A 121,896-nucleotide genomic window follows, 5' to 3' on the forward strand; every position below is an offset into this window, starting at 1 on the left:
AGGGGGATCTTTATTGGTTACAGTAAAGCACTTATACTTCTTGCCCTCTTTTTAATCGTCAAATATAAAATGTTTAGCATCACATTATAAAGTCCTGTTCGCACTAAAGACGATGATGATATAAAATACCATTCTAAATGTAAAAGAATAGCTGTCCACACCATATAATAATAAACAGAATGTTATCGTTATAATATAGTTTATCGTTATTGTTCTTAGTATGAATGGGCCATTAGGGCTGTGCAATTAAATCGAATTCGATTATCATGCGCATCTCGTCGGTAAAGCCGGTTCAGTGATTGGCAGTAAATCGCCATCACCTGCTTTCAAATGGAGCAGGAATTATTACAGAGCCGTAGTTCACCGACAAGATAGGCAATATCGCGTTCATAATCGCAGACGAATCGCCTTCGATTATGAACACGAAATTGTAGATTCTTAAACCGTGCTGATTGGTCATTGTGTTCACGTGCTCAACAGATACATCTGTGATTGGCTTCAATGATCAATGAAGCGCTCAATGAAGAGCGTGAAGCGATGATCATTGAAGCCAATCACAGTTGTATCTATTGAGCACGTGAACACAATGACCAATCAGCGCTGTTTAAGAATCTGCTCAACAGCGCTCAAATCTTAGCGGGAAATTGACGTTTTTAAAATCCAATACCGAATGGTATCACGGCCGGTACTTTTGACAACACTAGTTTATGGATTGGCTTTCATTGTAAGTGCCTCACTCTTTTTTTCTTTTTAAGAATAGAATGGATAAGTCAAAAAATTTTTTGATGTAAATAAAAAACATCAACATCATGCCACAAATGCTGTCGATTGAACCTGTCTGGTATTGAACCTGGCATATTTCTTTAATTCCTGTCATCTCAAGCTAAACCCTTCAATAATAAACTAGTGTGAGGGGGTCAGAGTACAGTAGCTGAGGCATTGTGATGGGTATTGAATGCAGAGCAGAACTGAACAGACACAGTCAGCTTCCCAGATACATGCTTAGGCCTGTAGAATGCAGAATGCTTTGTTTGTAACTGCACCGGTTGTCTCCTTTCATTATCGGTTAATGGTGCCCAACTTGACAGGGCCATGTGATAAACAGAGGAGCTGTGAAATCCTGGAGGTGGAGTTCTCGTCTGCCTGATAATGGGATCTCATCTGCTGTTGCGAATGGAACAGCCATCTGAGTGCATGAAATGCAAAGCATTCTCAATTTCGGTGGTCTTTTCAGGTTACATTTCCTCCAAATGCAGCTTGTGTTTTGTCTGTCTAAACACTGAGCAGTTTACAGCGTGCATTACCTGAGAATTGATTAAAGCCATCAGAGTTGTTTTGATTGTTACTGAGTGCATTTTGTGAAATGCCAGACATATGCGTATGCATGTTTGTTTTACCTTGCCGATCATGAGTGTCAGTCATCCAGAAGAAATGTTTGTTTGCACATAACATCACGATGATTTAATATTCCTTGAATACACAAATGCGATCTATACATTGTTCAGGCATTCCCCACTCGAACACGCACCTTCCATCGTGATTCGTTTCCGAGCACTAATTAACTGTCTGCCACCATGTCAAATGCATTGTTGTGTATTTTTCTCATGAGCCAGAGTAGCTAATCTCCCATTGGCTGATAGCAATGATTCGTATCTCTTTGAAACCTGCATTCTCTAAATATCTTCCCTGTGCACAGCAAGGATCTCACATAAGCAAGTGACTCAGGTTTCCTGTTGGGCACATTGTAAGTGCTATGAAGGTGGCTTGGGGAGATAAATATGGATGCACTTGAGTAAATGTAATAAATACGCCTGAATGTGAAGCTCAAACGCTTTCCAAGAGGGGAGGAGGGTAGCCTGCTGGGGGGTGTGTGTGTGTAAGTGTGTACGTGTGGGTGCATGGCAGAGCTAAGGATTGTCAGGAGAAACAGAAGTCACACTGTCTCTGGCTCCCCTGGAGCTGGAAAGCGTTTGCCAGCACTGGGATCACTAGGGACACCTCCTCCTTTTGAAAACCTGACAGGCTACATGGTTTGCAGCACAATAAAGGGCCCGCAGTACACCAAACTCACTTCCTATTGATCTTAGCTGCCTCCGCAAATATAAAGTTGGTGAAGAGAAAATCCTTATTACGTTTTTTTTTTTTTTTTTTTTTGGTTTAAGATTTTGAGATATTCTATAATAACATAACATTTCATTAGTATTTGGGTCAAAGACGTTACACTCATTTCTTTTGTCTAAGTTTAAATACGCAAACTATGCAATATGAGTAAACAAATACTGCTATAATGAACATTTACTTAATTTGGTGATTTGAAAGCCATTTAAAAAAAAAAAATCGTAGAAGCCTAAACTAAAAAAGTCTTGTTGGTGTAACTGTTTGTATTAAAAAAAAGGGTTAAATGGATAAACAAATATGCAGGAAGCCATTTTTCAGTCACTTGACAAGACATCCATTAAAGCATTTCTTTAGACTCTGATGAAAGTGAGGTCACTTGTGTATACATTACATATGTTATGTGTACGTTAAATATTATACATTATACATATTTAGACATATTTATTTTATTTTATTTTATTTATACAAGTTAGTTTTTAATGTCACATTGATATTTTTAATTGAAAAGGCATGTTCACGTTGTCCAGAAATGTTTATTCATGACCCATTAGTTTGTGAAAATATTTTTTCTTTAAAAATGTGTTGTATTCAAGTGTGTAAAAGTGCAAGGAAAGTATTTTAGTGCTTGATGAGACCACTTGACATATTTTTAGAATCATTAAATGGAATGAAAGATTTTCAGAAATGTATGAAAACAACATGAATACAAAGATGACCATGTTTTTAAAAGATTTAACATTTTTCCCTCTGGCATCAATATGACAGTGCTGATGTGGTTATATTATCAAATTATTTCTGTTCTGTATAGAAGCTATAAATCAGTTTTAATTCTTTAAACAGTAACAAAGAATGGTTGTTCTTTTTAAATGCACGTTTGTGAATACATGCTGCTTCCATGTTGGGCGGGGGGAAACGGAGTAATTAATTCATTATGTGAATATGCAAATGAGAATGAGAGCGCCAACGCACAATGTATGTGTAATTTTCACTGGTTGTTTTGTTCTCAGCCCCAATCATTTGGCAGCGAAGCACGGCAATAAAAACTGGGCGTTCATTATTGGACACTGAAAATCAATAGCTGGAATCTGTGGTTTATTTGAACGGTAGGCTCTTGATTTTTGGCGTGCTTTCTGTGATTATCTATTTGTTGTTATCTGTGCTGCTGGAGGTGGAGTCGTCAGCATGCACATTAATATTCCGTACAGCCGCTGTGTGAATCTGGATTCAACGTCTTGCTTACCGATGCACTTTCTGTACCGACCATATCCTTACGGTATACGATCAATTACGACTCCAGTCCGATCACTTGTCGTCGGTAATCATTAGAATCCAGTCCGTGTTTTTGTTTTGCTCGCTTTTTAGAAGTGGTGTGTGTTCTGTGTTCTCTGTGTGTGGGGGGGTAATTCTCCTTCACTAGTGTCTGGGTAAAGAAAGACTAGGTCAGCCATGTGGATGCGTCTGTTGAACAGCTGAAGAGGAGGAGGAGGGGGTTATACAGAAAGAGAGTGAGATAGAGAGAGAGAACGTGCTGTGTGTGCATATGAAAGAAAGCGCGAGGAGAGAGCGAGGGAGCGCGCGCGCGCGCGTGTGTGTGTGTGAAAAAGGAAGCGGAGTCTGTAAACGCCGAACTCACTGATTTCCTACCCTCCACAAACTCAAGCTTTCGGAGTTATCACACGGCGAAAAGAAGGAGGGGGAACCGCATACGTTCAGAAAACGAGTCCCCGGGCGGTCCGAATGCGAATAAATTAGTAAAGCGAGGTCGTCTTTTGTTGAGGCATTTGCCCCGTTTCTCCTCTGTATGGACAGCGGCTCTCTCAGGATAAAGTATCGGCGTGATAGTGCTCTGCCCTCGGCTTCTTGGATTTTGGCCCAGGCCGAGAAGTTCGGCTGGGTCATTTTCAACGAACAGACGTGGAATTGTGTTTGAAGTTGTTTGCAGCAGCCCGATAGGAACTTAGATCTTCATACTGGCGGGTGAGTAGTGCCTTGGCTACATTGGCTGTGTACAAAAAGAAAGAAGACTGAGGGAGTTTAGAGGGCTTGAGTGGGTGGGAAGGTAAATGGGGGGGATAGAGATGGAATGTTGGCAATTGCTACAGGCTCAGAAGTTGAAAGCTGCAGCAGCAGCCTGTTTTTTATTGCATGTTTCACTTTTGCTCTCGCTGTTGAAAGAGACCAGTACTGTGTAATCTTTTTAGGATGCTTTTTAGTAAGTAGTCTATTAAGTTTCAGCTGTCTAACTTGCATCTTCCTTGAAGAAGTTCCGTGTTTGTTTCCATTTTATTAAGTGAGGAACTCGAGCATTAAGTGAATTATTAATGCTCGGGTAGCAGGATAAATGGTGCATTTAGAGTTGGAGGTGCTGAGGCTCTTCAATACATTAAGCATGCTGTTTATCTCCGTGTTTAGCGTTATCAAACACCATCACAACAGTACATTTGCTGTGACCCCAACCCTCACATGTTGGAAGAGACCTTTTGTTTACTGAAAACCCTGGGAGCAGGGGAGGAGAGCTTTTGGTAGACCTGCCTGACCAGTTGGAGTCTGCTATGGGACGGCCAAGTCTGCCTAACTTCCCTTTGTTAACTTGAAACACTTGAACCGTGGCCCATGATGGGAACAAATATGGCCGGTTATGGCCCTCACTAGCATGTAGTGATGTGTTTGTGGTGAAGACCAAAGGGGCATGACTGTTATGTGGGGCACACCTTGAAAATAAAGGTTTATAAAGGGGGTTTTGAAGTAATGCCATAGAAGAACCATTTTTGGTTCAGTTATCAATTCTTAAAAGAATGTTTTTTTTTTTTTTTTTTTTTTTTAAGAACCTTTTGTATGATTGAGAGGTTTTATGGATGTTAAATGTTCTTCATGAAACCATAGTTATTTTTAGGAGTGTAGGTTGAAAAGACTTGAAACCATTTTTGTTTCACAGCCTGCCTTATCTGATCTCGTTCTCCATGCTGTGTATGTGGAGGAAGCATCTTGTATATCCTCTTTGGTTCATTGGTCATACTTGAATTTCATGTGACTGTTCAGTTCCTAGGGGTAACATAAAAAAAACCATGCCATGTTTTTCTCACTTTGCATATGTAATAGATTTTCTGACTTTGCATATGTAATAGATGTAGCTATTTGTGTTAAAAAGGGCCTACTCTTTTGTAACCAATAGTGATCGCCCCATCCCCCCACACTGGGATGTTTTTCCTCTCCAGTTGTGCAACAAGATGGTAATTGGCATGTCTAAAGCTTTGAGGTGGTCAGTCACACTCTGCTATTAGTTTTGTGGGGTTTCCCAAACTCGCTGTCACACCGAAAACACAAAGATTAGGATTAAACATCACAAAAAGATGGCACTGACCAGCCTGGAAACGTATAGAAATCAGTAATCTGTAATCATAACAACTATGTACAGAGTATCTGTACTAATCCTTCGGTTCATAGAAAATGGAGAGCATGAGAGAGAGAAGAAAAGCTTTTATAAACCCCCGTTACACTTGCCATGGCTTTGAGGGTAGCCTGAGGTGAAAGAAATCAAACATTTAGTGAAGCGTCTCCTGCAGAGGAACTAAAGACTACAGCAAGGAACAGAATGTTTTCATTGTCTTTTGTTACACTCAGGGAAACCTGTTTGAGCTAGATTACTTTAAAATACACGAACGGCGAGTTTAATATTTGAACATAGCCTGTCCGTGTTTGCAGCACTCGTTCTGTCACCTATTTAGAGTGGAATACGGCTAATTGGGTTGCGTTAGGTATTTCCAAACATCCTCCTTGTCATCTCTAGTGAATGACTGGTCTCTCTCGCTCGTTTTAAATGGCTCGTGAATGCTGTATGTTTTAATGTTCTTGTTATTATACATCTGAGCACCGGGCCTTCATTTGCAGCGAGTGGGTGTATGATTAACTGTGTCATCCTTCTCCCTTAACAACTGCTTGCCTCTTTGCTTGAGCAGCAGAGAATGGCTACTAAATGTTTAATGCCTAAGCGCACAGTGACATTTAGCCTTTGTGTTTCCTCTCCTAAAAAAGATGGTGTTCGTTCTTTTGCGTTTAATAGAATTACCCACATCGCAAAGATGCGCTCTGTGTGTTATCCTCCACCTTAAAAGCATCAAATATGCGATACCCTGATCAAAGGCGGTGTGGTAGGGCAGCAGAGGGGTTTCTTCATGGAGTGTGTTGTAGTGGATCAGTTGGCATGCGGTGGCTGCTGAATGTTTGACGTGGCTTGGGCAGGCATGTTATTTAATCTGCTCGCATGATGGAACTGGCTGATGTTACGCCGCACGTCTTTTCTCCTCCGTTTGCCGAGAGAGGCCTTAACGGTGGCGCATCCGGGCTGAGCTATGCAATGTTATGCTTAATGAATTGGAGAAAGGGCAGAGGTAATTAGCGTCACGTTTTGCATGGCATCATCATGGGAAAACCTTTAGCCAAATGTGCGATTTATTGACTGAAAGCTTACTCGTCCAAATTTGTTTCTGAAAGAAATTTGAGAACAGCTCGGATTGTTTTGAATGGTCGCCTCAAGCATTTTCAGGTTGGGCTTTGTCTCTGCGAACTTGTAGGTAGACTCTCCTTTGTTTACAAGAATGTGTTGGCACTTTCCCCTTGATAATAGATACAGTAACCACAGGTGCCTGCTCATAGCCCTAGTGACAAAGAGACCTGACACTGTCAAACTATAAACAGCTCAAGCAGCTGAGTCGTCTGAATGCTTCTGTAGCAGCAAGTACTAAGAGCAGATTGATATCTGTCTGGTAATAGGCTCGTCTTTGTTTGCCTCATTCCTCAGGCTTCATGGGTACACGGTATGGTGTTTCAGCAACACTCTCTTTGTCTCATGTTGTTCGTTCCTCTGTTGATTCTGCCCATGCCAGAAGCAGGTAGTTGATCTGTAGCTGTTGAAGTTAATCTGATAAACTTGGATTGGTCGATTTATGCATTAAACATACATCTTGTGCGAGAATCGGGCTTGTTGATGTCAAATAAATGTAAACCTGAGGAGCGCGAGAAGTTAATGGGTGTAATTGAAACTGATATTTTTTTAATAAGCCCTAAAGCAGCTGAGCCCTTTGCTCGAGATGTCTCGCACATGTTAAGTGAGAGGAGACATCTGGACCTGTTAATTCAGCACATGGTCATAAAGTGAGGTTGGGGGTCCCACAGGCCCCGCACTGTTTTCCTGTTCTGTTAGGGATGTCAGATGGAGTCTTTTATGCTTTTTTACACCCGCACACCCTTACTAGTATTCGCTCTGTCCTTGTCCTTGTAGAGAAACACTGTGCTGTGCTGTGCTGATAAACATGTTATAAAATGCAGTCCTCGCTCAAGTGCTTTCATCTTGAAAAGCATGCATTGATCGACGCGTTTCTTGCTTAGATAGGATCCAGATTTCTTAGACTGCTGGAATGGAGCACAATTTGTGACTGCTGGCCCTCCAACGATTCCTAAGCATCATAATTTTTTGCTATATGTGCTTTATGAAGCTTGTCATTATTTCATTCATTTTCCTGTCGTTCCTATGCAGTATTTTCTTTCTTACATAAAACAAACGGATGTCCATACAATGAAAATAAATGTTTTTTTTCTTTTTGTTTTTTCAATGCCAAGATTAAATATACAAGTAAAAGTATAGTACTCCAGTTGTTCTAAACCTTTCTGACTTTAAGGTCCCTTTTTCCAAGAAAATGTTCAAAGGCCCTTCTATCTAAGCTAGTCAAAATCAAACATGACAATTTAATGTTACATCTTTTTTTTTTTTTTTTTTTTTTTTTTTTTTAAGTGTCTTTTTAAAGTAAGATTCAAATAACATTTAATTTAATATTAATATAATTTTAATACGTACTGGGGCCCCCTAGTGGACCCTGTCCTTCCAGGTTTAGAACCACTGTTATAGTAATCCATATAAGGGTCCATCTCATCAAAATTCACTGTCCATTAAACACATTTTGTTAGACAGTAATAATTCTATTCCTTTGAGAAACTTTTTTTATTCTGTTGATATTTTTGTAAATCCAAATCTAGTTTTAATGTTTTTAGAAAAATGAATCTTAAACATCTTTAGTTTTAATTTTGAATAACTAAACCTGGTTCTCACCACAAACATAGCCATAGAAGCTGACATGGCATTAAATAATGAGTAAGACATTAAGACATTTAAGTCTTTCCCTCTGCTGTGATCCTTAAATATAGTTCTTTCAATTTAGTAATGGCACCTTTCTAAGTTTGATTTCAGCAGAGCTTGTTTGTCACATGGCTGATCATGGTGTTTTATATTGCAAGTGATATTTGAGAGCAGGCGGAGGGGAAGAATATCAGTCAAAATGACTTCAATTTTAATCTGTTCCTCACCGAGTATTGCTCACCAGTCATGTAGACAGATTTTATGAAACTTTTTGCGTTCTTTCTAGCGTGTCAACTAAATTGGATCATCCTCTTTCATTTTAATGGAAAAGCTGCCTGAGATCTCTTTGTGTTTCTGAAGAAAGGAAATATTAAGTATTGGTGATTTAAATGACAACTTTCAATTTAGGACTTTATACTTCTTATAAAGTAGCTTTTTAGTATTGGTGGACGACCAAGGCGCTCAACCTCAAATTCCAACTATTCTCTATGAATGGTGTTATAGCCAGTTTATAGCTACTAGGCACGAGACTGTGGAGCACAATCTTATTTCTGACTTTAAAACTATCACAAAGCTGTGATGAATTGTGGGGGGTGAACAAGCATTCAAGATCACTGCATTACTGTTAGCAAGAGCCAATACAACTAAATCTATCCTATAAACTAAAGCCACTGTTGGTAGCTGAGGAGATGCATGAGAATGCTGGAGACGTAATAAGCCAAGACAGGTCATCTGTATTCACAAGGCAGGAGTGTTGGTTTTCCTTCAGTAGAATTGTTCATTTAAAAGCATTTCATTTAGTAATGGACTAATCAGCTCTTTTGAGGCAGATAGCGATTACTTTTCAGCTACATCGTCTGCTCCCGGGCAGGGGATTTGTTTGTTATTTTATTATTTAAATTATTTTCAGGTGACGAGTTCTCTTTGTGTGGCACAATATGCGTATTGTTCTGTACAAACCAGGCCTGCTGTTGTTGAATAATGCTAGCTTTGATGGATCAAGCTATATCTCTCTAAGATCAAATAAACCTTTAGTGCAAACTTACTTCTGGCAGAAGAAATCAGCACTCTAGACTTTCAGTCCCTGACTCATCCTGATAAAGTATAAATGGTTTCATTATTAAGTAGTTGAATGCAGACTATTTAAGTGTACTTGTCCAGAAATGTTTGTGGCTGCAAAAATAATTACCTCATCTAGAGGATTATGAGTGCATGAGGGAAAAGGTTAAGAATCAAGTTATATGCATGTAATGAAACACCATATGATGAAAATCATGCAGCTTTACTTGGTTGACAGAACTTAGGAAAAATGTGGTATTTCAGTGTTACAGAGGGATTTTGTTAAACAATGTTTGTGCCCTATCCTTCAACATCTCACATCCTTTTGGAATGTTCCACGGCTGGAAAGTCACATTGAACGCAGCTGACAGGATGGCCGAGGTGTGAACCTGTGAGTACTTTTGAGGCTAGGGTTGCGTCCCAGTCATGCCTAGTTTGACTGTATTTCAGATGTCTCTGCTTTGTGCTTTATAGACAAGGCAGCAGAAACTCTGAAATGTCTCTTCTTGGCTCATGGATGTTCTTCAATTGCTTTTGTTGAAGAATCATGGAGCTCACGGCTCTGAGACAATAACTCCAATCAGTGGTACTTTAGTTGCTCTAGTATTAAGGATATACATTAATGTTAAAGTTTGGGGTCAGTAAGAATTATTATTTTTTTTTTTTAAGAAATACTTTTTCAGTTCAGTTAATACTTGGTTGAAAATTACTGTGAAGACATAATGTTAAAAAAGATTACCATTTCAGATAAATGCTGATCTTTTGAGCTTTCTGTTTATTAAAGAATCATGAAAAAAGTATTTTCCACAAAATTATAAAAAGCGCAAGTGTTTTCAACATTGATGATGATTACAAATGTTTCTTGAGCACCAAATTAGCATTTTACAGTGATTCCAATTAGGGATGCAATGATACCATTTTTTCAGAACCGATCCAAATCCAATCCTGAAAATTCTGCCGATACGATCCCTGGGGTCGACAATATAATTGGCCCGGTGGCCCGGACGTACTTTTAAAACCGTCAGGGCCACCAGATCGCTCCAACACTAGCCCGGTGGGGCCAGTAAAAATAATGCCTCGATTAAAAAAAGTCTAATTTCACATTAATTACCTGTGGTTCTGTGTTTTGATTTCTGTTTAATCGTCTCGGTAACCACCGCTAACACGTTACGTGATTCCGACAGCCGCTCCGTCTGCACCGCCTTGCTCGCTCCCGCGGTTACGCGCGCAAACTGCACACTGCTGCTCAGCACCTACCTATAGCTACTATTAAGCTAGGCTACATGTTTCTGAAACCCACATCACCCGGCCAAACGTCGGGTAAAAAAGAGAAGGCAAGGAAGAGAAAATCACCAGAGGAATTGAGGGAAAGCGAAAGGGAATACGAAAAGAAAAGGCAGAGAAAGTTTCAGGCCCAGTGGCGAGACCGCTGGAATTGGCTGGGCTTAGGGGTGTGCGATATGACGATTTTTGATCGTGGACGATAAAAATGTCTCCACGATCTGCTTTTGAAGAAATATGGTAGTATCGTGCTACAGCACACATTATATCAAATACAGTTCTGGTCTCCGTCTCTATATACTGTACAACACCACATACAGCAGTAGAGTTACTCTGACAGGACACTGCACTTATTCGCGATCGCACAAGTACATTATTTGCACACAAGCCTTGCTGGTTAAATGTTTAATTCGCGCGCTGGTCTGACGTGCGCTTTTTCTGAGCGCATACACCTGAAGCACGGACACTAAAAAGCCTGTCTAACAGCGCCTGATTACTCAACTAACTTATTTTTTGCGCTAATACTGTCAAAACACACAAGGTTTACATACAGACTCAGTTGGTTATCTCTAAAATGAAAGTAAATAGTTAAGAGAGAAACAGATGCGTGCAGCTCTTAAAGGGACAGTACTAAACATGCTGTCGACTGTCATTAAAGGGATAGTTCACCCTAAAATTTAATTTCTGTCATTATTTACTCACTCACATGTTGTCCCAAACCTCTATTAATTTCTTGTGCTGAACCCAAAATAAGATATTTTGAAGAATGAGGGTAACCAAACAGTTGCTGGTCTACATTGAATTTGATAGCAGGAAAGAAAAATCCTATGGAAGTCGACCAGCAACTGTTTGGTTTTCCACCTTCTTCAAAATAGCATTTATGTTCAGCAGAAGAAAGAAACTCATTCAGGTTTAAAACAACTTTTGAGTAAATGATGGTATAAAAATAAAACATTATGACAGAATTGACAGACAGATGACAGAATATTTATTTTTGGGGGAACTATTCATTTAACGTTGACAAAACAACAAAACACAAAGAGAAAAATCCCTCACTATTCTTGACTGAAAAACTTTAATACAGTTGCTTTAGGAATCAGTCTATCTAGTGTTTTATTTTTATATTTGTTCATTCAATTTCATTGAATGCTCTGCTAAATACACCTATTGTACCTGAAAATAAAGCACTGTTTGTTTTATTTGTATATTATGTGTATTTGTAATTTGTATCTTTGTTCTTATTTTTTAATAAGAAAGATAAAATAATGACAAAGATTTTTATCTTCGCCCACTTTGGCCTAAATATCTGCCATGTCTTTTTTTTTGTTACCTTGAAAGGCGTTGTCTTTCTAGTTTGGCTGTAATGCTCAGACAACTTGTAAAACCAACATGACAAAGAATCGTGACAAAATCGTGAATCGTGATATTTCAAAAAAAAAAAAAATCGTGATATGATATTTTTCCCATATCGCCCACCCCTAGCTGGGCTACGATCAAGAAAAAAAAAGAGGTTTACTGTGAGCTCTGCAGATCAATGCCCACATATGCAGACAAGTAAGTTAGAGAAAAGTCAACGTGTATGAAACCTATGGTATGAACATAATGTAATGAATTGCTGTGTGACTACGGAGAATGAATCCTATGCAATAGGTTTATTTGCACTTGTTTCATGTTTTTGCACAGTTTTGCTGCACTTTGCACTAAACCTGCCTTAAAAAAAATAAATGTTATTCATGTTGTTCAAGCAAACTGTTCTTTTTCGTGATTATTGGGATCAATACCCGACGCGTTGACCTGGGCCAGTGAACTTCTAAAGACAAGACAAAGACAAATTTCCCTTATTGTCTACCCCTGGATCCAATCCGATACCAGCGTAGTTTTTTAAAATCAATGTAGAATCTATACTTCTGTGTGTCTGTGTGTTACTCTTTTGTGTGTTAAACAAATAACAAATATATAAAATGACAAATAAAAATATATAATCATAATCTGACAAAAATACTATTATAAACTATTATAAAAAAAAGATACTCTAGAAAAATCATGGGTGCACAATAATTTTATAAAACCTAGTGAAACATTTTCATTTACAATTAAAAGTGTAGGACTAAATCTGGTGAAATTATACACATTGCTCTTTGAATTGTTGTAAAATACATTCATGAAAAAACAAGCAAATACATTTATATATAAATATATAGGCTACTATAAATTTAAAATATATTTCTTTGAAATCTATGGCATAGTAATGAAGGCAGCAACATATGATAGATAGGACAGAACAAGAAAAACTGTTAATAATCTTTCATTGCGCAAAAGTATTATAATATGTAAGGCTCCAATATAGAGCAGCAGAAAGCGCTTATGTGCATCCCGTGCAAAGTACAAAGGCAAGATATATTGATGCGTAGTGTATTAAATCTGTGCTTAAGTTTATTAAGCCTTTTCTTTTAACAGTTTTAAACCTCAGTAACTGTGCGCTCTTGAAGAGAGTTTGACTGTAGTAACCGAACGCGACACGCAGTTTGATTGCTGAATGGAGGATAACAGACAGCCGCAGCGGAGAGAAGAGTTTACCTGAACTTGAATTTAAAGACTTAAATATTCATCTGTACCTCAGATTAAACTGTGGAACAGTTTCAGAACACTTGAAATATAGTGCACGAAAACTTTATCGTGCCCCCCCCCCTTCGTGGGGCTCAACAATAACACAGAATAGTATACGCACAATATCGGATTTGGATCGGTCTCGTCTGACCGATACCCGATCCGCAGAAAATGACCGTATCGGAGTCGATACCGATCCTGAGTATCGGATCGATGCATCCCTAATTCCAATGAAGGATCATGTAACTCTGAAGCTTTGTCATCACAAGAATTATTTACATTTTACAATATATTCAAATAGAGAAAGATTATAATAATATTACTGTTTACTGTATTTTTGATAAGTATTAATAAATCTTACCAACCCCAAACATTTGAATTGAAGTGAATGTGCTGGTTTCTTTGCAATAATTTATTAATTTGATAACCTTTTTGTTTCAGGCATCTATTTGCGTGCATCTATACTCCAGTAAAGTGCGAGCATGGCAAAATAAAAGATATATTTACAATAGATATTGTAGCGATCATGTTGGTCCTGACTCCTGTTTTTGACTTGATTACTCCTTAAGGTATTTTAGATGTGTATATTTCTGTTGGCGTACACCATCTGTCTTTATCTCCAACTTTAAGTAGGCCAGCCTCAGCACAGGGGTCAATAGGGTGGCCTTCAGGGAATTGTGACTGACTTGTTTGACGTCAAAAGATCAGTTCTCTGAAGCAGCCTAATTAACCTTTTTACAAGAATTTCTTGTGCTTGTTTTCTATTTCTAGTGTGTTGTTTGCTAACCTTTCCTCTGAAATCTGCCATGCTCCGTTACATTTTGAAAACAGCCAGTGAAAGAGCAATAAACAAGTGGAATTATTTTCAAAATAACCTCTATTTTCTGCCACAATATTATCATATGAAAGAATCATCAATGGAATTGCTTAGGAACAGAAACGAGTAACTTGAACATGGACGCCCTTCACTTCTCATTACAGTGTTTGCGTTCGCCGAAAGACAAACACGCTAGCTCATGCCTGCCGGCCTGTGTTTTAAATGAAGTAATTGAGATCTTGTGCTTAGACATCTGAGTGTCTCGTTTTGATCTCCATTTATGTTTCTAGGAGGTGAACAAAGCGGGTCTCGGATCTCGCCACCTGCAAACCATTTTCACTTTGTCACCCAAGATGAAAAAGAAACGGGTGACAAGTTTGAAAGTTTCAAAAGCACCGTGTGACATGCTTGTACTTTCAGATCTTATTTTGGTGAGTAAACATTTAATGCAAGTGTATCACAGCTTTATTTAGGCATTAAATCTGCTGTTGGCTCTGAATTATACATTAGCCAGCAAATAATACATCAACCTCAGTTCCTCAATGATTACCGGCCAAGATACAAATGGCAAGTTTGCTGATGATATCCTCGTTGATCGTTTTAGCTAGTTTAGTATCGGCTCCTAAGGATATTTTCCGCCGCTATTGTGATTGGATGCAATTTGAGTAATGGACACGTCACTGAGTGTGTTTTTTGTTTTATTTATCTCCTGCAGTTGAATGCCCCATCAATAGAATGGATGTAGGTATGGATTTTCAACCCGTTATCCTAGTGAGGGAGGGCTGGAATTATGAACAGTTTGTTACTTTAAGAGGCTTCACACATAATTATTGCAGGGCCGCATTAACTAGTTTTTCCTTTTAGCTTGACCTTTGTTTTAACCTGTACGAATGGGCCGGTGTCATAAGAGCTACTGACACCTTTGATTTGATCCACTTCATTTGTCATCTCTTGCTCAGGAATAATTACAGCAGTGGCAGGCTGCGCCCTGGGGAGCGCTCAAGCTTATGACCTTTTTGTTCCCTTAAACATGAGCCAGAGACAAAGGTGCAGAAGAGCGGGAGTTGTGATTAGGAAAATAATGGCTCTGACAAGTTAGAGATTAAATTGTAAACAGGCCGCGAGACATATCAATACTTGCTGAGGTAATTGATTTTGCAACTGCTGTTCCACTGGCCGTAACCGGCTGTTAACGGCGCATTAATAAACGGGGGATTTCAGATCGAGGTTAAAACCTCACCGTACCCCGAGACCTTTGCTTGTTTGTTTACCCTTGTCGTAGGCTTTCACATCTTCTTTGATTACAATAAATCGATGAGACCTGAATGGTAACGTTTGAAAATGACAAGCTTGTTGTGCTGCGTGTCATTGGGAGGACAAAGAGGAGTGGAGGGGGGTGGAAACACAAACTGTGGTCATAGAATCAGCTCAATGCTCCTGTTCTTCATCAGGGTGAAGTGGCTCCATCAGAGCAGGAGGGAAATTATACTCTATTGTGGCAATACACCACAATCCCACTCTAGTCGCCATTAAGCGGAGCAGAGCTATTGAATATTTGCATTCCCACTTGATAGCGGCACTTTCTCTCAGGGATAGCATGGTGATTGCATCCATTTGGAGATATTTGAAACTCTCTTTTCCTTATCAGATCTCGATCGGTTATGTTTGCATGAATCTTTGAGTGTTGTTAGATTCTGTTGTATTTACTGTAGTGGAAAAAAGCATCTCTGTCCGTCAGCGCCACAGGGTCATGCCGAATCATGGCTGCCGCAGGGTCACGTGCGGTTCACTGCCGGGCCAGTGTTAGTCATCTGTGTGACACATCAGTTAAATACAACATGATCTCAAAACTGGATTACACTGGTCGGGCTGCTGTACAATAAACTACAACCATTCTTCTGGTTTAACACAGTAGTGCTTGCCTAATAGTAGTTTTAGTACACAGTGCTGTTAAGTACACAAAGATGTAAATGATGATGTGATGAGCGGTTGGGTGGAGTTGTGTGAATGATTAATGTAATGTTTTTCTATAGCCTAGTGTTTGAAATCATGATTCATGGGTATGTGTGTGTATGTATATGTGTGTGTGTGTGTGTGTGTGTGTGTATATATATATATATATATATATATATATATATATATATATATATATATATATATATATATATATTATAACTAGCCCAAATAAAATAAAGACCATAAATGTCAATCAAAAACATTTTCAATATACAAATATCAAGGAAAGAGTTTTATTTTACTATTTACAAGGTATTTGTAGAATTCTTAAATCTATTTAAGGCCATTTGAAAAATTATTTCTTATACCATTTGATGCATTTAAAACTGTCTAAGGCCTTAAAAACTCTTCAATTTAGTTGTATCAAATTTAAGGACCCGTGGGAGCAATGCTCCCTCTAATTTCTTTTCTGAGCAAAACTTTTCTCTATTGGGCGGACAACCTGAGCAAAAGCATTCTTTATACTAGACCTGTACAGCATGCACACAAAAAAGTGTGTAACTTTTAACTTTAATGTGCTATTTATATTTGATTTGACCCTTGATGTAACTAAATGATGTACATTTTAGGTTACCTGACAAAACATGTTTACTGTACAATACACAGTAGTTCAAAAGTTTGGATAAATAAAGTTTTTAAGAAGTTTCTTATGCTCGTCAAGGCTGTATCTATTTGATAAAAAATATTGAATATTATTTCACTAAATAATATTGTGAAATATTATTGCAATTTAAAATGAATGTTTTCTATTTTAAAATACTTTTAAAATTTAATTAACTCCTGTGAAGCAAAGCAGTATTTTCAGAGTCACATGATCCTTTAGAAATAATTTTAATATGCTGATTTTTAATCAATGTTGGAAACGTTTCTACTGCTTATTTATTTTTTCTACTGTATCTTTTGGGACCTGTGATATTTAAAAAAAAAGTTAAAAAGAACAGTGTTTAGTCAAAATAGAGATTTTGTTACAATATAAACAGAATTTTTTTCTTTTTTTAAGATACTTAAGAATAAACTTTATTCAGCAAGGATGTTAAATGGATAAAATTGATAGTAAAGACTTCTATTGTTAGAAAATATTTCTATTTTGAATAAATGCTGTTCTTTTAAACTTTTTATTAAATCAGCATATTAGAATGATTTCTGAAGGATCATGGGACACTGAAGACTGGTGTAATGATGCTGAAAATTCAGCTTTGATCACAGGAATAAATGCTATTTTAAAGTATAGGTATTAAAATACAAAACCAATATTAGAAATTGCAATAATATTTCACTATATCACTGTTTTTTTTCTGTATTTTTTTTAAATGAATACAGCCTTGATGAGCAAGAGACTCAAAGTCAAAGACTCAAAAACAAGGTCAATTATTTATCAGGTTTATAATATAGCCTAACATAATATATTATCAAAACAAACTATTTAAACTGATAGAATAGAATAGAATACAAACTGAAGCACAACTTAAGCTGAGATCTGTAAGTTAAATATATTAAAAAAACAATGTGTGAACTAAACGTTTATTAGATCTTATTTCTTGTGTTGTGAAGAGCTCCCAGTCCATATGTAGAAGGCTCCATTTGGAATCCAGTCGGTCCGATTCGAGCTGCCATTCCTCTGGCAGGCCGTTCCCTATTGAGCCCTAAAAAATATGTTTTTGTTGTCTGTCCAAGAATACGTGCGAAGTACCACAGGTCGGCCTTAGAAGCTTTTTGAAGCATGCAGAGTCCATTAGAGATGCATTCACACCCAACATCAACCACCCACAAAGCTGAGGCATGAAATGTTTTCATCATTATATGCTTTAAGATGCCAAATTCAACCCGAGCCAAACACTCACACAAGCAGCAGCAAGCAGAGGTGCTGCTTAAATTTATGTTCGATTTGCTACGAACACCGATTCCATATTTGGAAAAGCTAAATCTCCTATTTTGATTTAGTCTGAGTGATAATGCAGTGTGTCAGTGATACAAAGAGCTCCGGGATGCTGAAATTCCCCTGGCCCACCCCCTTTAACCTTCTCTACAAAGGAGGGAGTCTTCCTTAAATGAAGTTATTTCATCCCTTTGGTATTTTAAAAAGATTTCCCTCCTGATAAAACCAGCAGAGCGCCTTTCCTTTGGGAATGTGGGCACTGTTTCAGTCCTGTCTTGTGCCGATTAAAGGAGCACTTGTAGATAATCCGTTCGAATAAAAGTCTTTGTTGCGTATGGGGAGGGGGGAATAGAGGGTTACAGACGTTGGAAGTGGGTGGGGGGTTGAAAAATTTGGATTCCTAAGTGCTTCTCACCTCTGTACAATCCGCCACTCCGTAAGGATAAATATTTAATGACGGGGAAGCTGAAATAGAGCCCTAACAGACTGGGCAGAAATGGATCTGCTATTTATATGCTATACAGTTCCATAAAGCAGTGGAACGGTTAGACAGCCCAAGGTTATTAGTGTTCGTGCTGTTGATTCATCCATGTGTTTGTCTTTTTGAGAAGCACCTTGTATACTCAAAGGGAAGGTGGCGTTGTTCTTTGGCGCTGGCTTGTAAAATGGCTACGGCCTGAAGTGTTGTAAGATTATCCTAATATTTGTCTGATTCCTTAAACAATTTGTCAGTGGACAGAGCTCACAGTCTTGAGTGTTTCAGACTAGTGAATATATAATCTTGTGCTGTTCACACTCCCAGTGGCTAGAATAGTTAATGATTATAGTTGTTGGCGTCTGCTTTTACTGAGCTTAGTTTATGTAGTTTTTTGTTTAGCAGCCGAAGCACAAGCCACCAGGGATCTACTAAAGTAACTGTGGATATCATTAAATACTCACTCGTACAAAATTAAGCTAGTTGAGTCATGGAATTGTACGGAGACTGTGTGGAATGTTCTGGAGAGCGGCATTGTTTTGACAGTTGTGCGTCACTATTTCTACAGGTCAGTCAGATGTCATTGGAAGTGGAGTGGTGCAGCCGTCGGCTCTTGAGCCAAGCTGTAAAAGGATCCTCCTCACGTTGTTTATACTTGCAATGATTTGGGCCGTTTTAGTGTAATCGAACAGGTTCCAAAACGCTTGCCGAATAAACACAATGGATTACATTGTGGACAGAATGTTTCCATTGTGGAGATGCAACTCTCCCAGGCACTTCCGAACGGCTGGATTGGATTACCAGCCCCTTTTCATGGCCGGTTTAGATGACTGCTGATCAATGGGGCTCTTAGCTTCAAATCTAATTTGTTTTTGGGCTCACTTGGTAATGCTGATCACAGATTATTCCTATATAAAATTAATCAGGTTACGGACATTTTTTTCAGAGTGTTTGGATTCTCATAGACATTAATTACAGTGATTCCACATTCATTATTGAATCTGCTGTTGCTGCAGAGGGTTAGAGATGTACAACGTGATGGCTCCGCAGAGCCATGTGTTATCTTTGCAGAACAGCTCATTAAGACGTTCCTCTTGGTAACAAAGTAGATCTCCATCAAATTGTGTTTTTTCAGAAGATAACATGACAATGCAAACAAAATGGGTGTGTTGGACTATACTAATAATTAGCTGTGGGAAACAGTCTTTTGAATGGGATTTCCTCTTTTTTTGCTTGGTATCAATCAGATTTAATGATTTAAAGCGTGCTTGTCCCATAGTCGCCAGGTTTTCCGTCATACTACTGTTAGCACGGCTAAAGGGACGCTGGGTAGAAGCCTATTTAACAGCGTGATACATGAGGGGAACTGGAAATCTGCGTAAAGGAGCGGCTGAAAGAAAGATCGGAAAAGGTCAGGCCACATTTCATTTCAGCCGAGCTTTTTATTAGCTCTGCCCAGTATGCAGTTTAGACGAAAATACAGTTGCTCAGCAGTCAATGGACTACTCATTTAGATTGACACATGTGTATACACTTGGATGAATGTGGCTCTGTGCTGAACATGCTTGCTCTGTTTATGAGCTTACCCGTGCATTTGCAAGCTATTTTAGCTTGGACGCCCCCCCCCGGAGGTTCATTTCTTGCCATTCTGTGGAAGGAATTGTAAAGCTTGCTAAAGAGCACAAAGCCTGTGAATATGTTGCCGAATAATACCGTGATCATTGCACACTGTTAAAACCTGTAAAATACAGTGCAGTTTTCAGTGCCTTTATACTATCTGATTCAGCTCTCTTGGGAAATGGAGGCTCTGTGCAAAGAAGTGGCAGGAATTCCTGTTCTCTAATTTGGAAAATTGTAACGCTGTTTTTCACTTCCAGCTCTAATAGGCAATTTGTGGCTTTTATTTTAGTTCACACAAAACTGACTGGCTGACTTCTGTGGAACAAAGAAGATATTCGAAAATGGGGTCCAATCTTATTTTAAACTGCAGTGGGTTTGTGAGTTGATAAAGCTAATGATAAAAATGTTATAATAAAAAAAAAAATCAAAATAGAACGCTAACTAAAAATATGAAATGTTTACCTATGCCATGTGACCCAACACTGTGAACATGCAAATTTGTAGTTAAATTATTTGGGCTATATTTATTAACTTAAAATCTCAGAGGGTGCCTAAAGTAATTTTTTTTAGGTCACAGGGGTTCAGCTGACAAAAAAAAGTTTTGGAAGGTTGGAAGCCATCCATCAGCTTTTTACACTAACACAGTATAACCTGGTACCTCTGTGAAACGGTTTTGATTTTAAATGCGCTTGCTATACTAGAAAAGCCACGTTGCATGAACGGCAGACCCCGCTCCCCTTGCCCACCTCCCACCATGCTTTGTTGTGAAACACTGGGGTGTTTTAAGAGTCTGCGTTGTTTGAACGTACCAAAAGGCTGTGAGCGGTAATTTAATATAATACGGTTGTTTTTCCAAAATGATGAAAAAACATCAGGCTTGTGATTTCTGGATGCCTCACAACACTATCAGTTAGGGATAAAGTCTCCATTTCACACATGAATGCGTTACGAGTTAATCTCCCGCTTGCCACTGTACACTGCTTTAAACACAACCCTGAACCCAGAGAGCAGCGGCAGCCTATTGTTTAGATTCCTCCCTCTGGTAAATGCATGTTTTTTTTTTTTTTTTTTCTTCTTCCAAACAGCTGCTCTTTTACGTCACTGTTTAAAATAAAAATCAGCGAGTGTGTGTGTGTGTGTGTGTGTGTGTGTATATATATATATAGGTTGATAAGTGTGCTCTCTTCCTGGGTGCTGCGCGGCACACTAAAACAGCAGAATGGTAATAGTTCTAGTCGATGCATGTTTTATGAGCTGTCCAGAGAGGAGAGGGAAGCTCTGATCCTGCTTGTTTCAGCAGCGTTTTCATTACCCTCCAGTCACTTCCCCTCCTGCCTGCTGCTCCAAGGCACGGAAACAATCTCAAATCTTGTGTACAGTGCTGCACATTTGGACTCCATACTGTACCAGCAGTATAGAAAGCTGTGATTTTGATATTGCTTCAAACATTTGAGTGTCCTGTCTTCTAAAAGATGTCAAAGATTTGACACTGTAGGTGCTCTCGGGCAGACTGTTTTTTGTCTGCTTTAAATAAACAACAGTTTTTTGTGTGGCCAGCAGTGGAAATAGGACTAGAGAATATATATTTATATTTGGGCCGAGTTGCCTTAAATGGAGAGGTGGAGTAACAAAGAGGGTGTTATTCAGACTAGAGCCTCTTAAAGACAGTCGGGCTGTTGGTTTGGAGAGGTGGCTGATCCAGAAACAAAAGCCGCTCCTAATTAGAGGTAATACCGTCCTGTGGTATCTGGGGTGGAGGTGCTTTTGGCAGAGCCGTTACGCATGTTTTTGCGTTAATGCCCGGCTTGTTCGTGAGACCATCTGCCGCCGGGTGCCAGTGTTCAGGAAAAAAGCCACCGCCAGATAACTAAATAATTTAGTCTGGAAATGGTCTGACGCATTGACCTAATGGCATTGCCGCTGTGGCCTCATCATCTTTAACCTTATGTTCTCAAAGATGAGTTTGGAATAATGTTGCAGCGAGAATAAATGAGGTCCTGAACAATAAGCCTGAGCTGAGATCTGTCCTCCAGGCCTTGTGTTTCATGTGATGATTAGTGGGGGAGAGTGTGAAGCAGAGCTGAGCCCCCCTCTCGGTGGGTGTCTGTCAGGACCAGTGCTTCCCTGAGACCTCCCTGCTTTCACTGTGAATGAGGCTCAGGCTGAGCAGCCATGAGGCTTTTGATCAACTGACTACTTTTAGATGTCGTCTTTTAGCTACAGAATTATTAAAAAAATTTCTCGCACTGCACCATGCTAACAGTCTTTCTACGTCAGCTATTATGCCAATTGTATTTTGATTGAGGGAGGAAAAAGCCATACGGGCATTGTTGCTACACAATCTGAACCTATTGAAACAGTGAATGGGCTTTTGTAAATGGCTGCATTCGCATTGAATTCATTGTATTGTGAATCAAAGCAGATCAGCGTAGGTGGGGAAGTGTAATGTTAATATCCTTAATATCTAGGATAGATTTAGAAAGTGATGTATATGTTTATCTGCCATTGATTGAGTACTGATTGCGTGTGCTCGGATGAAGCCAAGCTGCAGAACGCCAGATTGACAGTTAATACTACGTTTACTCCCTTTAAATACATCTTCCTTTTGAATACACATTGATTGATTGTTTCATATGCATACCCTTGTTCAATTTTTGAGTGCGAAAAAACATTGTTCTCTTTATCAATATTCAACATATATTTTAGCTACTGGTGGGATTTTTTTGTTTTTTAAAGAAAAGTTAATGCAAAAAGTCATTGTCATTCCAACCCTGTAATAATTGACTTTGTTCAGTGGGATGCATAATATATTTAGAAAAATATCTTCTCTTTTTTTCATTCATGAAATTAAAGTCAATGGGGTCCAAAACAGCATTCATACCCATTATGCATTGTGTGGACAAAACATCTTTAAATATATCTAGGGCCCTGTGATTTCTGCAATGTGGAAAATGCAGACGGAATCGCGGAATCCTGAATCATGAAAATGGAATTTACTGTATAGCGGAATGTCATGGAATTTGTCACATTTTGGATGAATCAAAAGTAGGTCATTACACTTAAATCAAAACATGATATAAACTAGTATCTGTTAATATTAAAACATAAAAAAGACTATTTAAATATGAATTCTGTATGTTCTGCGTGTCTCTGAATGAATGGTGCAGATGCACGGTTTTGTTTTCTACACATACTGAAGTGCGCGCAACGATCGCCTCAATATATGACTACATGAACATATTAGGGCCGGACAATAATTCAATATCAATATGTATCGCAATATAATTTTTTTCAATAACGGTGATATGATTTTTAAACACATTTCCGATATTTCGATATACATTACCAGTGTTTCTCATACATTTATTTGTGGCGTTTTACTTTTTATTGAATAAACATGAGCACTACACGTTTCAAAATCAAAACGCGTCACGGGTGTTTTATATGAATGTATCTCTGAAGGGAACCGACTGTCTTCAGAAATGTTTAGATGACATTTTCATTTGATCTGATTAGGGATGCAACGATACCATTTTTTTCAGAACCGATCCGATCCTGAAAATTCTGAGTATCTGCCGATACGATCCAATCCGATACCAGCGCAGTTTTTTTTAAATCGATGTAGAATTTCTATACTTCTGTGTGTTACTCTTTTGTGTGTTAAACACAATCTACTACATATAGATAACGTCATTTTAATGTAAAATAACAAATTAAAAAATATATAATCAATCAAAGGGGCAGTCGTGGCCTAATGGTTAGAGAGTTGGACTCGTAATCCAAAGGTTGCGGGTTCGAGTCTCGGGCCGGCAGGGATTGTAGGTGGGGGGAGTGAATGTCCAGCGCTCTCTCCACCCTCAATACCACGACTGAGGTGCCCTTGAGCAAGGCACCGAACCCCCAACTGCTCCCCGGGCGCCGCAGCATAAATGGCTGCCCACTGCTCCGGGTGTGTGTTCACGGTGTGTGTGTGTTCACTGCTGTGTGTGTGTGCACGTTGGATGGGTTAAATGCAGAGCACGAATTCCGAGTATGGGTCACCATACTTGGCAGTATGTCACTTCACTTATCTGTGACAAAAATACTATTATAAACTTGGTTTATAATACAGCAAAAGATACTCTAGAAAAATCATGGGTGCACAATAATTTTATAAAACCTAGTGAAACATTTTTATTTACAAATAAATGTGAATAAGTGTAGGACTAAATCTGGTGAAATTATACACATTGCTCTTTGAATTGTTGTAAAATACATTCATAAAAAATATATTAATATATAGGCTACTATAAAATTAAAAGACATTTCTTTTAAATCTATAGCACAGTAATGAAGATAGGACAGAACAAGAAAGACTGTTAATAATTTTTCATTGCGCAAAAGTATTATAATAAGTAAGGCTCCAATATAGAGCAGCAGAGAATCAGATTGCATGTTCAAGTCTCAAGCAACATGCTTTTGTTGTTGGTCAATTTTTATTTATTTTTTCTGCAGCAACTCCGGGCACAATTCATACTCTTTATCCTGGCTGAAGCACATTTGTTTCAGTCTATAAGAACAATCAGCCTACTACACTACCATTAAAAAGTTTTTGAACCGTAAGGTTTTAACGTTTTGTTTTTTTATTAAAGAATTCTCATCTGTTCACCAAGCCTGTATTTATTTGATCCAAAGTACAGCAAAAACGGTAACATTTTGAAATATTTTTACTATTTAAAATAACTGTTTTCTGTTTGAATATGTTTTAAAATGTAATTTATTCCTGTAATCAAAGCTAAATTTTCAGCATCATGTCATCAGTGTCACATGATCCTTCAGAAATCACTCTAATTTGCTGATGATCAATATTTAAAACAGTTGAGTACATATGTTTCAGGATTCTTTGACTAGAAACACCCAAAGATCAGCATTTATCTAAAAAGCTTTTGTTACATGTATGCACTATTCCATTCAAAACCTTGGAGTTAGTATAATTTATTTTTATTTTTTTTTGGAAAGAAATTATAGAAATTAATACGTTTATTTAGCAAGGATACTTTAAATTGATAAAGTGATTGATAAAGACATTTATAATTTTACAAAAGATTTGTATTTCAGATAAATGCTGTTTTTCTGAACTTTCTATTCATCAAAGAAACCTGAAAAAATTCTACTTGGCTGTTTTCAACATTGTTTTTTGAGCAGTAAATCAGAATATTAGAATGATTTCTCATGTGACTGGAGTAATGATGCTAAAAATTCAGCTTTGAAATCACAGGAATAAATTACATTTTAAAATATTTTAAAATAGAAAACAGTTATTTTAAATAGCAAAAATATTTCAAACTGTTACTGTTTTTGCTGTATTTTGGATTAAATAAATGCAGGCTTGGTGAGCAGAAGAGAATTCTTTAAAAATCATACTGTTCAAAATCTTTTGACTGGTAATGAATGTTAGCCTATAGTTTGAAGTTGGATATTAATATTAATAAGGTGAGTCCGAGATGTTTATTTGACAGTGATTTCACATTTCTTGTTTGTATGAAGGCTAAATACAAATGAATATTTACCAGAAAAATTATTTTGCAGAATTTATTTACCAGAAAAATGTAAATACACAACACAGTATTTCTGGGGGAAAAAGAAAAGGGAAAAAAATAACTAGATGTGAGATGTATTTAGATTTTGGAAAAAAAAAGGAAAAATTGCATGTTTTTCACAGGGCCTTAAAGTATTTTATTTTATTTTTTTACTTTTTAATAAATTGCTGTTAAATTGTGCAAGTTTCATGATGTTAATTAATTAGACATGCTCTGACATTTACATTTCTATTTAGTCATTTAGCAGACACTTTTCTCCAAAGCGACTTACAAATGAGGACAATGGATACAATCAAAATCAACAAAAGAGCAGTGATATGCAAGTGTTATAACAAGTCTCCATTGTTATAACACTTGCATACATACATGTAGTAAGGTATTTTTTTTTTATTATATAATAAATAAAAAGAAAACGGAGAGAATGGATTTTAATAAAAAAGAATGGAGCAAGCTAGTGTTAGGGGCCTTTTTTGCTTTTGTTAATTGTATATTAAACAAAAAGAAATCTTTTTTTAAGAAAACAAGCAGTAAATAGAGTACAGTCTAAAAGGGACGTTTTTTTTTTTTTTTTTTTTTTAAAGAATAGAATTAGAATGGCGAGTGCTAGAGTTAGAGGGTCAAGTAAAGATGGAAGAGATGTTTTTAGCTGATTCTTGAAAACGACTAAGGACTCAGCTGGTCGGATTGAGTTGGGCAGGTCATTCCACCTGGAGGGAACATTTAATTTAAGTCTGTGAAAGTGATTTTGTGCCTCTTTGGGATGGTACAGTAAAGGCACAATAAATATTAAATGTGAATATTAATATATGGAACAGAAAAACACAATTTGGAAAAATAAAACTAATTTATCTTTTTTTTATTCTGCAGAAGAAAGCAAGTCATACAGAGTGTGAATTAAATGATGTGATTCTCCCTGCTTGGCATTTGCCAGTCATGTTCATCACATTCGCACTCCTCCAGTGTTGATACTCCCTCTAGAAGTGCTTGTTTGCTACATGACCAGGCTAAAAGCACAAAGACGGACTATCCAGACCCCCCCCCCCCCCCCCCCCCCACATACACACACACACTCTTTCTGTGTGGTTTGCACTGTGTTTGTGTCTTACAGTGTGAAATGAAGTTACTCTCAGGCACGATGCTGATAATAGACACGAGCGCTGATGGGGAGCCAGCCCCTCCGGGAATTGTGCAGAGGGAATACACACTCGCACACACAACCACTTACTCTCACATACATTGCTTGGAGCCTAGCCTTCAGCCTCTGGTTTACTGACTTCTCAGGGCTCAGATTAGCCCACTGATTTCTGTATATAAATCATCAATGTTTGTGTAGTTACAGAGGCTACGGAGATGTGCAGAATTAATTTCCAGCCAGTGTTTGTGTAAGATGCCCTCATGAGATCTGAATATGACAGTGTATTAAAGTAGAGTGGTAGCTGTTGATTACACATTAAAGAGGATATTCAAATAGCCTCTTTTTCCTGAAATGTATAAGTGCATATTTGAAAGTATTATTGCTCTCATATCAAATCAGGTCTCTGAGGCTTTTTAAGCCTCATTTTATATGCATATGTATAAATCTCTATGCATATTGATACCTGTTTATATAGGAAAAAAATACATATGTAATTGTGTATATATATTTATACACCCATACATAAATAGACATGTTTTGTAAAGCATTAATATTCTAAAAAAACTAATCATATTGCCAAATACGGAAATCCAAATGAATCAAATATCTAGTTCTGCAAATGTATTTTTATCTATAGAAATAAAAACATTGCTTTGTGTTTCATGCAACATTTCTAGTGCTTTTGATGCCTTGGTAGTTTTCTTGTTGTTGTTTTTTTTATAAAATCTCACATTTTAAAAGGAGTTCTGCAATGTTTGTCTTGACCATGGCCATCTGTAACTCTGTAACCGAATACATAGATGTTAGGCTGAGTATAATGTGAGTCTTTATAGTTATGCTTTGAAGGAAGGCCTTTTCTCACATTATTTCACTTAATGGAACCGGCTTTGGTAATGCTTAAAGATCCATCAGCCTGTCAATACAATTTAAAACTCAATAAAAACAGTTCCCGTGTGGAGAGGGTCCTCCACCGTACTACACAACCGTATCATAAAGGAGCCATTTATTGAGGAGCACTGAGTAATTGTTAGAAATAGTCAGTAGTGGCCATTAAGATTTAGAGTAGGCTGGATTTTATTCTGTATAATCTTTTCGAGTAGGAACGGTTTCAGGATAAATGTGTGTGATCAGATAAAGATGTGTTATTAGCAGACCGATGGTGTGAATCTTAATTTTTAGTACGGATTATACATGCTTCTGCTGCGTGATCATGTGAAACTATTGGAGTCGAACTGCTGCGAGTCATAATTTCACACAATACAGAGTCCTTGTGATGCTTTCATCAGCAATAACAGAAATCTCTTTGATATCTCCAGATTTTAGTGTTGTTGTTGTTGGAGTTCTGCTTCAGATGTCTATTTATTTATCGAGCTTTTCACTTTGGCACTTTGGCAAAATAGATTGATTTCAACAAAGCTGTTTTCAGAGTAGCTCTCTTAGATGAGCTTCGAACGAGACATTTGTCTGATAAATCTCAGTTAGTCGTATTGCAGATAATGTTTTGTTTGATATGTTCCAAGGCTAATCTCGCTCTGCGAAAACAATCACATCAGATGTGTATATCACAACTTCCTGCTGGAAAGCTGGAAAGTCGGTAATCCTCGCCAGTCAAACGTCTGCGTTTCGTAATGCACCGATTGAAATACCGATCAGGGATCTGCTTGTTGACTTTACCTATCCAAAGCAATCTTCGACTATATTTGCAAATGAAGCACCTGGCAGTTGGGGTTTCTTGGGGGAAATGGCATTTGTGTTTGTTTGACCCTTTATTGGCTTTTTCCTCAAATCACAGAGATGAATGCATGGCCTATTGGCGTAATAGGAGAGTGATTTAGGATGAATAAAACATGCAGCATGAAAGAGTAATGTTGAAAAATGAGTGTGGTTTGTAATAGAGCCCTGCTGCGTGCCCATTGTGAGGTGATGTGTTAATAGTGGGAGAGCAACTGTGTGGTTGGAGGGGTGAGAAGGTCTAATTTATCCGCTGCTCTGAAGGAGAAATTTATTTTTATTTAAAACCTCCTGGCTCACACCCCTTGACTTCATTGCAGTAATGGAAATGGTAAAATAGGTGCTGTTGGCTCAGACCCCTGAAGCTTTTTTTTTTTTCACCGGCTTTCACAAATGGCTGATTTTTCCCCCTCCCTGCCTCTCTCCCTCACTTTTCCATTAAGACAGCTGGTATCTTTCAAAAGGTCCTGCTCTGGTGATTGTGTAATGGCTTCAAGCCTCACCTGCCCCACAGCGCGTTATTCATCTGTGGGTACTGTTGAGGGGAGTACTCACCATTGCTTAATTGGTCCTGGTCACCATTCAGACGCCACATGAACCGCTGCATTGTTGCTAGTCGCTGCTGTGAACCTTACTGCAGCCGCTGCTTTTCACTGGTTGCTTATGCTCCTGTTGGTATAAATAAGACACTCTTTACATGGAGAATGTGTGGAGTGCTCTTTCTGTGGTTGTAAGTTATTCATCACATGGGGTGCGGTTGTAAAGCACTCATCTCATGGAGTCAATGCAGTAAAGGTTGTCTTGACACCTTAATCATCTTTTACAGTATGGTTCCAGCTAATATATTTTCATCTCCAAATAGTACCAAGATACCACTACCATAAAACTTTTCTTGACAACTTTTCAATGTAGTCCTTGTGCTAAAAATTTTTTTTCAAAATGTTTTTATATTTATTTAGTTTTATTTTAATGGATTATTTATATAATTGCAGTATTATTATTTTGTTAACATTTGTTTACATTTTTAATCGGTTACAGTAGTACTGTACAGTGCCTTAGAAGTAACATGTTATGTAGTCACATAACATTTTAAGTAAAGTAGTAAAGTAACGCATCACTTTTTAATTTAAAAGGAAATATTTTAGTTACTTTTTCAAGTAAGTAACTCCAGTTACTTTGTTTCTCATGTATTGACTGACAGCGCTCATTTTGCTATGTTGAGAGAAATCGGGAGTGAGTGCAGAGGGTTTGTGTGTGCTGTGTGAACATAAATATGACTAAACATGAACATGTATTTACTCCTCCTCAGTGTAAAAAACAGTCAGATTCTAACTCTGTTGTACAAACTTGCAATTAAATGTTAAATAAGACAAATATCATTTATGTGTTTAATCCCATTTTATTAACAATGTCTTTGCTACTGACCTTTGATCCACTTCAAAATAAGCAAAAATGGCATGCGTGTTTCATTTATTGCTGAATAGTGTTGAACTTTCTTCTCCTGCGTCATATTCTTCATGCAATTTGTTTGAGCTGCGTCCTCTACTATACAGACATGAATTTATATTTCCTTCAGTCTGAGGCGTGTTCATTTCACTTTTGTTGTGAACAGGGTTTTTACATTTGTAAAATAACTTTTTTTATATATTAAACCAACAAGCAAGCCCTGCCCAGATTTCAAAAGTAACTCGAACTAACATAACACATCACTTTCCATAACAAGTAACAAAATAATGTAATTAGTTACCTTTTTTTTTTTTTTAGGGAGCAACGCAATATTGTAATGCATTACTTTTAAAAGTAACTTTCTCCAACATTGGTACTGTATGTACTGCTATTTAAAACTATTTTGAAGTCTTGGGTATAATTCTCATTTTTCAACAATTTATTAATGAGACTGACCTTCGCAGACACACAGTAAATTTTGCAGTGATAAATGAACTCTTATTAGAGTTAAATTTAACACTCGGCCCGAGTGTATTTGGTCCCACTCAGAATTGGTGATAAATTGACTCTCGTCATAGTGTTCAATTTTCAGAGTTAAATGAACTCTATTTTGAGTAAAAAATTAACACTGCTCAACACTGAATAGTGTTACCAGAGTTTAACACTAGGGGAAATGAACTCTGTTCTGTGTTACCACAATTTAACTCTGCAAGAAAATTTACTCTAGTGTTAATATTTCACTTATGTAGAGTTCATTTACATTTATAATAGTGAAAAATTCTCTAATTTTAAATCCCATTTGGTGTTTTAAAAACAGAACAGGAAACAAGATCAACGACGTCAGATTTAAAACATTTATTACAATGCTGTCATGCTCAAACATACACAATTACATGCACAAAAATACATCACGTCTGCATGAAATGACAATACATCACTATATTCAGTACAGAAGCTGTTGAACCACCTAGCTAAGCAGCCTTGCTCTAACCTCAGCAATACAAGGACCTTCACTTTGCCAACATCTTTGTTGAACACAGTGGTCTGAATGAAAGTGTACATCTTGTGTAGAATAGTGTTATAAGTGGTGCCAAAAACAAAGTGTGCCTTAAGAAGTTTGTTCACCAAAAATTATAATTCTCATTACTCACCCTCATGTCATACCAAACCTATAAGACTTTTGTTCATTTTCTGAACACAAATGAAGATCCTTCTATCCTTTCATCGACAGCCTATAACTACATCTTTCAAGGCCCAGAAAGGTGTTAAAGACATCATTAAATTAACCCGTGAGACTCTGGTGATTTAACTTCAGTTTTAAGCAACACGAGTGCTTTGTTTGCGCAAAGGAAAAAAATAAAATAATTTACCACTTTATGAAAATATTAATCCCTGACAAGCATACACGAGAGCACGATGACAGATGAGTGTTTTGTTTGAAATTAAAGCAGACATTTTGTGAATGCATGCATAAAATTAAGGTTAAACCAGTGGAGTCACATGGATTGCTTTAATGATGTCATTACTACCTTTCTGGGCCTTGAATGTGGTAGTTGCGTGGACTCTCAATGTAAGGACAGAAATCTCTCAGATTTCATTAAAATATCTTCATTGGTGTTTTGAAGATGAACGAAAGTCTTACAGGTTTGGAACAACATAAAAGTGAGTAAATGATGAGTTTTCATTTTTGGGTAAATTAACCCCATTAAACAGTTTGTCAATGGCATCAAGAGAAGAGATTGACTTGAGATTGAATGGCATGCTGATCAAAACTGAAGTACTGGTGAACTGAATAATTCTTCCCTGAGCCAGGAGACAGGGCTGAGCACTTCCAGCGATGTCTTGAATATGCTCCTCAGTGCTTGTTCCACTCTGGAAAAAAAGCAAGCAAATTGCAGAGGACTATCACTGATATGTTAAATTAAAAACTACAAAAAATAATAATTAAAAACAAACCTTCTAGAAGATATCCCTACTTGAGACGTAGACACCTTTCCTGGTCTCTTCTGGCCTTGACAAGACACAAACAACAAAGCATTTTAAGATCATCAACAATGCTAGATGAAGTTAATCCTTAGTCAAAGTTAAAAACTGCTGTGAAAAGTGGCACAATGACATTTCTCTTCATTTTGTACCTTAAAATTATATCCCTCGTTCTTTAGAAATGCCTCTCCGTATAGTTATGATTCCGGTGCTTCTTAAACAAAAATACAGAAAAAGGAGGAGAAAGTGTTTTAAAATCCAAGAGAAAAATACACCACCTGTATTATGGGCATGTGATCAAAACATTTAAAAGTTGTCAACAATGCATTAAAACTAAAACAAAAACAGTGTGATACTTACGTAGCCATTTTTGAAGAAGGTACAGGAACAAAGGCACAATTCCTCTGGCACAGTTTTCGTTCATCTTCCTTGGTGGTGATATACTGCAAAAAATATATATATTATTATTTTCAAATATAAAAATGATTAGGGCTGGGTATCGTTCACAAATTTTCGATCCGATACCGATACCTTGAGTTCGATACCGGTTCCTGAACGATACTTTTTTCGATACCAGTTTTATGAAATCAGTTTTAATAAGATTACATTATCTCAAAAAACTATTTTTTTTTTAGCTTGTTGATATTTATACAGACTCAAAGACTCATCTCCTGAGCCACTGCACAAAGGAACAAAATATATCCAACACAATAAATAAATAAATAATTTGAATAAAGTTCAAATAGTTTTCAGTTTACACATCTGTTAGTCTACGTTTACATTAGTGCGTGTTCATTTTAAAACGCATAGCTCAGACAGAATCATCATTTCTAGGTTGTTAAAGACTTCAAGAAATTTTAAATCTTCATCCACTTTCATAAGTGGGTGTTTTATTTTCTTTCACCATATGTTTTATTGTTATTAAATTCTGGTGTAGTATGTCTAATTATTTGAATGCATAAAATTTAGTTTATTTAAATGTATTCTTAAAATAGCCTTATGAAATGTTTTATTTTTCCTCAGAAATTCTGTGTTCTGTATCTGGTTTTTAAATGAAGACATAAAACATTAATTTCATTTCTTTAAATTATTGAAAATCAAAGTTTATTTATTTTGGCAAACAAAGGGGGTTTACTATTAAAATAAAAAAAATGAATAACTGTTGTGTGATCATTACTAAAAAAAAAAAATAAAGTTTTAATAATTTTAATAGTAGCCTAGTAGTAGCAGTATGTACTGTCCGCTGAACAATATTAATATATTTCTGCCGCAGTGTCTTCCAATTTAAACCGAACTTTTATTTTGACGGGTTGCCTGGAATACCTTTACAGTTCTGTGTGTATATGATATGACGTTAGTTTTACTCGAATCAAACGGTAAAATGCTCATTAATTGACTCTCACAGCAGTTCTGGAGATGTTGTTCATGTGTTTATGTCCTCATTTAGTTAGGCGGCAGACGCTGAAATCACCGCGAGCGTCAGTCTGTGTGTAGTAAACAAACTGCGCGATATAGAGAGCAGACTGCTCCGTGCGCTTTCGAAATGCTCTCGCGGATGTCAAACACTGATCTATCAGCGCCGCGCCACTTCTAGGCAAACACACCTAGTGCTGCAGGATTATTGACTCACTGACGTTAATGAGATTAACCCCTTAGGTATCGAAATTTGGTACCGAACGACAAGACGTTTTTCGATACTCTGTGGTATCGAGGCAATTCGGGCGGTGCCTAAAAAGTATCGAACTCGATACCCAGCCCTAAAAATGATATATCATATCGATATCATATATATATATATGTATATATATGTGTGTGTGTGTGTGTGTGTGTGTATATATATATATATATATATATATATGTATATGTATATGTATATATATGTATATGTATATGTGTATATATATGTATGTATATATGTACGTGTGTATGTATAGAGATAGATAGATAGATAGATAGATAGATAGATACAGGGCTCCAGACAAAAAAATCGAGTAAGGAGCCATTGGCTCCTATAAAAGAAAAACTTAGGCGCCAAATTATTTTTTTAGGTGCCACAGAATAAAAGTGGTTTATTTTATTATCATTTTATTTTTCCCCCCTATTTTAACATTTCAATCATTTTGTCATGTGTTTATGTCTTATCTTTTCTAGGCTTTATCAGCATTTTAATCCATCTTGTAGATGATCAGGTCGACCGGGGGACTAAGGTTCACTTAAAGTATGAATTAAATGTCTTTTACAACTTGAAATATACAGTCACAAAGAATTGTTCGTTACACAGAATCTGTACCAATATCATGGACCATAAGCATCACTTGGCAACTGAGTGCAGTGCATCCTATAAATGTTGTCACGTCTTTCACACATTCAGTCTGTTTTTCTTCATTAGTAAAATGCAATTTTATAGGAGGAGTTGAATCATGTACAACAGAACAAGTAAAAATATTAATATGCAACAGCGCATAAATATAGCAAACCGCTCCTCTTTATAGTTATTTTTCTAGCTGACTGATGAGTTTATGGACACTGAGTGGTTATTCTGAGGTAAATGTATTACAATGCAATGTTTACAAGCTTTATACATTTCCTCAGTTTGAAACACTGAATGAGTTGTACACTGAATGAGTACAACAGTAAGTTGTACTAGGCTTTCTTATTGCCTACCTTTTGATCATGTTCATTTCATACTATAGTAGTAAATCGAAATATATAATGGGTTCACTTGCTGCTTTAACTGAGGTGCTAAAGAGATCGTGCCTGAGCATTAAGTGCGATACTCTCCGCTCGCGCGATCCGGACGCATACACGGACCGTGTGGACGCAGGGTACTGGTGTTTATATTACCGACAGTGTGCGCTTGTGGTCCGCATTAAAGAGCACCCAAACCGCATCATTTGAATTTCGTAGCATTTTAAAGCTGATACTTTTTTTATTAAAAAGTAAGACAGCACAAAGCTTTTTGCGATTTACTGGATGGCAAGTGCGCTTCAAATAACAGGAAGTCTATGCATTAACAGAACACAGCATATAGACTAAGATCTCGATAAGAAGATCTGTGATATTGAAATTAGCTGATAATTAATAAAATTATCCATTGCTTTCATTGACGTGAACTCCGTTATATTTGCATATGAAGCGGGAATTGAAGAACGGATTTATATCTGTTTTGCGAAGACACATTTATGTGGCCAAGTGTAAATGGGGAAACGTTTTAACAAATCGTATAGATATCCGATCAGAGAAAATGCATGAAGTGACCAGGTGTAAACAGGCCCTTTCAGGTCTCTCTCACTGCGTTCAGCAGACTGTGTGCGGCAGAGACGAGGACTGTTTGAAACTCTTTTCCAGTAAAACTTTGATGCGCATCGTCTTATGTAAGTTTAATACGTGAACATAACACAAGATGTGAGCGCAAAACAATCGGGAAAAAAGTCCTTTCATGCAAATTATATATAGTCGCCAGTGGCGACCTCAGCAAAAACTTCACTCGCAAATTAATATTTTTGGTCGCAAATGCGACCATTTTAGTCGCAGTTTGGAGCCCTGTATATATATATATATAGATAGATAGATAGAGAGATATATATATATATATATATATATATATATATATATATATATATATATATATATATATATATATATATATTAGTTATTTATATGAAATATGACTTATTCTTTTCTTTAATGTCAGCTGTCAGAATATTGACAGTTTTTCTTTTCATCGAGAATCGATCAGACCAGCTTAATAATAAAAAAATTAAAAAAGCAAAGCAAAAACTTAAATGTGGTATATAAACAATACAAATACTACTTCAAACAATACTTACTTTTAAACACTTTTACCTTATAAAGATGAGTTTAACAGTCCCCCAAATGCATAAGTAATAACTTATTGCCATCAATGTGGCTTCAGTAAAGATGCGATGGCGGCGTTCGACTAATTTGTCTTCACAGAACTTAATTAATGCCATTGGACACATTTAGTCTTTCATGAGCTGAACAGCAGCAAATATAGTTTATATAACTTTCCAACGGTTTACATAACATAATTTATTCAGAGTTACGTATCTAACGTCGTAGGACATGCTATAAGATATTTAATTCCACAACAACATAACGTGCTATTCATTATATTTTATAAATTATACTCAACTTATGCATTAATAGTAACACAATTATTAACCTCGAATATTAAACTTATGTTTTAACAAATTAATTAAAAGAGCTTACCTTTTGGCGCAAGGCAAAAGAAAATGGCGACGAGACAACTTTTGCTCTGGTCTTCGGGGGTAGATTGAGGGGCGGAGCTTAACAGTAAAGTTAACAATGCAGAATTCAACTCTGATCATTTTCACCAACACTAGAGGGCATTTTTCACTATTTGTTGTTAAGTGAACTCCTTAAGAGTAAACCGAGAGTAACACTGCTTAATTAACACTGACGATTTTAATGTGCATTTATCCCATGGTTTTTTTTTTGACATTGTGTCACATCACATTCTCATATTTATCTTTTTATGTTTTTACTTTTTTAATCAAAGTTACGGTTTTGTGCTGCTGTTTAAAACTATTTTGAAATCTTGGGTGTATATTTTCTCATCCAACTATTTAATAATGAGATTGACTCTAACTGCTTTTTCTTATTTTTAATTTCAGTGACGTGACATACAGCAAAGTATGGTGACCCATACTCGGAATTCGTGCTCTGCATTTAACCCATCCAAAGTGCACATACACAGCAGTGAACGCAAACACATCGTGAACACACACCCGGAGCAGTTTGATTGATTTATATATATTTTTGTTTGCACCTTTCTCTGACTTTCATTGCATGCTTTTAAATTATATTAGGTCACTATCATATTTTTAAGTTTAAAATTGTGAATGTGCCTCAACCCCTGCATTTTGTTTGATTATCTTGCTCTCCTGAATCACCAGACCACCTGAACACCAGAATCATGAAACCCATCCGATTGGTATCCGAAGAACTCAGAACTGGCTAAAGAATGCAGATTTTCCTTCCCGATCGATTAGCCAACAAGTAATTTTAACAGCCCACCAACTTGTCGAGTTTGAAAATGCGTAGTTTTTTCATAATTCAAAGTGACTTGAAGAAAACACGCATATAAAGAAGAAAAACACTCCATGTTTATAGAAGCATTTCTGGTTAGTGTATGTATGTGTTTTTGTGTGTTCAGACTGGCGGTCAGCACGGTAACTCATCATAAGGTGATTAATCGGGCCGTGACGTGGCGGCACAGTGCTGTAATCAGTCTGTAGTGTTGGAGGTTGATGAGGAGAGCAGCTGCCCCGTCAGTTGCCGTCTACTCAAGATGACAGGCTGCCATTGACAGGACTGCTTGTCAGTTGCACCAGTGTGCCTGTCATAAGCCATTTCTCTTCATTTTTATACCTGCTCTAAAACACACCTCTCACACTGACAAACAGCCCAATTCTGTCCTGCTGCTGTCCTCCCGCAGGCTCCTCGCATTTCCAAATTCACTCGCTGTAGCTTTTTCGGCAGTTGTCAGGTTTAGCTGCACCAGAGGCTGTAATCTTTACTTTCCCGTTTATCTGAAGAGGGGGGAAGCGGCTCAAACCCTTTCAAGTGCACTTCATCGTTATGCAGCCATTTCATGCTCTCGTATTGGAGGTCTCGTTTTGTTTTTCCACTTCGCGCTTTTTCGGCCAACGAAAGATTGATCTTTGTTTTTATGAATGTTGACTTAAAAGAGGCAAGTAGCAGCAAGCGTTGTAAAAACAGGATTTGATCCAAAGCTGTTTTCTGTCTGAGTCTCCTGCAAGGTTTGCTTCTCCATGCCTGTCTGTTCTGATTTCCACGGGTGATCGCTGTGCTAGCTGAGGTAGGGCCGCCTCTGGCCAGGCTGTAGTTAGTCTGACCAGCATGCACAACCAACAAACACTGTGGCCTGGAGGGAGCGCCGGGTCTTATTCCAGTCTAACATATTGCTTGTAAGGAATTCTCCATAGCCTGAACTGGCTAGTAGTGCGAAGGTCTATAAGCCTAATACCCTGTAAAACGTGCAGCTGAGCCTATTTGATAATGCAGTGGGGAATCCTGTTTAGGTCACTGTGCGGGGAAACATAGTGCTGCTTTTCATCGCCAGGCAAAAATGAGCTGGGGAATAGAGCAGGCAGCTTGAAGTTTGTGCTCTTTTGATATAGCTGTGCTCAGAGCTCTCCTGAGGATGTGCGCTGCTGCTGTGGAGAAGACCGCCGATTGATGTTCCTTTTGGCGCGCAACGTCACAGCGCTGCTCGCCGGCTGTGATTGATTAAACCTATTGCATGAGTATCAACAGGCCCTTGGTTTTACAAATATCGCTCACCCCGTGTTACGAAATTTGTAAAAAAATTTAAAAACCCAGTTAGAAGCCCGCATCTTTGTTAATGGTGTAACCGTCAAGTAAAAAGTCAAATTTTTCTTTCACTTTGAATACGTGAGTGTACACAATTTTAATTGTTTTAACTTAATTTGTATAATTTGTAAATATTTTTATTTTGCTTCCTTTTTATCTTAGTTTATATTATTTATATTTAATTTATTTTTATTTTATAATTTTTTTAAAGATTTATTTTAGGCATTTTTGCTTTTCATTATAGAATAGTAATGTAGACAGGAAGTGAAGTGGGAGGAGGGGGGTGAGAAAAGTCCATAAGCTGGGACTCGAACTCGGGACGCCAAAAGCACATTGAGGCTATTGGTGCTGACTATTTTATAAAATCGTAATATAATTTTATCATTAGTTTGTATTTTTGTGGGGGAGTTGCACCACATATTTTACATCTAACCTTGTCTTGTTTAAAAAAGATCAAATTATCTGATTTATGTTATGCAGAATCATGTGGGTCTGCACTGGTCCTCTCTATGATGTAATTTCCTGTTTTTATGGCTTTTTACTGCATTTTTCTGCATGTTGCCACAAAAAAAGAGATTCTTTTGAGTTTTTTTCTTCACTGATATATTAGAATAGTTGTATCACCCTGACATCGATTTTCTGCCCCCTCCAAAACAAATATTAGCGATTTTAAAAATTTTGCAGTGAAATGCCATTGTGCAAAGAAAGTGGATTCATATAGGACAAAACAGTCTGTCACTTCATTTACCCCTCTAACAATATCTTTTTTTTTTTTTTTTTTTTCTCAATTCAGCTCTTCTGAAACACTGGGGTTGTTGGTGTGGCCAAATTTTCCCTGGATTTGATTGGTAAATTCAGAAGACTGAAGCCCAGGCTCACAGTCTACCTTTCACGGAGGCCCAGCCGTGAGAGGACAGAAGAAGGCACGTGGCGAATCATGACTGCCGACAAAGAGAAGGACAAGGAGAGGGAGCGTGACCGGGACCGGGACAGAGATCGCGAAAAGCGGGACAAAACACGTGAAAGCGAGAGCTCGCGGCCACGGCGCAGTTGCACGCTAGAGGGCGGAGCTAAGAACTATGCAGAGAGCGAACACAGTGAGGACGATGACAATGAAACGCCTGGGGCCGCCACTGCTGAGGAGGCCACTAAAAAGAGCAAGAAAAAGCTACCCAAGAAGAAGTCGCGCTATGAGCGAATGGAGAATGGCGAGATCACTTCTTTCATTACAGAGGACGATATTGTTTACAGACCTGGCGGTGAGTTTTGGTTGTACAATACTTAAACATTCTTAAACATTCTAACTCTAGTTTTTGTTTCAGCTGAAGGAATTTGAGGTGGTTGTCATAAAAATAAGCATGCCATCGGACAGCGAGTATGTATTTGGCAATATTTTGTTAGCATTGCTGAAAATGGTGCTTTAGCATAGCATAAACATGTCACCGCAAATGCATTTTCATTGGCTGCTGTGCTTGACTAAATAAATTCACTGCTGCTTGATGAAAATGCAGACGAAATCAGTGTGATGATATTTGAAACGGTCATATTTTTCACACTTAGCTTTCCGAAGCACACAAGATTCTTGCTTTTCTTTATATTTTTCATTGAGCGGCAGAAATAGCGAAACGGTCCACATTAGGTCTTTATTAGGCGCTGAGATTGAGCCTAGACCAGAGCAATAACCTTTTCCTGCGCTGTAAACATGGCCTCTCTTTCACCTGCTGTTTAGAAATTGGTTGTACATGAGGCTGGGGGGAAATGTCAACACTCCGGCGGAGGGCAAGGCACGGCTGTGTAGTGCAGCTGCCGTAGTCCTAAATCATCCGTGTCTTTCATTTATTTAGCAGCAACAGAAAGGTCAAGCAGTATGCTTAGTTATTTAATGCAAAGACGTCAAATTATAGCCAATGCGTAATTTCCAATCTCGTCTCTTCACCCCGTCTCTTCTGCTTAGAGATGCATTTGCTCAGAGGGGGAAGGTGGGGAATAGCTTGACGGTTGCCCCCCTCCTCCTCTTCCTCCAGCCATTGCCCCTGTGGAATCGGGCTGGAGGCATTATCTGCTGAAGGTCCTTGAAAACACAGTTGCTGAAGCTCTCTTTTGGTAATAACCCAGCAGACCCCTTCCCTGCTCTGTTTTGGAGAGTGCCGCTGCTCTGCTTTAGATAAGACTGAATTGAATCACATGTCTGAGGCATGTTAGTTGATTTTGTCAGTGCTGCATTGAATAATAGGGATGTCACCATGTTTTGAAGATGGCTGCTTTAAAGTGCCATTGCTCTTTAAAAAAGGGAAGGAGACCATCTTAATTCCACCACTGTAGATGAATATTGATCTAAGATTGAAGAATTTGCAATATGCTGTTTATACAGCAAACCTTTCAGTTGACTTTCACTGTCCTATGCATCATAAATGCATCATAAAACTGATCTGTTAATGCTTCAAAGGATTGTGCTTTATACACACACACACACACACACACACATATACATATATATATATATATATATATATATATGTATATGTGTATATATATATGTATATGTGTGTATATATAATTATTTAAAAAATCTGTATCGAGCCACTCTAAAACACTGGATCATGTAAAATGCGTGTATATTTAAGCCATATTGCGATTTTATTTCGTGTAATCATGCTGGTCTAGACGTATATGCATGCATTCAGTTTGTGGTCAGTCGCTGCAGCTTTATTGCAATCAGATTTGATTCAGGAGGCTTAAGTAGACACAAAGCCTGTGCTGGATTAAACCCTACTAAATGTTAAATCCTTTTATATTTGTCTAGTGACACACAATGTAAAAACCGGCCACCCTTGGAGTGGGTATTAAAAACGGCAAGAAGCCAACGGAAAAAGAGAGAGTGTAATCAAGGGAGAGAACTGAAACAAGACAATAATTGCTTTTGTGGCTCGAGAGAGTCAGCCGTGCGCATGTATGACACTAGATAAGATGAAGTAATATTGAAAGCCAACACGGAGATCACCCTCATACTTTTTGCCCGCTAACGTTTTTATAGCAATCTTAGCATGCATTTATTAGGTTGTCTGAAAAAAAGCACGTTGTTGGAGAGATGGTGTGCTTGAGTGAGGAAGGAAGGAATGGAAAAGAGGAGTGAGTGGAGTGTGATATGGATGGGGAGAGAGAGATAGAGAGGCATTTGTATTGCAGACAGTGCTGCTCGGATGGAAGGAAGAGTAAAGCAGCTGAATCGATCAGGCCTTTGAGTGGCGTTCTCGTGTCCAGGCTCCCTGTAGCTTAGCGGATATTCGCTACACAGAGGCAGTTTATGGATCCAGCCGGGAGATTATACACACATGAGATCAATACTCAGGCCTCTGCGAGCTGGCCGTGGCTGTCTGCAGAGTCCATCTTTACAACCCGGAGTCACACTGATGTCCTTGTACTGTGACGGCAATTTGTCTCCCTGGCTGCCATTTGGCTTTTAAAATGGAGAGCTCATCAAGCGGAATTGGCTGGATGAGTACCACTCCCACCCATGTGATGAGAATGCTGACAATAAAGAGAGGTGAATGTCCACGGTGGGCTTAGCTGAGGGTTGGGGTGGGCTTTATGGTGCTCATTATAGCGCTCTTCCAAAACCTAGCAGGCTGCCTACCTAGAGAGCATTTTAAGGCAGCATAGATGCGCTCTTGATGCAAACACAGTTCCAAAGGTATACCGGCATGATTATTTGCTCCAAATTAGTGCTATATCAGTTATCAGCTGATATTAAGATATATATTTTTTTTAATTATTAGTTAAAATTGGATATCAGATGATGTTGGATGTTGGATGAAGTTGTGCAGGCTGATTTTTCATCTATTTTTACAATTAGACTGCCATTGCGGTCATCTAACACTCACAGGTTAATATTTAGAAGTTAGATGTACTTTCACCTGCATTTTTATTTTAATAAGAACAAAACAATGTAATAATAAACAAGGAATAATAATACATTTATATAATATTATTAATCATAATTATAATAAGCATAGGTTACTTTTTTATTGTTTTCTCATTTTTAAAATGTCATTTTCCAGCATTTATTATTATTATCACGTTATTAATGTAGGTTAAATTCTTTCCCTTTAAAAAAGAAGTTAAAATGGCATTTTCCGTCATTTTTATTTTAATAATAAAAATTTAACATTATTATAAACTAGGAATAATAATAATAAACAGTTTTTTTAATGGCATTTTCCAGCAGATTATTATTATTGTTAATAACAGTAATGAACTACAAATAATATAACAAATCTAAATTTAATGTTCATCTAATAAATTCAAAACATTTATTTCTAGTTTTAATAATAGAAATAATCATCATCAGTATCAGCATAATCATCATTTATTTTCAGCAAGTTATAATGAAGTATGGTATTGGTGCTTCCCTACCCAAAGTCTAAGGCAGTATTGCTTGTATCCTACTCAGAATAGGCAATCCCAGAATGCATTATGGTCAGTGGAATTTTTTTTACTCTCTATCTAGAGCGTTGCATTTCAGTCACTTTTGAGGTTCCTTAGGCTGCTAACTGTGTAGGGTGTAGACGACAAGGCAGTTTACTGGATTTTGAAACCGAGCTTATGGTTGGGTGTTATGATTGAGGTGGAGGTCTACATGTTGAATTTACGAAAGTTCTTTGAGGAGTACGTCCCTGAAGATGGCCTCTATTTCTCTCTCTCCTGGCTGCCTGTAGGTGTCTGGGCAGCTGTCACCTAATTACGGACCCAAAGCTTGCAGTCTTTTCTGTAAGGCTGAGATCTCCACCGGGAGCTTGAACACGTTGTCCTCACAGCCACACAGAGCTGTGCAGATTCCTTGTCAGCTCGCTAATGTAATTTCAAGACTGCTTCTTTGTCTGCTCGCAATTTTGCCTGATTATCAGCTCGGTGTAGATTTCATGTTTGTCAGTGGCAACAGTAGAGAGGTTATAGAAACACTAAATGGCGAGCACAGCTTCAGATCTTTCCCTGGAACACAGTCAAGAATGAACACAATAGATTTGGCGTGGTGAAAATGGACATGCACCACCTTCGCAAAAAAAAAAAAAAAAGAGCGCTCGGGCCATCGCTGAAATAAACTTCTCCTCCTCCGTTTGTTGTCAGAGGGGAGAAACCAGGCTCTCTCTTGGCTTAGAGTCATGTATTATTCAGCGAGGTGAGACTAACAGCATTTGACCACCTGAGTGAGTCATCAAGCAGCAGTCTTCATTTCCCTGTTGCTCTTCTGAAGAGACAGCAACAGTATCACCCCATGTTGAGAGACAACTTTTCCATGCATGTCTTCCACTCTGCTTCCAGCTGTCTCAAGATTTAGACAGACAGAAAGAGACATGGGGGATGAAAAGCAGGCAGAGCCAGAGCAGGCGACAAGGAGACCCTCAGATCCATGTCTCGAAGGGGAGAACAGAAGCTTTGCTTTCTAAATCAAATCATTAAATGCGGTCAATTAAAAGGGACGCATTTTACACTCATGTAGCATTTATTTTTCCCTGAGGGTCACTTATGTTAAGGGTTCTTGTGCCAAAAAGGTCTTTTTGTTTGTGACCCTTTATCTGATCGTTAGCACATTTGTTATCTTACCAATTTCTGCCTTTTTGTTTCATTTTATTGAACAGTTTCATATTCATTTGTACATCGTAATTTCTGACATTTTTACATTTTTAGGTTATTTTTGCTGTATCTGTAGCAATTAAAACATAATTTTTTACATATATTTAGACAAAATAGTATGTATTTTAATATATACATTAAATATTTATATTTTAATATATGATACATGTATAACAGTTATCTGCCATAACATGGAAAAATGTACTTGTGATATCAGCAAAAATTAAAATATCCCTATATCTGGTCTTTCCAATAAGTATTTTTTTATTCTGTGCCTATTAATAGTTCTATATGTAAATGAACTCTGTTGCGAATAGCTAGTTCAGCATAATGACACTGTGTGAAACAAAATGCATTTAGGTTGAGATATTCAAACAGTCATGTTGTTGGGCACTTTTGTTTGTTTCTTCATTTTGAACCCCCGTATGTCACTTTTATTCTTCCCAAAATAAAAGGCTTAAGTGTCACTGAAATTCTTCCTTTACAACGTTTCAAACAGTGTGCAGAGAAATCCCTAGTACCAAGCCAATAGCTGGAAATAAAAGAGCCAGATCTATTCTGAAATTTCCCTTCGTGTAGGACAGGGAGACTGTAGAGGCTTTTGTGAAATCGAACCACCTGCCAATTACAAATTAGAAAGCTGCTACAGACTAAGTGTACCACACTCGTCAAACGGCTTCTGTTCCCAGCCCAGAGGGAGTCAGCTTTTTTCTGCCTGCTACTCTGAGGGCACAGCCGTACAAGGTTTGATCCAATTCAGACCGGAGGTATTAATCTCTTGCTATGATATGAGGCAAAAATTTGCAAGCTTGACATGAGAGAATAGCAGAATAAGTGTGTGTGTGTGTGTGTGTATTTGAAGCTGCAGGTCTCAATGAGCAGCAGTGTAAATTGGATGAGCAGGGTTAAGACCGGCCTGTTTCTCCTGACACAGGGCATTGGTGCCAGCTGAAGCACCTGCGCTGAAGTACTTCCCAGTACGATGTGACACGAGCGGTACAGGTCGACGCTTTGCCGCTTGTCGGTCATGTAGGAAGAGAGGGGTGTGAATGCGACACGTGGAGTGTGAAGTCAGCACCTGGTCCAAACCCCCTACCGTTTCATTATTGCATTCCTCCAGCTACTTTAATTTCAAGATAAGCACGTTGGAGGATGACCGCGGCGGCCGTCTGCGTTTAACAATACGCTGAGCCAAGACGACGGGTTTTCTCAACGCTAACACCACCGCTCTCTTAAAGGAAACAGCTGAGCGCGAGTGTAATATTAACATTTTGCTGTAGCCTTTTTGTGTCTCAGCATTCCTCCTCAGAGGTGGAGTGGATTAAAACAGCAACTGGATTGACACAGAAAGCAGGGCAGGTCTCTTTCATCGGTAAAGGTGTGTTTTAAATTAGCCACGCTTCACCAGTTTAGAAGAATGGCTGAGTGAACAATAAGCCTCGCGGAGGAGGAGGAGGGTTGGATGAGTGCTACCCCTCTTCCCTTTCCACATGAATATTCATGTTGCTAAGTGACGAGTGACAATACATTAAATAATAGCTGCAAACAGATCAACTTCTAACATCCGTTTTGTCGTTTTACTTTAAGCACGGGTGCGTGCACGTGTGAGCGCGTCTCGGCGTGTGATGGACTATTTCTTCAGCTCAATAAATCTCAATCTAAGGATGAGGCCAGGCTGCTCCAGCAGAGTGGTCGATAATGAATCTGTGCTGTTTGCAATGCCCCCACCCTTCTGTTCTCCTCGGGCCACTAAAGAGAGAGCGAGAGAGCCAGGTAAAGAGACTGAGAGGGAGAGAGAGCTGGGACCTGTGGCCTGTGGGAGACATTTGGGAGTCCACAAAGCCCCTAGAACAGCACACATCCCCTCAAATCCCATACACCCCTCCCCCAGACGCCCCTCTCTCTCTCTCTCTCTTTTTCTCTGAGTCGCTTTCCCTTTTTTCTCTGCCTGCTCACTCTGATGGAGAGGGGCTTCTCTAAAAGCACAAAATGGCTGGAACGCAGCTGAACAGATTGGAGTCTTAAAGGTCCGCTCTCAAAGAGTACAGCGTAAATTACAGCCTCACAACTCTCCACAGCCAGCGAGGACTGTCATTATTGTAAAATATTAAACACAATTTATTTCCCAAGGACCTTTTGTTTGGAAATGAGTTTCACAGATGGGTGGGAAAAGTATCTTTTGGATTGTATTAAAAACACAATTTCTTGGCTAGTTTTAGCTGACTTTGTTCAGCTATACTCTAATGTTAGCAATGAATTTTCTGTTGCATATTACAGTTGCTTTGTTATTTAACATAGCTCGTTGCATTACAAGACTGCAAACTATGCAATTAACGACATCTCTGATTTAAACTTGTGGCAAAAGTGTTAAAATGCAGTCACGTTAGCAAAAATGGTTCATTGTCTGTTGTCAGTAGTGTAGCAATGAGTGAAAAACCAAGCTTTTTTTGTTGGTCAACGTTGCAAGTCTATGTGACCAACTTAAACCCGATGCAAAATTTGCATGGCGAAATCTTTCATCCTCACATGAAATTCTCAACTGCACAGATTGTGATTGTAAATGTGACCACAATTCCATCAAGTGTTTTAGTAAAGATATGGGCTGATAAATGTTTCCTAATTTAATGTTGGTGTTACTAAATGAAAATGATTCAGTTGCATTAATTATTTTCAAGTTCTTTGTCATTATATATTGAAAAATACATAAATACTGCAAAATATTGATTTTCCTTTAGCTTTATTGCCCAGAAATAGGCCGAAGTCACATTTACGGCTTCATTTACCTCAGGAAGCATTTCAAACCAGCCCTTTATACCTCAATATTTTCCTTACGGCTCACAGCATAGATATCTATTGCCTTGTCAGTATGTAGGGAATCCATTTCCTCTAAATGAATCTACCAGCCGGGTTAAGAGACTATAAGCCGCAATTCTCAAAGGTAAATCCCTCTCAACACCGCCTGGGACATTCTGAAACATGTCATCTCATTTCATTGAGATTTGTCTCTTTTGTTCTCCAGCCTCCCCTCCCCCTCTGGTGAAGGCGGTCAGTCACAGCGCTGATGGATATATTCACTTACATTTATCTTGTAAATGAGAGGATGAGCTCAGGTAGAAACAGACGGGCAGAGCTCAGCCCACCCCACTAACAGACTATAAAGCCTTAGAAAACCCTGTGCGGACCAGCTCTGATAACAAGCCTTTCCTGTCACACATGCAACCCACTCAAAATGGCCCCCTCTGCATTCTTAACACCCCTCCCAACGAACGGTTTACAATGTGCTCAGCCTATTAAATATCTTTATTCCGCCTGCTGCCTTGAACAGATAAACGCAACGAGATCAATAACAATAAGGCAAAACAAATAAATAAAAGATGATGTGCACTAAGAGGGCTGGAACGGAATCGCTCTTCTTTTGTTAGTAGTAGCTTTTAGCCTCCTCAGCCCACGCTACGTGAATTCATCCCTGGAATACTGAAGCGTTCAGATAAACATTTATCTCCATGCAGTTTTAGCACTACAGAGACACAAAGACTTCTAACATCTCCAAATCTTGCTTAAAGCGATGACACACACTCACACACATTCAGGCTGCTATCCTCGGCGTGGTGTGAGAGTGTGTTTATGCCACGCTTCAGGAGCTGTGTGTTCAGATATGGCTGCTGGGTAACTGCGAGGCTCGACCCCATCATCAACACACACGAGTGTTGCTTACGGATTTAGCGAGCTGGAGACAAGATTGAGTCGCCGCCCTTGCTTTTTAATGCACAGCTCGTCTTTTAACACGCGGTATGGCCTTTGTTTATGTGCCAGGAAGTGTGAATGAATCATGGGTTCAGGAATCTGTTGTGACTCTTGAAATCTGCTTTTTGATAAGCCACGTTTAACTTTCCGTTTGGTATTAACTAGCTCATTATTTTAGGGGTTTGTTTATATATTAATGTATGATTTTTACATCCTGAAAGCTGATGTTTGATCTGTGCTTTATTTATAGGTTGAAGTCAACATGAAATGGCATTCGCTACTTGCCTGTTGGTTAACATTAGGAAATATCATCAGAAAAGGAATGTGATGACTTTACTTTTCTTAACGAGACACTTAGTTAACATGATTTGATAGACTGGACATCCTAGGCAATGTTATTGTTACATTTTGATTTCATGTTTTAAACAGAGACTTACTTTATTTAGAATAATGTGAATGGATGTATTTGGCACTAGGGATGTCTAAAGTAAAGAGAGCCAGTTTTGATTTCATGTTAACTTGAAACCACAGCAACCCCAATCACCTCATCTCAAGCTGAATGGCACAGGTCTAGGTAACACAAATACCAGCTTGGTTGCCGGTGTAAAATGGATTTGTAGTGTGAAATAGTAGTGTAATGTAATGAGTGTTTTGAATGGAGCGGTGGCTGGCACCTCGGAGTCTGACAGAGGGTGATCCAAGCCGATCACAGCCCTCTTTGTTTCTCAACACATTTGAACTATCAAAGAATGCTTGTCTTCAAACTAGAGGCTCATTCTTCTGTGTAAATAAGATTCTTATCTAGCAAACAGCTCCGAACACTCCCTTTCTTTCAAAAAGACATCGCCCCCCCCCCACACACACACACATAACTCGTAATAATTTTGATGTCGGTACAGCACGGCACTGAAGTATTTTCCATTTCAAGAGCGCCTCAGATTGTCTCTCTGCAGAGAAGCGGGTGGAACAAGAGGGTGATCTTTTCATCCCCCGCACTCTACAAATATTTGGCAGATTGACCGCAGAGGAAGGAAGTATGTGTGCGTGTATGTGCGTCTGCTTAGCTAAAACTGCTTTCTCTTGTTGGGGCTGTGCAGTGTGAATGTTTTTGTTAAGAAGATGAAGGTTCGTGACCTGGCCATACCACCAGTCACATTTAATTTAAATAGATGCCCTCTGCTCAGCTTTACTTCAGAGGAGGAAACGTTATGCAATTTTATCATAGTTTAGTATACGTTTTGTATCATATCAGCTTCGCACTGTCTCCTATGTTCATTTGTGTATTTTCTTCCCTACACAAACCCCTGCCATCACATAATTGTGTTGGAACAATACCGACCTCCTTTCTCAGACTCCCCTTGATGTTTGTTCTGGAAAGGGCGGACTGTCCTGCGTCCAAAAGCCCTTTAATCCTATTACTCACATTCCAGTTGTGTTTTACAAAGGGAAACCGATTTGGTGCAGGTTTGAGAAATTAAGATAATTGAGATCATCTTATCTGACAGTCTAGATGATGTTAGTAACACTGTTATTTGTCATCTTCACAGATTGTGTGTACATAGAGAGCCGACGGCCGAACACGCCCTACTTCATCTGTAGCATTCAGGACTTCAAGCTGGTGAGTTGACTTGGCTTTTTCCTTCCCCTCATCCACCAGATCAAGGCTTCCTCCACTTATGTAACCGTGTTGCCATTGTGTTTAGTTTCTTATCTTTTTCTATACGTCCAAAGCTGGATCAAGTGCAAGGGTTTGATGTGGGTAATTGCCTTGATTCATTTCAGTGAAATGGCTGGTTGCAATCGATGTCTAAGAGTAATGCTGCTACAGTGTTGGAAATTAAGTTTAATACCTTCAGATTGTCCTATATTCTTGTTTAACCAGGCTTATGGATGTTTTCTGGAAATTAAATGTGCTGACAGTTGGCTTTTTTCTGCTTTTAATGCCCATGTTTTTTTCCTCTATAGGAAAATCAGCCTGCAACACACTGAGATTTACAAGTTTAATTAGCTTGTGTGAAGCGGAGCACCAGATATTCTCTACACAGCCTCGGCTAGCTCACACATATTTACGTTGTAGCGCCAGCTTGGTTTTACATGCCGTTAATTGATCAATTAAAAAAAGTGAGAGAAAGGGAAAGATAAACTCCTGTTGCGGATCGTAGTTCTTGCCACTTGATACGCTCCTCGCTGACGCTTTTTATATAGATTATTAATCAGCTACTTAAAAAGCTTGAATCTTCAAAGGACACGTTGATCAGAGAGCAAAACCACCTCAGATTCAATCTACTTTATTAGGCCAATATATTTCCCTGATTTATTTCCTCCAGCAGCCGCAGACAGCTGCGTTTTTTTTCCTTGCATGGCTGCCACATTCGATGGTTGCTATGTTGAGATAACGTTATGTCACAAGCAAATAAGCACATTATGGCTTTTCTGATGGCTACTTCCCCACAGCAGGAGACAATTAGCCGAGAGGTTCTTCGTAGAGTGTGTGGAGGAAGACCCATGAGGCTTTGTTAATGGTACTGAACAGCTAAGGTTCTGATAAGAGGGGGTGGACACAGGGCAGGCTGGCTTATGACAGCCAGAGGAGCTGAAGTGGGGGGGTTCAGGGCTGGCTGGATGAGTGAGAAGGATGTGCAGAGGAAGGGAGGGTAGGTAGGGGAGTGCGTGCCAGAGCCTGGGCATCCAAGCAGACTGTAATCGGATTGCTCTGAAGGGTGCTGAGGGCAGCAGAATCGTGCTCTTGCCAAGAATAACATAGTATGTTTCGTGATTATCTTCATCTTGATTAAGTGCAGATCTAGGGGTCTTTGTCTGGTGGCTGTAAATGTCAGAGGAGAAGACAAGGCTTCAATGGCCTTCCTTTCTATCTTGTACCACCTTAATCCATCTAATTAGTCAATGCTCATGCATGTTGTTGGCCATGAAGTGGATTGGATAGCGGTTTGCCATGTAATTGCTAGGCAGGGCAGGGGTCACGATGGACAACTAGTTAACTGTCAGTTGTTGTAGTGTTGGCTAGTCGATTAGTGAGGTCAACTAGTATTTTGAGATGTTGTATTAAAAAATAAATGTATAAAAATGGATATATAGATGATAGATATATACACACATGCTAAGAAAAAATCTAAATTGAATAAAAATATATACAAATTTATATAAAAGTTGAATATAATTTTATATTATATAAAACAAAAAAACTTTTTTTATATAAAAACAATAATATAAAAAAACTAAAATATATTTTTGTAATATTTGTAATTTATATTTGTATAAAATGAGTATTTATATTTTATGTAATGTCAAATACTAAACATTAAGCTATAATATATATTTTAGACCAGTTTAGTCAGTGTCTATGCAAATCAGCTAATTTTGAAAATATAATTTTGGATATTCCTATTAAGTGCGCTGCTTTTTTCCCAACATGTGGAATATGAGTATTTCATAGCTGTGGCATTGTTCAGCTCGTTTGAAACCAGTGTAATGGACATGCTGCTACAACTTAGATGCTCGCCTCTGAACGCCGGCTGTCACCCCTCTCCTCTTAATTGGGAAGTGAGCATCTGTCCACTGAAATGGTAGAAAAACCTTGAGGTCAATTGCCCTGACCCCACTCACTCCCCTTATTGACGTCCCTTCTCATGCATTCTCTCCCTTTCTTAGCTTTTAAAGCTGGCTTGATTCATTCACTCACTCATATTGAGCAGGGCAGAACGGGATAGCTGGCCATAACGGTAAATGAGGATATCGGAAAGGTTCCAGCATTAGCGGATTTACAGAGTGGTTCTACATAATAAAGTGAATTCATTACATGCGTAACGATCATGGCTCTCTGGAGGACAGGTTTCAGCCGTATTTTTGCTAGCGTGCTTTTGAGAGCTTTTGTTTCATGCAGCGTCACATGAGCCTCTCTCTCAGCGATCCTCTTCTGCCGTGAGGTGAGGAAATTGCCTCGCTTCTGGCAAAATAACCTCATTAATATGGTTCTCCTCTAGTCTTAAGGGTTGAACAACGTCACCCTGTGTACTTTATCTAATGACCTGGGAATCCAGTTAGCACCGCAGAGAAAACCTACATGCTGCAATCAATCCCTCCTCCCACTTTGAGCGATGAGATCTGTGTGTGTGTGCACCTGGCCAGTGTGTATGGCTTGTATGTTGACACACACACTCACACTCACAGATCTTCCCACTGTCACAGAGATGTTTCCGCCCTTCACTCAGTCCAAATTAGACCGTTAATTGGCACGCTTTTCACTCAACCTTTTCCTTTTCCCCCTCAATCATATTCATATCCTGAATGAGCCTCCTGCTTAAACGAGCTTAAAGATGTACAAAGACAGGTGCCTCCACCCTTGTTTGTGAGCGCACACAGTCACCCCTGTCTCACACACACTGTGATTAAAGCACAGCTAACTGAGCTCCCCTCAGCTTGTGTAAACATTAGTGTGGTAAAGACAGAATAAAAGAGATTAACGGAGGAAAAAAGGGGTGGGAATGTAGTGAGTTGCTGCCATATGTATCTCTTCTGTCCGTCTCACCATCTCTTACACACACAAGCCCTGCCTTTCAGTTTAAAGAGCATTGCTCACTTGTTTACTTATATGCACGTGTATATCAATGTTTTATTGCAACATGTTTATTGCATCACTGTTGATGATAATGTTTATTGCACACCAAATGTTCATATTAGAATGATTTCTGAAGGCTCATGTGACACTTAAGAGTGGAGTAAAGACTTAAGTAAAGTAGCAATAGTGGAGTAAAGTAGATTAAGCTTTGCTATCACAGAAATATATTTTTTGAGTAACAAGACTTAATTATAATGGCCACACTTTATTTTAAGGTCCAATTCTCGCTGTCAAATAATAAACCATTAACTACGACTTTTGCCTCAAACTTCTAATTTGCTGCTTAATAATAGGGGTGGGAATCGCAGGGTAGCTCACGATACGATATAATCACGATACATGGCTCACGATAACGATAATATCACGATGCCGCGATAATCAATATATTTCTAGAAAATCCTATAATGATACATCTCTAAACAAACACATTTAACTGCTTATCAAACAGAAAAAAAATAGACATAATATAAACCTGGTGCATTTAAAAATTTACCTGGAGTGCTTTCTCAGCATTTCTTCTACTCTCATCATAAAAACGGACTCCCACACGAAGAACTAGCCGTCCACATCGCGTTTTTTGCGCGCTCGGGTTCGTTATTTCAAATCTAGACGCGCGGCAAGCATACACACTGCACACTTCTGCGCCGCATTACGTATGTCATAGGTGCAGATTTATGTTTCTACCGGTCGGTGCCCACTGTTCACACTGCATAATGTGCACTTGTAATATCTGAGAGAGAGGGAGAGCATCCAGTGTTGTTCACATAAAACTGGACGCACCGGTGGCACTCTCTCTCACACCTGCGATCCGAGCAGAGAGGCTACTCACGGACTGAATATGCGCTCTGCAATAATAACGTGATCGGTGCCTATGGTCCACACTGATAGCTGTTCTGGGGCAGCTAGTTTTCATATAGCAGTAAAGCTAATACAGTGGCTGGAAATCTTTATTCTTCGGTTCCTCATGCTTCCCCATCTTCATAGAGAACCCGGATCATGGTTGCTCAGAGCGCTCTAGGATAGAAGATGGAAATGGCGCGGCCGCGATTTCCACACATTTTTAGACGTTGTGAACAGGGAAATCTATTTAGAGCACCGTAATATATTAATTAAAATATCGATATTTGGCGCCAGATATCGATTATCGTATCACACTCAGAAGAATCGCGATATATCGCCATATCGATTTATTGTCCCACCCCTACTTAATAATAGTTAGTAAGGTAGCTGTTAAGTGTAGGATTGGGGTGTGCAGTAGAAAATGGTCATGCAGAAAATGTGCCTGATATGTGCCTAATAAACAGCCAATATGTTATTAATAGGATGCTAAAAAGCGCATAGTTAATAGTGAGAAATGGTCCCTGTACTGAAGTGTTGCCTTTTATTATTCGATAGTTTTATATTGTACCATTGTTTTTATGTGCTTACATCATTCACAAACCTTCATCAGATTGTAGTACACAGCCTTGTCTTTTTTCCAGGGTTTCTTATACCTTCAAATCCAAATTTGTAATGTTATGATTTATTTCAGAGCTGGTTGGTTTGGTTTATGATTTACAATTTACTTTATTGACGAGTCTTTTGAGATCCATATGGAGAAAATGAATGAGGAAAATACTTCCAGATCTAACATTGCTGAAAAAGAGTGTGGTCACTGTTATAGCTGGACCAGAATAATTGTCTTTTAGTGCTTTTTTTTTTTTTAGCTAAAACTGCAAAATTTATGATTCCAGTAATCCAGTGTCAGACTTTATTGCCCTTTTAAAGGTGTATTCAAATGCAATCTTTAGTAGTTTTGAAGATTTATGTCTTTCTCTACAATAGAGGGAAGCTGTGTTTGTATCGCCTACTATTCAGGACTTCAGCTCAGGTGTGATAATGGGCCGCTGTTAGCCCAGCACCATTTTGTGTGTCTAAAAGCCAGCAGTGCATACTGATTTCAAGGACATGGACAGCCTCTGTGTATTTATTTCACGGCCTCAGTCCATTAGTGCCGTGCATAAGACGTACGCTGTATTAATGTGATGAGGATGACACATTTAGTTAAGTATCTGTTGCTAATAGGAAAAGCAGCTATGCAGCGAGTCCTGTTGACACTCTATTGGCTGGAAACAGAGCCTTGAGACGTTGTTGGCTTTGAGGAGAAGAGGTGAGATAGGAAGAGAAAGATCTCTCAGGGGTTGCTCAGACACAAAGACAATTCAGCACCGAATCGATCATAAACAGCAGAAACCTTTATCCTCGAGTCAATCACAGTCTCCAGCTCTACCCTCTTTGTCTCTGCCTGCCTCCCTCACTTGTTCCTCCTGTTAATTTGGGCCGGCTGCATATGCCCGATGACTGACACTGTTGTTGTCGGTGTGTGTTGCCGTGGCACCCTTCCCCCATCCCTGTGGCTAAACTAATTTGCTGATATTGGCCAGCTCAGCTGCAGCACAGCGCTGCCTCTAATGGAGTGATTGCTGCTTGCCTCTGGGGGCTCGGCCGCAGGCAGAAATGCCCTGCTCTTCTCGCTGTATTGGTGCTTATGGACATTTAATTAGGTGTGATGTACAATACAGTTATCAAAAAGAACTCATGATTTCCAATGATGCACAGCAGCAGGACGGAGCAGGCAGAAAGGTGGTTCTTTGCTGGGTTTCTGTCTGACTTTTATATACCGTTTTAGAATTTTTGCTTTTCATTTACTCATTCCAAACCTGCATGATCTTCATTTGTGGAACATAAAAAAAAGCTTTCTTGCTGTATATTTGTCCATACAGTAAGAGTCAATGTTTTAGATTCCATTGACTTTCATTGTATGAACAAAAACAGTCAAAACATTCTTTCAATGATCTTTTTGTATAATGCAGGTGGGAAAACGTCACATGGTAGGACACGAGGGTATCAAGGATAACGCTTTTCTTTTGTGGGGGATATTTAAAACATACATTTCTATAATACCTGCATAAATGTATATGTATTATGAATAAGTTCAGGTTAAGGTAGATTTTCTGCTTTAAAAAAATTGTTTTCTAAAGGTAAATAGTTTTGCCTGAAAGCGAACGTGAATTAAGTAAAAATATTTCACATATTTTAACTAGTGCTGTCAAACGATTAATCGCATCCAAAATAAAAGTTTTTGTTTACATAATGTGTGAATACTGTGTATATTTATGTATATAAATACACACACATACAGTATATATTTAGAAAACATTTCCGTGCATTTCCATGTATATGTTTATATTCATAGAACTGATATTATATAAAACTATTTTAAATGTATAAACTTAACATATTTTTCTTAAATATATGCATGCATGTGTGTGTATTTATATATACATAATAAATATACACAGTACACGCACATGTTATGTAAACAAATTTTTATTTTGGATGCGATTAATCGTTTGACAGCACTAATGTTAACTCTTCGGAGGTCTGTTTCTGATGTCTCTGCATAATGCTGTGATGTTTCATAATCGGTTTTAAATTATTTGAAATTTCTTTAAAAAAAAAGTGAAACATTTGTATAGAAGCCCAACTATTAACACTTATCCAGCTTTTTATTCAAACATCTTGAGTTTGTTTTTCTATATAGCATACAAGTATGAGAGTCTGAAAATTTGAGGAAGTCTTGATGCAACAGATTTCTACAGCATTAGAACCTCCATCTTTCACATGTTTATCAGTTCCATACATCACCCGCCTTTGCATGTTCATTTTTAGCTCATTTGATTTGTTCAATTATAGCAGTACTATCAGCTCTGTTTAACACATTGTACCATTTTAAAATCAATTTTTACAGATTTTCCCCATCAAATCTGAACATGTAAAAACTCAGTTTGGGCTGTCAGCCTGCTACAGCACCATTATTCCACACACTGTTTGCTCGTTGAGCCGAGCTATACATAGACCCCTAATGATTCACTTGAAACAATAGCTCAGTGGATGGCAAGGGCGCCGCAATTGACCTACACTCCTGCACTCTAGCTGTGAAATGGCAATTAACACAGACTATTGATTATTGGCAATGCGGATATTGTTGATCAGGGCATGCGGTTGGAGTGTTTGATAAGTCCACTGCCAGCCTTCCCTAATGCATTGGATCCTGCGTTCATGGGATGCAAATAAACTCCCAGTGTAATTCACTCCTGATGGTTTTTGTGCTTATCTCTGCGCCCTCAAAAGCTAATGATTCAAAGCCTTAATTAAAAGGCTTTCATGAAGATGCAAATATGTGTATACACGCATGAATGATCATAAAAGTGGGTTTATGAAGAGATGCGTGTGCGCAATGCCCTTGTGCATATTTCTCCAATCCGTAAGGATGCCTACGTGCTCGAAAAATGATTATCGATTAGTCTGGTGAAATATAGGAATATGCATATAGGAAATAGATTGAACAAGCTTTATTAGAGGGACATTAACAGGATAGTTCACCCAAAATGGAAGTCATTATTTTCTTACCCTTATATTCTTCTAAATCTCTTGACTTTTTTTTCTGTGCAACACGTTTTCAAGTTTTTTTTTTTTTTTAATGCAGTTGGGGTCCAGAAATGGGGTCCATTGTATGGACAAAAAACATAACTAAACTCCATTTTGGAATAACATGAGGGTGAGTAAAGGATGTCAGATGATAGATTTAAATTTTTAGGTAAACTCTTTCTTTAAAAGTGTAATGATGGCCTGCGTCTCTATTAAATGGCCTCTGCAGCTCTGATTAAATCTCATCCGGCCCGGAGGTGGGAGGCACGTAGGTTGCCTCATCAGTCCGAGAGCCGCTTCCGTGCACACATACCCCCCCCCCCAACAAGCTCCAGCATTTTGAAATGCAATTATGGATCAGTGAGCAGCGCCATCAGTCGCAGTTCTTGTTAATATTTATTGAGCGGAGCGGCAGCCGCTGCCATCTTTACATCAGGGAGCCTGCAGTCATTAAGCGATGCTGTGTGGACAGGGGTGGCTTTGCGTTTTCTATCTCTCCCAGCGTTACACTCGACGCGTTCAACCCTCCCCCTGCCCGTCACTCCTCTGCCTGCTCAGCCGCTGAAAATGAGCCGGTGCATTTGCATGTATAAATATGTAAAGGTGCGTTTCTCACAAGTGGCCCCCAGGTTTTTGTTGTGCCGTTATTGTGTGCGGCTCTGAAAAAGCGCCTCTGGCAGCGAGCTCTGCCAGCAGCTAGCGAGCTGGCACTACACCTCTGCTCAGGAGCGTGTGATTGAAATATCCCTGCTTGCACTTTGTCTGCAGGGTAGCTTGTTTAGAGTAGGGCAGGAATACAGAGCGGCTACAGGTTTAGCTGTGAGTGTCGGCACTGAGGGAACCGTGTAGGAGGGGGAGCGTTTTTTTTTTTGCAAGCAGGATGACATCACACACAATGCTAAATTCAACAGCAGCCGTAGCAACATGCTAAAACATGCGTTTTCTCCATTTGCCTTTTTGAATTAATGGGGGGTCTAATGCTAGTCAAATAGTCTTTTTATTTCCCACCATATTTTAACATTGTTTTTTGTGAATTGGCTTTTCATTTGATTAATGTTCTTGAATGAAGTGTGTGGCTCTTTTTTCTCCCTCCCTCCTGTACACTTGAAACTCCACGAAAGGAAGCATTGATGCTGCTGGTGGTAATGACATTAAGTACTTAGCACTGTGTAAAATACACATAGCCCATGCTGCACTGCTTCCAAATGGGCATCTCTCCAAAAACAATTGAAGCTCTGTTTGTATCGGTTTGTTTTTGGTGTCTTTTTAAAAACACATTTTCTATTTTGTTTCCAAAATGAAGCTATTTAGGCAAACCAACAAAATTCAGATCGATATGTAATTGATAGGGTTGTCACAACAATAATTTCACTAGTCAATAGTAATACCAGTGAAATTTCACGGTTCTTGATACCAACTTCAATACCAATGGGGGAAAAAACTAATGTTATTCAATGGACCTTTTTTCTTGTTAATATTAATGTTGGATTCATATTAGTACCATAAAAACAGATCTATTATGATGCACAGATCTGGTTATTGGGCATTTGATATATTTTGTTTTACTATTTTTTCTATTTATATATTTATTTTTGTATAAGAACACTGGTATTTTGGTGTAAAGTTGATACCAAAAAAAAATTTGTTTTTCTTTTTTTGTGAGCTTTTTTTTTTTTACCAAAGTACCTGAGCTTTCTTTACCAATAGTAGCTAGATAAGATAAAGTGAGAGAGAATAGCCCACTTCCGAAAAACATCAAGAATCTTTTTTTTTTTTTTTTTCTAGATCACACCTCCCTCTCTCTCTTTCTCTCCCCCTTATACCTTTAACAGCTCTGTGCTTTCAGTAAACGCTACTATGGAAACCAGCTGTGTGGCCGGGGGGAAAGAAAGAGGGATAGAGGGAGGAGGAAGAGCAAGAACAAAGGGGTAAAATCAAAATGGAGGTGTGTGGGGTCAACAATGGGGTATGGGGTGGTGATTATGTTGCCAGATGGAGCCGGGAGAACCGCGAGGCTGGAGATAACATTTTCATAAGACACCTGAAAGCACAATCAATAGCAGATCCTTGACGGGCGAGACTAAATTATTAAACAGAGCCTTTCTCGCCATGTTTCATTATCGCGGCTTTCCCTTCCCGGACTACCGCTGCTGCTTTGCTGGTGTATTTGCTGCTTTGCTTTGATGGGTATTTGTCAAGTATTTTTATGCATTAGAAATCATTTGGGTCTCGAAGGAACGGCTATGTTAATTTCGCTCTCCTCATCTCGGATTGCCGGAATCTGCCGCAGAGACACAATGCCGTTTTTTGGCACATCACAGGCAAATTCCCCCTTCTGATGTCTTCACTAGCATCTGAAGCTGGGAACGCTGAGCCCTGGCATTCAACCCAACTGTTTCATCTTAAAAAAGGAAAGGCAGGCTTCTCTATCTCATCCGCTTTGATGTCAAAGAAGAAAAATTACAAGGATACCAACACGAAGGGAATGTTTACACTTTCCCAATCACACTGTGATAAACCAACTATTGTACTGATGTAATCCTCAGCATTTTAATTACAATTGAAAATTGGGCTTGATGTTTTCAAATTAGTTTTTTCCCTCTCAAAACCATTATAGATCATTTAAATTCTATTTCCCCACAAACCAAACAACACTATAATTTTTATTCTCCAGTTGGATTTCCTGTTCTCGTTAACTAAAACATTGTAATTGATATTTGCCTCCAAGTAATTTGCTTCATGTTGTGTATTAGCCAAGTGTGTTACGGAGTCTTTGCACGGCCAATATTTATTGCAACAATCCTGTTCTCCAAACACATGTGCTTGGCCTGGCTGCCGTGTAATTGGATCCTCCCTTCCCGACACGACTAGCGGTCTTCTCTCTCTCTCTCTCTCTCTCTCTCTCTCTCTCTCTCTCTCTCTCTCTCCTCTCTCTCTCCTCTCTCTCTCACGCCGCTTCCTTCTCATCTGTCTCTTTTCCTATCCTTTTCTTCCCTGCCTTTCTAGAGTGTCTCGGCACTGCTTCTCAGTTCACCGAGTGTAATTTCCAGCTTGTCCAAAGTGTGACATGCCAATAAAAAAAGCTGTGGAAGTGAAGATTTACAGTGGTATCAAGTTCACATGCTTCCATCGGGTGGCTCTCTCCATTAAAGAACACATGTTGCAAATTAGCTCTCGCTGAATAAGAAAAAACTTTAGAGGGAGAGTGGGAGGGCGCTCTGGCCTGGGGAGGATGGGAAATATAAGGCGCTAGAAAATTCCACTGCTTTCCATCTTCACGCCCCTCATGTTATTCCTTCCCATTTTCTTTCTGTATGCGTTCTTCCTCTCACGTCATCACAAAAGATTCAAAACTTTCTGTTTTTGGCTGTGTTTGTGTGAATGCTTGAAAGGTGATTTTAGCATATTTTAGCTTGTTTTGATGCAGCGGGCTTGATGTGAAAGAGTGAGGCTGCTGAAGAGCCCTGTCAGAATGAATGGATGACAGATTTCAGATGTGGTAGTTTGCATTCTGTATGTTAACATACAGAGATATAACTGAGCTACAGCACAATTTTGTGTATGTCATCTTTGCCCATCTAAATATACATAACACATTCGTAATTAGTCTGATTTACTAAGTCTTTTACTCTGACTTATTCGCAAAAATTTCAATCTGATTGAGCGTGGCATGGTTGTTGGTGCCAGACGGGCCAGTCTGAGTATTTCACAATCTGCTCAGTTACTTGGATTTTTACGCACAACCATTTCTAGGGTTTACAAAGAATGGTGTGAAAAGGGAAAAACATCCAGTATGCGGCAGTCCTGTGGGCGAAAATGCCTTGTTCATGCTAGAGGTCAGAGGAGAATGAGCCGACTGATTCAAGCTGATAGAAGAGCAACTTTGACTGAAATAACCACTCGTTACAACAGAGGTATGCAGCAAAGCATTTGTGAAGCCACAACACGCACAACCTTGAGGCGGATGGGCTACAACAGCAGAAGACCCCACCGGGTACCACTCATCTCCACTACAAATAGGAAAAAGAGGCTACAATTTGCACGAGCTCACCAAAATTGGACGGTTGAAGACTGGAAAAATGTTGCCTGGTCTGATGAGTCTCGATTTCTGTTGAGACATTCAGATGGTAGAGTCAGAATTTGGCGTAAACAGAATGAGAACATGGATCCATCATGCCTTGTTACCACTGTGCAGGCTGGTGGTGGTGGTGTAATGGTGTGGGGGATGTTTTCTTGGCACACTTTAGGCCCCTTAGTGCCAATTGGGCATCGTTTAAATGCCACGGCCTACCTGAGCATTGTTTCTGACCATGTCCATCCCTTTATGACCACCATGTACCCATCCTCTGATGGCTACTTCCAGCAGGATAATGCACCATGTCACAAAGTTCGAATCATTTCAAATTGGTTTCTTGAACATGACAATGAGTTCACTGTACTAAAATGGCCCCCACAGTCACCAGATCTCAACCCAATAGAGCATCTTTGGGATGTGGTGGAACGGGAGCTTTGTGCCCTGGATGTGCATCCCACAAATCTCCATCAACTGCAAGATGCTATCCTATCAATATGGGCCAACATTTCTAAAGAATGCTTTCAGCACCTTGTTGAATCAATGCCACGTAGAATTAAGGCAGTTCTGAAGGCGAAAGGGGGTCAAACACAGTATTAGTATGGTGTTCCTAATAATCCTTTAGGTGAGTGTATATATATATATATATATATATATATATATATATATATATATATATATATATATATATATATATATATATATATATATATATATATATATATATATATATATATTCCCTAAATATATTTTTCATATTTGTCCAGTGTCTGTGCTATTCTTTTTCAGAAGATAACAGATAAAAAAAAATTGTCTTTGCGCTATTTAAACTAGAGTCGTGTGTATCTTTTAACCCCCTCACACAAGTGCGCATCAACGCATTTTTGATTGTGAAACAACGGCCCAGGCCAGTGTTGTCAGCTTATAGTGTTGTTGTCACAATATTTAGTAAAAAAAAATTATTCAAAGTGCATGTGCAGCTGAACGTATAGAGTATGCATGGTTACAAAAATCTGCATATGAGTGAGTGCACTATGCTGGTGATGAAATTGACTGTACACAATACACATACTTTGGCCGTTAGTTTATAACTGCACATTACCCAAAGGTCATGCCCCTTTGCTGACTCTGTCCCGCAGCTGAACCCACAAAGGCTGCATTTTCCAAATCTGGTTATTTGTCAAAATTAATTCACAAATCAATTGTGGTGGATTCCAACTGGAGCGAGATACCAGAGGAGCCAGATATGAATTTCTCTCATGAACAGAATGTTTTATTAGCTTTTTTTCTGTTTTTCTCTTCACCGTCTCCCACATGCCAGCATGAAGTTCATAAATAGCGCTTGATACTACAGCCGTGCACTGAGACCAGACTCATCTGCGCTCTGGAAAGAACAATGCAGAGTGCAATGAAGCGCTCTGGCTCTCCCAGCCTCTAACCTTGGGCTATTGAACTTAACATCCCATTTATAGATTGCCGTTATGCCTCAGCCATTTGTAGCAGAATAGCTCTTTATAGCTTTAAGAAAAAGTAATGAGATAGAAAGAAAGAGCACCAGATCATTTTCTGCACACTTACATGTTGAGAATGTTTGTTTTCTTTTTTCTTTCTCCATTTCTATCTTTGAAAAGGCTCTGCCGCTGCCTGGTGGTACTGATAAATGTGCGCCTGTGGACATGCTTCAAGACGAGGCCATGCTCTCCATTTATAATATCCTCCGTGCACCGGACACACATGTCCGTGGCTGATTCATGCTGTCGAGGAGATGCACAAAACTCTTCCCTACCGCTAAAGATGAAATGGGCTGATTTAATGTGTAGACCTGCCTGGAAGGTGATATGGAGTGTGTGTGTGACTAGAAGAGACAGATTAAGACCCCAGTCTGTCTGTGTTTTTTTCCTGGTGTGACACACATGCTCTCCAGCGTTCCCAGTGCCACTCAGAAATACAGAATATCCGTCCTCAGTTCGGCTCTCACAGGTGAAGTGTTTTTTTTCTGCCTGTTTGGTCTTGAAGTGTCTGTTCCTCTGGCCTGATGTATTGGGAGCCAGCAGGCTAAGGTTGGTCACATGTTAGGAAATGCCAAGCTAGATCTGGATTAGTTGCTGATATACAGAAAGTGGCAGGGCAGTGACGTTGATATAATTTTTTTTTTAAACAAATTCCAAATATATTTCGAATTTATTTTGCAAAATGGACTGAAACGTATTTTGGATTTTGCACATTTCTCAGTCTGGTTGAAATGTTTTTTATATGGCACTGCATGAAATGCTGAGTTTAATCGCAGTCTAGTTTTGATATTGTGAAATGTGTATTGCCATGTCATGTATTGCATTGAGATATTTGGCAGTCCTGTTCATTTTTAGGCTGCTCATTTTTCAGTCCTGTTCATTTTTAGGCTGCTTAAGATTTGTGACACATGAATCTATTTATTTATATGACTGGGTAGTAAAAGATACACATTTAGACCAGAGCTCTGTTGATAAAATGTTTTTCCTTTATGATGATGGACAAAAATAGGGAAAATACTGAGATGAATCGTTTTTATTGAAGGCAGTTGGTGTGTCCATCTGAGACCCATATTAATTCATTCAGTGACATCTTTGTGAGTCACCTACGGTGGTAAACTGCTGTCGTTTTGATGCAGCAGCTTTTAAATATTTTTGAAATCTTTTTAGTTTCCTTTTCCAAGGTCGGTTCAGAGTGATAGTGGCAGAGACGCCTTTGTAACATCTGTGCAACACATCATCCAAGCAGGTTCAGAGCGCAGGGGAGGCCTCTATCTGTGTGTGTGTGTCACACTAAAGCAAAGGCAGAGCTCATGGTGCTGTATAAAGGCCAATTGATTATAGGCACCGCTGGGGCAGCAGGACAGGCTGATGGTGGAGTGTTTGAAGAACCGAGGCGCTGGCCAACATCTCAGAAGCCGGGAAACCCTCACTGAGATGTTCTGAGCAGCAGGCCAATTTAGTATTTAAAAGGTGAGCTCTCTTTTAGCGGCATGGGAAGTTGAAAGGTCTAGTGCTGGCGGCCCAGCTTGCTTCGGCGTGGAAAGGCTGGCTGCTACAGCTGCCTGCCCGCTGTAATTAAGTGTGAACTGTTTGCTGCCACAAATGGCATTTAAATGCCAAGTGGTAGCCAGAGCACACGTAATATCAGGGGTTTATGGCTTCAACCTTGCCTTTTCTCTTTTTTTAGTCTCCTTTCCCCCCACCACGGCTGGCTGGATGGAAGGGATTTAGTGTATATAAAGGTTTACAGAGGAGAAGGAGAATATAGAGAGGAGAGAGTGGAAGTGGTTTGCGCTCTGCAGTCTCTCGTGATCGGGGGCATCGACACACTGTAACGATCTTAAGCCGGCGCTGTCAAACCGCTCTCACCGACAGCCATTAGAGAACTGTGTGTGGGAGGCTGACATTTAAGCATGAAAATTAAGAATTACAGGCAAGACGTGAGAATTATATCATGCAGTTGCGCACATTCTTGGTGGATATCAGCTTTATATTCTACAATGTGACCGATTTATACTCTGTAGCATACAAATCATGCCAGTCACCATATTTAATATCACGTCATGCATTTCATGCGGTAAAAGCAGTTTCTTGACAGCTCTTGACATACTTAATTTTTTTTTTAAAGAGATGTTGCTGTTCTTCCTGGCTGAGCGAGATCTCTTACATCCGAAGACATCTAAATACTTTTGCATTTAAAGTCACAAACCAGTTTAGTTCCATAATGTGATGGATTGTTGAGTGAAACATGATATTTCCTGAGGAAAAATGAAGGATAGAATTTGAATTTGTCTATTGGAAATTGATTGGATTTGTGAAAAGTGGTTATGTGAAATAGTGGAGGGAGACTCAATGCACTTTTGGTAAAACATTTATTTAAATGTATTTAAAATCTAAACCTTGTAACATTACAAATGTTATCATCACTTTTAAAAATTCATCCTTTTCTGAAAAAATGTATTTAGCATGTTTTACCTATATTGTGCATGCTTATAAATATGGTAAAAGAAGTATTTGTACATTTTACGCTTTAAAATTATATTGAGGTTTTTTCTTAATGCATGTGTCAACCACCTGTGTGCAGGAGACCGGGTGTGAGCGCATACTTTTTTTTTTTTCGTCGCACAGAAAAGCTGGTGTAATTAGAGAACAGCAGAGCTGTATTGTGGAATTATGGGTAATGGCAGTGCTGGTGCATTAGTAGAGTTAGAGCTGTTAGATCAAGCTCATTGTGGAGAGACTGTGAGCTGGATTAGATGAGTGATCAGAATGAGAATTTCTAACCCAGTTCTGCTTTCTTGATGGCTAGCCCAGAATGCAGTCCTTTTTAAAAAGGGTAAAATTGTTGCAAAAGTAAGAAGGGTAATAAGAAAAACAGCAGAAACCCATGCCCACTGGCTGTCACTGGACCCAATGAGCACTAGAGAGCAGGAGCTCTGGGCTTTTACACTCTCCTTGTGGAGCGTTTCGACGTAGGGCTTGACAGCGTGTAATCACTCACACACACACTTCGTGTGCATTGCATGTGTGTTTGTTTGCTTCTAGGAGAGCTGGCTGGTCAATACTTCAGGGCTACAATCAGGGGAGGCTCTGCAATCAATATCATCACAGTGGGCTGGAAAATGTCCTCCGTGCACACAGCACTCTACGCAGCCAGAAAGAGAGAGAGAGAAAGGGAAGACGGGAAAAAAATACAGCACGAAAGAAAACAAATGCAGGGAGGGGCAGTGCAAATGGTTGTAAATCTCAGCAGGCTTGCAAACAAACAGTGCTTTTCAGTCATCATACACAAAACGGCTCTGATAGCGCTTTATCGCCTCACCGATGCTCCCTGCCTCTCCGCCACTGGCTGCTCAGGGCTGTCAATCATCCAGCTTGAAGCTCGTTGGCTGGTGTGTTAGTGGGCGGACCTTGTGCAAAAGGCTGGAGGGATAATTTACCGACCGTTGCACTAATGATGCTGAGCCGGGTGCCATCAATAAACCCCCCCCAAACATCCACACACACGCGTTCATAGACTGAAGACCACATTTAGCTGTCAGCCTCACTTTGTGTCGTCCTTCATCTCAGCAGACGTTAACGCACACAGACGTTTCTTTTCTTTTCGTTCTAATCTAGTCCGGTGGCGCGTCTTCTGCGCCAGCTTGATTTGACATTAGTTCGGCGGTGGAGGCCGATACCTCTCTCTGCCAATTGAGATATCCGTTTACTCCGAGTGTAGTACGATACTTGATGATAAATGTCAAATGGCTGATGTCTCTGCAGCCCTCCCCCGACCATATGCTCACATTTTAGTGCATGGAAAATCATCTGCGCGGTTACGCACCGGCCTTGGTGTGTGTGTGAGTGTGCGCGCCCGCTGCCGCCCATTACATCTAATTAGATTGACCTCAGCTCTTATCTGGCAGGACTGTGTAGACACACTATAACAAAGAACCGATTTGGTGGCTGCTGGTAGAGGTGTTTGTTTGTGTAGTAAGGGTTGAAATACATCTGAAAGATGGCATGCTGGGAGTGCAACCATGGGCTGAGTGTCAGCCGTGACCCTTGAACTCCAGCTGCCTGTGTCCTCCTCATCCCTGCGAGAGATATTCATCTCCTCTTATCCTTGACGCAGAGTCAAAGCCTGTGTGCCAGACTCGACAAGGAGATCCGCATTGTTTCCTGGAAGTTGTGCGCATGCGCAAACACGCGTGTGTGTTTGAACGTGGAGCGCGTGTGTAATTAAAGAGGACGGAGGGATTGGAGGAGGCAGATGATCTCTCCTCATGCCTGTAGTGCAGGGCTCCTGTGGCAGATTGACAGTCTGGAGCACAGATAAGCAGCTTCCTGTGGCGCTCCTCTTTATTTCTCCCCCTCCGCCCCGCAGGGAGCTGTTTCAATCGCGCACACATGCTCATTAAAATCTAAATGTATATGGAATGAGGCTATGCCTGTGCCTGTCTGTCTACATGAGGAAGTGCATTGTCATTCAGATGTATATCCGGTTTCTGTGTTGTTTGTATGAATATTTGTCAGCGGTAATTTCTCTCGGCCACAGGGTACCGTGCTGCCCGTCGAGCCAGAGGGCGGGGCTCCAGCTGGCATGTCGCAGGCTGGTTAGTTTAGCGTCTGTCCACACACCCACAGGCTCCCCGACTCATCCTAAGGACCTCACGCCACGGTCCTTCTAGATGTTTGAACGCTTGCCCACCTCTTAGGACGCGTGAGCTGGATCAGTATGCAGATCCGTCCCTTTGCCAGCCTGTGTAATGCTTTGGCTCCTTTATGCGAGAGGTATTGGGAACTAAATATTTGCAGAGGTTGATGTTTGAAAAGAAACCTAGTGCAGGGGGATGTTGGTTGAAAGGAGTGTGTGATGAATCACAAGCGAGGGTGGGAATTGTGCTCTTGTCCTGCCTTGATTTTTCTTCCACTGGAGTGTACTTGGTAAAGACTACTTCCTGCTGAGTATCATTGTCAGGCAGTCAGGACTTGTAAGGATCAGCATTTTTTCTCGTCTTCCTCTCTCCCTTTCTTTATATCTTCAGTTTTAAAAATGATAGCTTTGTTCCAAATCTAGTAAGCTATATTGCTGTCTACTGTCTGCATAGGCAGTTGCGTTTTAAGGTAGCATCCAAAGTAATATGGAACCTTTTACAAAGTTATGGTTTTAATTTTATAATTAAGTTTTTAATGCTATACTTCCATTTTGTCAGTTTTTATAATTTTTTAGTCTATCAAAAATGCTTAGTTTTTTTTTTTTTAGCTAGTCTAGTGTTGGTGTAATGTAATCAATAGAATAAACAAGCCATCTTAGAAGGCAGCATGAGGCTGCTGTCTACATTTTAGAACAGCTGTTATAACGAGATTTGCTTTCGATTGCTTAAAGGAACGGTTCGTCATCATTTTTGTCATTTACTCACACTTATGTCATTTCAAACAGGTATGACATAAGCAAAGGTATTTTGAAAAATGACTTATTTTGTCCATGTAGTAAAAGTGAAAAACTTTCTTTTATTTTTTTTTGGAATTTTAAGCCTTTATTTCGATAGGACAGTAGTTAGACAGGGAGTGAGAGGGGGACTGGATTGGGAAAGGTCCGCAAGCCAGGATTCGATCTCGATATGCCCGAAACACAACAGTGCTACGTCGGCACGCTGACATAAATGTCTTTTTAATGTTGTTTTGGATCCCATTGACTTTCATTCTGTAGACAAAAAACTGTTCTGTAATTCCTAAATTCATCTTTTGGGTGAACTATTCCTTTAAAATGCGATCGAGGTAGACAGCACATAAGGTTTTGGAATTGAGCTAGAGTTTTTATAAATATTTCCGTCAGCTGCAGTTAGCTGAGTCGGCAGGGGAGATAGATGGCAGAGTTAAATCAGTCTCTCTCTCTCTCTTTCTCACATCAACCTAAACGGCTTCACTTATATACAAAACCTGCTCTTTTACTCAATCCAGGAATGTTGAGCCACATGCACACGGGCCAATGAAAGTTGAATGCTGTAATCAGCCCAGTCAAATAATCAGAACCCAAGTGAGTCAGCGACGCAATTAAAGCCAGAGCAGAACAAAGAGCATTGTGTCAGAGTACAGCAGCGCAGAGAACAGAGGAAGGGTTTGCGCAGCGTCTGTTACCTCAAGCCGCTTTCCCTGCATCAGCTTGGCTCGCTCCAGCCCAAACACACTGATCGATTAACCGTGGCTTAACCAAGACTTCTCATTTCCTGCCTTCCATTACCGCGCTCCATCACACCCGGCACTGCTCAGCGGCCCATGCTGCAGCCTCAATGCTGGGATTAACCAGCCAACCAGGCACGGTTCACATTTAAACACACACAGCGTGTTTTCCTCTCTCTGTTTTCTGTACCCTAACATAAAGGTCCCACAGCTTGTGTTTCATTTATATGTCAGTCTCGTAAACACGCTATTTCTTCATTTAACTCATGCTGCAGCCATTGCCTGTGGTTCAGCCCTTTTCACCCCACCATGATCCTGTCTGTGTTTATCTATGAATGCATGGCTGCTCCCCTCCCCGGCGAGTGAAACGACCCAGTCATTAGGCCACACTAACAAGGCAGCGCATTGTCTCTCTCTCTGCTTTCATTCAGGAAGTGCAGAGACATGAACAGGGATTCAAGGCTAAACTGAGCCCGCTGCTTGTGCGACTGATCCGCCGTCGCTCTCTCTAAAGATTTCAGGACTGGATAAGCTCGCGGGCTCATGTGTTTTGCCTTTGTGCTCAAATGTTTTGAGATGTTTCACATTTCTGGGAGGCTGTACGCCAGACTTGTGCTCTTGTAGTACATTATCTCACCGGCCGAGTGACAAGGTTGTGTCAGAGAGCTGTAGAATTATGGAGTAACTCTATACTACGACGGTGACCATTGAGGTCAGGAACACGGATCTGGCGTCCCCTGAGCTCGCAGGCATTCTCCTCTATAAGTCGCACTGCTTCAGTCCATAAATCTACACTGTCAGCAGCCATTTAGGGTCTGGCACAGTCAGCTTTTAGATAAGATGTTACCCAAGATGAAGGAAGAGGTCAAATCTAAAACTCTGCAAGACAGAGAAATGGATTCAGTAGTGGTTACATTAGTCTTTGAATTGGTTGCTGAATGATTTCTCTCCAAAATTGGTCCTAATTGCATATTTAATATTATCTTGCTAATTTATTTTAATATGGTTTTATAACCTAATTATTTCAGAGTTTTTGAGGCTGTTTGACCACTTCATTAAAAGAACTTGCTCATAATAGTCATTTGTGTATCGGACAGTTTTTTTTTTAGTGCTGTCAATGGCGACTACACAATAGAAAGGCGTGACGTCTATTTATTGTGTTTGATGTGACTGGAGACCGCGAAATAATACAATCACATTCAATTCAGGCTGCAAATTCACATCGTGGGTAGAATATGATTTATTTTGTCTGGGTGCTGTCAATTGAGCAGCGACATTGAACGCTTGTGTGTGTAAAGCTTTCTGATTTGGCCTGTTATTGATAGCTGTATTCAGAGCTCTTCATTTCCTGCTATTGTCTGGATTGCTCAAAAACAACCACAACTAAAAGAAAAGAAAGAGTAGTCTGTATTTAGCTATTTTAGAAACTATGCGGGTATCTTATGAGTCTGCTCACATGCTTTACAGATTGTTTCTTATAGATAAAAGCGTTCATTTTTATGATACATTGTTTTGTTTAAACCATTTCGAAAGGATGTTTCTGGTTTGGTTTGCGTCTTTTAATGTCTCTCACAACAAAACGTTACAAGAACAATAGACCTGTGCCATCAGTGCTGTCTTGTGAAGAAAAAAGTGTTTCTCCTTCATACCGATAAAATAACAACTGTTTAAATATTAATGTTGTCTTTCCACCCATTGTTTGCCTGGAGACTGCTGTCAATCATGTCTTTGGAAACACCCCCTTCTTTCATGTCCAGCCTCCAGCATTCAGGCAGTAACTGAAGTGTTTGAGTACCAGGTGGGGGGTTGAGTGAGGGGGGAAAAACTGTTTTGAAAGAGGAAAAGGGGGGAAGGGATATGAGCCGGTCACACCTGCTGTGTGTAGTAACCCAACACACGCTGTGATACACATCACAGCCACTGCCTCTTCATATCAAACACACCTGACGTGATGTCGCCCAACGGCCAGCTACAGGAAATAGCCTTCGAGATCAAGAATCAGGGTGAGGAAATAGAGAGAGGGAGATTATGTGAAGTGCACAGTCAAGTGTTTTAAGTGTTGCTGTGTTTTTGAGGCTGGTGTAATGGATGCAGCAGTAGCAGGGAGATCTTAATTAGCATTATTTGTACACCCAGCACGGCGCGAGTCGCCGCTAAATGGACAGGAGCGTACGATAATGTCTGCAGATCTCTGGCTTCCAGCATGTGTATGTGCACAAGATGGATAAGGTGGTTTCGTTCCAAAACCCATTGAGTTGCTTTGCTTTGTACTGTCTACATATGGAGCTGCTTTCTAAGGTGAAAACCACCACTGATTCCAGTTGAGTTTAGCATAGCACTTTATGAAGATAACAGCATGATGCTGTAATAAACACAAATGCATAGAAGATACATATAGTTGAAACACTACATTTAAGTGTTTATCTTTTTTTTTACTGAATGAAAATAAATTTAGAGTTCACATTTCACTTTGCATGGCCACCATTTTGGGTACATTGCAATGCATTCTGGGAGTGTCTTATCCACAAAGAATACATACAATCATATCAAAGCAAGGCAATCCTTAAAGAGATATTAGAATGATTTCTAAGGTTTCAGCTTTTGCAAGTATAATGCCATTCCACTCACATTGCCTGTATTCTTGTGCTCTTTGTTTGAGGAGCACTATTTATATACATGGCTACCCATGAAGATCATTCCAGCACAGTCACTATTCAGGTTCCTTTAAAAGGCAGCTGGTTTACGTAGGCCGTAGACATTGAGGGAGCTCACTAGGTTCTGGGACATAGCTGTAAGTTTTGGCTGAAATTGTGTATTGGAAAGGTTGCATAATGTTGCCTTTGGGTTTGGAACATGTTAAAATGTTACCTAGGCAGACAGCTTCACTATGTTTTGGACCAGAGCTCACATGAGTGGATTTGTGTCACAAGGTTGGGGGTGTAGTTTTATCCTGGTTTTGTTACAATAAAAATCTCCCCCTTTGAACTGCCTAATGCTCATCAAATCCAATATAGAGAGTGGCTGACAGATGGGCAGACTTTGTTCAAAGCGAGTCGAGATTTAATATCTAAACAGCAGAGGGAGAGAGAGAGGCGCCCGGTGTTTAGCAGCATAAAGGTCCTGACTGTGCCGGCATCACAGCTGTGACTCTCTCCCTCCCTCCCTCCATTTGTTCTTGTAGACAGGCGGAGGAGTAATCTGTACACAGGCTTTTGCAGGGGAGAAACATGTCATCAGTACTTGTTTACCATTATTAGTTTCAGTCTGACGGTGGCAGAGCAGCACAATTGCTCTCCTTCAACCGCCCGAGCCAAAAGGAGTCTACGTGAGACTCGCTGCTTTTTCTTTATTTATTAAAAAAGGAAAAGAGCACTACATGTCTTTATTCACATGGGACGTTTTTGTTCACGGGGCTTACAACGACTTGTTTTTCTTCTCTTTGTCACTCAGGCACATACAGCTGTGAGCTGAGGTCCAGATGGAAGCGCTTGTGTGTGTGTATATGGAGAGAGCTGCGTCTGGTCTATGTCTGAGAGGCAGTTAAAGAGAGCGAGCGTATGGGAGGAAACTGTCTCTGTGTGCACATCCATCATGCGTGAGAGAGTGAGCCCTTCCTGTCTGCCTGCTCCTCGCTAATCGTATTATGTTTTGTAGATCATAGATCTGTCCCTCTCGATGCCACCAACATGTTCGCACACTGGGCGGAACAAGCCGTTTGGTTTCTTTGCATGTCTGCCAAAAGCCCTCAAGAAACCATTTTCCACCACCACCTTCTTCAGGAACTGCAGGAATGCCTGCTTTTCTTCGTTTCCTCTGCACAAGCCCAGTTTGGTTAGGGAAACCGGAGAGAGTTCTGGTGCCGGATGACAGAAAAGCACAACATTGAAATTGAAAATAAACACACATTTCCTGTTAATGTGCTCTAGGTGGAGAGCGTCAGGGTCTGGTTTTGCTTAACTGTGGCTTGGTTATGTGAGAAGAGACCACGAGGGCCCAGGCTGCGGTTGTTTTACCGTCTCCTGTTAATGTGGGAGCCATGTGACCGCGTCGAGCTGCCTATGTTAACAGATAAGACCTGCCAGCATTGCTGCTGCAGCTGCCGCCATGTTTAATGATTACGCTAAACGGACAAAATGTCAGCCGGCGACACACAGCATCAGGTCACAGGGGTGGGAGGTTCTGCCACAGCGGCCGTATCGGTGTTGGTACCTTCAGCAATAGCATGTAATAAAGCGTGACTAATTCAAACGCTGTGTGCGCAGGCATTCGCTTCGTGTAATTTTCCTCTCATTACCACCTCGGTTCTGCGTCCAAGCATGGCTCAAGAGCCCGCTTCTGTGTGCAGCTCTTTAATTCTCACATCACTAATGAATAGTCTTCACATCTTTTCTCTGTGATGTGTGCCACACATCAGGTTATTATTAGCCCAGTAGCTCCCTGTGGAAAGCCCAGCTGTTGGCGTGCCGGTGGAGTCTGCTTAACACCCCTAGTAAACTCCACCCTGCTCTGTTCCCCCTCCGGCCAGACCTTGTAAAGTCCAGCTTCAGCCTCTTATAGCGCTCTCACTGGACTCTTATGCTGGCTGTGCTGTAATTAGTGCTGCCCGCGCTGTTCGTCTCGCCGTACCTCCCCCGTGCTTGCCACTTCTCTCTTCTGCCCTCTTTAGGTCAGACTTATATCAAGTAGCATCAGGCATCACAACATGCATGTTTGGATTGGAGTGTATTATTATATACATTCTGTATATACATTTTACAGATATCGCACAGCCCTGTGACACTTGAATGTGACATTCAGATTGGGTGGAGAGTTCATTTCTGTTTTGGATTACCATGTGACTAAGGGTTGGGTATCGCTCACATTTTAACTGGTACGGTACCAGTTAATGGTACCCAATGGTACCTTTTTTCGGTACTTTACTCTCTGTATAATAACAGAAACCTGTATTTCAGTGGAAAAAAATAAGTCCAAAACTCTCAATTTCAACATTAACAATAGGGCCCTACAGTCTTTTTCAGAAATTCTTGTTTTAATTTTTCTGATAATCAAATGAAAGCATTAAACATTTATTTATTTTTAATCAAATGAAAATTAAACCCTTTTATTTTTTGGCAAACACACTGGTTTACTGGGTTTACTGTTAAAATTAACACATGGAAGAAAAAATAGTTTTCAGTATGATATGATGCTAGTTTTCTTAAAGGAAATGGTAAAATTCTCATGAAGTGACTCACAGCAGATCTGGAGATCGAGTTCGTCGTCATATAGTGAGACGCAGAGGATAAAATCAATGCGAGCAGACTGTTACAGACAATAATTTTCTTTCTCAATTGTTTACTTTCACCTAAGCCATAAGCAACAGTGTTTACAAGGATACTTGCAGAGACATGTATTGTGACATAGTTTCGCACGTGTGTCATTTCATGCACAAATAGACGGTGAAGTGATTAACTCGTGCATCTGCGTGGCTCTCACCGTGTCTACACTGGATGCAAGCGGCGCAGCGCGACCCATTATAATCAGTGATGCTGTCTATACTGGATGTGGCACGACACAACAAATCCCCGACAGTAATGACGTACTGACACAAAGTTCAAATGATTTGCAATAGTCGCTTTGTCGCGTCCAGTGTAGACAGACTTTGAGGCCATTAACATGACGTACCTAAAACGCATGGAAAACTGCAGCCGCGCCGCTTTCTCCTACTTTCCAAAGCACTCGGGAGCTTGCGCTTTCATGGCGTCTGCCGTTGCTAAGCAACCGTGACCTGCACTCTTCATGACGGCGTGAAAGTTTCAGCAAAGGATAGCCTACATGGATTTCCAGCACTGAAAATTGCTTGCAGTAGCTCTGCAATTTTAAATGTATTTAAAATAGGTATTTCTGTACAGCTGTCGTGTCGGTGTCTGTGTGTGAGCAAAGAAAACAATCAGTAGCTTATAGATATAACGATCAGTAGCCTATACTAAGCATCGCACACCCTGCGATGTATTGCGGATGCACATCATGATTTCGATGCTGAAACTATATATCGTGCAGCCCTACCTTATGGCCTTAAAAATCCCCACACTTAAGAAAATTTCACGTCACATATCACAGAGTTTCTCTCACTCTCTCTCTCTGTAACGTACGCGCTCAGATGCATTCTCTGGTACCGAAATTTGGCACCAACAGACCACTGCCACCCCCTCCGTTCTCTTCAGGAATGTCTCGCTGCTCTGACAGAGGGGAAATCTCTCCCTTTACTGTCTCCGTTGCTGACTGAGACCCAGTTTATAAGTGAGCCGGCAGGCCCCTCGAGCAGTCTTAATTCAGTCATGTGCTTGGAGAGGTGGCTTCAAGCTGTGCTGGGATCAGCCGGATGAGGAGCGGCTCGGGGAGGGAATGCTGTGTGGAATGTCACTAATCAATTCAGCATTGTAATTGTAATGGGCTCCTCGCCGCTGCCTCCATTCGACTGCCTCTCTCCGCCTCAGAGTGCTTATCTTGATAATTTGATTCTGCGCAGTGATCTTTTCAGTGTAACATGCAAACATAATTAGGGTCTGATAATGAAACAGTCATTTCCAGCTCTAGAGCAGCGACAGGAAAGGTCGCACAGTTCGGCCACATAAGGAACTGTTTGGACACCACAAATATCTTAAGCGTTTGTTCTTGAGGTCTGGAGGTGTTTCTTAATTTTTAATGTTGTAAATTAAGGCAGGAGCGCTCAAAGCAACCCCTGCTCTGCTTTTGGTCTCCATCATCCTCAGCTGAACCAAGCTCTGAAATACCCCGGAGGAGCACAGGTCATCTCTCCATCTGCGGTGTAATAAGCACTGACAACACCTCTGATGACACATACAAGTGGCCCAGTTACAGAGAGAGCGCCTTTAATCTAATTTTAATTGGGTTTTAACCATCTCAACCATACCAGAAACAGCAGCACACTTATTTTGCCTAGATTGCTCTTATTCATGGTCTTTAACGCCATGGATTCTTTCCTTTTGACCTTCATTTGTCAGTAATTTAAAAGCGAGAACATTTTTGCTGTTCTTTAGCAAATATTCTGCTTCATTTGCTCCTTCCTAGTGGTTTCCAGTGACCTCAGTAAAGGTAGCACGAGTCTTGAAATATCTCAACAATGAGCTCAGCCCCCATCAGCCCCCCTTTGAGAAGCCAGAGCTGCATGAAGTGAATCAGGCTTTCAATAAAAAAAGACCCTTGGCTCTGTGATCCACCCTGGGTTATTTTTTCCACTAGGCTGGCGCAGTGGCACACACTCGGCCTTTTATGGGGAATGTGGTAATCTGTAGTCATGTTAAAGATGACTGTGATTTCTGGCCACTGCTCCGGGGGTCTTGTCGCCAGCTTCTGCTGAGCTGTGGTTTCTTTAATGTCCTTTTAAACCATTTGAATGGTCAGTTGGCTTCGTGTGAGAGGATAATAAATATTTCATGTCAGGGAATAAAAACAGTGCTTTGCCCTTTTCTTTCCTCTCTCTGGCCCCTCTTGGAAGCGCCTCTGGGAGGTCTGGGCACGACTCAGTGCTGCCACTTGCTGGTCATTCTGCGCTTCTACAGCGAGGGGAGCTGTGTGCAGTCCCATGGACGGACAGCGGGTGGCAGAGTTCAAAGTGCAGCTGCGGAAAAGAGGGGAGCGGCAGCTGATGTGTTTGGCTAGACAAAGCCAGCCTCATTTTTTGTTCATTTTTAGTTGCCTGAATATGCACCATCCATGTTTATTCACCTCCCTCCCACACATGGACACGAAGCTGTTTACTTTATTAAAGAATTAAATGCCTTCAATCCCTTTTTAATTGACTTTTTTCCACCCAGGGCTTTTGGCACAGGACGACTAGAACTATAAACCCAGTTGTGGCACCGGCTCACGTTTGCCAAGAGCTCAATTTGCGACGCTGTTAACAAACAAACTATGTCTATTTATTATAACAAATGTTTATTTTTCTCTTTCAGAGTAAACGGGACCATCTGTTAATGAATGTGAAATGGTACTACCGTCAGTCTGAGGTACCTGACTCCGTCTATCAGCATCTGGTGCAGGACCGCAACAATGAGAACGGTACGTGAGTGTGTGTGATGGTTGAAAAACACAGAACTTCATTTGAAGGGTCCTTCTCGCCTGCCATCATTTATGTAACCACCCCTGGTTATTGGTTTGTGAGGTTTCATAGAGAACGGCATCTCAAATAAATGTGGATTCAGGAAAAAAAAAAAAACACCCTCCTGCCCTTGTTTCCCTGGTAACGCTCCCTCAAGAGCGACAGCAGGGCCGTGAAGTGCAAATAACTTTGAGTGTAATGTGCCCTCGGAGCTCTCATTCTCCTGACTATCAGCAGCAAATCTGAGCTTGATACACACATCAGGCAGTAATAACAAGCCGGGGGGCTCTGCCCGGCCGGGGCTTTGGCACTTTGATTCACACCACACTCTAATAAAGCATTAAGAAGGCTTGCATTTCTGCCAGCCTGCTGGAGAGCAGCAGCCACCACCTGCTGCACCACTGACTAGTGACATGGCGGCCATTGTTATTTGTGCTGATGCCATCTGAAGACGAATGTTCATCCAATAATGTCTATGTGGATCTTTGATTGAAATTTTTGAAAAGTTTCAGCATAAAAATACAGTTTAGTGTTTCATGCAGCTTTTGCATTTGCATTAAATGTTTTTTTTTTTTTTTTAATTGAAACTCGTTGCTTAATTCTTTTCCACTCTATTGTGCATTTCCACAAGCTGCTGTACTGTTACTTTCATTGTGGTACAAGTCCATAACAGTCATATTTCATAAGCTGTGAGAGTGTCTGTGCATCTGTCTGGTTTCTTTTGTGTCTCGCCTGCGTTTATTATGTGTGCACATTTTTATTAGCGGCAGTCTGGATGCCTCTCACGCTCAGTGTCTGCTTTCTGTCTCTTTCTCCAGACTCTGGTCGCGAGCTGGTTATTACTGATCCCGTGGTTAAGAGCAGAGAGCTCTTCATCTCAGACTACGTGGACACCTATCATGCTGCTGCCCTCAGGTAATACACACAATTACATTTACCTGTGCTTAGGAATTTATTAATTAACCCACAGCAGTAAAGTGCTTAATAAGAGTTCACCTAATAGAGAAAAACCTCTCAATATTCAGTGTAACTTAATATACCTCTCTCTCTCTTTCTCCTTCTCTCTCTCTCTCTCTCTCTCTCTCTCTCTATATATATATATATATATATATATATATCTATATATCTATATATATATATATATAGAGCTAGGTAGATATAAAATATAGGCTACACATATATTCCCATTTGATTCAAGTTGAAGGATGAAATGAAGACATTTATATATAAATTTTTTGGTTTTGTATTTATGTAAAAAAAAAAAAAAAAAAAATGGTATGCATCAATATAACAATGCATAATTATGAAGCATTATTTAAGAATTTAGTAATGTATTTTTTATTTATTATTTTTTTTTTAATATGAAAAATCATGCATAAGGTATTTTCTGAGTAATAATAAATAGAGGATAATAAATAAAAGATAGGAAATATCCTACTTAGTGCTTTTTTGGATTACACACACAAGTAGCTGCTTTAAGTTTTAAAATGATTCATTATAATGGGCAGTTTGAAGTGATCAATGGAAATAAATCAAACTTATGGTTACGATTAAAACAATTTTAGCACAAGTTTAAATCAGAGTTTATTAAACATGTCTTAGGCTGGCACTCTTACACTGTTGTTATTCATGGTGGCTCACTGGCGACTCGTGAAACTACTAATGAATACGCAAATGCATTGCGAATAAAAGCCAGCACTAGCTCCCATAATTTATAGTCATTAAAAAAACCTCTGGCAGGTACAGATGCTATGGGATGTAAGACTGGAGTCTTTAAGAGCTGTAAACAGACATTTTGATCCTCTCAGTTCACTACAGGAGTGATCGTCTCAGTACAGACTACCATTTCACAGCGATTCTGCATGCAAAGCATTACTGAAAGCAATTACGTTCTTTTGCGATGAGGCTCAGGAAAAAGAGTACAGGCATGCTTATTGTCAAGAAACCAGACCTTCTCGGTCTGTCTTTACCCATGTGATGTATTTTTCCCCTCTCTCTCTTTCTCTTCTTCCCTCCTTTCCTTCCCTCTCTCTTAACTGAAACCATCTGGAGGCAGCACACTAAGCCACAGCTCTGAACCACTGATTTCAGGGCAAATTAGCTGCAACTTCTGCTGCACAGAGAGCCTTTTGATTTGACTTATTACAGGGCTTAGATAAACTCAATGAATTCCGCTAGCATGTCGTAATGCTTGCTCCAAACCTCACGTTCCTTTCATCTTTTGAGCAAGGTATTGAACCGGTGCAAAAACACTGATGCCTATTATTTTGATAGCGCCTGACGTTGGAAAATGTAAAGTGCAGAAAAGGGGGGATTGTAAAAATGTCACGATTCGTAGAGGTTTTTCGCTCTGCATTGTTTGAAAAGCCTGTGGTGTCTGTCAACTTTTGGTTGTCTAACAGGATGCAGGGAAAGGGCATTAATAATACAACTATACAGGAATGCTGTAATCCTGTAACCCCCCAGATTACCTACACTTATATCAGTAACCCATAATTAAAATGATTATTATTTACACAAATGTAGGGGGGCAAAATAAATGCATACATTTTCGGAACAGCATTCAATGTGTACATACAATGAAATTTTAATATAAATAAGAGCGAGTAAACAATAATGGCAAATATTTGTTTTTGGGTGAACTATTCCTTTAGGAGTAAATCTGGGAATGTATTTGCACCATGACTGATTTGTTTGCTCTATTTCTTTGCAGGGGCAAATGTAACATTTCACACTTTTCTGACATCTTTGCTGCCAGGGAGTTCAAAGCACGAATCGACTCTTTCTTCTACATCTTAGGATATAACCCAGAAACCAGGTAAGCCTTTACTGACTTCAATAATCAGCTCTCCTCAGGCATGTTCTGTCTTCAGATCCTCTGTTGCAATATTTTACAAATGGCAATTTTATGATTCATATCAGGTTTCTGGATTTGCTTTATTCACTCTAAATTGTCCAGCAGTGCATGAAGGCAGTTTGAGAATAGATTAAATCACGAAGAATGCAGTCTTCTGTTTTATAGCCTGTCTTTGACAATGGAGGTTTGACAATTTTGACAGTTTTATTTTCCATCTCCAGCATTTTGGGTAATGATATCACTCCTTGATTTTGCATTATTATTTACACAAACAAATACATTGCTGTTCAAAAGTTTGGGGTTAATGTTTTTAAAAGTAGTCTCTTATGCTCACAAGACTGCATTTATTTAATCAAAATGCAAAATTTGATAATTACAATTTAAAATAATCCTTCAGAAATCTATGCTGATTTGGTGCTCAAAAACACTTCTTATCAGTGTTGAAAACAGTTGTGCTACTTTATATTTTTATGGAAACTTTTTCAAGAGTTTTGAGAAATATAAAATTCAAAAGAGCTGAATTTTTCTTATTAAATTGTGTAACATTATAAATGTCTTTTATTGTTACTGAGTAAACACATTAATTTCTTTCAAAAATAACTTATTGACCCCAGACATTTGAATGTTAGTATAGACCTATATAATTTAATATTTGATCATAAAATTATATATTATATACTTTAATATACTTTAATAATTGACCATAAAATGTAATCGTTCATGAAATCTGATTTTAAGCTTGCTTGCTATAGGAAGAAATGCGCTGTTACATGTTTAATGCTGTGAAGACTCATTATTTGGTCCTCTTCTCACAGATACATGTTATAATAAATTAAAATACCAATACATGACAGGAAATGGATGTTGTAGGATGTTTTAACTGCATGACCGAGCCTGACATGCTAGTCACACTGTTGTAGCGTTAATTTAACATAAGACACCTTTATTACCTGCTGTTGCAATCATCCAGGTTTTGCTTGAATATCCATTAAATATTTTACAGCCTTGTCTCTGTTGTCTCTGTTACATTACAGTACAAAGGACAAGGATTTGTTTTAAAATGCCTGTAATAACTACTCTTTTTGTAGTTAATAGGCTACTTTTTAAATAAAGACAAGCTATTTAGACATACTCAAATTTGAAACCGACGTAATTTATTTTTCTGAAATGTATTAAACATACAAAGATATTTAAACATTCCAGACTTACTCTTAATGGAAGAAAAAAATCTAAATTAAAATTTGTAAATTTACTAATTAAGTAATTTACTCATCTTCATTTAGGCCTATATGAATTATTTATTGTATACATACCATAATGTGTATGTCCCACTGTCTTTTTATAGTGATCACAATTCTTTTATTTGCAGATGATGCATGTTTAAATACATTTAAATGTACACTAACCAGCTAAAATAATTTAAAAACCAGTTCCAAGCTGATAATGTGACATCTCTATTAAATGTTCAAGCATATTGAGAATGAATAGAATTACCCCCCTTCCATTCCTTTGTAAATTACAATCATAGCCTGGATGCTTGTGTCAGGGAAAAAACAGGATTACAGTAGGACCCATTACCATAGTCATGTGATGCTCCAATAATGGGGTGCATTAGGAGCCCAGGGAGAGGAGAGGGGAAATTTGAGGGGTAATAAGATGATGCTGCGGCTGATAAACAGAGGAGGAATGCTGTTGAGTTGCTGGTTGGGAGCCCCCTTCACGGGTCCCCCACTCAATCACAGTCTATCGCCCTCTCGACTCCCTCCTCCTGCTTGTTTGGTATGCAGCAGCAGCATGGTGTGTGTGAGCAGGAGAGATGGGCTGTGATTCCTCTCTGTGTGTGTGTGTGTGTGTGTGTGTGTGTGAGGTCGCGGCACATGCTCAGTGCTGTCTGTCGGTCACGGCACAAGCTCAGTGTAAAAGCTGACTGAATGCGTGAGCCTCCATTTTGAGTACCTACACAAATAGGTGCAAGGGGACACGTTATTCCTCACTCTGTCAAATAAAACAGCAGCTCTGGCTCCGACATGGACGACCTGTTCAGTCCGCGCAGGTACGTTAGCATGCTCGTCTTCACCTGTTCGGCGTTCGGCGCACGTCACACTGTGTTCCGCCTCGCGCGCCTCTTGTAATGTTATATACGTGTTTATCTTGAAGAAACAGCTGTTTAAATCGCGTTGACAGCGCTGTCCGGTTGTTTATATGTTGCTGTCAGTAGCATTAGCCGTCTGTGCTAACGTCAAAGCAGGGTCCTTCATATTAGTGTTTGTGTTTGCTCGCATGCCGGCGCGAATTGTCTGGTATAAGCGACTTAACTTTTTGACAGAATTAATATAATAGAAAGACGGTCGTATTATGATTTCGCAGTACGCTACATTGTGTTTACAGTCTGGATGACATGGCGTAGTATTGAGTTGGGTGCTTTGTGCTCACTTTAATATTTTTATTGTTTTGAAGGGTTTAGTTAGTGTGTAAATAAAGTTGGGGCGCTCTCTGTGTTTATTCAGTGTGTTATATGCGTTTTGGAGTCGTGCGGTGATTGGAGGATATTGATGGAGGGGGCGTGGCCAGGCTTGATTGCCGTGCGCGTGGTTGAGTCAAAATATGCAGGATGTGTGCTTATGTTGACAGCGCTTCATGTGCTACAGGTACTGTTACAATTAAATTACATGTAGTGTATGTTAATCGTATTTAAGATTTTTCTTGTTTTTTTTATTTAATTAAATGTGTATTTCGTTAAATATGTATAAGCTGTTTGTTTTATCTATGGTGAATCTGCAGTTTGAAATGAGCACTATTGGAATCTCAACCCTTTTCTATAATGAAAAGTACAATCACAAAAAGCACACATTTAAAATGTTAATATTGGTGTGAGTTTTGTAAGCACGGAGACACACCAAAATACTATTATATGTGATCTTAGACTTTTGAAAGCATATGCCTCAGGAATATCATGCTGGTATTTTTCATTTGCCCGTCCAGTGCAATTTTCTGACCTTTTGTTTCAAAGGATGTCAAGCCAGGAAACGTCCCAGCATAAGTATTCACACATGTTGAGTCACTCATGTTAAGATAAATGTTTGAGTTTTAGTTTGTCGCTTCAGATGAGCTTTTCACTTCATCGTCTGGTTGTAGAGTTTTTAATTCTTCAACAAAATTCACACAAAATTGTTTGTTACATAGTTTATAAGTTCATAGTCGAATTGTCAGGCTTGTCTGGGAGGCTTAGTTACACCAGTGAAATGGACATGGTTAATTACAATTATGATCATGTATTGATAGGCATATTAATGATTTATGAAAGAATATTTGCCTGTGCTAATAATAGCAACCTAATAAGACATTTCATTGATTGTGTGTTTATGTATAGAATTTTAAGTATAATATTCAGTTTTATTAATGTATTCAATAACATAAATTTGAAGTATTCAATGTGTTCCTGTGTCCCAAACAATAGAGTATCGGATGAAAGCATCTGCCAAATGCATAAATGTTAATATAAATGTAAAATATAGCCTATAATTTTGAATATTGTAATTCAGAAACTTCTTAATTCTTGACTTATATTAAAGTATTATTAATACATTATTTACATGTTTAAGTATATTAGGTTTACAGTAGGTTTCACCTCTCAATATGTCTCTTCTGTAACTTTTATTCTTGCAACACACTTTAATAATTCTATAGAAAACAATAGGATTTTGTTTTCTTCCACTAGCTAAATTGTTCAGATTTTGTGTTGACACGTGTAGGAAAGATTGTTCTGTATGCGATCTTACTGTGGCAGCCTTCAGATCCTTCTCTACGGCTCTTGTGTGCTTTGCTGCCAAATTCACAGCCTCCAGAAATGCAGAGGCTGCAGAATGTTTAGGAGCACGGCAGAGTGATTTCTCCCCTCCGCTATCGCCATCATCTCACAGCAGATTCTGTTTCAGACAAGAGCGCCATAATGCTTGCCTGGCAATTTATTTCATGTGGATTTGTCTTTCATTCTAGGAGTCACGAGCCTCAGAATCAGACTCCTAAAACTTTAAACAGCTCAATGCTGAAAAGCTTTTAATGCAGGCCTGTCTGCTGCTGCTTCATCTGTCTGCCATATTTGTTTCAGTGTGGAATTTCCTCCATTGACAGAGCTCATGTTTTTAGTGGATCGTTCTGGAGAGAGTGAGAGAGGGGTTGTTTATGAAATGTACCCTGATGAAGGGGGATATGATTTGAGGCCCTAACCTCTCCTCACTTTGCAGCCAGGTTCGGGCAGCCAGCCCGGCGGTGGAGTGAGAGCTACTCTGGACGCAAATCATAGTGACAGTTTCTGGGCCCCTCTCTGTGCCTAGCTATATGAAAATCAGCACTGTTGCCGTGGCAACGGAGCGGGGAAGGCTTTTCAAAAGGAACATCTTGTCATTTTCTTTAATCCACTGCAGCTGGAGATCGGAACACTATTATTAAATTGTAGTTGCCATGGTTACTGCCACGGGTTTGTAACAGCAGCCATTTCAGGGCTCCTCTCCCCCTGCTTATCATCTGGCCTTTTGGGGGCTTTTGTAGCGCACCTCCACAAAAACAACAAGAAGTGTCGACTGCGCTGTTCACCACCTTTTGTGCCTTTGTTCGGTCTATAGGTTTAAATCCACACCATTTCCTCTTAGGCTCTATTGTGCATTCATGTGAATCATGCATTAATGTGATTATTGTATTGTGTTGCTAAAGCCGTATAATACCCTAAAAGCACCGTCAGGTCATTGAAAATGTTTTAGAGCGCTAAAAAATCTGTAAATAAAGCTGCTGAAAGGTTGTTATAGCCTGAAGGTTAACAATCTGGGCTTTTAATGCTAATGCAATATGAATCGCAAGTAACTAAAGATGTCAATCTCATTATATGAAGTACTTTAGGGCCCCTCGCACTAGGGCTGCACGATTCTTGCTAAAATGTGAATCACGGTTTTTCTCCATGGGAATTGAGATCACGATTCTCTTACACGATTCTCATTTTTTCAACCAAAATGTATTGCACTCATGTACAAAAAACCCCCACAGGACATTCAGTATAATAAAGGGCTGGAGTAACACAAAATTGTCTCTTTTCTTTATTTTAGACCCCTTAAAGTGAATAATTTTAAAGCTTTAAGTTGTTGAATATAAAAGAACATTAACAATAATAAATAAATAATATTCACATTCACATGTCAGCGCCTCTCGTTTACTTTGAATGGAGTGACGTCAAGCGTTGCCGAACTGAATTGTGGGTCCCTCACGTCGCTTCACTGGCGTTGCACGCGGCAGAAGCTGAAAACTTTTCAACTTTTCAACTTTTCAAGCGCCAACGCAGGCGTCAGCCAATCAGATCGCCTTATGCAAATACCCTAGAGCAGACGCTAGCCAATCCCGTTCATGCAGCACCAGAAAAGTATGTGATTGGCTGTCATCACTATGACGGCGCGTCAGCACCATGGTCAGCACCAGAGCCGTTGAGAAACGACACTCCCATAGGCTTCCATAGGAACTTAGGAATGCGGAAGTAAAGTGTGTCATGGAGCAGCCAATAGTTCCAAACAACCGATAGTTTCAGCAAGGCATTTCTCAAGCACAGTCGCCAGAAATTTGAGGAAATTACAGCTTTTTTTGCCATTTTAACACATTAGTTTATCTCTCGGAAATCTGACCAGTGGTTGTATTTTATGAAACGCGTTATAGTTTATTTTTAGATAATAGGCAGTATACGCTATATTTACAGTTAGATAACGTGAGAAACACCTTAATAGCGATCATAACCAGATGCTAGTTAGTTGTTTCACATCTTTCTGTAATCTTTCTCTCCCTGAAGGAAGTTGAATTAACCCCATTAATTTCAGTATCTTTGGAGCATTTTCACTGGTAAGTTGATGAAATAACTGCTTTTTAAAATATTTTAACGCCTTAGCTGACCTATTCTTGAATAGTAATTAACCCTCTGGGGTCTGAGGTGATTTTGGGGCCCTTGAGATCTTTTGACATGCCCTGATATTTGTGCTTATTTCAGCTACTTATACTATTGACCAACATGTATTTTTTTTTGTATTCAACACAAACTGTGCTAAAATAATGTGACAAAGATGGATGTACATGTTTGCATTTTTTTGAAAAAAAATATGCGTGGTTAGTAAGTTTTGGGGGGGAAAATGTAGCTGAAATAAGGCCATAAAAGCCACACTAAATAGCCCTGAATAAGACTTTTGTGTAATCAGTCTTGTAGGCTAGAATATTTACTTCACAATTATGTGAAAATCATTAATCATATAATTATATTATTATAGATACACTAGCTACAATAACTAAACTAGTTATCATAACTGTATTAAAATGTGAATAATGGATGACCATAGATGAAGAAACATATATTAATGCAATAACACATTTTACATACTAATTAGATTTCTTATACTCTTTAAGGAAGCATCATTTATTTCATCAATGGTCTGCACATCCACAGGAATAAGTGTAACACAAAAACACACAAAGTCATGCCTCAGGTCTCCAATCTTTATTAAGCAGTTTACACTATTTATACTTTGCATACAAAGAAATGTAACTGCCTTATCCTGTGTGTTGCATTGTACTATGTTTTTACTCCATAGTTAAACAAGAAAAACCCATTAATATTATTTCCATTAAACTCCACAGACAAAATGCTACTATTAGTGTATTAAACAAATTAATCAATGGACGTTTTGTGTTAATATTTGTCGGAAAATGCTGCAAGTATACCCGCTGTTGTTGTCTGACCCGGTTGACAGCGCGGAGTTGTTTGGAACTATTGAGAGCTCCATGAACCACGTGACCACACGGCGGCAAGATCAAAGCGTGTCGCAACTCTGTTTCTCAGCGGCTCTGGTCAGCACCAAGCTTCAGACACGCCCTTCGTCAAGCGTTGATGCTGATGCCTCGTTAAAGCAGCGCTGCACAGAATGATCACCGTATGACATCAAAGTACCGCAAGAGCGATTTGAATGCATAGGATCCGACTGCTTTCTTACTGCTCTCGTGGTACTTTGATGTCATAAGGTGATCATTCTGCGAACGCGCCTATTGACTCCGTTTAGGTCTGCCGCCTTGTTACACGTCACTTGAGTGACAGCGGAACGTGGCCAATGAGGGAGAGGAGAAAAGTGATCGATTTGATTGATTGGTGAATTAATAGTGTTTTGTTATTGTGTGAGTGTGACCAATAACGCGTGAATGCAGCATGATCTGAATGCAGGGAAATACATGGAAGTGAATCGCCGTCATTTAGAAATGAGATCGCATTTATGTATGAATCGAGATCGTGATTTTATTTTATTTTTTTTCGATTAATCGTGCAGCCCTAACTTACCTCGCACGATTCCTTTATTCAATTCGAGCATGTGATTTAAAAAAATCCTTGATTGCATTTTGCCTGTGTCAATGAACCGGTAAAAATACTGGCAGTGGTGCATTCTATGGAGAAGAATCCATGAAATGCATTATTTTACCATTGATCAAGGGTGCATGATATAGTAAACCCATTTAAAAATCATAATAAAAAGCATAATGCTATTGTGAATTCGCAAAGGCTGTGATTCGGTTAAGTATATATGCCATGCAATTATTATTGCCTCATTGCTATTATATATGTATTTTAAGTCATTTTAAAGTCTATTGTTCGCTTAGGTCTATTTTATTACTACAAAAATGAAGTGTAATTTTACGGTGATTCGATCAATCGTCAGAATAATCGACCTATTACTAAAACGATGAATTGTAATTATCCGATTACTAGATTAATCGTCAGAAAAATCAACCTATTACTAAAATTATGAATTGTAATTATCCGATTACTAGATTAATTGACAGAATAATCAACCGGTTACTAAAATAATTAATTGTAATTATTCGATTACTCAGTTAATCGTCAGAATAATCGACCGATTACTCTATTACTAAAATAGCCATTAGTGACAACCCTACTGTACTTAACTTCAACAGGTTGCATTTGGTGTACTGTATGACACTTATATACTAAGAAAAGAGCTAAACGCCACGTATGACATTTCATAACCAATTTATTTTTTGTTCTTTCTCTCTCTTTTTTCCTCAGGCGATTAAACAGTACACAAGGGGAGATTCGAGTCGGTCCCAGTCACCAGGTATGTCTCTTTACAAATGCTTAGCATGTTATCTGAAACCTTGTCTTCCTTGACATTGCTTATTAAAAGCTTGTGGTGTGGATTGAATGGCGATATCTGAAGCTCATGTTAAGCAGTGGCTTGATTGACAAGCGCAAGGACTGCTTAGATATTACCGCTGATCCTCTGTCACCTGCATGCTTAACTCGAACATGTCCTCATCGCGCATTCAAGAAGATGGTTGATGGATTTTTCATGCAGTGCAGCGTCCATATGGAATAGTGTGTTTGGAAATTGGCTGCTCGGAGGGTGTGGGATTTATTAGACACATTCAGCAGTGTTTTATGGGAATTAGGAACGGTCACAGCGGTCTGAAATTGAAAAGCCAAAAGGAAGATCGCTAAAGAAGATGGCACACGATGAAAAAGACCCAGCACCACTAGCAATTAATGTCACATGTTTTATAGTGTATATCCTCCAAGAGATCTGTTCGAGTTATCATGTGGAGTGAAACCAGCGGCAGGACCTCTGCCCAGGGTTACTTCAAATGACTTTAGATGAAGTTTGCGGTAATAAAGCTCTGCAGGGCTGGCCATTACAGGATAGCGCACCATAGATATTGATCCAACACGGAACGGATCTGCAAGACTTGAAAACTGAATGTTAGTAATATGTTAGGAAATTACTTGAGGTTTGCTCTTAGGATTTATTTGAGCACATGATTTTTTTTTTGGTATTTTATTCTAGAAACATTTGACTGAAGTTTAGTCTAGGGTTTCGGAACACAATGTTCAAGAAACATGGGTGAAAACATACTAATTCTATTCTAAGCTGTTCAGTGTGTCTGTTAGGATCACTTATATATAATATGCATTTGTGTGTGTGTATATATATATATATATATATATATATATATATATATATATATATATATATATATATATATATATATATATATATATATATATATATATATATATATATATATATATATATATATATATATATATATATATATATATATATACGTTTGGGGTCAGTAAGATAAATATGTAATAAATTAATACTTTTGTTCAGCAAGGACACATTCAATTGATCAAAAGTGACATTTAAAGACACTTTTGATGTTTCAAATCATTTTGATTTCATCAAAGAATTCTATAAAATAACGTATTGTCCAGAAAAATTAAGCCACACAACTGTTTTTAACATTGTGTTTTGAGCGCAATCAGCATATTACAATGATATCTGAAGGATCATGTTACACTAAGGGACTGCAGTACTGGCTGTGAAATTTTCAGTTTTGCTTCCACTGGAATAAGTTATATTTTAAAATATATTAAAATAAAAAACATCTGTCTTAAAGTGTAATAATATCTTACAGATATTGCTGTTTTTACTGTATTTTTCATCAAATAAACCCCAGACTTGGTGAGCCTCTTATGCTTATTTCAAAAACATTAAAAAAATTCTTACTGACTCCAAACAAAACAGTTTTGTTTGTTTATTAGTTATGCTTGCTCATATTTGGGTATTAGGCATCCCATGACCTCCTGGTAACAAACTAAAAAACACCTTATGGCAGTGTCCTGGTAACTGCCTACATTGTTTTACGTCAGCATTACCTAGAAAAGTTTGAACATAATATTTCTACAAGGGGAAGCTGAATAATGTTTAGTTGCCTCATTGATTCAAGTGAGGTTTTTTTAATCATCTGTGATTGTTCGCACCCCTCCGTCGGCTGAATGCATGTGGAGATTAAATGAATTTGAAAATTGATATTTAGCACTCATCGCTAGTGCTATTTGTGTTGTGACCGCAGCTGTCCGTCCCCTCTGCTCTTTGCCAAATTAGGCCAAGCTGCCAGAGCTCCAGCCCTTTCCCTCTCCTGAAGGTCAGACCGTGACAGAGAATGAGGAGCTGGTCTGGATGCCTGGGGTCAATGACTGTGACCTGCTCATGTACCTGCGGGCAGCCAGGTAAGCCTCACATCACCCTGTTTTCAGTCATGTTGTACAATATGTCATTGTCAGCTTCGACTTCATCAATGTTCCCTCTCTGTGGTTGGCAGGAGCATGGCAGCGTTTGCAGGGATGTGTGATGGGGGGTCAACCGAGGACGGCTGCCTTGCTGCCTCACGAGACGACACTACACTAAACGCATTAAACACTGTAAGTTGACAGCATAACTGACCTTTACTCCAGATTTAAAATTACGGGTGCTGTTTTTACTAATACTAAAATTAGATATGACGAACATAAAACTAAGAATGGAAAAATTATTTTATTATGATTAGCATATAAATAAAAAAGAGCACGTACTGTTTTTATTGTAATTTTTTAGAATGTCTTTTTATTTTTTGTATTATTCTTATTGTTATATTTTTATTAATTGTTAGGGCTATGGTTTTGCTTCCTATCTAAACATTTTAATAATAATAACAACAACATAACACAATAAAATCATGTTGACCTATTTAGTTGTGTTTTTATTATTATCTGGTGACTTTCTAAGAACCAAACATAAGATGCAAATAATCAGCAATATAGATTTATCAGAATGTAGATTTGTCAGACTCATTAGTATCAAATGACTTGTTATCCTCCTCACAATAAAATGTTGCTGCTCTACGCAGTGCTTTTACAGGCACTGATCTGATCTGCCGCTTTATAAATGGTGATTCAGTCCGAGTGCATTTTTGTTATGCTATTACCGGTATTTAATATAATTTTACTGTAGAGCTATTTAGTAAAAACACAAAGAGGAATTAGGCCAGTCACATTACTCATGGTTGAGAAAACCATAAAATGTCATAATGTCAAAACCATAAAGAGGTCCAAGCAGTGGAGTGGTTTAACAGAGGCAACCACAGGTTTCAGGAAGAGCCATTTTCTATACAACTAATCATTCAGGCTCAGGAGGAAATAGTTTTAACAGAACCCTGCGTTTAAAAGAGATTATTACATAGGTTTTGTGGCTCTATTTACTTCTCGGTTTTATTAATTGTGTGGTCTGTGGTTGTGACACATTATCTTGACCTTCAAAGTAATGTAAGAGTGACGTACAAATCTGTCTGTATATGCCGCATGGAAGTACCTTGTACTTGCTCAGTATAGTAGCTAAAACCCAATTTGTCTTGGCCAATTAAGCACCCGGCACCAAAGAGACACAGTGAAGTAAGATGTCCCTAGCAGGCTTCATGCCTAATTGTCAAAAGATGGGAAAAAAAAAAATCCCTCATCGTTTTCACTCACACTCGTTCACCTTCTCAGCGGTGCACCACAGGCTGCCGCTCTCTGAACACAGCCTCGCCTCGGGAAAGACACAGGCACCAGGGGCCATCAAAACACGCTAGTAAATTGGTGTTGAAGAGCTCCTCAGTGATGTCTGCGATTGTAAGATGTCTGAACAAGAGGGGTGTAATTCATCGCTTCATTAATGCACAGTGGCCCCTGACAGCTGAGCTTTTCGCAAAGCCGAATTTATCAGCCCCCACTGGTCAAGTTACCCAGTCAAGTACAGAACGTACAGCGTGATATACTCATGCTAATGCCCATATTGGACAGCCTGTGAGCCATTATCAAACTAGTTCCTCTCCTTGTCTTCGCTAGCCTTTAAAAAAAGCATTCGACAAATGAACCTGAAATGCAATAAACATGACATTTCCATTTTGACTGAGAAGTGGATAAGCTGAGAATTAATGTGAGCCGAGGTTCACCATTTCCTGACCTTTTTCCACTCATCTGCAATTCCAATGTGCTTTCAGCGTGAACCGCCTTGTGCCTCAGTCTTGTACCTGCTTGCCTTTGACAAGCTCCTTTGTTGTAGCCATATTAGTAATGATCACTGATGCTGAATTGTGTGTTTTGAACCGACCAATGTCTCCAGTGGAGATGTGGGGAAAAGCATTTTTCCCTTCTACCAAATATTGTTCTGTGTTCGACCATTTTTCTAAACAAACCTGATGTGGGAAACTTTTAAGTCTTTAAATAGTGACTGACATCAGTTTGCGACAAAACGCTCCATTGTTAATGGCTAGTATAATAAGCAGCTTGTCTGGACGCTCTGAGTCATATTGCAGTGTTTTTCGGCGTCACCCTTGAGGCTTGCGTGGCTGCTTTTTTGGCAGTATATTTGAGGTTATTTGAGTTCACACTCATCTGCCTGCTCAATACTTAATGGCTTTCAGATTTCTAGTCCAGCTGTCCAAACTCACCCTATCTGACACGTTTATAGGGAGCCAGTCACTGTTACAGTGTTCTGGCTGTCCTTACACTGGGAAAAATGAGTCGATAGCAATCCGATATGATGGCTTCCTCATATTGTAACAATCAGAAGTGGAGCAACTAGCTAAAAGTAGCCACATCTACTAACTCAACTGTTTTGCATTAGCTGTTTTCGATAGTTTCACACTTCCTGTATCAATTTTCCATTAAATTAGGGTGTTTTTTGGATTTATTACTCTTTACTCTTTTTAGTATTTTCACCTTTTAGTAAGTTAGGGTTAAATTTAATGTATTTACTAGTATTTTTACTAGTAATTTCGTTTTGTTGACTCACGTTATGATTCAATTAGGGTATGTTCTAGGTTTACTTGTTTTGTTTCTTGTGGTTTTAACTCCAGTTTTATTAGCATCTGCTAATAACGCATTTAGTAAATGTTATTGTAAGTTTAATACTCGTACCCTAACTTTTTTCACATGATTTATTCCGATGATAGCATTAAGTAGTTACATATTTAAACGGTAAGTGGTAGTATAGCTGACTACATAAAAAACATAAACTGTAATATTTGTACATTTCCAAAACAACTATCATTAATGTGAATTTGTGCTCTGTCTTCTTTCATACAGCTTCATGAGAGCAGCTATGATGCAGGAAAAGCCCTGCAGCGGCTGGTGAAGAAACCAGTGCCCAAGCTGATTGAGAAGTGCTGGTCAGAGGATGAAGTGGTTAGTGAACAAGTTAACTTTCTTCATTATGTGGCAAGAGAAGGCCGGATTTCACTGCATTACTGGCTTTGTGTCGTCCGCTGAAAAGCGCTCAGGATTCCAACTCATCTAGCAGAACAGGGCAGCTGCATCCTGTTTATGGCTTGTGGAATAAATCTTCCCAGTGAGGGAGGGGGAAAGAAAGTCTTGGTCGGCTTGTGTTAGAGACTTAAGTTTTGATCCAAATACCTGAAAGCATTTTGTGCTTCAGTCATTAAAATATAAGGAAAACAAAGATAGAAAGAGATCAGTGGTGTCTATAACAACCTGAAATGCGATTATGCATTTACCTTATCCCATAGAATCGTAGAAAAGCCCAGGACAAACCATTTATTTATATATATAAATGACCTTATAACATATTCATGGTTCGCACACAGTGCCGAAACCTCACTCCTTGCATAACCAAGTGAACTTGATTTCTAAACATAAATATTCAAGAAGTGTCCTAAATGTTTACTACCTCGTTTCCATCCCAAGAGGCTTTAATATGCCAGTTTTTTTTTCCCCCAGTAAAATCAATACTCATGTTTGTGTGAGTATATATGTACATATGTACACACTCACTAAAAGCTACAAGGCGGAATTTTCAAAATATGGGTCATGTTAATGGTGCCAGCAAGCCCATTAAAAAAGATCAATTAGCCTGTGCATATCGATTTGCATCGGTATGTTTAACCGAGTGTGGGCCTGTTTTTTAATGTACGCGGGAGAAGCGTGTGTGACGCGAACTGTATAACAGTCTGTCTGAGATGAATAATAGAGATGCTGAATAAATACTGCATGAGCGCAGGCCTCGATTACACCACTGTTGGAATTTTTCTCTGTGGTGTGTGCGCACCCCGCAGGCGACTGTTTGGGGCAGGCAGGCCGCCCCCTCCTCCCCATCTGTAACCCAGCCAGGCCACCGCTGCACTGTCAAGGACACCGCTCCCCCGATCTGATTTCAAGTTGTGCTTTTGCAGCCCTGCAGCCTTGAGGGACAGGTGTAAATGTACCCCTGACCTTGGACGCTCGCTTCAGCCCCGCTGCTCCTCATTTATTTATCATCCCTCGCTTTCCCTCTTTCTCTTTCAGCCTGCAGGTCCACGGACTCATTATTCCTGCTCTTTTTCCATCGCTCCTTTTTGAAATGTGAATAAAAGTGACAGTGACTGTCTCAGAAATGACAGAATCATCCCCTCTTCAGGGTCACTTGTCACCCGTCTCCCTCAGCCACTCGACACGGCCCTCGGAGCCTCTCTTCCCTTCGTCTAGCCTGCAGCGCTTTCAGCGTGCCACAGATTATCTGGAGAATTCTTTTAGATCCTGCAGTAATGCTCTAAAATGGCATGTCATATGTAACACCCTTTAATCTTGTAAGCCATTTTAGTAATGCAGTGTAAGAAATATTAGTCCGCTGTGAGTTTTTAAAAAATATATATTTCCCTTAGGGTTGGGCTTAACTACGCAAATGCACAGAGTAACAGCAGTGGTCGATCATGAAAACACACAGATTTCATGAAAACACATTTTTCAATTTAGCACACATCTAAACACAATAAATATTGTATGCAGACATACCAAAAAGAGCCTCATTGTTTGTTTTGGAATTGGTTATGCCATTATTTAAAAAAAAATGTATGTACATGATGTATTCAAATAGGAAAGCTATTTCAAATGATAATATTTTACAATATTGCTGTTTTTACTGTTTCTGATTAAAAGGCAGCCTTGCTGAGAAAAAGACGCTTTTAAAAAACATTTTTAAAAAAACGTATTGACCCCAAACTTTTGGAAGGTAGTGTAGTTAATTACCCAACAAATAGTGGGTAGATCTCCTAAAAATGTAAATCTGCTAATTAATCATTCTCATGTCAACGAACGTCAGATTTAGAACGACATGCAGGGGAGTGAATGATTTTCATTTTGGGGTGAACTATCCCTTTAAGAGAGTGTGCCTGTGGTGCCCAAAAATTCAGCTCACTGTGTTGTGAAACACAAGCAGAAAAAGAGCACAGAGTGTTGTGTTTCAGGGTGTCTGATATATGACCACAGTGAGGACTACTATCTGCTCCTCTGCCCTGCTGCGTATTATCTTGGGCTTGTCACAGGTTGACGAATGACAGCGTGAAGCTCCAGATAGTTGAAGTTCTGTGCGCGGCAGCGGGTAACCTGGCAAGGCTGCAGCCCCCCAGTGGCGAACGATGAAGCCTGCACATTTTTTCCAATCAAACCCCTCCCTCCTTAATATTAATCTCAGTGCACATGAATAAAGAGAGGTGGGCCTTTGGAGATGGGAAGAATGTTTTAAAACCTTCCCCGGTACAGCAGACTATGACATTTTCCTGTGGACCATGAAAATGACCACCCACTTAGAAGTTTACATGGTTGTTTAGCTCAGTGGTTTTCAACCGGTTTGCTTTATGACCCAGAATTTACATGGGACATTAAGTGGTGACCCAACCCAACAGAAAGTATTGTACAAAAATGTTGTTAAAATCTAGCTTTGAAATATACTAATGTTAATTTACTGTTTAATAAAATAGTATAAATATATAAAATAGTACAATAAATGTACATTGTCTTTTTTAGTAATTGAGGAATGATTATTAACAAATTACTACAAAAATACACTATTTGCATATCGTGTTATGAATGAACACTGATTAATATCCAGTAACCACTAAATTCAAACATTTTGTGTATGTGTGTGTGTGTGTGTGTGTGTGTGTGTGTGTGTATATATCTCTGAGGTTGCGTTAACCGAAAATTCTCCATCATTGACGGAATTTTTTTTAGCAGTGACGGAAAAATCTGAATGCCGACCGTCACTTTGGCAGATTACAATGAGGGTGATCTAATGTAATTTATAACTGTAATTCCTAGGCCTGTCCAGTTGGAGAGTGTGCTCCAATGAGGCAGCAGAGCGCGCGATCGTCTCCAGAACAAAAATAAGTCTTTTGCTATGCCTTTGATTTCACACAGGCGAGTATTTGTAAAGCGAATCACTTGATCTGAGGTGTCTACAGCGATCTATCACGCCACATTAAAGAGCACCAAAACTGTATTTGTTGCTTGAATTTCCTAATAAAATGGACAGAATTTGAAATCTGAGACTGTATTTCGTATCAAAAGTAACAACGCACAAAGCTTAACCTATTGCCTACTGTGCATTCATCAAATGAAAACAGCATCGATTGGGAGTTAAGAAACGATATTGGTTCATAAAAATAAGAATCTATTAAAACAGAGAAATCGAACTGAACATGAAAAGTGACGCAGTCTGTGTTCATCTGTTGTCTTCATAAATAAATGCCTATATGCTCGTCCTTTAGGTTCATTATTAAAAAATGAAAATGTAAACAAAAATAAAAGCAATTACTTGGGTTATTATAATTAAAATATGAAAATTAAAATGATGGGTAATAGATTGACAATTTTTACGACCGTCATTTTGACGGACAAATTTAAAGTCTAATGCAACCTCTGATATATGCTGTCAAACGATTAATCGCATCCGAATAAGATTTTGTTTGCATAATATATGTATGTGTACTGTATATATAAATACGCATACATGCATGTGTATATATTTAGGAAAAATGTTATGTTTATATATTTAATATGAATATAAATTTATACATGTAAATGTTTGATTATTTTTATATATATATATATATATATATATATATATATATATATATATATATATATATATATATATATATATATATATATATATATATATATGTGTGTGTGTGTATATAAGTGTGTGTGTGTGTGTGTGTATGTATGTATGTATGTGTATATATATATATATATATATATATATAATGTATGTATATGTGTGTTAAAATAAATATATTTACTATTTGTTAATATAAAATATATATTGTTAATATTTAAAATATATAAAACATAAACGGTGTGTTTATTAGTGCTGTCAAATGATTAATCGCGATTAATCACATCAAAAATAAGTTTTTGTTTGCATAATATATGCATGTGTACTGTGTATATTTGTGTATATATAAACACACGCATACATTATATATTTTGAAAATATTTACATGTCTATTTATATTAATATAATTTATTATAAATAAATATATTTAATAAATAATATATATAAAAAAATTTAAATACAGTTTAAGTTCTATCAAATGATATATAAAGAGACCTGCAACCACTGATTTGGTTGGAGACATTTTCTCTCTCACTCTGCTATTTTAGTTATGTGTGAAGTGGAGTCAGTTGCGCTCAGATTTAAAGTTTTATTGCCATGAGAGTTGCGCAGGCAGGAAGGGTGTGTTGGAGTATTTCCTGTCACCTTTGGTTTTACACAGTACACAAGAAAAGCTCCGGTTTAGCTGAATCTATGCATATTTATAGACTCAAGCAAACGCTTAAGCGGCGGCAGCGACTGCCTGATTTAGAAGCAATGCCAGGCATCTGCTCATATTAATAGGACTAGTACTACGTCTGGGCCTTTGATAGTTCTCCCTCACTTCTCTCTTCTTTTCTGTTGTGGTTTTGATGTTATGTAAGGTTGAAATGGACAGGATGTGGGCTGGCTCTCATCTCTCTTTGTGTTCGCTTTGTGTCAAAGTGCCGCCATCATTGCCGTCACGTCGAATCGTATTTGTGTGATATAATATGCGACTGTAATCATATACTCAAGTCGTTCGTCTTCGCCCATAGCAGCCTCAGCGAAAGGCCAAGCACACTGATTTCATAAGACCCCCTGTGTTTGTGCCATTGAGCTAAATGTTAGGCATTCCTGGTATTTGAAGACTGCCAGACACTTGTGTGTGTGTGTGTGTGTGTGTGTGTTTGTGTTGGACACACGTAGTGTGTTTTGTGCGGAGTGGTCTGACACCATCTGTTTGTACATGCTCGAATGATCTTAACCAGTTTTACAGCTTTTAACAATTATGATTTAGACAGGAAGTGCGCACGCATCACAATAGCCTTTTCAGCTGTATTCCCATCTCCCCGCTCTTTTACAATAGAGCACTGTCGAGACAGAAAGAGAGGCAGAAAGCAGAGCCAGCGCACTGGAACAATTTTTGACAGAAAGAAGCCTGTTGTTTCGACAGAGCGGGCGGCTGGTTACTCGGTAGAGCTTGCCTCCCCCTCTCGCCCCTCCTCCACTCGCCCCTCGTTCTCCGGCCCCTCCCGTCATCTGCCCTGTTGCCTAGCAACGGCGGGCCGGAGCAATCGTAGCAGAGGCAGAGCAATTCATGGAGCAGATTGGTGGATGATTTATTAGTTGCGCTCAGAGTGCAGCGAGCCCAGGCAGCTGAAATGGAGCCTTAAAGTGGAGCCGACACGCAGCGAACGAGACGGCCGTGCACGTAGCTGCCTACCTGCAGTGCACTCTAAATATTACAGTAGTGGAAACATAATTAAGGTGACATAATCAGGCTGCTAACATGCGCCACTCTGGCAGGTGTAATTGATTTTTGTCCTGCTGGTCAGGATCCGGGACCTTGGATAATGAAGGCGCGTGAGGATCCCTTTAACGCTTAACGTGTTAAACAAAATGCACATGTACACACCTTAGACCCGTGGTCACCAGGCTGGGGATTCATTAACACATGAGGCTGTTAGATACTCATCAGTGTGAGATTAAAGTTGTTCTGGTTAAGTGGCTGTTGTTGCACCTGTGATCGTTGCACCCTTTACCACAACAGATGAAATGTGCAGTCTCTGGTGGTTTTTGGTTAAGTATCTCAACCTGTAATGGAGGCCCCACTGAGGGTAGATGAAATTTTTTAAGCTTGTAGTTTTAATTTGCAGCATTATACTCAAACATCTCATTTCTTTTTCAAATCTTGTAAAGAGAAACAAGTAATACTCCCTCCCTTCCTCACTGAAGATTGTTCTTTTAAACGCCATGTGTAAACAGTTCCCGGTTACATAACCAATATGCATTAGAAAAGAAGTTTGCCAAGAGCAGTGGAGGAACTCCATGACTGGTTTTGCAGTCGACTTTTAACCACGTTTAAATTCTCTACAAAGATCGCCCTGGCTTTTTCTCGCTGGTTTGTGTTCGGTGAAACTGTACGGTTTCCTTGTAAAAACCACCATGAGGGGGTTGGAGTTTGAGTAATGAGAAGAGCAGATGTAGAGTTGATGTGTGTACACACACACACACACACACACACGCTTAAAGAGAGCTCTCAGAACATGCATGTGTGGCACAGCCCAGCCGATCCGCCATGCATCGCACAACTCCGCTCCAGGTTTTCCGGCCAGCCGCAGACCAGAGGCTCTCTAGCAGAAAGATCACATGTAAAGCCTTCCCCTTTGTAGTGGAGGAGCAGAGAGTGACAAGCTATCTCTTGCTCGTAAAAAAAAACGACGTACCTTCGGAGACTTTGTGGATTTGCACCTCAATTTTGTTACTGCCTGCGAGTGGACGTAGAGATCTGGGTCGTGTGCCGAGTGGACTTTTCACAGGCTTTCCGAACAGTTTGTTTGTTGAGGACCGTTGACTGAGATTACTGTGGAGCGGGGCTCGCTGCTGGAACAAGAAAGTAAATCTGCTGGTTGTCTGCTTCGCTGGTTATGAATGTTTCTGCCTCCGCTTTTTATGGCTCACAGTCTGTGGCTCTTAAAGGAATAGAAAAGCGTTCAAGCTGCACTCTCCTTTTGTATTACAGCAGTCTGTATAAACACATTTTATTTTGGGAGTTCGGTTTGTTGTAAAAGTTATTGTCTTATGGTTTTATTAAGTGAGTTTTATTTATTAACTGTGCTTGCTTGTTGTTTAGCGTCGTTTTTCACATTCATAAACCTGATTATTTAAAAACTGTTAGCTTAAGTTCTGTTTGTTTGAAGTAACTGTAAGCAAATGGGTTTGTAATTCTAGGACTTTGCGCAGGAATCAGACAGCTGTTTGAAGTGCGAGCATGCAAATTGTGAGATCAGGGAGAAGTGTGTGATTCGTCGTAACTTATTGAAGTTCAGTTTCGGCTTTGAACTTCAGTGTTGTGCGACCCTCATATGCATATCGCCTTGTTGAACTTTCACTAAGATTTCAGATGAGCTGCCATCGTGTTTCTACTCCGCTGTGGTTTAATCTCGGCTTCTATTTCTGCTTTTGTTGTCATTTCCCCTCATTTTATTTCTCACTGTAGCTGAGCTGAGCACAAGCAGAGATTTTCAGATTAAGATCACAACATTGTTTTCTTCTCCTTGCGTTTCACAATGTAATGTATTTGTAGTGCTTCATGTCTATTGTTACGGGTGGTTAAAAATCTAATTTGAACTGTTTTTCTCTTTTCTTTTCCCAACAGAAACGGTTCATAAAGGGGTTAAGGCAGTACGGGAAAAACTTTTTTAGGATTCGGAAAGAATTGCTCCCTAACAAGGAGACGGTAAGTCATTTGTTTCCTATTGAATACATTTGATATCGTTCTTGGACACTAAAACAAACTCCTTTTCACTGTGGTTTCTCATTTGTTTTGAAGCTACATCTTAGTGGTTTCGAAAACGGTGAGGTTAAGGGAAATGATTGAAAGCCATTGCTTACGGATGGACTTGAGTGCATGAATATTAGATTTAACAGTAAGCATGTTAGGTGCTTGTACAGAGGCCCTGAGATGTGTTTAGTTAAAACAGAATCATGGCTGTTTATAGAATATTTGGTTACAGCTCAATACAGCTACACAGCTGATTACTGATGGCTTAAAGAAAAAACGTATCTTAAGCTTAAAGCGCTATTTGTTAAATGTTTGTAAAGTAATAGTAGAAATTTTAGAAAAGTACATGTCATTTTACGTTGTTCTGTACCTTTTTACATTTGCCGGGTATGTTAAATATTACTTTGCATTTCACAGAATGTTTTTTTTAGCTACTAGTTTCACCATTGCATTAATGAATTGAAAAATTCCATGAAAAAACTTAACTATTAACACTATTTATTATTAAACTGATAAAACATTTTACAGAAATCCATTAAACGCATATACACACACACACACACACACACACACACACACACACACACACACACACACATATATATATATATATATATATATATATATACACACACATACATACATACATACATACACAACCACTTATGGTTCTTAGAGCATTTTTAAGTACAGTATGATTTGTAGACATGTTTTTATCAATGTTTTTTTTGTCATCTGTTAGCTTTACTGGCCTCAGTGTCATATCAGATTGACTGAAACACAAGCTGTGGCTAATAGGTTGGTTATCAAGTGCATGTTTCATGGGGTATTGACTTAGCTCAATGATTAGTCAATGAAGAAAATCCCTGCTACCAGAGGGAATTTGTGTAAAGACCTGTCACCCTTGAAGTACTACAGTCATTGATAGTTTTGTTTGACTCTTCATACTGAACAGCACATTCCGCTGGCCATAAATTCATATTTGAAATGACCCTTTTAATTATTAGTGAAATGGGTGACCCTGTAGAGGAAACAACAAAGTGAAATACAGAGCAAATAATTATTAACTAAGTGTGTACACACCCAGATACCTGTTTGGTGAATGCAGCAATGCACTTTTGTGCTGAAATTTGTTACTCGTTGGTTTTTGTTTACCTAGAACAAAAAAAAGATATGGTGACATCATGATTTTAGTATTGACAGAGTAAGCACAAGTTTTGCTTATTTCTTGTAGTAATGATTTTTATTTTTTTGTAGCCCCTAAAAATTTATTTTTTTACAGATTTGTTACCCCTGAGAGAATGTTTGAAAATATAATTTTATATTTATTTAATAGCAATCCTCATTCATGCGGAGACATTTGTATACATACGTACATGCATACATAAGCCACACTCTAAAAACCAGGACAAGAAGAGGGAATGATGGAAAAAGGAGAGATGGAGGCACAGCAGTCTCGCTCAAGGGCAGGGTTGAGGGGTTAGTTCAATGTACTCTAAGAAAAGCGAGCGTTCTCTAAAAAGCCCCACTTTGCTTAAGATTGAAGTCGCTTTTGTGCTGAAAGCCAGCTCTCTGTGCAAGTGCCAGTCAATACCCCACGGAAAGCTTGATTTATTTTCTCTACAGTCCTTTTCCCACTCTCCTATTTCTTTTGCCATATCTCTCTTTCTTGTGTGACTTTGAACATATACTGAAACTCTTTCCTTCATTCATCCAACACAAAGTCCTTTCCTGCTCTTTTCTGGTGAAGATTCTTTCCTTTGCATTTCTTCCAGGTAATGTGGTCCAGGATTTGATATGACCGTAGCGTTTTTAAATGCCCAGGGCTGTAGAGGGTGATACAGTGCAGCCTTTCTGCCTCTCCCCATTTTTCCCCTCAGCACTTATTAGCTGGGTTTCTCATAAAGAGCCGGTGCCAAGGCTAACCACCTACTGCTGTGCAAACACACCAGGCCTGACTAGCTCTCTGGAATGCTTTATATGATGTCAAATAAAAGAGGAAGCTGGGGAAGTGGGTGTGTCGTCTTACTGTCTCTGCTCTCTTTGCTGCCACCATTTCCTCCACTTGAAAGACAACGTCATGGAATAATTTGGGTACTGGTGCAAGAAATGTTCCCAAACAAACCCGGCATGATGTGTCTACAGATCGCAGATAGCACGGCTTTGCAGTTCTGTCCATGTGCTGTCCCAGAAAGATTTTCTCTACTCTTCAAATTATTTTTTTAGATTATTGCATACTAATGAAACTAGTGAGCAAATCATTTGTGTGATTATTTTAATGCATATAAAATAGATTTTTCTTATTTAACAGCTTTTTTATTATTATTATTATTTGAATTAAAGTCTTTTTAATTTTATAATTTATTTTTGAAAACAAATTATTTTTTAATTAATTTTCTTGTGATTTCCAGATGCTGTTTTTTTTTTTTTTTTATAAATAGTTTTGTTTGAATGTGATTTTGGTATGATTACAGTACAGTCTGTGTTTCTTTAAACTCTTGGAAATCTGCTCTGGATTTTAATGCCAGGTAGACCCTTGTTTCAGGAGGGTGCAGACTAACTGGTAACGCTCCAAAGCAAGTTGCACCTGCAGGAAGAAAGAATATTAGCTTGTAAAATAGAGATGAGTGTGTGTATGGGCGACATTTTCCGTCATGTTGGAAAAACAGCCGTATCGTAAAGCGGCCGTGCCGTAATCCAGCTTCACTGCTGGTGTTGCAGGGAGGTAAAGCTGCAGAGGATCCAATTGGGTAAGGAGGCAGCACTGGCCCTCGGGTCCTGTAATTTTCAAGCTAAGATGGCCAAGATGATAGAACTGTTCTCGGCACAACCTTGTAGCAGATGTTTGCCCTGGTGCGATCTGTATAAATGTCAAATTGAATTCATTGCAAAGATGTTAGCCCCGCAGCCAGTGCCCTAGAGAGGCGCTTGTGTGATTAGAGGTATTCGGGCTTGGGCACTAATTAAAATGGCTAAAACTGGCGGCCTGCTCGATCGCCAGCAGCTGTCCAGGCTTGATAAAATAGTCTGCTTGTTTTGGTAAATGTTGTTTATGGAAATGTTGTTTATCTCTGTGTTCTTGGCCATTTTGTATGTTTTAGACTCTCTTGATAAGCTATCCAAATAATTTATATAATAATTCTTACTGTATAGTGTGTATGAAGAGTGGGCATAGATAAGCCTGTGTATTGTTTGCTCTCTGGCTTTCTGAACAAAGCTGTGGCTGTACAACTTGATCTTTTGGATTAAAGAGATCGACCCCCATCAAAAAGTCTTGCTGTGGTGTACTTTTGCCTCTATTGGCTAAAAGCGCTTACAGCAGGGAAACACAACTGCTGATTCCTCTGCTTGTGCCTCGTTGACCTGTGAGTGTACACGGCTTATTCTTTCTTTTCCAACAGAAAACCGGCAGCGCAGCAGAGATCTGCTGTCTATTTAACATCCTTTTACACACCGCTCTATCAGCCAAGGCCATTGTAGCACACTTTTTTTTTTTTCCTCTCGAATTTTCCTGATTTAACCACAAGGTTGGGCAATCATGTTTGAATGGAGCCTGTTTTTGCAGTGTGCTACATTGCTTTGTTGACTTTGGAGCAAGGTTACAGTAATATACGTCTCCTCTCAATGCGATTTTTCTTTTTCAGGGCTCTTCTCCGACTGTATAACAGCGGCATATATATTGACTGTCAATATAGACTGGCAAGAGTGGGAGCAAAAATTGGTTGCAATGTATTTAAAAAATGTAGAGCTATCGATGAAATCTTAGTAGGAACTGTAAAAATCTGTAGAAATTTTTTTTTTTGTTGTTGTTTTTTTTTTTTTACAACATTTTACATTTTGTCTCTATACAAGTCATAACGGTACATTTTTCTGAATAAATAAGCTTTCCATTGATGTATGGTTTGTTAGGATAGGACATATTTGGCCGAGATACAACTGTTTGAAAATGTGGATCTGAGGGTGCCAAAAAATCTAAATATTGAGAAAATCACCTTTAAAGTTGTCCAAATTAAGTTATTAGCAATGCATATTACTAATCAAAAATTTATTTTTGATATATTTACGGTAGAAATGTTACAAAATATCTTCATGAAACATAATCTTTACTTAATGTCCTAATGATTTTTGGCATAAAAGAAAAATCTATAATTTTGACCCATACAATGTATTTTTGGCTATTGCTACAAATATACCCCAGCGACTTACCCCAAGTTAACTTAACTAACTTAAGGTTTTGTAGTCCAGGGTCACATTTATATAGAGACAAAATGTAAAATAAAAAGCAAGAAAATACTACAAATAATTTTTTACAGTTATACACTGTGTGTGTGTGTGTGTGTGTGTGTGTGTGTATATGACAACATGCAAAAATCAAGTATTTCGTAATAGTGTGAAATGTAAAGTGCTGTAAGTTAGTCAAACTTCTTTGGACTTTCTTTTCCTGTTACAGAGGCTTGAATTTGTTGTTACCTCTGCATGTCCCTCCCACCCCCATGTATATGGGCACAATTGGCCCCTTGCAAGAATCGGAAAGCACACGTGCCAACTCAACTAATGTTTACAGCTGCACATTGTCTGTCTGTACCTAGTGACCAAATGTTCTCGTATCAAAAACATTGTTTAACCAAGCAAATGCTCTTGAGGTTTTCTTCAGGCTGGCTTGATTGTCTGTTGCTATCTTCCATTTTCTCTTCCCCCCTTGCTGCCCTCCCTTGCATTCTCTGCTGCTCTCCTTCCCCTGTATTTGCCAGCTACAGCCTTAACCGTTTGGCTCACTGTCAAAGCAGGGGCCTTTTGTGGCTTCGTCACAAATCTGCCAGGAAAAACAGAAACCATCTGTTCAAGTCCAGGCCTGAGTGCGGATGAGTGTATAAATACAGGAGTTAAGGCCTTGCACCCATCCTACACACAGACGCACACATGACCAGAAGGTCCAGCTACGGTTTCTCCCCAACGATCTGCCGCAATGAAAAGAAGCGTAATCTGTTAGAAATTACAGTTTGTGCACGCACGCTCACACATCGTTGGTTTTCTCGAGGCAAAATCAGAGTGGAAAAGTGTTTCTCTCTGCCGTGATAGGAGGTAAGCCCCTTCCTTGTCAGATAATCCACCCTCCAGAAATATTCTGCAGATGGAAGCATTCTGAAATGTCTCATAATTCCAAGCTTACGTTGTCAGTATCTCTCGCTCCCTGGCACACACACTTCTCTTCTGCTTTGAGATTCAGGGCTAATGGAGGAAATTCCACATACACGAGTAGCTTTACACATTTATCCTGGCTCTGGGGGGGACAAGTTATTCGGGAAAATGTATTTTAGGCTGAGTATTTTCATATACAAAATTCCAGTGCTATTTCAACCACAAATAATTTTTAAAAATGCTACAGATTCATAAAGAGAGTATGAAATTCACCGTCATGTCATTTCAAATTTGTATTTATTTTTTTATTTTTTTTGTACTGTTTTGTCAAAACAATTAAAGTCAGTGGGGTCCAAACAATGTGCAACATGACATTAAAATGACATGAGGGTGAATTTTTCATTTTTGGGTAGACTATCTTTTTTGTTAGCATAATGTTTTGCACACTAGTGTATACAGAAAACAAGAAAGTAAAGGCTTATATTTGACATTTGATGCTCACTACAGATTGTTGAGAGAAATCTCAGTTTTGCTTCCAACAAACCTACCTTGACACACAAAGACCTAGCTTTGTTATTCAAGCTTTCAGTCTTAGCACTTGACACAAACTTGCTATGTGCATCCAACTTCACAGGCCTCCACTGCAAACAGAAACTCACAGGAGACATTTCCTCCCCCAGATGTCATCTTTTATTTTGCTTCACAGTAGGACATCTCCTTATATAAAAGACTAATAGCTTCTTTGCCCGTCCCACGTTTCTGTGCGACATCTTGTGAAATTGTTTTATATTTTTTTTCTTATCTGTGGACGAGAAAAACAGCAACGTCTTGTCAGAAAGAATGGGCAGCGCTGAAACGAGTGAGGGATGAGAGAAAAATCCGGAGCTGTGACTTGGCACAGCCCCTCCACGCTTCTAATCAAATCATATTTCCTCTTCCATCTCCTCTCTTCCAGCTTGAAAGGGGATTTTTCTATAGCTCTCCATCGTACAGTTATCGCCCAAGGAAATTTGTCATCACAGATGATCCTCTCAAAACATTTCATCACTATTTTCATCCTCTCATTCCCCCACTCCTCTACATATTGCTTCAGCAGATTGCATTAAACATCACTGCGTTATCTTTGCCCGTGGATGTCTACTCATCTCCCACCTTGACACCTGTCTTGATAGCCTGTGGACTAAATTACTTTTGAATGACCACGGTGATTCCTTTCACAGTGTTATTACGCCAAACCCCAGCAAATTTTTCGTCTCCTTTCCTCTAGGACGTTTAAGAGCTATGAAGTGCTCTGGCGAAATGGTTGAGGGCTAAAATGACTTTCTTTTTATCTTCTGTAGCATTAAGTTGAGGTTTCATGCTTCAAAGCTCACATCAAACAGAGGGAGGGAGGGAAAATAAAAAGAAAGGGGCAACCGTGAGGAAGGGGAGGGGGATGCGTTGGCGAACAGTCATTAGGCTGTGAAAAAAGCCAGCCCGCTGTCCTGCTGAACAGTTTTGATCTGCACATTTCAATTAAATTTCACATCAGGAAGCCTGCCATCCTTTGGCCTGCACCTGCGCCCTGACCGACCCCGCCAAAAATCCTTTTGCTCTCAGACTGGGCCTTTGGCCATTGCACGTTCCTCTCATCATATCGGATAAATAACCCGCTGGAGCTGGGCTTATTCTTAAGAGTTCTAACAAGGCACTAACTCTTAGGTGTTTTTAATGGCTCGTTTAGTTCAGTTGCTGGGATACTTGAAGTTGACGTCTGTCAGCCTTGTGTTTCTCATTTGGCAAGCATTTGTACCACCCACAAGTAATTGATGTAATTGTGATAATTGATATTCCTTGTACATGTGTCCATTGGGCCACTCAAAGATGGGATACTCTGTGTCTGATGCATGTGGAAACGTTTTGAGAACATTTCTCTACTGCTCAGTATGCATTTTTGATCTTTTTGTGAATTGTTCATGAATTTATTTTTCCTCCAATGGCATATTCTGATCGCTCCATTATTTTTAAGACCAAAAAGAGGATTTAAATTTGAAAAACAAAAGCCTTTGCTTTAATGTGACTTTCCAAGTGCTTCTTGATGAAAATGATGTTGTACCTTGATTGCTTTTGGAAAAAGGGGCATTCAAAGCTCCTAAGAAGCTGTAAGTGCGAGACTTATCTTGTGAGTTTGCCCATGTCAGACATGGTAGCTTAGCAGGCCAGCCTCAGTTTTATAGCCTTTTATAGGTTTTTTTGTGATTTATGTAAATGTAATTCATATACTCAAGTGCAAGCAACTGAAGCGAATCTATATGGTTCAGTAAAATTCACTCAAGCAATAAAATAGCCTATGAATAGTCTGATAGGATTCAAAGTACATGTTTTTCCGCTTGCTGCCAAGAATAGTTTGAAGTGTTTGCCGTAAAGCTGTTAATGTGTTGGGGAGAGCAGCATTTTAATGACCAATTTATGTCAAGAAGAACAGCCGAAGCAAAGAGGGAAAGCAATCAATACGCATTAAAGATACCCAAGCCCCATTCAGCCTGAGTTTAACAGACCCTGTCAAATCTCATGACTGTCCTCTTCACTCATTCCTGCACCATTAAAACATTAAAGCTTGTTAAAAGCTCAGCTGTTGACACGCCAGCCGTTCCAGTGCAGTGTCTTGAAATGAATATCCAAAATAAGGCAAATGATTCAGTTGGAAAGAAACTGAAAGGTACAAGAGAGAAACAAGAGGAAACACGCAGCAAAAGTGCATAATTGCTTCTCCACCAGACAACGGTTTCAGGGCATGTGTATTTTGAGTGTGTCCGGAAAGCGACAGTTCATTTGCGCAGGCTGCCTCAGCAAAGCGTCTTCTGATCCATGATTGCATGTGTTAATGTTTCAGTAGGGTATTGATTTCCTGGCTGGCTTTTGTGCTCAGGATTTATATGCCTTACTCCCTGGCAAGCGCGCCCTCTGAATGTTTGATTAAAGTTCAATTGACTCTTCTAGCGCAGGGGCTTGGAGCCGTTTCACTCCCTATTTGTAGCGCCAAAGCTCTCCCTGACATGTTCCTTTGTTTCCATTCAAACGCCTGCCACCCAGGCAGCCACCAATGTACTGATCCTAATATCCCAGCATTCAGAGAGCTTCGCTGCCTAATCCTGGGACAGACACGGCCACGGCACAACAAGCCGGCCTGCTGGCAAACCCGGCATGGATTCTTTGTCCAGGACTCTGTACTTTCTCCCTTCCCTTCTGTTTGTCATCAAAACTAAACTGATGTTTTTCAGTGCAGCTGCCTTATCAGTTTGACATTTGAGGTCTTTTTGTTCCCTTATCAAGTCGTATTCACATCCAACAGATCAACATTATTTTTGTATAGTAGTTGAGGAGTTTCTTTGTTCAGTTTCATGCACTGAGGCTGTCTGAGTGCTTGTAAAAACAGCTGGCTCATGAGATTGTTTTTGTGTTTTCTGTTTCACAGGGGGAGCTGATCACCTTTTACTATTACTGGAAGAAAACCCCAGAGGCTGCTAGTTGCAGAGCCCACCGCAGGCACCGCAGACAACCCGTCTTCCGCCGGATCAAGACCCGCACCGCCTCCACTCCCGTCAACACTCCCTCCCGCCCACCTTCCAGCGAGTTCTGTGAGTGCAATCTGCCTCACTTCCCCCTAGAGACAGAGAACAGACTCTTGTCAAAGCTAAACATGACATCCCTGAAACTCCCAGGACTAATATGGCTTTTCAGAGTGCAGATCCCCCTCTGTGATTTCTTCAAAGTATACATCTGAAATCTCATATCCGATAAGAGACGTAACAGGGAGGGAACACTCTTATTATGTGTACTGTACTTGTCTCTTCAAAGAGCCCCACTGATAATGTGTTAAGTGGAGCAGGCTTGTCTTGAAGACACTGAAGTTGTGAAATGACATTCAATAACCAGCATGTTTATCTTTTCCAGTGGACTTGAGTTCAGCCAGTGAAGATGACTTTGACAGTGAAGACAGCGAGCAGGAACTGAAGGGCTACGCCTGTCGTCACTGTTTCACTACCAGTGAGTGCTTAATTTATAATCATTAAACTATCAAATAATGTTGGTATTTAGACAAACAGTACAGCTGTAATACTGCTTTTATGCAGCAGTTCAATGAACAAGTTAATATTGAGTGAGAGAAACGGCAAACAATGTGTTGTCAGTCCTTCGGTTGTTCATGGGTGAAATAACAGAGCTATTACCCTAATATAGTGATAGTATGAGACAGGTGAAGACTCTATACGAGTTCCCCCTTCAGAAGACTTCAATAATCCCCTCTGCAGGCCTGTAATTAGTCTCAGTTTGAGAGCGCGCTTATGCTCGGCCCCGTCCCTCATCTGGCAGATGGACATCAGAGCGTGTCATTTCTAATTTAATCCAATCCGACACTTACTCATCCGTTTTTTGCCTCATTAAATCCTCTGACCTGTTGGATGCAGTTGGCATTCCTATCACTCTCACTTTGATACGAAAACATCCTCAGCATGGATGAGTAAAAGTCTTTGACCTTAGCATGTCCATGAGGTGTTTGGCTAGGCCTGGAGCACTTCCTGTTAGTGTAATGTTTAATAAGCAGAGCTCAGCTGAATTTGTATTTACAGCCTCCAAGGACTGGCACCACGGGGGTCGCGAGAACATCCTGCTGTGCACTGACTGCCGGATCCATTTTAAGAAGTACGGCGAACTACCCCCCATTGAGAAGCCTGTAGACCCACCACCGTTTATGTTCAAACCTGTCAAAGAGGAAGACGATGGGCTCAGTGGGAAGCATAGCATGAGGACTCGACGGAATCGCGGCTCGGTAAGACACCAAACTTTATTCCCTTTTAGTGGCATTTTAACTGCATATAATGTCTTTTAGCATTGTTAACAGTGCTATATCCGATATTTTGTTATTCGGTTCAGATGTCAACGCTACGAAGTGGCCGCAAGAAGCAAACTGCCAGCCCAGATGGCAGAGCCTCACCGACCAATGAGGATCTGCGGTCCAGCGGGCGAACCTCACCCAGTGCAGCCAGCACCTCCAGCACTGACAGCAAGACTGACTCGATGAAGAAACCCAGCAAGGTATGACCTACATGACCAGACTATAGCAATCAAAATCACACTGAGCATCACAGGACTTTGTTTTTAGGGGAAACATGTTTTAATTTTGTCAAAACAGAAGTCAAAGGAAGAGGCGCCATCGCCTATGAAGAGTGCCAAACGTCAGAGAGAGAAAGGAGCCTCAGATACAGAGGAGTCAGAGAGGGCAAGTGCCAAGAAGTCTAAAACACAGGTAAGTAAACTTCTGCTAAACAAGCAGCCTTTTATAAAACTTTTTGTGTACAAGTGGAGCTCTAAACAGAAACCGCTTGGACAGATTTTTTCTTTTAATCAGTTATTTTCGATACTTCTAAATTTGTGCTGCTGCCTTGAAGATGGTTGTTTGATGAGTACTTCTAAACATCTCAGTGATAATGTGCCTAAATGTTATTTTGGAAATGTGGTATTTGTTTGGGAGAAAAATTATCAACTAGAGGTTTTCTTGGAAGAGCAGCTCTCCATTAATCCAAAAGACATGAATAAACTTAGACTAAATTTCACTGAAGGGTTCATGGCAGTTCTATTTGACCCAGAGTCCAGTGAAGACGCTAGATTTTACAGTTGTATTTATTTTGGCCATTATCTATGGTAGCAATGGAGTGATTTCATATCCTTTAAATGTTAGGAATTCACATTACAACTCAAGCACTGTTATGCAAAGGTTATTTGTCCTTGATCGTGACTGCATCCATTATTTGGTCATTAGTAACTGCTGCTATTGCCAAGTTTATTGACCTTTCCTCCTCCTTTCCATCTTTCCAGGAACGGCCGGACTCGCCCTCGGAGTGTGAGGGAGAGGGCGAGGGTGAGAGCTCGGACGGTCGCAGCGTAAATGATGAGGGTAGCAGCGATCCCAAGGATATTGACCAGGACAACCGCAGCTCCTCTCCCAGCATCCCCAGCCCGCGTGACAATGAGAGTGACTCCGACTCCTCGGCGCAGCAGCAGATCCTCCAGGGCCAACACCCTCCAGTCATCCATTGCCAGACAGGGGCTTTACCCCCGGCCCCTCCTTCCGCGGCCGCAGCCTCCACACCACCCGCCTCAGGCACGCCTTCGCTGTCCTCTCAGCCATCCCCATCCATCCCCCCTACCTCCATGCCTCCTCAGCAGATACCTCCAGCAGGTCCGCTGGCTCTCATCCAGTCAGGAGCACAGAGGCTGCCCTCACCTCACTCCCCACTGCAGGGCCTGCCTCAGCCACCTCCACCCTCTCAAACCGGCCCTCAGTCCCTGCAGCCTCCACTACACGGCCCCATGCCGCCCATGGGCCACCCTCTGCAGGCAGGGCCATCACACATGCCTCACCCTCACGCTTTACCCACTCAGTCTTTCCCAATGGGTCAGTCTCAGGTCCCCCCTTCAGCTCTCTTGGGTCAGACCCAAGCCACCTCCCTGTCTCAACAACAGCGACCTCACACCCCTCCATCCCAGTCCCAGTCCTCACAAAGTGGCAGCCAGCCTCCCAGAGAGCAGCCTCTCCCGCCCGCACCATTGCCTATGCCCCACATCAAACCTCCACCAACCACCCCCATCCCACAAATGCCAAACCCTCAATCACACAAGCATCCCAGCCACCCCCCATTCCCACAGATGCCTTCCAACTTGCCCCCTCCACCTGCCTTGAAGCCCCTCAGCTCTTTATCCACACATCACCCTCCCTCCGCCCATCCGCCACCCCTTCAGCTCATGTCTCAAAACCAGCAGCTTCAACCTCCACCCGTGCAACCTCCAGTGCTCACCCAGTCCCAAAATCTTCCAGCTACAGGAAGTCAAGTGCCCCCTCCAGCTCCTCCGCTCCCTTCCTCTTCCTCCACCTCGCACTCGGCGCCTTCTCAGCCCCCATTTCCTCATTCCTTCATGCCAGGCAGCTCTCCCGTCCTGTCACCCTCCGCTGTTCCCTCCTCTGTTGCGAACTCAATGTCTGCGCTGCAGCAACCACCCTCCTCCATATCCATGCCCCTGCCTGCATCAGTCACCGCGCCCTGTCCGGGACCCTCCACTGTGCCACCTGTACAAATTAAAGAAGAGCCTCTGGATGAGGTGGAGGAGCCAGAGAGTCCTCCACCACCACAGAGGAGTCCTTCGCCTCCACCCACCATCGTCAACACTCCCAGTCACGCCAGCCAGTCAGCAAGGTAACAAATTTTTATATTTATTAAACACATTAATGTTTTCATTATAACCAAAAATAATAAACAAAAAACTAAATAATGTATTTTTTCATTATTATTATAAAAAATTTACAAATTATAACATTATATTTGATTGCATTTATTAGAATATATTAATTCATAATTTTTGATTGTAATAATAAAAAAACAGAAAAAAGATCTGCACACTGTTAATCTCCCTTTATTCAAAAATTTAAAAGTAGCAAAGTTTCAGTCAAAGACCTTCGTCAGGCAAACACACATACATACAAAGGCAAAAGCTCAAGAAGTACTCAGATTCAAACAGCGTTCCAATTGATTACACCTGTTGGCAATCAACGTCATGTGAACAGCTATAGTATATCACAATTGAGACAAGACAACCACATTGAAGCAAAAATTTTAATACAAACACATCAAAAAAATCCCCAAACCACCATAGGACAACACCTCTGTTTGAATCTGAGTACTTACTGAGCTTTTGCCTTTGTATGTATGTGTGTTTGCCTGACAAAGGTCTTTGACTGAAACGTTGCTACTTTAAAATTTTTGAATAAAGGGAGATTAACAGTGTGCAGATCTTTTTTCTATATTTTGATGATACTCTTTGATCTTGCACCTGGCCAAGACATTTTTGGATGTGCATACCTTGATCCTTCTTTTAATAAATAATAAAAACAAAATTAAAATGATCTGTAATTAATTTAACAAATTTTTAAAAAGATATATTTTATGACATTTATTAAAATAGTATATAATAATATTATAATACACATGATAAAAGTACTATATATATATATGTATATGTGTGTATATATATGTGTGTATATATATATGTGTGTATGTGTATATATGTGTATATGTGTGTGTGTATATATGTGTGTGTGTGTGTATATATGTATATATATATATATGTATATATGTATATGTGTGTGTGTGTATGTATATATGTATATGTGTAGTGTCCTAATTAAACTAGCTTCAGCTCCTCTGCAGTTATCGTGCGTGAGCGTGGACAGGACACAGATTAATGACTGCATCATAGCAGTGAAAGCTTCCATCAGAACATGAGCATGTCTTTGTAGAGCTGCTTTGGCCTTGTCTCACACTCCCTTGCAGTGAATAGCAATAAGCTCACTAATGCACAGAGAGAGCAGCTCATTAAGGCACTGGTGAATAAAAAGACTGATTGAGTGGCGCTAGTATAAATGAGAGGATACGTCAGAGGTTATTTATTTGTCATAAAGTAATTGCATTGCTTTTCAAATGGCTGCAAATTCGGCCTAGGAAAAGCTTTCTGCATTTCCATAGCTTATGTGTCACATAAGAAGAAAGGTTTCACACTGCAAAATGACTCTTGACATTATTCATTCTCAATTATTATTCTGATGGTCTTTCCATCTATCCTGTTTACAGGTTCTACAAGCATCTGGACAGAGGTTACAACACATGTGCCAGAACAGACTTCTACTTCACACCACTGGCCTCATCAAAACTGGCAAAGAAGCGGGAGGAGGTGCTGGAGAAAGCCAAGAGGGAAGCGGAGCAGAAGGCACGAGAAGAGAAAGAAAAGGAGAGGGACCGAGAAAAAGAAAGGGAGCGGGAACGGGAGAGAGAGAAGGAGGCTGAGAGAGCTGCTGTAAGTTAGCTCTAATGTGTTGCATAAAAATTTAAATGCAACTTTATTTGATGGTTTCAGCTGAAATTGTTCAGTATCGATTGCTTGCTCGTAAATATCCTCTCTGTCTTTACAGAAAGCTTCCAGTTCTTCTCATGAGGGTCGCATGGGTGAACCACCGATGGCGGGATCGGCTCATATGCGGACATCTTTTGATCCACCACCCACCACCATTGCCACTGTGCCCCCTTACATCGGCCCTGACACACCCGCCCTGCGCCAGCTCAGCGAATACGCTCGTCCCCACGTCATGTCCCCCACCAACCGTAATCATCCCTTCTTCGTCACGCTCAACCCCACGGACCCTCTCCTGGCCTATCACATGCCCGGCCTGTACAATGCAGACCCCAGCATGCGTGAGCGTGAGCTGCGGGAGAGAGAGATGCGGGAAAGGGAGATCCGCGAGAGGGAGATGAGAATGGAAAGAATGAAACCGGGCTTCGAGGTCAAACCTCCAGAATTGGACAGCCTGCATCCTTCCGCCAACCCCATGGAGCACTTTGCCCGACACGGGCCCATTGGTATCCCGCACATGGCAGGCCCACATCCATTCGCCTCCTTCCACCCGGGCCTGAATCCACTGGAGCGGGAACGGCTGGCACTAGCTGGGCCGCAGCTACGGCCAGAGATGACGTACCCCGAACGGTTGGCCGAGAGGCTACACATTGAGAGGATGGCCTCTGTGGCTAACGACCCCATCGCACGGCTCCAGATGTTCAATGTGACGCCACACCACCATCAGCACTCGCACATCCATTCACACCTACACCTGCACCAACAGGACCCGCTGCACCAAGGTGAGGGACCTTTCACTCTAATGTTGTGTGCTGGATTGTTGTATTAGGCCCACATGGAATCTCATGCATATCTCTTGCGTTTATGAAATATATTGTCTAAGTTGATTATGCGTTCAGCTGCAAATAAGAGAGCAGTACTCTCAGCTATGAGAACGTACTTGTTTGAATCCATTCTACAGAATTCCATCAGTGTTCACATATAAATAGCCCAAAAAATTGGAAAATAGTCCACAGATTCCATCCGGGCCACTGAAGATTGTTTATAAAAAAAAAAAAGCAATGGTTCAAAGAGGTAGTTCATCCAGAAATGAAAATTCTGTGATTAATTACTCACCTTCATGTCGTTCCAAGCCTGTTCATTTTCGGAACACAAATTAAGATATTTTTGATGAAATCAGAGAGCTCTCTGACCAAGTAACTTTGCTGTCTATCGGAGGGTAAGAGAGCTCTCTGATTTCATCAAAAATAATTGAATTTGTGTTCCGAAGATGAACGAAGGTCCTACGGGTTTGGAACAACATGCAGGTGAGTAATTAATCACCAAATTTTTATATTTGGGTGAACTATCCCTTTAATTTCCATGCTAAAAAAACCCTATAAAATGGGGATGCACTGATAATAAAATCCTGTCTGATAATTGTTGAACAGTAATGTAATGAAGAGTAAATGGCCAATAAATAGTAGAAATGTGCAAATTCAATTTTGTTTTCTAAATAAATTTGAACTATGATATTTGCAAAATATTAGTGTTAAGTCTAAATTAAATATATTTATGTATAATACAAAGTAAAAGTATGTATATATATATTTTGAAAATATATACTGTATGTGTGTATTTATATATACATAATAAATACACAGTAAATACACAATTTTAAATACACAGTACACATACATATATTATGTAAACAAAAACTTTTATTTTGGATGCGATTAGCGTTTGACAGCACTAGTTATAACATTCTAAATGATAAAGTGGTAGATGACTGCAAAGGTAAATGTAAAAATTAGGAAATTACCATGTAAAGTTAAAAAAGTTAATATTTGCTGATTTTTTTTTTTTGTTAAATCTCCAATATCAGCCAATAACCAATATGGTACTATGTCATGCATCCCCACTATTAAATGTTGTTGCATGCTTGTCTTGTAAGCATGATGTTCATTTTGAATGTCAGTGCTGTGAATAATAATTATACGTGTTTCTGTATAATATTGACTCTGTACCATTACAAAAAGCTGCTGACACGGAGAAGGTGGTGGTGAATGTCTTGTGTGTCCCCCAGGTTCTGGGGCACATCCGCTCGTAGACCCGCTGGCCGGCGGACCACACCTCGCCCGGTTTCCCTACCCACCCGGAGCCATCCCCAACCCCCTGCTCGGACAGCCCCCGCACGAACACGAGATGCTCCGGCACCCTGTGTTCGGTAAGACACGTTCATGAGCAGCTTCTCAATAATTTCTCCAGGCATTGACTAATCAGTTTTTCCGTGTCATCGTAGGCACTCCATATCCCAGAGATCTCCCAGGTGGGCTCCCACCACCCATGTCAGCGGCACACCAGCTGCAGGCCATGCATGCACAGTCTGCAGAGCTACAGAGACTGGCCATGGAGCAGCAGTGGCTACACGGTCATCACCACATGCACGGTGGCCCTCTGCCAGGACAGGAGGACTATTACAGGTCAGTCCTGCAGCCAAACGCTTGCTAGAACGTACATGTGCTTCAAACATCTGTCATAATACCGTACGTCTCTCTTCTCTCACTCTTTTCCAGCCGGTTGAAGAAGGAAAGCGACAAGCAGCTGTGATCAACCACGGACTCCCAGAGGAGCAGCAGGACAGTCACACATGGGAACTCGCGTGTCCTAGGAACGTTTTCAGTTCGGCGGAGTGACGAGGATCGTCTGAGGAACCTTCTTTCTGTTGTCAGCTTTCTTCACTATTCTGGACTTTTTTTTAAGAGACTGACTTTTTCGAGGGGTTATATATCGTTCAAGTAGTGGCAGCGTCCTCAAGACTGATTGTGACTTTCCTGCATGAACATACTCTGAGAAGCTTCCCTGACATCTTTTGTAGGTGCTAGAGAACCAGATACTTTGTCACTGTGCTAATTGGGGGGAAAACAGAGGAACAGAACAGTCGGGCCATTATATCTGAAAAGTGCTATCTTAAATTCAATGTTTATTTTAATACATTGTAGGAGGTTTTCATAATGTTAAGAAAAGCTGCAGCATGGCATTTTTTTGAGTCTGTAAATAGTATATAAATATATATATATACATATATAATTATTACTATTATTATTATTAGGTGTGGATTCCTAACAGAGTCGTTAGACCTCCGATATAATAATTTTCTGAAGTGTCATCCCTTGTTTCAGAGGGGGAGGAGATGGCACTGTTCGAGCAGGTAACCATGTCAGATGGTTCGGTCCGTGGAAACGGGGTTCGCTGGGTAGAATGGTACAGGATTTTAATCCAAACACCTCTAGAGGTCAAAGCTCAGATGACGCTTTTTTTTTTGTATGCTTGATTCGTTTCATATGTATCGACAGTCTGCGACAAACCCTCATGACATCATGACCATATGTTTCATTTTAGCTGAACTCAAACGGAGTTAGACGTTCAAAACACTTGAAGGAGAAGGATGTGAGGTGCCTCGTGAGTATTGTGGCAAGTAGCCCATTCAGAAAGAATAAATATTGCACTGATTAACCTCAGTTTTTGTTCTGAAACTATAATTGGCTTTCTTATGTCTTTTAAGTGCATTTCGAAAGCCATTCGCTCTGTTTTCTGTGTACCAAAGTTGAATGGCATTGAGTTTTGCAACTGGGTTCATATCTCGACTTGTTCCTCAGTGCTTAGAGATTGCGAAACCGACAGGACTGCTTTTTTAAGTGACAATATGACACATCTTGACGCACAGTTTTTTACTTTTAGATCTACACATCGTCAAAGGGTGCTGGAAAAGATAGCAATGCCCCGGTTTGTCCTCTCACAGTCAGTTTCCCGACCTACTGTACAGATTCATAGAACCATTCTCACTGTGAAGCCTGGGGGAAGAGGGTGGCTTGGATTGGAGTCTGTGTACCTGTGTGTGCATGTGTTCACAGTAGTGGAGATGATGACCGTGTTTGAGCTGCTCTCTGCTTTCCTGACATTGCATTACCTATGTTGCATGGTGCCTCTTTAGTTGCTCTCCATCACGTTGAAGCCATTTGATAGCAATCATCAACTGTTACATGCAGTATTTTCGTTCGTTGCGTTGGTTTTTCTGCAGATCCATCAGATTTAACGTTCGTTATTTGAAATGGCACATGCTAAAAAGTCACTTTTACCTCTGGTGAGATCGTGTGTGGGCCTTTTTCAAGCGTACAGTTCAAAGTACAGTCAAAGCTCCTAGTACTGTTTTTAATTCTCCCCGTTTGGTTTTAAAAAAGCCATCGCGCATCCTTTGAAGAGTATGCATAGAAGCCTGTTTTTAGCAGTATACGCCCAAAGCCGATCACTTTCTGTAATTGGACTGTCATGTATCTTTTATTCAGTCTCAGATGTATACAGCATTTTACTTTTGTTTTAAGCATTTTCTCCTTTTGTATCTTAAACCTTTGATGTTGAGTGTTGTCAATGGTTTAGCTTCTTGTTTCAAAGCGGCAATAGCAGAATGTACATTCTGACTGCTAAGATTTATATATACTGGTATCTTGAAGCTTATTGTATATATTAGTAGTCGCCATGGGATGACACAGTGTAAACAAAAAGTAGAGATAATTAAGGCAGATTGTGAGTCCTGTGTTCTCCCCATTTGAGTATTTTGTAATTTTTTTGACAAATTTGTGGAATTAAAATAAAACTAAGTTACACCACATGGAAACTTGATTTCTAGTTAATATCACTTTTTGTTATATGACATGGCAAAAGTAAATGTTCATGCTGACAAAACAAGTACTGGGTTGAAGTGTTTTCTGTCCTCTCTGAGCCAATTCTGGTCTTCAGCTAAAGCTGGGTTGGGCAGCGGCTTTATATGAGTGATTAAAAAGATTATTGCTCATAAGTGTGTTGTGTTGACCATATCATGCATATTGTGCTGCTCCAAAGTAATGCTGTTGTCCATCATTTTACAAGCGCAATCATTCTAGGAAATGAGCTCGTAAAGTCAATTCTGAGAATGGGTCGCTGAGTACCAATAAATGGGAGACCAAAAATGGCTTCTAATCCACAAGAATTCTCCCATTCGGATTCCACGCATTAAAAACACATCTTAACATTGCTTGAATGTACTGTTTGAGCTAAAACCAGACTGGATCTGGATGATTCAACTCGGCTCTGTGGTGATTTTTATCTTGTAAAATATCTTATCTTGTTAATATAATCACAGCTAATATAGGGTTATTTGGCCAGTGACTTGCATTTTATATTAATATTAGTATATTAATTTCTATATTTTAATTATGCTCCTTTTCTCCTCCTGCAGTTTGCAGTGCAGTTTTTCTAGAATGAAGACAGATGCATGAGAAGTATTTGAGTTTTAATTCGGCATATCTGTGTGTATGTCTGCACATGCCTATACAAGTTTAATTAAGCATTCGTTATTTACAAAAACAAGAATATAGTAATGCATAATGAAAATGGATATTTGGCAAAATGTATATGTACGTGTATCAAAAATTAATATATTACAATTAATATATTTATAAATATGAATTCATATTTACAAAACCAATGTAACTCATATATGGCATATCTAGAAGAAATATGGAGCTGAATGAATTCATGTTTTTAAATATTTTATATATATATATATTTACACACACACATGCATGCATACATATGAGAACTGTAGAATCAATTCATTGTGATTAATTACATCCAAAAATATATGTATATACAGCGGTGGCCAAAATGATTAGAACACAAGTATTTTTACCAGCTAAAAATGGTTTTAAGTCAGTTATTTCTATCTTTTGCTGTAGTGTGTCAGTAGGAAATATCAGTTTATATTTCCAAACATTCATTTTGCCATTAATTGTAATAATCCAGTGAGATTTTTGTTTGCACAAGGAGTCTGACAACAGCCAGTGCTTCACACAGAGATCTGATCTGATCATCATCCAGTCTGTCTGGAATGACGTGAAGAAACAGAACAAACTGAGACAGACTAAATCCAGAAGAACTGTGGCAACATCTCCAAGATGCCTCAAGAAACCTCCTGCAAAGCTACAGTACTGTTTAAAGTTTTAGGCACTTGTGGAAAAATGCTGTAAAATGAGGATGCTGTCAAAAATAATGACAAACAGATTTTCTTTATCAATTAACTTCTATTAAGTCAATTAAATCAGTATTTGGTGTGACCATCCTTTGGAGGTTTCTTGAAGCATCTTGGAGTTGGTGAAAATACTAGTGTGCTAATACTTTTGGAATTAAAACATTTGCAATATATATTTAAAATTATATATATATATGATTTGTCATATACATGTTAAATATTTCTTAAATGTATACATGCGCGTGTGTGTGTGTGTATATATATATATATATATACATACATACACACACACACACACACACACGTAACATTTTATTTTGGATGCACTTTTATTTTGGGGTCACTTTTATTTTTTTCATAATTGTCCTCCTGAATTCCAAATTTATAAATTTTTTACTTCAAGACAATTGGTAATTTAAGTAAAAACTAGGCCGTTTTTTGCTGCTATAAAGAAAGCAACATGAATATAAACTGCCTACATTTCACATTTGCATGTTACATGTTGCTTGCAATTTGTATTCAAACAGTGCAGTGAATAAACGCTTACACATCCGCATAAAGTGAACATAAAGGTCTTGCAGAACAATTTTCAAATCTGTCAGTGCATCTGCAATTTGTTCCTGTTTCTGTCTGGGTAGCTTGAGGGGACGAGCAATTCATTGTGAAGAGAAAACTTGGAAGTGCTTCCTCTTCAAAGAGGCCATCTTGAAGGAGACAGAAACGCAGTAATGATTTCTGTTCTCTCCCTGCGGTTGGCTGGTCCTCTTTATGAGGCTAGTGTGCAGTCAGTGAGTATTATTAGGCAGCTGTTGTTGCTGTACGTCCCTATGGTGTTAGTTGCCGTGTGTGGACGAGAAAGCTTCTCCCTCTGCTTAATGATATCCCACTCTCACATTCCTGTCATAGGCGATCTCTATTCCCTCATGTGCTCTGCAGGACTGCATTCACATTTGGCCGGTCCTGTGCATTCCACACCCACTCTACGCCAGCCGTGTGCACCCGCTGTCTCTTTCTTTTCTCTCTGTCTCTCAGCTGGATTACATTGTTATCTTCTGAGATATATGAAATCTTAATTTCTCACTTATCGTCTGTGGCAGCTGTACACAGTCTCAAACATTTGCCTTGTGATAGTGTCAGTAATAACTTAAGCCTCCTTGGGCCACCTGCAGCCTCTCATATGTACATTATGAACCTTGTGATCTTGGGTATTAATAGTAAAATTAATTTTCATATCTGTTACGTAAGGAGCAAAGCGCTGCAGTGATATTAGTATATTTGATTGCATTTAAGTTAACATTTAAGATAACATTTTCATTTCGGATTCAATTTAGTGCTTAATTGTGGCAGAAACATTTGCCATTCATCAGACTTTTTAGGTGTTTTTTTTTTTCTTCCCTAAAACAAGTAGAAGTATTTCTGAGGTTTAAAGGGGTGTTTCTTTTTTAATAATTCCCTCCCAAGGTAAGCATTTTTATCAAACATTTATTTTCCCATTAAAAACATTCAAAATAAGTAACCGCACTAGCTGGAGATTTGCTGTCAGATGCAATATAGTTGGTGATGCTTCTTTCTTTAATAAAAGCCTCTTTGCAAACTCTATTACATCATGAGAGGATCACAAAGAAACCTACTGCACAAACTGTTCTGATCTGACTGAAATAATCAGTCTTTGTTAAAAATAAACTTCAGCTGCTCTTTCCGTACCTTTTCAAAAAAGTTCTCCAGAAGTGTATGCAGAGCCGTAGGTGCTACATAGCCATTAACATGAATTTTTCAGGTGTTTAGGAATAATACAATTTGAATGTTT

At 39.5% G+C, this 121,896-nt stretch overlaps 1 protein-coding gene across 4 annotated transcripts; it reads left to right on the forward strand.

Annotated features, from left to right (window-relative positions):
- Nucleotides 1-3,658: 3,658 nt before the first annotated feature.
- LOC306860027 (arginine-glutamic acid dipeptide repeats protein-like) lies at nt 3,659-118,869 on the forward strand. Of its 4 annotated transcripts, none has more exons than XM_079401546.1 (22): nt 3,659-4,095; nt 39,048-39,513; nt 49,177-49,247; nt 76,439-76,544; nt 77,403-77,499; nt 79,298-79,402; nt 87,537-87,585; nt 89,419-89,543; nt 89,636-89,735; nt 92,418-92,516; nt 99,842-99,922; nt 108,561-108,723; nt 109,040-109,132; nt 109,714-109,913; nt 110,018-110,179; nt 110,277-110,390; nt 110,960-112,335; nt 113,767-113,989; nt 114,105-114,825; nt 116,079-116,249; nt 116,325-116,505; nt 116,599-118,869. In XM_079401546.1, the coding sequence occupies exons 2-22, from the start codon at nt 39,192-39,194 to the stop codon at nt 116,630-116,632; spliced, it is 4,593 nt and encodes a 1,530-aa protein (XP_079257672.1). In that variant the 5' UTR covers nt 3,659-4,095; nt 39,048-39,191; the 3' UTR covers nt 116,633-118,869. The 4 variants fall into 4 exon arrangements, with proteins under 4 accessions (XP_079257672.1, XP_079257673.1, XP_079257674.1 ...); XM_079401547.1 differs by having other exon boundaries at nt 116,109-116,249; XM_079401548.1 differs by lacking the exons at nt 3,659-4,095; nt 39,048-39,513; nt 49,177-49,247; ... (1 more) ...; nt 77,403-77,499; nt 79,298-79,402 and adding an exon at nt 81,399-81,494 and having other exon boundaries at nt 116,109-116,249.
- The last annotated feature ends 3,027 nt before the right edge of the window (nt 118,870-121,896 follow it).

This window comes from Barbus barbus, assembly GCF_936440315.1.
Source record: "Barbus barbus genome assembly, chromosome: 40".
Lineage (NCBI taxonomy): Eukaryota > Metazoa > Chordata > Actinopteri > Cypriniformes > Cyprinidae > Barbus > Barbus barbus.

Coding starts and splice junctions, on each gene's coding strand:
- LOC306860027 (XM_079401546.1), top strand. CDS start 39,192: ATGACTGCCGACAAAGAGAAGGACAAGGAGAGGGAGCGTGACCGGGAC. Junction 114,826..116,078: donor ACAGGACCCGCTGCACCAAG/GTGAGGGACCTT, acceptor GACACGGAGAAG/GTGGTGGTGAATGTCTTGTG. Junction 116,250..116,324: donor GCTCCGGCACCCTGTGTTCG/GTAAGACACGTT, acceptor GTGTCATCGTAG/GCACTCCATATCCCAGAGAT.